This window comes from Dendrobates tinctorius, unplaced genomic scaffold (genome assembly GCF_039654945.1).
Source record: "Dendrobates tinctorius isolate UK_male_01 unplaced genomic scaffold, ASM3965494v1 ptg000049l, whole genome shotgun sequence".
NCBI classification, from domain to species: domain Eukaryota; kingdom Metazoa; phylum Chordata; class Amphibia; order Anura; family Dendrobatidae; genus Dendrobates; species Dendrobates tinctorius.
In genome coordinates, this window is record NW_027361717.1 from 23088517 (window position 1) to 23210412 (window position 121896).

The window sequence follows — 121896 nt, forward strand, 5'->3', positions numbered from 1 at the left end:
GAGAGGAGACTGTCCTCCGGACTTTGGGTACCATATCCCTGTAAAAAATAGAATTTAAAAATAAAAAATATTGTTATTCTCACCCTCCGACGTCCCGCGCAGTCTTCCCGCTTCTCTTCATGCTCTCGTTCCCAGTAGTCCTTTGCGAAAATGCCCGCGATGGCGTCCGTTCTCGCGGGATCGCGAAGTCTCGCGGTCATTTGCGCAAATGACCGCGAGACATCGCGATCCCGCGAGAACGGACGTCATCGCGGGCATTTTCGCAAAGGATTACTGGGAACGGCTGCACGGGACGTCGGAGGGTAAGAATAACACCATTTTTTATTTTTATTTACATTCTATCTTTTACTACTGATGCTGCATAGGCGGCCTCAGTAGTAAAAAGTTGGTCACACAGGTCAAACACTATGTTTGACGAGTGTGACCAACCTGTCAATCAGTTCTCCAAGCGATGCTACAGATCGCTTGGAAAACGCTAGCATTTTGCAAGCTAAATACGCTTGCAAAATGCTAGTTTTTCCGCGGGAAAATCGTGGGAATTTAAAATGCGATTTTCCCGCGGACTGGAATTCCGGAATTCTCGCGGTAATTTCCGCGAGAGTTCCGGTACATGTGCACTTAGCCTAAACCAACTTTTTTTTTTTGTTTTCTTCCTGGAGGGGGCGGGGAGTGCTCCTTCATGCCTAGTCTCGCGCGGCTCTGTGAGACCGCGCCTGCGCTGTGCACTGAGGAACCTCCAGTAACCCGGAAGTTCCTCCTTACCTCCTGTCAGTGCTGCATGTGCGTCCTCCTAGACGCTGAAGCCCCAGGAACGCCGGAGATTTACCGCCCTCGGTTCTGCACTCCCACACGGACCAGGATGGCTCTTTCCCCAAATCCCGGTGGCGTGTGTCTGATCAGAAAATGCCCGGTCGGCCTCACCCGGTACTGGCGTTTCTTATTGCGCTGCCGCTGACCCAGTCGAGGAGGGAGCCGAATTCCAGCACTCCCCCGTCGCTGCTTCTGGACCGGAACCCCTGCCGATCGCATAGATACTGCACAGGCGGTTCCCTGGCCCAGGTATGTCTTCTGTAGAAAATCCTGCGGTTCCTATAGGAACAGGAAACCAACTGAGGAGGAGAGGCGGACCGCTCTCTTTTATCTCTGTAGGTTTCCTGTTCCTATGGGCGGATCCCTCTCTCCAAGTGGGTGCTGTTGTGGCGAAGAGTAAAAGATTTTTATTAAGAAATTTACATCAATGTGATAATTACAGTGAGATAAACATTTTCTGTTTTAACAAACAAATCCTACATAACCAAACAAACAAACCACATAAATCAATTAACAAAATGCAACGTTCATAAACCAAATCTTTCTGTTTGTTGATGATGAGATCAGGGCTCTTTGGGTCATATCATCACTTCCAGGACTCCTTGTTCTTTTAGGCAAAAGATTATCCTTAATGACATTCGCTCTAGGGGTTTGGTTTCCTGCTGTGGCGGAATAAATTTGAGGACAATCAGACTCCTCCCTGATGGATATTGTGTTCTTGAGCTGTATTTCTCAGCACAGAGTACATCATTAATATTGACCAAATCCCTAACTCAATTTGTATCTCTGTTGCCTGCAGACACTCATTATTGTGCCTCTCTCCAGCCCTTCAGCTGCAGTTCTTCCATGAACACCACTTTGGCTGTAGCTGGCCCCACTGTTGGCTAACATAGTTTGCTGATGGCTCTGTTGGACATTTTCATTTTCAGTCAGAAGAAAGGAAGCGTGTGTCTTTCATCTGCTGCCCTGATTTTTCTTGGCTGACTACTGCATGTATGGTCTTCCATGTTGCCCATTTTTTGGTGCTTCTTAAAATAAACTTGATCAACACATATTAAAGCCTCAGACTGCTTGGAAATTTTTGATTGCCAAAGAACTTGCTGATGTAGCATTACTACCAGGTCTTGTTGTGCACAGTGTTGACATAGTATATGACCTGTGATCTGAGACTGTCTTCCACAACCTCACCTTTTATAGTAGTTTGGCTATTCCTTACCCAGTTTTATGCAGCTGTTTCAGTTAACGACTGCTTCAACCTACATATGAAAGTGATGATCATTATCACCCATTGGGCATGATTGGTTACTCCTACTTAACTATAATCCTACAAATTCCCTGTTTTTTAAAATCGCAGTGTCATTGTAAAAATAAGCAACTTTGCAATTTACTTACTAAAAAAATCATCTTCTCTCTTCTTAAGACCAGATTGCTTTTTGAGTTTGTTTTACGTCTTGCACAAAGGTTACCTGACAATGCTGCTGTCTGTCGGCATTGGCCAGGAGCACCCGCTTTATACTCTTTGCTATAGAGTTTGTAAGCGCAGCACTGAGTGATCTAGCCAGACGCTGCCCTCTGATGCTGGTGAGGCAAATCTGCCTTGGCTCGCAGTATTGGAGGCAGCACGGTGTTGCCACTGGTCCAAAGTAATGTCAGGGCTCTTGTAAGTTTGTGGGGAAAATGAGCCTTCCTAATGGGGCTTCTATTTTAATCTTTTTTTGGGGGGAAGGACTCTTGTTGAGTTACGGAATCAACTGTTGAAACATATGATTAATACATACTGTGAAGCACATTCAGCTGTTCTTAGTACTCGTTCTCATTTCTGAGCTTAATTCTGATTTATTTCTCTTTTAGTTATCAGCTCGGTCACTGCCAATAGTGCAGTCAGATGAGCGACTGCAGCCTTTACTTAGCCACCTCAGGTATGTGTACTGTGCAAAGTATAGGTTTATCCATACTGAACTCCATATGAGATTATTACTATGCCACCTTTCTTCCATTAAACATGATGGCTGTCCTTTCTGTAATGAGCACACTGTAGGGTTATTACTAGACTAGATAGAGGCCCGATGCTATCGCATCGGGAGGGCGATAGACCAGGGGGGCTGCACCCTCCTCTGACCTTGTTGTCCCTAGGCTATGTATGGTCCCTCTCACCCCTCTTCCTGGTATGCATGGTCCCCCTCACCCCCCTTTCTTGGTATGCATGGTCCTCTCACCCCCCTTTCCTGTATGCATGGTCCCGTCACCCCCCTTTCCTGGTATGCATTATCCCCCCACCCCCCTTTCCTGGTATGCATGGTCCCGTCACCCCCTTTTCCTGGTATGCATGGTCCCCATCACCCCCCTTTCCTGGTATGCATGGTCCCCATCACCCCCCTTTCCTGGTATGCATGGTCCCCTCACCCCCCTTTCCTGGTATGCATGGTCCCGTCACCCCCCTTTCCTGGTATGCATGGTCCCCTCACCCCCCTTTCCTGTATGCATGGTCCCATCACCCCACTTTCCTGGTATGCATTATCCCCCCACCCCCCTTTCCTGGTATGCATGGTCCCGTCACCCCCTTTTCCTGGTATGCATGGTCCCCATCACCCCCCTTTCCTGGTATGCATGGTCCCCATCACCCCCCTTTCCTGGTATGCATGGTCCCCTCACCCCCCTTTCCTGGTATGCATGGTCCCGTCACCCCCCTTTCCTGGTATGCATGGTCCCCTCACCCCCCTTTCCTGGTATGCATGGTCCCGTCACCCCCCCTTTCCTGGTATGCATGGTCCCCCTCACCCCCCTTTCCTGGTATGCATGGTCCTCTCACCTCCCAATACTGGTATGCATGGTCCTCTCACCCCCGTTTCATGGTATGCAAGGTTCCCCTGACCCCTAGGAAACTGCACACACATAAAAAAAAAAAAACATTTATACTCACCCATATTTCCTGTGGTCCAGCGCTGTCCCGTTCTGCCGGAGGCTGGGGGAGGAGTGTGGAGAACGTGCATGCCCATACCGCGCTGTCTGGTGCCATTTTCCTGAAGACACACTGCAAATGTGTCTTCAGGAAAATGGCGCCAGATAGCGCTATGCTCCTGCGCGATTCCAATGCGCACTCCTGCCCCGATCACCTGCAGAAGAAAAGCGCCGTGGCAACGCTCCTCCCGGTGAGGTAAGTATGGCGGCGGAGATTGCGATCTCCGGCGCCATATCCATGACCATACAGTACCTGTCTGTCACCGAAATCCTGCGTCGCTGATTGGTCGAGCCCAGCCGGCCCCCGCCGCTGATTGGTTGAGCCCGGCCGGCCGCGACCAATCAATCAGCGGCGGGGGCCGGCTGGGCTCGACCAATCAGCGATACAGGATTTCGGTTACAGACAGACATGATAAGACGAATATATATATATACTGTATATATATATATATATTTTATATAGATGAGAAGATAATTTTTATCATATCTGACATGGTCATTCAGAGAATTTAGAGCTGCGTGACTGTTTTATGAAGATTGTCTGGCAAAAATGACCGTCAAGCCAACATTAACAGATTTACGCTGGTGAATCGCTGAACACTGATTGTCATGGATAAATCTTTAGTAATCATACACTATTCTCTGAGCAGTGTACATTCATGATCCCAAGAATCTGCTATCCCATTATTTTTCCTGCAACAGACCAGCCAGCATTGCCATCCATTTATGCAAACATGATGTGTTCCTCAGTCTGGTTCAAGTAATTCCAAACTTAAAGGGGTGCTTGTGCAATACTGGACAACCCTTGCTTAAATGCTAATGTGTCTGTGGGAAAAAACCCAAACAAATATATATACTCTCTTCCTGGGCTGGCACTGCTTCAGCGATGTGTGAGTTTTTCTCTCAGTGCAGTCACATGATGCACATGACCGCTGCCGTCATCCGTGGTCCCTAATCGGCTGCACTTGTTATTATTCAGTCAGAGCTTATCATTGATAGAACTGGTAGATCAGGAGCAGATAAAACAGTAATAATATAAAAATTACAGCACGCAGCCAAGTAAGTGACACATTACTGGAATCTCTGTCCATACATTATGCTGCTGTCAAATGGGACAAATAAAACCTGGTGACAGATTCCCTTTAATTACTGTCAGATTCTTCTGAACCCGGTGACCTCCCTTGTATGGAGCGGCCACAGGCAAGCAAAGGCTGTACTGATAATCAGATTTATATACTATGGGCCTGATTCATTATAGCATTTGCATCTTTTTTTATATTTTGTCTAGTTTTCATCTGTGTTTTTCAGCTGATTTTCATTTACGCCAAATTCTTTTAATTTGTGACTTTAAATAAATAAAACTGGCGAAGAGACACTTTTTTTAATGTTCTTCATTATGGGCAGGGTTTGGGGTTTCAGACATAGGCTGGGGGGAAAAAAATGAAATGATCAATAGCAACTTGATTGGGCCCCAAATGTTTTGTATATACAGTGTTTTTTCCCCTTACATATGTAATAAAATAAAAAGTGCCGACCTACAGCATCTGGAATTCATAGAGACATGTGCCAACGTGAGCAATGATATTGCTGCTAGCATCTAATGTGACTCTTAATTCCAGTGCTGGTTGCTCATGTTTTCCATTGTTTTTGGTTTGTTTTTGCCCCTAATTCAATGTAGTTATTTTGTGTCTGTATTCTTTTCTGCCTGATTTGTGTGTGAATTAGTGACAGCCTGTCGGAGAGCAGTGGCAAACAGAGTTGAGCGACTTTTGGTTTTTTAGGGTCGAGTTTCGTTTCGTGAAACCCGACTTTTCCAAAAGTCGGGTTGAGCAAGATCGGCCGATTATAGGGAAAAGTCGGGGTCGTCCCGAAACATGAAACCCAATGTAAGTCAATGGGTAATAAAAGTCGGCAGTGAGAGGAGGACAGGAAACACACCTACAGTGCCCATTTGAATGCCAAAAGCATCAATTCTTCTTACTTAAGCTTGTCAACCTTAATTAACTTCATAATACAAGTTACGCACTGAAAAATGGGGGTTATTTGGCTAAAGTTGTGGGGGGGTAGGGCTGGCTCCAGGTTTTCATGTGCCCTGGGCGAAAGGGCGCCCCTTTAACACATACCACAACTCAACATGCTCCGATATGGCAGAGAAATAGCGGTATAGTACAATGAAAAATACTTCACTTTTTACATCTCATGACGAGGCCCATCTATTTCTCCATACAGAATCATTGGTCCCATATAATGTTTGAAACAGTATATGATGAGCTCCACATAATGCTACAGTATATGTTGGTCCCCATGGATGAAGCTCCACTGTCTTATGGGCCCAAATAATGCTCCAAACATAACGGGCCCCATTTCTAATGCTCTAGTGTATAATGGGCCCTGTAAATGCTGCTCCAGTGTCTGATGTCCACCTTTGGAATGTTCCAGTGTATGGTGGGCCCCATCTATCATTCTCCAGAGTATAGTGCTCCCCAAAAATTGCTGTCCCAACATTGAAAACAATCAAATAAGTCTCCTCGCTAGGGAATCCCTGTACTAGTCTGGACTCCTCGTCGTCCCCATCTTCCATCTCACTGCACAGTATTTCAACCTTGCAAGTGCTGTGATCCTGAGCAAGCAGGGGGGGCCCACTCGTTGGCGACGGCACTGGCACAGGGCCCCTGATAGTACGGTGGTGTGTCTGATGGCGGGTGGGCCGAACCTGCACTTTCATCTGCAGCTTCCTCTTTGTCACCGTGTAAGATGGAACTGTATATGGGAAGGGTAACCTGAGTTTCATCAGGGTCAGATTCAGGCCATGTAGCGTGCGAGGGGAATGTAGTGGTCTGGGTCAATGTACCAGCAGATTCATCGAGCAGTGGCTGGGCATCAGTGCACTTGTGTCGCCGCCAGGAGTACGGTCGCCACAGTGGCATTACCTTCCTCCTAGGGAGTGTGATGTCATGCTTGGGAGCAACGAAGGATCTCTCTAGCAGGTTAACTGATTGGGCGGCGTTATTCCCACGAGTCATGACCCTCCAAACAGCGTTCATGAAGGCAAAGTGTTTGTTTTACGTGGGCAGTATGGTTGCAAAGCTGAACCTTAAAGGAATGTCCAGAAGGGCACCACCAGGAGTGGAGCCTACGGTTAAATTCGACTCCACCTGGGAAACCTCAACCATGCCAGCTACAGAACAGATGCACACATTGCAAGCTTAATTCCGTTAACGAACGAGACTCCGTCATGCCCCGCGGTCCGAGTCCGGCTTACTAGAGGGACACGTGAGGCTCTGTCACATGAGATTGGCCAATAACTGGTGTGTCATGCCCTTACATGTGCGTTGCTACATGTGCGCTACACTGAAAAGGCCAGCGTTTGTCGCTTACAGGTGCAGATAACCCGCTGAACAACGTTAGTGATGGGGATCACTGATTACAATTATTACCCGCGAACGATGATTTCCCAGTAAGTGCAGGTCAACCGCAGTTCTGGAATTAGGCCTAACCGTCATTCCTGAAAAAATGAAAAACTTACGTGTGCAAACCACAGGTGCTGTAGCTTGCTTAACAGCTCGCCAGCCATTCTCACGCCCAGTATGGATTACACGTGATTGCACAAAGGTGAGAAAGGGTACCGTATCCCCAGATAACATGTATGGATAGCGTACACATTCAAAATATATGTCTATACATCAGGAGGCAGGCTCAGACGGTGTTAGGCCCAGTATGGCTTGCACGTGATTGCACAAAGGTGAGAAAGGGTACCGTATCCCCGGATAACATGTATGGATAGCGTACACATTCAAAATATATGTCTATACATCAGGAGGCAGGCTCAGACGGTGTTAGGCCCAGTATGGCTTGCACGTGATTGCAAAAGTTGAGAAAGGGTACCGTATCCCCGGATAACATGTATGGATAGCGTACACATTCAAAATATATGTCTATACATCAGGAGGCAGGCTCAGACGGGGTTAGGCCCAGTATGGCTTGCATGTGATTGCACAAAGGTGAGAAAGGGTACCGTATCCCCGGATAACATGTATGGATAGCGTACACATTCAAAATATATGTCTATACATCAGGAGGCAGGCTAAGACGGTGTTAGGCCCAGTATGGCTTGCACGTGATTGCACAAAGGTGAGAAAGGGTACCGTATCCCCGGATAACATGTATGGATAGCGTACACATTCAAAATATATGTCTATACATCAGGAGGCAGGCTCAGACGGTGTTAGGCCCAGTATGGCTTGCACGTGATTGCACAAAGGTGAGAAAGGGTACCGTATCCCCGGATAACATGTATGGATAGCGTACACATTCAAAATATATGTCTATACATCAGGAGGCAGGCTCAGACGGTGTCAGGCACAGTATGGATTTGACGGCCCAGACTCGCAGCGGAGGAGCAGGGAGAGGTAAAGATTGCAAATGCTGGGGCCCTGCCCAAGCAAGGGGGGCCCACTCGTGGGCGTCGGTACTGGAACTGGGCCCCTCATAGTACGGCGGTGTGTCTGACGGCGGGTGTGCACCACCACCGTCAGAGACACTTGATTGCACTATGAGGGACCCTGTGCCAGTGCCCGCGCCCAAGAGTCGGCCTACCCACCTGTCCAGGGCAACGGCACTCGCACGGTGTCGTGCGCTAGGTGGTGACCCCGGCCATGGGGGTGGAGGCAGCACAGTTAGGGAGTTTTAGAAAGTGGCATATGTTGATGTTGGACATTCAGCTGATGCAAAAGGCAAAATAGGTCAAGTCCCAGGAAGAGGTGGACCAAAGCAAGCCATTTTTCTGTCACCCTATGTGTCATCAGGGGAAGGTGGGACAAAATCCTTGGAAACCCATGCATGGTTCATTTTAATGAAGGTTAGATCATCCACATTTTGGGTTGACAGACGGGTCCTTTTTTCTGTCAGGATTGATCCAGCTGCACTGAAGACTCTTTCCGATAGCACACTTGCAGCTGGGCAAGCGAGCTCCTGTAAGGCATATTGTGCCAATTCAGGCCAGGTGTCCAGTTTAGCGGCCCAATAGTCAAAGGGTAATGACCTGTGTGGGAGAACATCAATATGGGAGGAAAAGTAGTTTGTAACCATAGTTGACAACTGCTGTCTCCTGTCACTTTCCATCGATGCAGTATTACCAGTTGTGTGAGCGGTCCGTGAAAAATCAGTCCACAACATTGTCATGAAACCCCTGTCTCCAACGCCACTTCTGCTGTGTGCACCATGAACACCTCTGCCAAGCTGCCCCCGGCCCGTACGGCTCGTGTGAGAACCATCACCGCTGCTGTGTGCTGGGAATGCCTCAAGCAACCGATTTACCAGAGTTGCTTGTTTATTAGCCAATATTAGGTCAAGGTTCTCCTGTGGCATGATGTTTTGTAATTTGCCTTTATAGCGTGGATCCAGGATGCTGGCCAACCAGTAGTCGTCATCGTTCATCATTTTGGCAATGCGGGGGTCCCTTTTTAGGATCTGCAAGGCATAATCTGACATGTGGGCCAATGTTCCCTGTGTCAATGATGCACTGCGATTGCAGGTTGGAGGAGCACTTTCTGGCAAATCCACATCCCTCCAGTCACGCACAAACCCTGTACCAGACCTTGCCACGCCAACATTTTCACTTGCCCCACGAGATGCATCCTCCTCCCCTAAGTAATCATCCCCATCATCATCCTCCTCCTCCTCTTCTTCCTCCACCTCGTCCAGGAGAGGTCCCTGAGCAGACAATGGCTGAATGTCATCAAGGATTCCCTCCTCCTCTTCCTACTCATCAACATTGGCTGCAGACGCCTGCTCCTTAAGGTGCGTCAAAGTTTGCATGAGCAGACGCATAAGTGGGATGCTCATGCTTAGGATGGCGTCGTCTGCGCTTACCAGCCGTGTGCATTCCTCAAAACACTGAAGGACTTTACAGAGGTCTTTCAGCTTCGACCACTGCACACCTGTCAACTCCATGTCTGCTCTCAAAGTGCCTGGCCGTGTATCCTCCCACAAATGCATTATGGCCTGCCTCTGCTCGCACAGCCGCTCCACCATGTGCAGGGTGGAGTTCCACCTTGTTGCAATGTCGATAATGAGGCGGTGGTTGGGAAGGTGGAGCAATCGCTGCAGCTTCTGCATACGAACGGAGTGTACAGGCGACCGGCGGATGTGCGCGCACAGTCTTCGCACCTTCTGGAGCAGGGCTGTTAACTCCGGATAATTTTTGAGGAAGCACTGCACCACCAGGTTCAAGGTGTGAGCCAAGCAAGGTATGTGGCTGAGTTTTGAAAGGGCTATGGCTGCCACAAAATTACGGCCGTTATCACTAACTACCTTGCCTGCCTCAAGATGTACACTGCCCAGCCATGACTCAGTTTGTCGCTTCAAGTACTCGGCCAGCACCTCGGCGGTGTGTCTGTCGCCCAAACACATCATCTGCAACACAGCCTGCTGACGCTTTCCACTAGCTGCTTGATAGGGGGACACCTCGTGTGCAACAGTGGCAGCTGCAGATGGAGTGCTCGTACGACTGCGCTCTGTGGACGAGCTTTCGCTTCTGGAGGAGAAGGAGGAGGGTCGAACGCCTACAGCCAACTGTTTCCTATACCGTGGGCTAGGCAGCACTGTCCCACCACCGCTGTCCCCTGTGGACCCTGCATCCACCACATTAACCCAGTGCGCAGTGATGGACACGTAACGGCCCTGGCCATGCCGACTGGACCATGCATCAGTTGTGAGGTGCACCTTTCCACTCACTGACTGCTTGAGTGCATGGACAATGCGGTCTTTTACATGATGGTGGAGGGCTGGGATGGCTTTGCGAGAGAAGAAGTGGTGACTGGGTAGGTCATAGCGTGGTACTGCATAGGCCATGAGTTCGCGGAAAGCTGCGCTTTCCACCAACCGATAGGGCATCATCTCAAACGAGATTAGTTTGGCAATGTGGGCGTTCAAACCCAGTGTACGCGGATGAGAGACTGAGTACTTTCTTGACCTACTCATAGTGTCTGGGAGGGTGAGCTGGACTTGAGAGCTGCATATGGTGGAAGTAGCGGTGGACAGGACGGACTGAGAGAGGGTTGATGATGGTGATGGAGTTGGTGTTCTTTCTGATGGCCTAGATTCAGTATTTCGTTGATATAACAGTGGGATTCCCTGACTGCTGTGTCCTTGCAACGACACCTCAACATTTGCTGCTGTGCTAACCGGTGGGCTTACAGTGGGGTAAACAATGTAGCGTTGTTGACTACCTTCTATGTCATCAGTTGCACATGTGGCACTTGAGGTTTGGTGTTGTGTCCACGCTTGCAAGTGCATGCTGGTTAAATGTCTAAGCATGCAACTGGTATTCAAATTTTTCAGATTTTTCCCTCGGCTAAAGGTCTTTGCGCACTTCTTACAGATAACCTTGGCCTGATCATGAGGAATTTGTTCAAAAAAGTGCCACACTGCACTCTTCCTACTTTGGCAGACATTTTGCGGCCTAGCACGCTGTGATCTTTTGACCGTCTGGACAAGCTGTCCAGCAACTCTTTTGATTTTTGTAACCTATCTTTGGAGTGCTCCGGGCCTGCCAGATAACAGCTGTTGCGTTGTCGATGTCTGCTGTGGATGCTACTCCTCATCTGAGCTATTGGAAGCAGCACCCTCTTCCCCCAATGGATGCCAATCTGGGTCAACAACTGGGTCATCCATCACCTCCTCTTCAATGTCATGTGCACCTTCCTCTGTGTCACCGTGTATGGTGGTATAGTGTGCGGGAAGGGGCACCTGAGTCTCATCAGGGTCAGAATCTGGCTCTGTACACTCCGAGGACAATGTAGTACTCTGAGTGAATGTACCAGCAGAATCATCTATCATCGGCTGTGCATCAGTGCACTCCATGTCAGATTCATCTTGGCCTGGGTAATTCACCATTTCACTTGATAATCCAGGCATGGTATGTGAAAACAGCTCCATGGAGTAATCAGTAGTATGGCCTGCGTCATCCTTCAATCTTGGTTGGGGTGAAGGACACAAGGAAAGGTGTGGTTCATGAACATGAGCCTCCAATGACGACTCAGTGCTTTTATTTTTTACAACTTCAGAAGAGGAGGCGATAGAGCTGGAGGCTGAGTCAGCATTGTAAGACAAAATTTTTTCCTGAAGCTCTGGCTTTAAAAGCGGTTTGCGAACTCCTAGAAAACTAAGCCTTCGAGGCCTTGTGGAGCCAGACGATGACGCAGGCTCAACACCTCCTGCATTCGGTCCTATTTTGCTTTTGCCACTACCATCAGATCCACCACCAACACCATCATTACCAGCTGCCAACCCCCGCCCAATTCCACGGCCTCTTCCACCAGCCTTCCTCATTTTTGGTAGAAATGTAGACAAAATCCAACAAACTATATAGTAATGTAAAACAAGGTACAAGGTGTCTATAGGACAGGGGAGATTTTGAATTTCTGCAGACACTAGTGGACACTGGACACTTTTGGATTGTGTGAGGCCCACTGAATATCAGAGCGCTATGTCACAGGCTCGATGGCACAGGTGTGAAAAAAGTGACTACAGGATAAGGGAGATTTTGAATTTCTGCAGACACTAGTGGACACTGGACACTTTTGGATTGTGTGAGGCCCACTGAATATCAGAGCGCTATGTCACAGGCTCGATGGCACAGATGTGAAAAAAGTGACTACAGGATAAGGGAGATTTTGAATTTCTGCAGACACTAGTAGACACTGGACACTTTTGGATTGTGTGAGGCCCACTGAATATCAGAGCGCTATGTCACAGGCTCGATGGCACAGGTGTGAAAAAAGTGACTACAGGATAAGGGAGATTTTGAATTTCTGCAGACACTAGTGGACACTGGACACTTTTTGATTGTGTGAGGCCCACTGAATATCAGAGCGCTATGTCACAGGCTCGATGGCACAGGTGTGAAAAAAGTGACTACAGGATAAGGGAGATTTTGAATTTCTGCAGACACTAGTGGACACTGGACACTTTTGGATTGTCTGAGGCCCACTGAATATCAGAGCGCTATGTCACAGGCTCGATAGCACAGGTGTGAAAAAAGTGACTACAGGATAAGGGAGATTTTGAATTTCTGCAGACACTAGTGGACACTGGACACTTTTTGATTGTGTGAGGCCCACTGAATATCAGAGCGCTATGTCACAGGCTCGATGGCACAGCTGTGAAAAAAGTGACTACAGGATAAGGGAGATTTTGAATTTCTGCAGACACTAGTGGACACTGGACACTTTTGGATTGTGTGAGGCCCACTGAATATCAGAGCGCTATGTCACAGGCTCGATGGCACAGGTGTGAAAAAAGTGACTACAGGATAAGGGAGATTTTGAATTTCTGCAGACACTAGTGGACACTGGACACTTTTGGATTGTGTGAGGCCCACTGAATATCAGAGTGCTATGTCACAGGCTCGATGACACAGGTGTGAAAAAAGTGACTACAGGATAAGGGAGATTTTGAATTTCTGCAGACACTAGTGGACACTGGACACTTTTGGATTGTGTGAGGCCCACTGAATATCAGAGCGCTGTCACAGGCTTGATGGCACAGGTGTGAAAAAAGTGACTACAGGATAAGGGAGATTTTGAATTTCTGCAGACACTAGTGGACACTGGACACTTTTGGATTGTGTGAGGTCCACTGAATATCAGAGCGCTGTGTCACAGGCTCGATGGCACAGGTGTGAAAAAAGTGACTACAGGATAAGGGAGATTTTGAATTTCTGCAGACACTAGTGGACACTGGACACTTTTGGATTGTGTGAGGCCCACTGAATATCAGAGCGCTATGTCACAGGCTCGATGGCACAGGTGTGAAAAAAGTGACTACAGGATAAGGGAGATTTTGAATTTCTGCAGACACTAGTGGACACTGGACACTTTTGGATTGTGTGAGGCCCACTTATTATCAGAGCGCTATGTCACAGGCTTGATGGCACAGGTGTGAAAAAAGTGACTACAGGATAAGGGAGATTTTGAATTTCTGCAGACACTAGTGGACACTGGACACTTTTGGATTGTGTGAGGCCCACTGAATATCAGAGCGCTATGTCACAGGCTTGATGCCACAGGTGTGAAAAAAGTGACTACAGGATAAGGGAGATTTTCAATTTCTGCAGACACTAGTGGACACTGGACACTTTTGGATTGTGTGAGGCCCACTGAATATCAGAGCGCTATGTCACAGGCTCGATAGCACAGGTGTGAAAAAAGTGACTACAGGATAAGGGAGATTTTGAATTTCTGCAGACACTAGTGGACACTGGACACTTTTGGATTGTGTGAGGCCCACTGAATATCAGAGCACTATGTCACAGGCTCGATGGCACAGGTGTGAAAAAAGTGACTACAGGATAAGGGAGATTTTCAATTTCTGCAGACACTAGTGGACACTGGACACTTTTGGATTGTGTGAGGCCCACTGAATATCAGAGCGCTATGTCACAGGCTCGATGGCACAGGTGTGAAAAAAGTGACTACAGGATAAGGGAGATTTTGAATTTCTGCAGACACTAGTGGACACTGGACACTTTTGGATTGTGTGAGGCCCACTGACGCTGTATGGTGTGAAAAAATGCACGCTCAGTACCTCAGCAGGACAAAAAAAAAAATTGGGATTGCTTTTAAAAAAGCAGTTTGCAGAGCAGTGGGTAAACAGCAATGCAGCTGTCAGGAAGCCTTAGAAGGCAGCCTAACAACCAACATCGCTGATCCACCACAATATAGCCTCCCCTTGCACTGCACACACAGAATTTAAAACTCTTTAATTAAAAAAGTAGAAAATTAGTGAAAATGTTCTGTGATTGGGCATTGATTATTTTTTACTCTTCAACTATCCATTTTCTTTTTTGAACACCCATCCGAGCAGATATTGGAATTGTTGAAATGAAATATTGATCAGTTTGCGTATAGTTCTTTTGTATACCACTCGTTATAAGTGTTAATGTCTGCTCCCGAGCAACGCCCAGGACTAAATAACATTTTAGGTATTTCAGATGTACAAATATAACAATGGTGGCTTTAAAAAATTAAGAACAAAAACATGTTTTAACCTTTTTAATTTCACCTTTTTATTATTTATCCATATTAATTTATTTTAACAAGCATGTTCAGACATAACTTGCATTGAAATCGAACTTAACATTCGCCTGAATCACATAAAGCATATGACATTGGAATATATGACGGTGGCACTAGAGTGGAAGGTTAGGAAATGGAAATGAAGATTATTTTATGTTATATTGTCTGCTGAAATTTTCATGGAATTCCAGACAACACATTTAATCCACATTACCTTTTCTATGATCCATTTTCACTTTCTCTAGGCCAAAAATTGTAATAAGGAATGATATGCAAGATAAAAACGGCATTATGCCTAAAATTTGTTGGTGTTGTCCGTATCCAGCAATCAGATTCTGCTAGTGATGAGCGAACGTGCTCTGATAACGTTATCCGAGCATTCACGGCTGTTATCAGAGTATCTTGGGTGTACTCAGATAATGTGATTGGGTGTCCCTGCAGCTGCATGACAGCCACAATACACATGTGGATCCCCTAACAAACACGCACATGCGTTGAGGCTTTCTAGCAGGCGCAAAACAAGCAGCCACAGGGACAATCTAACATATTATCCAAGCACGCCCATGATACCCGGATGACACCTGAGCATGCCCCAATACCATGTTATCCGAGCACATTCGCTCATCATCACTAGATTCTACCAATTAAACCCTTTTAGAGTAGAACTGAAAGAATGATTGCATTGAGCAACACTGATGACGTTTGCACCTATTCCTAGACTCATTTCTGGCTTTCCTAGCACATTGAAATGACTGGTCTCTTTATTTCCAGCAAATTCAATATTCCTTTTTCTGTGTACATTTTGCCAGTGAATTGGCAGATAACTGTTTTATTTTTTGTCTTTGTCTTAGTCATTCTTATGTTGGACGAGACTTTAGTTCGCAAAGAAATACTGGAAAAATTTCACTTGAGCAGCTTGATGCCGTAAGTATTGGAAAACTTGAATCTCAGAACATTTTCCTTTTTCACATGGGTTAATTTTAGCATAGCTTCTGCAAACCAGTAGTAGTTATATACACACTTGTTCAAAATTGTTGGTGCCCCTCGTTTAATGACAGAAAAACCCACAATGGTCACAGAAATAGCTTGAATCTGAAAAAAGTAATAATCAAAGATCTATGAAAAGGAACAAATGAAAGTCAGACATCCCTTTTCAACCATGCTTCCACAGAATTTTTAAAAATATTTATTTGTTTTTCAGCTGGCTTCTAAATCATTTCCTCTCTGTATCCGACAGCTGCATAAGTCTTTAAGGGAAAACCATCACCTTCGCCATGGTGGACGCATGCAATATGGTCTGTTCCTGAAAGGCATTGGTTTGACGCTAGAACAGGCACTGCAGTTCTGGAAGCTGGAATTTACAAAGGGAAAGGTTGACTCTGAAAAGGTATCTTTTAACTTAACTAGCCTAATTAATACATTAAACGTGTGATTCTTTGGTTGGAACATTCGATTTATTACAGTAATGCATGGAATACAGTTGTTCTATGTACCTGCTGATTCAGTTTGTGGCTTGGGGGTTTGTGGGAGCGTGATGTTAATGGTGGTGGGTAATATGGGAGCCATCAGAGAGTATGCATACAGCAAGATGAAATAATCAACAATTTCATTAATTCACTAGCTCCTAAGAGCTCCTCCTTTATATTTTTGCTAAATTATTTTTCTTTTTGTGTGGCTGTGTATACATATATTTTTTTTTTTACGAAAAGGCTAAAAAACCATAAGGGATTAAAACAACTAGTGTTTATAACAATCGTCAATATGCCTTTTAACGGCGGCAGTTAAGGGTACTTATTCCTCAGCTTCGCTTTTCGAAGGCGCTGAGAAACAATATTATAGCACCACCCAGCGTCGGATAATCTCCGAGGTCTCAACTACTGGGGATAGAAAATGATCAGGACCGGGTTTTTACTGTCCCCTGTCACTTAATCGCCGTTAACGGCAATCACATTAAAAAACCATCTGATTTAAAATTAATTTATCTCTCCTCCTATATGATCTAACATATCTGAGATGAGAGAAATGAGGTCCCCCCGCCCCGTTACCTAAGTCATCCCCCGGTCCCTCCTGCTCCGTCCCCCGGCCTTTCGCGCCATCTTCCTGAAAAATGGCGGGTGCATGCGCAGTTTGCCCCCCGACATCTGCTGGCTGGTACCTGACAACAATAGGGAATTTTTTCTTTTTGGTTTCTTTTGATCACTGTGATAGACCCTAGCACAGTGATCAAAAGAAAAAGGTAGTAAATCAAATTCCCCTTTGTTACTCCCTTAATTAGTTAAAAATTAGAAAATTACATTTTTAAAAAAATTTCTTTCCATTGTTTGGGTTTAGGGTTGTGGTTAGGGTTATGTTAGCACTGGTGTTAGAATTCTCTTTTTCAAAAGAGAAAAAAATAAAAAACTGCTAGTGTTGAGCTCCAAGTGGTTGCTACTCGAGTTTACATTGGGTGCTTGGGTACGCATGGAGTATCGTGGATTCCCGCATGTTTTTTTGGGGGGGTGTTTAACGCCGTGAAACATGTGGGGCACGAACTCAAGTAACCCTGATATTCGGTGCATACCCGAGCACCCGATGCAAACTGGAGTAGAGAGCACTTACCCTCAACACTAATGACAACATATTGAATATGACAACTTAATGTTATCAAATTCTGTCATACCTGTGGGTTCAAAATGCTCACTATACCCCTGGATAAAATCCTTCAGGGGTGTGGTTTCCAAAATGGGGTCACTTGTGGGGGTATCCACTGTTTAGGAACATCAGAGGTTCTCCAAAGCGACATGGCGTCTAGTTTCGATTCCAGCTAATTTTGCGTTCAAAACCCAAATAGTGCTTCCGACTCCTGCCGTGCGCCCAAATGGTTGATTTCCCCCACCAACTGGGCATCTGCGTACTCAGGAGAAATTGAACAACAAATTTTGGGTAAAATTTCTTCTGTTACCTTTTGTGAAAATAAAAAAAATGGGTTTAGAGTAATTTTTTTGTGGGGAAAAAAAGTTAAATGTTAATTTTTTTCCTCTCACATTGTTTCAGTTCTTGTGAAGAAGCTGAAGGGTTAACTAACTTCTTGAATTTCACGTTGAGCACCTTGAGGTGTAGTTTTTAGAATCGTTTCACTTTTGGGTATTTTCTGTCATATAGGCCCCTCAAAGTGACTTCAAATGTTATGTGGTCCCTAAATAAAAATGATTTTGTAAATTTTGTTGGAAAAATGAGAAATCTCTGGTCAACTTTTAACTCTTCTAACTTCCTAACTTCTAACAAAAAAAATTGTTTCCAAAATTGCTGATGTAAATTAGACATATGGGAAATTTTATTTTTCAACTATTTTATGTGACACGACTCTCTGGTTTAAGGGCATAAAAATTAAAAGTTTGAACACTGAAAAATTTTCACAAATGCAAGTCATGTCGAACAAATTTTACCACTATCATATGAAGTACAATATGTCACGAAAAAACAATCTCAGAATGACAGGGATCCGTTGAAGCATCCCAGAGTCATTGCCACATAAAGTGTCAGTGGTCAGAATTGTAAAAATTTGGCCCAGTCATTAAGGTCAAAATTAACTCTGTCACTAGAGGGTTAACCCCTTCCTGACATGAGACGTACTATCCCGTCCATGGGACCAGGGCCCCTATGCCCATGGACGGGATAGTACGTCTACCGCGATCAGCGGCGCCCACGTGGTGAGCGCCGCTGATCGCGGCCGGGTGTCAGCTGATTATCACAGCTGACACCCGGCACAATGTGTCAGGGGCGGTCACGGACCGCCCCCGACACGTTAACCCCTTGCACACCGCGATCAAACACGATCGCGGTGTACCGGGAGTTAAAGGGAAGCATCGGCAGGGAGGGGGCTCCCTCCGTGCTTCCCTGAGCCCCCCACGGCAGCGCAATGTGCAGCGCTGCTGCGGGGGGCTCCTTTCCTCCAGGCCCCCGAATCCAAGATGGCGACGGGGGCCTTCGGGGGCCTGCAGGAAGCTGGCTTCCTCAGTGCCTGCAAAGCGCAGGCAAGAGGAAGTCTTCTTCAATGCCTGTGACAGATTGCTGATCTGTCACAGTGATCTGTGATGTGACAGATCAGCGATCTGTCACAGGACAGTGATGTCCCACCTGGAACTATGTAATAAAGTAAAAAAAAAATAAAAAAAAAGTTTAAAAATAATTTAAAAAAAATCGCCAAATAAATTAGTAAAAAAAAAAAAAAATATTCCCCAATAAATTCATTTTTTGAAAATAAAAAAAAACCAAAGCAATAAAAGTACACATATTAGGTATCGCCGCGTCCGTAACAACCTGCCCTATAAAACTGTCCCATTAGTTAACCCCTTTAGCGAACCCCTTAAAAAATAAAAATAAAAAACTACGCAAAAAATAATGATTTATTATCAGACTGCCAAACAAAAAGTGTAATAACGCGCGATCAAAAAGATGGATATAAATATCCATGATACCGCTGAAAACGTCATCTTGTCCCGCAAAAAACGAGCCGCCACACAGCATCATCAGCGAAAAAATAAAAAAGTTATAGCTCGCAGAATAAAGCGATGCAAAAATAATTATTTTTTATATAAAATAGTTTTCATTGCATAAAACCGACAAAACATAAAAAAACGACCTAAATGAGGTATCGCTGTAACCGTACTGACCCGAAGAATAAAACCGCTTTATCAATTTTACCGCATGCGGAACGGTGTAAACGCACTCCCCCAAAAGAAATTCATGAAACGCTGGTTTTTGTTCATTCTGCGTCCCAAAAATCGGAATAAAAAGCGATCAAAAAATGTCACGTGCCCGAAAATGGTACCAATAAAAACGTCACCTCGTCCCGCAAAAAATAAGACCTCACATGACTCGGTGGGTCAAAATACGGAAAAATTATAGCTCTCAATATGTGGTGATGCAAAAACTATTTTTACAATAAAAAGCGTCTTTCAGCGTGCGACAGCTGCCAAAAATAAAAACCGCCATAAATAGTAAATCAAACCCCCCGTTATCACCCCCTTAGTTAGGGAAAAATAATAAAATTAAAAAAATGTATTTATTTCCATTTTTCCATTAGGGTTAGGGCTAGGGTTAGGGCTAGGGTTAGGGCTGAGATTAGGGTTAGGGGTGTGTTGGGGTTCGGGTTGGAGTTAGAATTGGGGGTTTCCACTGTTTGGGCACATCAGGGGCTCTCCAAATGCAACATTGCGTCTGATCTCAATTCCAGCCAATTCTGAGTTGAAAAAGTCATATGGTGCTGCTTCCCTTCCAAGCTCTGCCATGCGCCCAAACAGTGTTTTACCCCCACATGTAGGACAAATTGCAAAACAATTTTTGGGGTCCAATTTCTCCTGTTACCCTTAGGAAAATAAAAAATTGGGGGCAAAAATATCATTTTTGTGGAAAAAAATGATTTTTTTATTTTCACGTCCGAGCGTTATAAACTTCTGTGAAGCACTTGGGGGTTCAAAATGCTCACCACACATCTAGATAAGTTCCGTGGGGGGGTCTAGTGTCCAAAATGGGGTCACTTGTGGGGAGTTTCAATAGTTTAGGTACATTAGGGGCTCTCCAAAGGCAACATGACACCCGCAGACCATTCCATTAAAGTCTGCATTCCAAAAAGTCACTACTTCCCTTCCGAGCCCTGACGTGTGTCCATACAGTAGTTTTCTCCCACATATGGGGTGTCAGCGTACTCAGGACAAATTGGACAACAACTTTTGGGGTTCAATTTCTCCTGTTACCCTTGGGAAAATAAAAAAATTGGGGACTAATTGATCATGTTTGTGGAAAAAATACGATTTTTTTATTTTCATGCCCTGGCATTATAAACTTCTGTGAAGCCCTTGGGGATTCAAAGTGCTCACCTCACATCTAAATAAGTTCCTTAGGGGGTCTAGTTTTCAAAATGGGTCATTTGTGGGGGGTTTCCACTGTTTAGGTACATTAGGGGCTCTCCAAAGGCAACATGACACCCGCAGACCATTCCATCAATGTCTGCATTCCAAAACGTCACTACTTCCCTTCCGAGCCCTGACGTGTGTCCATACAGTAGTTTTCTCCCACATATGGGGTGTCAGCTTACTCAGGACAAATTGGACAACAACTTTTGGGGTTCAATTTCTCCTGTTACCCTTGGGAAAATAAAAAAATTGGGGACTAATTGATCATGTTTGTGGAAAAAATATGATTTTTTTATTTTCATGCCCTGGCATTATAAACTTCTGTGAAGCCCTTGGGGGTTCAAAGTGCTCACCTCACATCTAGATAAGTTCCTTAGGGGGTCTCGTTTTCAAAATGGGGTCATTTGTGGGGGGTTTCCACTGTTTAGGTACATTAGGGGCTCTCCAAAGGCAACATGACACCCGCAGACCATTCCATCAATGTCTGCATTCCAAAACGTCACTACTTCCCTTCCGAGCCCCGGCGTGTGCCCATACAGTAGTTTTCTCCCACATATGGGGTATCAGCATACTCAGGACAAATTGGACAACAACTTCTGGGGTCTAATTTCTCCTGTTACCCTTGGGAAAATAAAAAAAATGGTGACTAAATGATCATGTTTGTGGGAAAAATACGAATTTTTTATTTTCACGCCCGGGCGTTATAAACTTCTGTGAAGCACTGGGGGGTTCAAAGTGCTCACCACACATCTAGATAAGTTCCTTGGGGGGTCTAGTTTACAAAATGGTGTCATTTGTGGGGGGTTTCCACTGTTTTGGTACATCAGGGGTTTTCCAATCGCGACATGGTGTCCGATCTCAATTCCAGCCAAAAACGTCAAATGGCACTGCTTCCCTTCCGAGCTCTGCCATGCACCCAAATAGTGGTTTACCCCCACATGTGGGGTATCAGCGTACTCAGGACAAATTGCACAATAACTTTTAGGGTGCTGTTACCCTTGGAAAAATAAGAATTGAGGGTGAAAAGATCATTTTTGTGGAAAAAGTATGATTTTTTAATTGTACGGCTTTATGTTATAAACTTCTGTGAAGCCCTTGGGGGTTCAAAGTTCTCACCACACATCTAGATAAGTTCCTTAGGGGGTCTAGTTTCCAAAATGGTGTCATTTGTGGGGGGTTTCCACTGTTTAGGTACATCAGGGGTTTTCCAATCGCGACATGGTGTCCGATCTCAATTCCAGCCAAAAACGTCAAATGGCGCTGCTTCCCTTCCGAGCTCTGCCATGCGCCCAAATAGTGGTTTACCCCCACATGTGGGGTATCAGCGTACTCAGGACAAATTGCACAATAACTTTTAGGGTGCTGTTACCCTTGGAAAAATAAGAATTGAGGGTGAAAAGATCATTTTTGTGGAAAAAATATGATTTTTTAATTGTACGGCTTTATGTTATAAACTTCTGTGAAGCCCTTGGGGGTTCAAAGTTCTCACCACACATCTAGATAAGTTCCTTGGGGGGGTCTAGTTTCCAAAATGGGGTCACTTGTAGGGGGTTTCCACTGTTTAGGTACATCAGGGACTCTCCAAACGTGACATGGCGTCCGATCTGAATTCCAGCCAATTTTGCATTGAAAACGTCAAATGGCGCTCCTTCCATTCTGAGCTCTGCCATGCGCCGAAACAGTCGTTCCCCCCCACAAATCAGGTATCAGCGTACTCAGGACAAATTGCACAATAACTTTTGCAGTCCAATTTCTCCTGTTACCCTTGGTAAAATAAAAAAAATTGAACCTGAAGTATTTTTTTTGTGAAAAAAAGTTAGATGTTCATTTTTTTTTAAATATTCAAAAAAATTCCTGTGACGCACCTAAAGGGTTAATAAACTTCTTGAATGTGGTTTTGAGCACCTTAAGGGGTGCAGTTTTTAGAATGGTGTCACTTTTGGGTATTTTCTTTCCTATAGACCCCTCAAAGTGGCTTCAAATGTGATGTGTCCTAAAAATAAAATGGTGTTGTAAAAATGAGAAATCGCTGGTCAACTTTTAACCCTTATAACTTCCTAACGAAAAAAAATTTTGGTTCCAAAATTGTGCTGATGTAAAGTAAACATGTGGGAAATGTTAGTTATCAAGTTTTTTGTGTGCCGTATCTCTGTGATTTAAGGGCATAAAAATTCAAAGTTGGAAAATTGCGAAATTTTCAAAATTTTTGCCAAATTTCCGTTTTTTTCACAAATAAACGCAAGTTATTTGAATGAAATTTTACCACTAACATGAAGTACAATATGTCACGAGAAAACAATGTCAGAATCACCGGGATCCATGGAAGCGTTCCAGAGTTATGACCTCATAAAGGTACAGTGATCAGAATTGTAAAAATTGGCCCGGTCATGAACGTGCAAACCACCCTTGGGGGTGAAGGGGTTAAACCCTTCCCTTCAAAACAGGCCAATTTTTAAAAATCTGACGTGTCATTTTATGATATCTCTGTAATGCTTCTACATATCCCAACGATTCTAAGGTAGTTTTACATGTCACATTGTACTTTGTTTATGGTGACTTTAGGACAATATTTGTGGTTATTTTTGAATTTTTTTTTGTATGTTAGGTGCTTAGAAGCAATTCACAAATTGTCAACGAATTATAAAAATCATATTTTTTGGACACCACTTCACTTTTGAAGTGAATATGAGGGGCTTGTATGTCAGAAAACTCCCAAACAAGACCACATTTTAAAAAGTACACCCCTTGAAGTATTTGAAATCTCGTGATGCACATGAGGAGTTAACGTAAAGTAGAAGGAATAAATGAAGAATTTTGTGTGTGTATTTGTGCATATGTGTGTGTGTATATGTGTGTAATATATATATATATATATATATATATATATACATATATATATAGCAAGGTAGCGCTTGTTGTTCATGTAGGGGACACTCGCTTGGCAGCCGATTAACCAGGTCTGGCACGGGTTTTTCAACATAAACAGTCCATGCGGTTTATTAATCAGCATAAACCATATACTGCAACAGGCTTATATCCAGCAACAAAAAGTTCATGATAGAGCTCCGCTCTCTCAGACCTGTGGTCACACAGGTTGCGCAATGTCCAGCAATCAGGCTCTGTAGCCTCACAGTTATTTCCCCCTGTTCGGGGTTACCTCTTAGTTGCTTCTCACTCTGGGTGTCCATTCCCTCCTGGGAACTGTCACACACACGCAGGCCATTATACACAGGCCTCCCCGGGTCAGCGGCCTCCACACGTGCTCTTCAGAAAGGCAGCATCTCTTCTGTTCCAGCACGTCGGCCGGGACCTTTCCACATGGACCAATCAGATCCAGGCACTCTCTCTCATGTGACCTACCCTGGTCACCTTATATGGTCCGTAGCCATGCCCACCGGATCACATGGCTATGACCTCATTGCAGGTCCTATTTCAGACACCCAGCCATACACATATATATACAGGCTTACTATGGGCGTTTAGACACATGCCACTGGGTGGGTTTGTAGGTGACTGGTCCCACCCATCTCAACAGCCACCTGGAAGCTCTCCCTGATACACTGTAACAAAAACAGCAGTACCTCTGCTGATTAACACACGTTCAAGCTTCCACCCCTGGGCCACCCACCCTGGGATACATAACGGTCATTTACCCTCCTGGCGTTCATCCTACCTCCATTACCACAATGGATATGCCTGTGTTCATGACCCATACAGCGCCCCCTAGCTGTCACAATGGTCATTGCACCACTATATATATTTATTACATACAGTACGTACATACCCATATATACACAGTGGAGAAAAAAGTATTTAATCAGCCACCAATTGTGTAAATTCTCCCATTTAAAAAGATGAGAGAGGCCTGTAGTTGACATCATAGGTAGACCATAACTATGAGAGTCAAAATGTGAAAACAAATCCAGAAAATCACTTTGTCTCATTTGGAAAATTTATTTTAATTAGTAATTGTAAGTAAGTATTTTGTCATTAACAAAAATTAATCTCAATATTTTGTTACAGACCTCTGTCATTGCCAACAAAAGATATATATAAGTCTTCACAAGGTTGGCACACACTGATAGTGGTATGTTGGTCCATTCCTCCATGCAGATCTCTTCTAGAACAGTGATGTTTTGGGCCTGTCGCTGCGCAACACGGACTTTCAAACACCTCCAAAGGTTTTCTTATTACTGCTTCCACAATTAATTTCATCACACCAATCTGCTTGCCTATTGCGGATTCATTCACATCAGCCTGGTGCAGGGCTACAATTTTCTTTCTGGTGTCCTTCGACAGCTCTTGGGTCTTCACCATAGTGGAGTTTGGAGTGTGACTGTTTGAGGTTGTTGACAGGTGTCTTTTATACTGATAACAAGTTCAAACAGGTGCTATTACCACAGGTAATGAGTGGAGGACAGAGGAGCCTCTTAAAGAAATAGTTACAGGTCTGTGAGAGCCAGAAATCTTGCATGTTTTTAGGTGGCCAAATACTTATTTTTCACCATAATTTGCAAAATAAATCTTGCCAAATCAGACAAGATGATTTTCTGGATTTGTTTTCTCATTTTGACGCTTATAGTTATGGTCTACCTATGATATCAATTACAGGCCTCTCTCATCTTTTTAAATATATATATATATATATACTTATATACATACTATAATATATATATATAAAATATTTATATACTTTTTAATTTTAAATAAAATGTTGCTTTAGCCTCAAGTTCTTCACTTTCACAATGGTTATTGGTGAAAATTAACTTATCAATTTGTTGCCCAATTTTCCTGAGTACGCCGATACCACATATGAGTTTCATAGCCTTCTCGAGAGGGAAGGAGCATTATTTGACTGATGGGAGTGCAAATTTGGCTGAATTACATTGTGGAAGTCATGTTGTATTCACAGAACCCCCTGAGGTGTCAAAAACACAAAAATGCCCCACCGGGGACACCACTTTGTGAACTACTATACCACTCGCCGAAATTGTATAGGGATGTAATAAGCATCTTGAACTGACAGGTGGTTCATGGAATTTTATATAATTGAACTATGTAAAAGAAATGGGTTTTTCGTTTGTTTGCTTTTAATGCTAAAATGTTGCTTTAGCCCCAAATGTTTCATTTTTTACAAAGGGTAACTGGAGAAAATAAACACCAAGCTTCCTGTGTACTCCAATATCCTATACATGGTCGGAAACTTCAGTTTGGCCATTGCTATTTGACTTTTGGCTTCAATTTTGTCTGGAGTACAGTGTGGTTGCTATGTTGCATTTAAAGGGGATCTGTCACCCTTTTTATCCCCTATTAGCTGCCGGCATAGACATCGGGGGCTTATCTACAGCATTCTGTAATGCTGTAGATAAGCCCCCGATGTAACCTGAAAGATAAGAAAAACACGTTATATTATACTCACCGAGGTGGGCGGTCCGGTCCGATGGGTGTTGCGGTCCGGTCCGGTGCCTCCCTTCTTCATGCGATGATGTCCTCTTCTCCCGTCCTGAAATGGCTCTGGCGCAGGCGCATTGCTCTGCCCTGTTGCATGAAGAAGGGAGGCGCCGGACCGCAACACCCATCGGACCGGACCGCCCACCTCGGTGAGTATAATATAACGTGTTTTTCTTCTCTTTCAGGTTACATCGGAGGCATATCTACAGCATTACAGAATGCTGTAGATAAGCCCCCGATGTCTATGCCAGCAGCTGCAAAGCCAAAAAAAGGGTGACAGATTCCCTTTAAAGAGAACCTGACATGTAAAGACAGCAAGAAACCATGCACAAATGACACCAATTTGGATGGTGCATCCCTAAATAATCTAGGGGCATTCCAAGCATTTTGAATCAACAAAATTTTGAAACAACGTCTCAGAATTTTACAATGTTTGGATGTGAAACCGAAATTTTTTTTATCCCAAATTTCTGATGTTAGAGGCTAATAAGAGAAAATAAAACCAACAATTTGTTGTGTAATTTCACCAATACCCCATTTGTGGTCATAAGTTATTCTTCTGGCACATGGATGGGCTCAGAAGGGAAGTAGTACCATATTAAAGTGCAGAGTTTTCAAAATAGTTTGCGGACACAATGTCACATTAGCAGAGCCAATATGTCAGAACAACAGAATACTCCCAAAGTGACTACATTTTACAAACTACACCCCTCAATGAATTCATCTAGGGGTGTGTTCAGCTTTTTTGTAACCACACAAAACTTTATAATATTTGGGTGTGATAACAAAAAAATTTAATTTATTTTCTAATAAAATATTATTTTCATATAAGATCTAATAAGAGACTATGGACCTCGTAATTTGTTGCTCTATTTTTTTCTGAACCCACACGTGGTCAAAAACTGCTGATTGGGCACATGACAGGGCTTGAAAAGGAAGGAGCGATTATTTTTATGTCGCATTTGCAAAGCCCTGACATAACAAAACAGATTTCTTCCCTACAAATGACCCCATTTTGGAAATTAGACCACACCCCCTCAAGAAATTCATCTAGGGATGTGTTGAACGTGTCTAACCTGCAGGTGATTTACAGAATGTTATAACTTTTACATGTGAAAACGAAAAATTACAATTTTTCCCACTAAAATGATTAAGCCCCAAATTGATGATTTTCACGAGGCGTAATAGGAAAAATTGGACCCCATAATTTATTTAATTTCTCCGAAATGTATTGATACCCCATATGTGGTTAAAAAATATAAATATAGGGGGGCGTGGCCAGCAGCCAGGGGAGCAAGACGTGTCTCCTCAGAGCTCTGCTTGTTGGGAGAGGAAATCTACCATTGATCCCAAGCTTGGTGGCCCATCTGAACCACAGGAGGCCTCCTGAAAGAGGACAAAGTCCAGAGGGATTAAATCCAGAGAGGTACCTTGATTCCCTCAGGCACAACGCTGAGGGAGATAGCTGATGCCTAACGGAGGCGCTTCCCGCCCGCCATCTTGCCGCCTGGAGGACAGTCTCCCCCAAACTACAGGACTGCCGTGGGCCCAAGAGAGAATACAGAGACTGACTCCCACCCCCTACACAGACGGCGCTCCGGTGAGTACTTACCCAGACGCGCCGCATATACCCGGGGAGCTGAAGAGATTTGAGGCCGAAGAGGGGCCTGAGGACTAGTCAGAGAAGCTCCCGCCATTACCTAGTTCCCCGCTCCTTCACTTACCGGCGTTGTGGCGAGCCCTGTGACCAGCGGAGTGCAGCGGCTGTCCTCGCGGACAGACCTGGGGGAAGCTTCCTGGGGCGCCTTTGCATCGCGGACGGGGTGGAGAAAGAAGCCCCATGGTCGGGCCTGGGACCTACGGGAGACACTTGCCGCCCGCCGACCTGCACCATCAGATGCTTTCACCCCGCTGCCAGCCTGACGTCCTAAAGATAGGAGCGCTCCTCTGACCCTCCACATACCACTATCACACAGCTCCAGGCTCCCCTAAGCGTGCAGTGAGTAGGTGGGCGCTGAGGCACACCTGGAGCCTGCTTTGCTGGAGAAGAAGGCTAACAGGCAGGATTGAGATAATAAAGGCACTACAGCACTAAATATAGTACGCTGGGCCCTTGTGGGTTGAATCGGACTGACCTAGCAAAGTCCAACAGGACCCCCTGTCCAGTGGGCATAGAAATAAAGCCACCATTCTCTCCTCTTAAATATTGGGCTTGCTTCTGTATGTGGAGCTACACCTGCTGGCCACTCTTGAGTTTTTCACAGGAATCTTTTATCTCCAAACACATCAATCATCTAGCTGCATCCACCTAAATCCTGCATGATGCTTACTCCATAAAAATGATTGTTTAACCACACTGGAATGCCCAAACAGTGACAAGAGATTGCCCGTATACATCCGCAATGGTTCGCTCACAAAAGGAATGGGCGAAAAGTTTAACAAGAAATATTGAGGAAAATCTGAAACCAACCCCTCGGGGAGAACTAGAGAAATTTCTAACAAAAAAACAGGGTCATTGTGGCCTTCAGACAAACTACAGGACTCCAATCTGGATTCCCCTCAACTGCTAGAAACTTCAGACATAAGCCTGCCACGGGTGACCAGGTACCCATCTCACGAAATTTCTTGAAGCTCTTGGCTTCCAGTATGAAACCCTTGACCAGGGATATCGCAGGCCTAAGATCTGACATGAATCAATAGGCCACAGGGTTGAGGCTCTAGAAAGCTCCCAGGCTAAACTGATTGAAGCATCTAACTCACTAGGCGATCATCTGCTTGCTCATCAAAAACAGCTCAGCTCCGTCTTCCTGGCAATAGAGGAACAGGAGTAGAAGGAAAAATATAAGATTGAAAGGGATCCCAGAGTCTTTTGCTCTGGAATCCCTCAACAAAGTCTCCAAAAGAGATCTCGGCTATTCTGGGACAGGACTGGGCAGATACCATCATTATCGAAAGGGTCCATAGAGCCCTGAGACCGAAACCAAAGTCTTCTGAGCCTCCAAGCATATAATTTGTAGAATCCTTAATTACCTCAATACTGCAGCAATTCTTACAGGAGCCAGAGATGCAGAGGGAAGATACCCATTTGTAAAGGGACTCCTAGCCAACACATTAATTACATTTGGGAATCTTTATGCTCCAAACACTGGACAGGCGAGATGGTTGTCTAGGACTTTGGACACACTCGCACTGTTCAAGGAGGGCCTCTTAGTCTTGGGGGGTGATTTTAATCTAACCTTACACCCAAACTTAGGGTACCGTCACATTTAGCGATGCACCAACGATACGACCCTGTCAGGATCGCTGATGCATCTCTAAATGGTCGCTTAGTGAGCTGCCAAACAGGCAGATCACGCCAGCGACAAAGCAGCGGTCGCTACTTACCTGTCACATGCAGCGATGATGTCTTCTTCCGCCCGCCTCCACGCGTCGCTCGTCGGCGCCAGCAGGAAGCCCAGCAGGAAGCAGCCGACGAGAAACGGCTCAGGACGTTCTCGCGCGATCAGCGGTAACCAGCGGGGGAGCCGGTCGGAGGTAAATATCACACATAGCGATATCGCTAGCAATATCGCTGCTGCGTCACTAAATCGGTGACGCTTAAGCGATATCGCTAGCGATATCGCTTAGTGTGACGGGCCCTTTAGATGCGTCTAACGGCAAATCCTCTATTCCAAAAAATAAGAGGAGAGTCCTTTTGAATAAATTAAATTCATTTGGCCTGATTGATCCATGGAGAATTGCTCACCCTTCCACAAAAGATTACTCCTTCTATTCAAAGCCACACAATTCTTATCATAGATTAGATTACCTACTTTTTCAAACCACAGCAGTCTCACTGATTCTAGACACTTCTATTGGCCCCATAACACTTTCGGACCATGCACCCATTTTCATGAAATAGCGAATTGCTTCGCTGCCCCGGCCTGCTCCAACCTGTCGGTTGAACGAGTCGCTTTTGGGGAAATCGGAACATCTGCTCCAACTAAACTTTCATATTGCTAGATTCTTCAGAGAAAACACTCTGGATGGAGAAGCTAACCCCATAATTTGGGAAATGCATAAGGCGGTCCTCAGGGGAGAGCAGATTGCATTAGGAGCTCATGTTAAACGAGAAAGAGAGAAAGAAATTTCTTCTCTCCTGCACCAAATCGGCACATTGGAAAGGATTCACAAAAAAGGGGGGGTAGACCGTGACCTGGCAGATTTGTCCACCCTGCGTTGCAAACTCAAAGATCTACTCAACTTAAACTCTGCTAAAATATTTGCCCGGTGTAGACAAAAGGTTTACATGCATGGGAACAAAGGGAGTAAACTTACGTCCCGACTACTAAAGAAACAAAAAGAGAAACGCTTTATTAAACAGTGGACGAGTCAAGTGAAATAGCGAACGCCTTTCGGAACTACTACAATTTTTTATATAACTTAGCCCCACCAGAGTCAATAAAGATCCTACTGAAGCTTCAGGGAACATCCACAACTTCCTAGCCCAACTCTCTCTATCTAAGATTTCCCCCCTGGGGCAATCAATACTTATAAAAGAAGTCACAGCACAAGAGGTTAAAGACACACTAGCTGAAATTCCGAATGGAAAAACCCCAGGCCCCGATGCTTTCCCGATAATATATTATAAAAAAAATTTGCAGACACTCTAATTCCTCATTTAGTAGAAGTTTTTCAACTCTTTTATTTAAAGGGTGCAGCCCCCCCACCACAGTCACTAGAAGCATACATCACAGTAATACCGAAGGAGGGGAGAGACAGCACACTGTGCAGTAACAACCACCCCATATCAATTCTCAACACAGATATTAAATTATGGGCCAAAATTTTGGTCTCCAGAATTAATCTTGTGTTGGCGGATCTAGTTCACCCTGACCAGGCCGGGTTTATACGTGGTAGATAGGGCAAAGATAACTCTACTAGAGTTCTGCAGACCATCTCATATGCAAACCATACAGGTCAGGCCCTCACTGTCTTCTCTACCGACGCTGAGAAGGCCTTTGACCAGGTTGGCTGGCATTATATGAACTGTGTCCTGCGAAAATTTGCCTTTCCATAATCATTTATTGAAGCTATATTTTCGTTATACAATTACCCTATAGCCAGGGTCAGGGTGATTGGAATTCTATTGGATTCCTTCAAGATCAGGAAAGGTACCAGGCAGGGTTGCTCTCTCTCTCCATCCTTATTTGTCCTCGTTATGGAGACGTTGATACAATCCATCCAACAAAACAAAGACATTAAAGGTATCAGGATTAATCGAATTGAAGTGAAAGCGGCAGTTTTCGCAGATGATCTATTGCTGATGCTTTCTAACCCGGGGACCGCCTTACCAAAACTTCTCGAGATCTTCTCTTTATTTGGAGAACTCTCTAATTTTAAGATAAACCTTGACAAATCTGAGGCTCTCAATGTTTCAACCGACGTAGAGGATATTTCTACACTTAAAAAAACCACCCACTTCAAGTGGCCTATGGAGAAAATTAAATAGCGAGGGGGTTTTTAATCACGGAAGTTCCACATTCCCTTTTCCAACATAATTTCACCCCCTTATTGGGGAAAATCAAAAACCTCCATAGTTCCTATAACCTTCCCTTTTTATCCTGGATGGGTAGAGTTAACGTAATTAAATCATATGTTCTGCCTAAAATTTTCTTTGTGATGAATATGGTTCCAATTTCCCTATCGAAATCTTTCTTCAAAACGCTAAACCAAATCATAGCAAGATTTGTCTGGAAATTCAAAAAAGCTTGGCTTCCTTTTAAGACTATGATCCTACCGAAACGGGCTGGGGGGTTGGGACTTCCAGATTTGGTGTCTTATTTTCAAGCCATACACCTGACCAGATGGATAAAACTAACTCAGTAGAACAAATAGTTGCAGCCAACAGCACACAGATGAATAAATAGAATGCATGCTCCAAAGATCCCAGGGCCCAACAGGATCAATGGCTCACAGAAAACATAAGAAGGAGCAGCATCCATTCCAGGTGAAGAAGAATCTTTTGCTTTTATTCTGCCATAAATAGATACAACGTTTCGACCATAAAATGGTCTTTATCAAGTACAATAAATAGCAATTAGAGCGGCCTTATATGGTGTGGACAAACCAATCACCATTCAGGAAACGCCCATTAGTCAAAAATATATAGAGAGATCACATCATATAAGACATCAAACATATAAAACAATCGGTGCGTTATACATAGTACAATGTGTAGATACAAAAAATCTCACAGACACAAGTGCATAAACATTTGTAAACGATGTCCACAAAGCGATCACCCAGTCCCCATACAGCATAGCGATCACTATGGCAATAAACCGCCAATCAATATCCTACATACATAGCCACTTTCCTCAAGCAATAGAAGCGCTTCATAGCGTTGGCACCAAGCAAGGAGCCTATGACTGCAGTCCACACATATGATAGAATGCAAAATTGCTGCCGTAATTACCTGTGTATATGGCTCATAGATGGTGTGCATTGGTGCCGCACAGAGGACAGAGACACGGGCGAAATCTCACGATGCAACCATGTCAAAGGCACCGCACATGCGCGGTGTCATAGACAGGACACAATCTACAAGAGTCAACCCCGCTCCTCCCACCATCGACCGCGCGTGCGCAAAAGCCCACATCTGGACAAACTGAGCCTGACATCAGACCCGAATACGCCAGCACGGCCGCAAGCATCCGTCAGACCATGGTGGTCATCACATGACAGGTCACATGACCAGCCATGTAAACAAACCTACCACCGCCGACAGGACGCCCCCAAAAGCCCAGCTAGAACACGGAGTCAAAAGTTCACTATTACGAAATCCATGGCATTATCTAGGCTGCAATAACTAGTAATATAGTAGAAATATATAAAAACACATCAATCAAAAATGCATTACAATCTTTATTACATAGCATTAACACAATGGTAGCATATAAGGAAGGAAAGAGGGCACGGGGATCGAACACCAAAAAACACATCACAAAAGAACATCTGGCAGACCAAGATTCCCAAACACACATCGACATGCAACTATTGGGTACAGATATGAAAAAACTGATATGGACAAATTACCCCACCTCAAAAATTAATTTTAATGAAATTCTCTTAACATCCATCTTAAACAGACACCTGCTGATTCAAAACCTTCCTCCAGATTGCCATTTTCTTGATGGAATGCCAATAGGGATAATTCCATATATCTACAACCAAGACTTTACGGACCCCTATGATCTCTGGGCCTCTCTCCCAAAAAAACAATCTTCTAATAATAAGATTCTTTGCAATAACCTTTGGCCTCTAGAAGCTAAAAACCACCCAAAAAATTTCCTCCAACAGATCCATGTTTCCCACTTCATGAAACAAATTAAAAAAGTAACCACCCCCTCCCCCAATTGGCACTGGTTAGATTTACTGCCAAAAATAAAACCACCTATCTTAAGGGGGCTTTACACATAGCGATATCGCTAAAGCGTCACTGATTTTGTAGCGATATCGCTACATGTGATACTTACCGCCGACCGGCTCCCCCGCTGGTTATCGCTGATCGCGCGAGATCGTCCACGTCCATTTCTCGTCGTTGGCTTCCTGCTGGCGACGACGAGTGAGCTATGGACGCGGGCGGAAGACGGCGGTCATCGCTTCGTCTGAAAGGTAAGTACGACCGCCGAGCATCGCTTCATCGCTGGTGAGATCTGCCTGTGTGGCAGCTCACTAGCGATCATTTAGCGATGCACCAGCGATCCTGACCGGGTCGTATCGTGGTCGGGATCGCTGGTGCATCGCTAAATGTAAAGGGGCCTTTAAGACTGACCTCAAGATATGACAACCTCTTTCAATCTAAAATCAACTACACCCCATTATTCCTTCTTTCTTGGGAACTTAACATCACTCTGTCACCGCAAGAGAAACAATTGATTTTTTTCTAACTCCCACGGCTTCTCAAGATGCATTCTACTACAGGAATCGGCATACCACATTTTATCAAGGTGTTATTACACCCCAGAGAGGCTCTTTCATCTAGGCCTGTCTTATTCTCCACTGTGTTGGAGATATGAAAAATCAAGAGGTACTATTACCCACATTTTTTGGACTTGCCAAAAACTCTTAAAGTTCTGGCACAAAATAAATGATGTCTTGAAGGCCTTGGGAGTGTTACACTAGGAACTTGTTGCCTCTGAAGTGCTTTTATCTCTCCCCTCTACCAATTTCAAACCTAAAAAGCATGATCTTCTACCCTTGTTGTTGGGTGCCGCGAAACACTTAATTGCCTTAAGATGGAAACAAAGATACCCCACCAACACACAGGGAATGGCTACTGAAAGTCGGAGAGATCTTTTGATTGGAGGAACTCTCGAGTTGGGAAACCTTTTCCCATGACCGATTCCTTAAGATTTCAGAGCCTTGGATCAAATGTACTGGAAGGGACTAGATTCCAGGTTCTGATTTTTTTCTGCTGTGTCTTGGGGAACCATGGTGATCGAGCTTCCTCGAGGAACGGCCCATAGTGTCTCAGAGCGGGATGGGCACCCTCGCTGGATTTCAAAATAGAGAAGCTTTTCAGCCTTGATTTTTTATTGTCTAGGTCAAAAACTAATTTCATGCATATTATTCATATTTTGAAATGTCGCCAGTGTGTACCAAGTTGTTGCACCTGACTGTTATTTTGTTACTTTAAAATTTTTGTTTTCATATCTTAATTTGATGCTACAAATTTCATGTCTTATCTAACCCACAGACATCTAAGGACTATAATCTTTTATGATTCATGGAACTGTGGGTTATAATTTGTCATGTTCCTTTAAAATTCATAAATAATTACAAAAAAATATATAAATATATATATTTGAGCACAAAAGCAAATCTGAGAGAATCGAGAATGCAATTTCATTTTTGGAATGCAAATTTGGACACCATGTTGCATTCACAAAACCTATGAGGTGCTCAGAAAGCAGAAACCACAAGTGACCATACTTGGGGAAACTAAACCCCACAAAGAATTGTTCTAGGGTCATGGTGAGCATCTTTAATGCACAAACTACATCAAAAATTTTATAAGATTTGGGCAGTGAAAAGAAAAATGTATTTTTTTTCCTCTCTAAAATGTTACTTTAGCCTTTGTTTTCATTCACAAAAGGGGTAATAGGAGAAAATGGACAGGACGATTTGTTATGCAATTTTTACTGCACATGGCAATACCCCATATGTGGTTGTATACTACTGTTTGAACTCGCAGCAGGAACTAGATGGGAAGGAGCACTACTTGGCATTTAGAACACAGATTTACTTTGAATAGCTTGTGGGCATCAATATCTTGAGCCCCTGAGGTGCCACATTATCAGAAACACCCACAAGAGACTACATTTTGCAAATTTCACTGCTTAAGGATTTCAAATATAGGTATAGTGAGTATTTTTAATCCACAGGCGCCTGATAAAGTTTTATAACTGTTGGCTGTAGAAATCCTGTATTGCAAATTTTTCCTTTGCACAAAGATTAATAGGTGAAACCGGACAGTTTGTTACACAATTTCTCCCAATTACGGTGATGCCTCAAATGTCATCAGAAATTACTGTTTGGCCACATGGTAAGAATGAAAAACTAGGAGCGCTATTTGGCTTTGGGAGCACAGATCTTGATAATTAGTTTGCCAGCAACATTTGCAGGCCCCATGAGGTGTCTACCACAGAAAACCCCTAAAAGTGACCCCATTTTAGAAATTCCTCCTGTCAATGAAATTCTCTATGGCTGCAGTGATTATTTTGGCCCCACACCTTTTCACTTTTCAACATCGATTGCATCCTTTTTTTTTCTGCAGAATTTCACATAGTGGCTTGCAAAAGCATTCACACCCCCCATACTTGTTTTTTTACCTATTTTGTTACATTACAAACTGTGTTTAAATATTTTTGTAAAAACTGGCATGCGCATATGTTTTCACCCCTTCTGCCATGGAGCCCTTAAAATTTTTTTGGTGCAAGCAGTTACCGTGCTTTCATAAGTCACATGCTTAGTGAAAGGAAATCCACCTGTTTGCAATCTAAGTGTCACATGGTATGTCAGTATATACACACGTTTTCCGAAAGGCCACAGAGGCTGCAACACCATTAACCAAGATGCACCACTAACCAAACAACACCATGAAGACCGAGGAGATCTCCAAATAAGTCAGGAACAAAGCTGTTGAGAAGCACAAGTTAGGGTTGGGTTATAAAAAAAAAAAATATCCCAATCTCTTATGATCCGTTGGAGCACCATCAAATCCATTATCATTAACTGGAAGGAACATGGTACCACAATAAACCTTCCAAGAGACGGCCGCCCACCAAAACTCTCAGCTCTGGCAAAGAAGGAATTAATGAGAGAGGCAGCACAGAGACCAAAGGTAACCCTGAAGGAGTTGCAGAGTTCCGAAGCATAGACTGGAGTATCTGTCTATACAACCACAATAACCTTTACACTCCATAGTGGTGGCTTTCATGGAAGAGTGGGCAGAAATAAGCCTTTACTTACGCACGAAAATTGTAAGGCTCGTTTTGAGTTTGCCAAAGACATGTGGGAGACGCCCCAAATGTATGGAGGATGGTTCTGTGGTCAGATGAGACCAAAATTGAACTTTTTGGGTCCTAAGGTAAACACTCTGTCTGGTGCCAAACCAACACAGTTCATCACCCCAAGAGCACCATCCCCACAGTGAAATGTTTTTTGGCAGCAGGGACAGTGAAAATGATACGAGTCGAGAGGAAGATGGATGATGTGAAATACAGGGATACTTTTGAGCAAAACCTGTTTGTCTGTCAGCATTTGTTCTACCAGTAATGTGGAACCCCTTATATTTCCGCTGACAAATGATGGACCTGAGTGGGGATTTATTTTTTGATACTTTTGTACTCTAAAAATTAATTGACAAATTAATTTTATTGCATCCGTATATTCTGAGAGCTGCAAATTTTTATTTTTCTTGACAAAGAGATCAATGAGTAATGATAGTGATCATTTTTTTTTTTTTTAGATATGACTTTTCATTGTTTTTTATAGTTCAGGTCCTTCTGGGCTCAATGATACCAATTATGTGTAAATTGATGATTTTTGTTTTAACACAAAAGCTGTATTTTTAGTAGCGAAACATCTTTTTGTGAATTTTTTTTTCCCCTTAATTCCACTGTTGGACATGAATATTTTTCACTTTTACCGCTGGTCTCATGCACTGTAGTATTCATGTACTGCAGTGTATGAGAGCTGTCAGTCTTTCAGTAGCACAGGCACCATACCTTAAGATCATCAGATGACCTCGATTTGCAAAGAATCTCGGCACGTGTGAGTTTAGTGAGTTTAATCACCACGTGTGGATAGGATTAAAAAGTGAACCCGCTCCCTCTTTTAAATGGAAACTGTCATGGGATTTTTTTTTAGTAGGGTACCAATAGTATTCTGAACTAGTGCATGGGCAGCCCTTTCAGAATCTGTAACATTATTCCTGTAGCTCCTCCGGTTTTCTGGCTGTAAGCATCGAAAAATTCACAGTCAAGCGTATGTAAATCCAAAATGAATATGTGCTGCTCCCCGTGCTCATAATCCCACCGACGTCTGTTTTAGTAAATGAAAGTATAGGAATACACCGCATTTGCAGACCTAGGGAGGCATTGTGCATGCGCAAGATTTTTACTATTAATGACGATAATACCACCCACCGCTTTTCAGTTGGATTCAGCCTGGAGCCTGCTTGAGAAAGCACTAAAAAACCCCACCAAAAATAATGATCATATGCACAACAATGTAAATACATACGTGACATGTTCTGTCTCTCTTCACTTCTTTTAACTGCTTCAGGCATTGAAAGCTGTGAAGCAGCTAAAAAAAAAAAAAAGACTGGTACACTTTTCTGGTGGTTTCCACTTAGACGTATCTGCCTTGTCATATTTGTAATTTAAAGAAAAAAAGTGAAACGTCCACAAATCTTGTCCAAAAAGATATTCCAGTGAAAAACACTGCAGGCTTTATAAACGCTACGACTAAGCAACTGTCTAAATGATTTGTTTGCATATATCCTTACACAGCCAGCATATGCTTTTAACAGCAGCGCATGGAGCTGCGTTCTGCCCACTGTTAACTCCTTAAACCCTTTACGACATTTGACGTACATGTACGTCAAAAAGTGTCCCCTCCCTTTGATGTGAGGTCACATCACTGGCTCATATCTTATCGCATAGTGACTGATTTAATTAGCCACCATGCCCTTTCAAGAGCCACTGCTGTTAACCTGTTAAATGTTGCTTTCAATCTCTGACAGCAGCACTTATGCGCTGGCAATGAGCGTGCCATTCCTTACACCCATTAGCGCTCCAGAGATGTGATCACAGGCCGGGAGTCAACTGATGACCCCTGTACCTGTCATTATGATCCTTCTGTGAAAGTCAGCCCGTGATTTTCACTATACATAACAGTTCATCAAGACCCTAAGGGGACCATTAAATAAAGTAAAAAGTAAATAAAAACCACAAGTTCTAAACACCCCTTTTTCCCCCATTAAAATAAAACAATAAAAAATACACATTTGGTATCGCTGTGATCCTAAAAGTTAGATCTATCAAAATAGTAAATTAATCCAGTCGGTAATAAAAAAAAATCAAAATCCCAGAATTACATTTTTTTGGATGCTGCAATATTGAAATAAAATTCAGTAGGAGGCGATCAAAATAAAATCTAACTAAAACACACTTCTTATTTTTAGCACTTTTTTTTTCTTTTAATTATTGGACATCCCCTTTAAAGCAAGAGACCACTCTGGGTCACAGGTCCCTGTATCGCTGTCAGCTATATGACTCTTCTGCTTTTGACTGTAATTGCCAGTATAGTTTTTATAGAAGTGAAATCTGCACATTCCAGATAGTGTGTGACATCGCTAGATTGAATTGAGCAGTGTTCACTAATTTAATGATTGTATGCAACAGTCCAAGAAGGCTGTAATATAAAATCAATTTCACGAAACAGATGGAGAATTATGGATTTCTGGCAGAGAATGCTAATAATGTTGTTAAGTTTCTTTTTCAGATAGAAGCGAAGGATTGAGGCAATGGAAGAATTCCGTATTTAGTGCCTTTTTGGCATCATTACACAGGATTGTTAGGCTAGGAATCAGGAGTTTCTGTATTAACGAGTCTCGCTCACCCATTTCTAATTATCTTAGACATAGTTATCTATATGCAAGGTGGACAACGTTGGGTTGTCACCTGAAAGGTAAAATTACAACATGACCATATCATACTAAATCAGAGTAGCAACCAAAGTGACTCCGTTATTTAATTTGCTTATATATTGGTATTTTTCTGCTTCATTGATGTGGCCATTTTTTCAAAACTAACTGGAGAAACTGCAGCCATATTGCTTGCTACCTTTGAGTTCGACTTACAGGAATACATCTGAAAAATGAAAATTTTATGTCTGTTTCTGAAACAATTAAAACAATTCCCACAACTAATGTAATGTAATACTTCTGTAGAATTGCCAAACTTTTGGGTGGCTGTTCCCTGTAAAATATATATGGACATTGTATCAATGTCATGGAAAAAAAAAGGGGCTGCGTATGTATATCTGTGTGTGTGTTTGTGTGCTTGGTGTTACGCAGATATTACTCGAGTATCTGGGTGCTCGCATATGCTTGGCACTCGGCGAGTATTAGCCGGTGCGCGGATTTGAAGCTTGAAACCCTTCACGTTTGGTGCCTGTTAGACAGCTAATAAACATGCGAGGATTGCCTGCCGGTGACTGTAATTCTTTAGCCATCTTGGCAGTGGCATTACTGTGATTCGCTGGCCGCATTACCTCATCAGAGGTTATAAAAGGACAGGTGCCGCCACGCTCGGCACACTGACACCGTTGCACAGCTCAGGGACAGTTCATATTGGAAAGAATGCTTGTCCAGGGCCATGTGTGCACAGTTGAACAGATCGGAGTCCTCTAACGTTGATGCTGATTGTGAACCATCTTAACAGCCCTTGTAGGCTGAATCTGTTTGTATCAGATACATTCTGCATTTAACCTAGGGAGAGTGGCAGAATACAGCCTATAGGGAGGGCTTAGGGCTTTGCAGTCCCTTGCTGAATATATATTTGCTGCAACTGACCACATTTGTTGTTGAGTGGGGGAGGGGGTGAGTTGAAAAAAATGTACTATATTGTCATCCATAGAGTATTGGATGCTTTGTGTTAAATTTCTGTGGTATATAGCTTACTCACTATGACACTATTTATTGAGCTACATTTTTTTAAAAAAATACTCATGTTTATCTGTGCTAAGTGTTATTGCAAAACTGCGTTTTCTATAGTAATTTTAAAAAAAACCTCTAATTTTTGAGCAATTCAAATAATTATTTGATCATTTTCTTCTCCACAGAAGTACACTAGAATTATTTTAAATGGAAATCCATTAGTCTGTTTTTGCCTGGTATATCAAAGCCTTTATTTTCATTTGTGCCATATTGATCATTGGAGCATATTATTTATTTATTATTTTTAATCTTAATGTTTCTTTGTAGCATTTTTTTTTTCATGTCACTCAGCAAAAGTAGAAGCAACAGTATGTAGTAAGGTTGCATAGCTTTCAATGTGAAAAGCTGGTAAAGTTTTCAAAGTGTAGTATTGTTTTGTTAGTGTTTACTTTACATTAATATAGTCACAATCTGGTGTGCACAAATTAATTTATCATACTTTCCCAATAATTCGCCAGTAATCAGACCTATAAATAGGACTTAAATGATATAATCTCAGATTTTTTTTCAAATAATTTTTGAGTTTTGTTGCATTGCCAGACAGTCATAGAAAAGTAAACAAAACTCGTTTGTGAGGGTCAGGAGGAAATCTTTAGAAAAAAATATTTTCCCATTATCTACTTTTCTCTTTTGTTTATATGACTGGTTTTTACCGTCCTGCTCTCTCCGTTCTACTTCTGTACTGACAACACTTATCTGCTTTGTGGTAGTTGGAGCTTGATTTTACATTACTATGAACTGAATCTCATTCTTCCCTCCACACAGAAATGGGCAGTTACTGGAAATGTGATTTGTGCTAAAGGGTTAGGGGATGTGCACACGTTGCAGATTGTGCGGATCCGCAGCGGATTTGGCCCTGCGGATCCGCAGCAGGTTTCCAAGGGATGTACAGTACCATGTTATCCTATGGAAAACAAAAAACACTGTGCACATGCTGCGGAAAATTCCGTTTGGAAACGCAGCGCTTTATTTTCCGCAGCATGTCAATTCTTTGTGCGGCTTCAGCAGCGTTTTTACACCTATTCCATTCTAGGAATCCGCAGGTGTAAAAACACAGGCAAAATCTGCAGTAAATCCGCAGGTAAAACAAAGGCATTTTGACCTGCAGATTCTGCCCGGAAACATCCGCACACGAATCTGCAACGTTTGCACTTACCCTTATTCTCATCATGACAACAGCAGCCTACTGCTTCACATTTTCTTTGATCTCCTGTTAGAGGGGTGGAAACTGCTCATTGAGTGACAGTACAAGTTCAGTAGCTTTATCCTTCTGCTATTTGGACACACAGTCTGTCAGTGGCTTGTTCTGACGTCTTCACGGTTTTCATTATATTTGCATGTAGCGATAACCAAGCCTATTATGAAGCACATGGCTCAAGTGATAAGGTGCAGTGAAGATAGGGTGCTGTCATTAATCCCTTCACTATATGTATATATGTGCAGCGCTGCAGAAAGTGCATTTCCACAAACCGTCGTACATGTACTGCGAGTCAAGATGGTTGCTGTCTGACTGCAGACTATCCCTGCACGTTGTCGTGAGGCCTGTACCGTCCCTCCTCCCCCGTATCTAACACTGTGATTGGCCAGTCAATTTAGCATTTTAGGAATTATTAAGGATTAGAGAAAGTTAAAAAAGTTCAAGTGGCAAGCTATGATGGTGCGGTCTGAAACAGCACCAATCCTAACAATGAAAATGGACATGGTGGTTACGGCGTCACCTCTTTTTATTAACTCTTTTGGTGCTGAATGACTTATCAATAGTTACTGACCACTCAATGTCAAAAGGGTTATTTTAAAATTGCCGCTCTGCTCACCATATTTCCTTCAGATCTACCATGCAGAGCAGTTGTGTAGATCCCCTTTATACTTGAGAGCATTTTCAACCTAAGTCCAATGTCATCATATGCCAGATACGCCAGGGAATACAGCAGAAATGATGACATTATGGGACATTGTGCTGCTTAAGGGCATAGTGGGAAAAAAACAGATTCAACAATACTGAAGTACTGGTATAATATACAACACACCGGTTTTTTGCATGGTCATGACAAGGACACAATTTGAAGCAATCTAAAAATGTTTGCATTATAATGATAATGCGCAAAGTCCTCCCCGACAATCCCAACTTTAATCGATATAAAACTTGGCTAGTAGTTAAATTCTTCAGCAGAAATTTTTTTGAGGTGTATAACACCAAAGGGACTTTTGTATAGATTAATCTCTGGTTCATTTCAAAGGCAGGCCAAAATTCCGACAGTACTTGTCCAATAAGAAGGCCAGGCACAAAATTAAACTACAAGCTGTGTGAGAATACCTCAGGGTACACCAACGGATTTAGAGGTTATGAAGGGAGGGACAACCGGATTGACCCCCCTTCCTGGCTGTGAGATTAAAAATTGTGTGCAAATTGGTGCACCCACTGCTAGATAAGGATTATGACTTGTAAGTATATAACTTTTGCACCAGCATCCCACTGTTCAAGTCACTCTCTGCCAGAGATACTGTTGCATGCGACACGGTACAAAAAAAAAAAAAGAGAGGCCTCCCAAAGCCGCTAATTGGCTAACTGGGATCTGCTTTCTCCCTTTCTCAGCAATGTAGCGATAACATGCTGGTGGTCAAGTAGAAGGACAAGAGAAATGTCCTTATCTTGACCACAATAAATTGTGACACCCGTTCCCCTTTTACTGCCCAATGTACCACTACAGATGTTCCAAAGCCAGATTGTAGCCTGCATTATAATAAGTTCACGGGGAGTATATCTATATCTCGGCTCAGGGCCTCAAACCGTGCATTGCCAAGCGAAAAGCTAAAGTACTGTACTTAAAGCTGGCTGTGCACATTGCACAGATGGCATAATACAATACTTCTTTGTGCTGTTTTGATGTGCTGGCAATATGGGGAGCTTCCTTCACTATCTGGAGGTATTTATCAAGGCCCTAATGTTTGGCGGCAGTCAGGAAGGTGAGGATTATACTAGGGCAACATTTCTCTGGTGAGGTTATCTAAACTACGAGGAAGGGAAGAACATAGAAAAGGTGCAGTGTGTGCACCAAAAGAGGAATACTAAGGAACACAATTTTACTGTTGTAAAACCCAGGGCTCTGGAGTCAGAGTTGCTGTCATGGAAATTGAGGAGTCCGGAGGTTTGGCTTACTGACTCCACAGCCTTGGTACGAGGGAGTTGGAGTCGGTGTCATGGAAATTGAGAAGTCGGAGGTTTTGCTTACCAACACAGTCCTGGTAAAACCTGCCCTGATACATCTGGCCTTTGCAGTAACTGTTCCCGCAAACCGCCGTAATATACTGCTTCATGATTGCTTGGGCTCATGCTGAGCACTGCTGCGATCAAATGCGGGTGTCTACTCTATATGAGTGGAAAGACAAAGAATCCCGGCACTCTCGTATTGAGTAACAGCTGTTTTATTGCAATCAAAGCAAAATCCATAGACATTTCAGCCCATCAGTTTATTGATGGAAGCCCAGGATGGGCAGAAATGGCTATGGATTTGCTTTGATTGCAGTAAAACCGTTACTACACAATGCATGAGGGCTGGGATTCTTTGCCTTTCCATTTATACTTCCTCCATGAGCACCACACTGGAACACTAAGTGATGTCCAGTTTTTGCTTTTCCCCCTTGCTCTATATGAGAGCTGACACTCTGCAGCAATGCCCACTATCGGTGCTAGCACCGATCATGGGCTTTTAAGCCCTCTGATGCCACTCTCAGTAGTGAGGGCGACACCGATGAGCTTCACAGAGGAAAGATGCTCCCTCTCTGCTCCCATCAGCACACGCAATTGCGATCACTTTGTGCCGATGGTCTCCATGGTGACTCCAGGCCAAAACATAGCTGTGAGGTCACCCAGGGGTGGTGGCCTGTAAACGCCTGCTCAGAGCAGGAGCTGATTTGCCTCCTCTCTCTGCCTTCAATGCACAGATCTAATGCAAAAGCATTGCAGAGCATTAGATCAGCGATCATCGATCATTGTCACCCGGTGACAATGTAAAATATTTTTTTTAAAAAATCACAAAATAAAGAACAGAAAAGATTAATCCAATAAATAGATTTTATTTATGAATAAACAAAAAAGTACACCTATTTGGAATCGCCGCGTTCGGAGCGACCCAATCTGTCCAACTGTCCCACTAGTTAACCGCTTCAGTAAACACCGTAAAAAAAAAGACGAAGCAAAAAACTGTGTTTTATCATACGCAATCAAAAAGATTAATGTAACTAAAAATGGTATAACTGCCAAAGTCATCTTGTCTTGCAAAAATACAAGTCACCATACAGCTCAGTCAGCAAAAAAATAAGTTATGGCTCTCAGAATAAAGTGATGTAAAAATAATTGAATTGAATTGAGAAATGCAAAGTACTACATCTGGGCAATAAAAATGAAAAAAGCATATATATAGAATGGGAGGAATAGGGCTAAGTGACAGCACATGTGAAAAAGACTTGGGTATACTAATAGATCACAGACTGAATATGAGTCAACAGTGTGATGCAGCAGCAAAAAAGGCAAATGCAATTCTAGGATGTATTAACAGAAGCATACAGTCTAGATCACGTGAAGTCATTATTTCCCTCTACTCCTCTTTGGTCAGACCTCATCTGGAATATTGTGTCCAGTTTTGGGCACCACATTTTAAAAAAGACATCAACAAACTGGAGCAAGTTCAGAAAAGAGCGACCAGAATGGTGACCGGTCTGCAAACCCTGTCTTATGAGGAAAGGTTGCAGGATTTGGGAATGTTTAGTTTGCAAAAGAGAAGACTGAGAGGAGACTTAATAGCTGTCTACAAATATCTAAAGGGCTGTCACATTGTAGAAGGATCAACTTTATTCTCATTTGCACAAGGAAAGACTAGAAGCAATGGGATGAAACTGAATGGGAGGAGACACAGATTAGATATTAGAAAAAACTTTTTGACAGTTAGAGTGATCAATGAGTGGAACAGGCTGACACGAGAATTAGTGAGTTCTCCTTCATTGGAAGTCTTCAAACAGAGGCTGGACAGACATCTGACTGGGATGATTTAGCGAATCCTGCTTTGAGCAGGGGGTTGGACCAGATGGCCCAGGAGGTCCCTTCCAACTCTACGATTCTATGATTCTATGATTAATTATTTTTTGTAGAAAAGTTTGTGTAAAAGCGGCAAAACACAAAAAAAATGTGGTATCGCTGTAATTGTACTGATCTGAAAAATAAAGCTGCCTGATCAATTTTACCACACTCGGAACAGCTTAATAAAAAAAAAAAAACAATTGCTGGTTTTTGTTAATTCTGCCTCAAAAAACTTGGAATAGAAAGCGATCAAAAAATGTCATGTGCAAATAAAAATATCAACTCGTCCCTCAAAAAAACAAGCCCTTACATGGCTCTGTCAGCTGAAATATAGAAAAATTAGTTTTCTGCAGTACAGTTAGTTTACGAACCCTCTGCTAGCTTTTCGTTAAAAAAAACTAAATAGTGCCCCACAATCACATCCTCCGCTTCTTCTAACTTCCATGCTACAACCAGCATTAGTTCAAAGTTTAACGGAACGTAATATGGTTGTCCATATTTAACTCTCTGCCACCAAGTTATCATCTTTTCACAACTGCTCTAATTGCTGTCCATACCTGGCCTCTGCAATCAAGGCAATGCATCTCTTTAAGTGAGTCCCCAGTATGCCTATACTTCACTGAATTTCTGCGATTAACCATTTCCTTTTTACAAGTCCCAGCCAGTTTCATATGCAGTTACTGTCCCAGTTTGTATCTACACACCGCTCTGCTTCATCTGCTCCATTTGTTTGTCTGCCATCTTGCATACCCTGCTGTCCTGGTTCTTGCTTAGCCACGTGTTTTCCATCAAAACCCTCTCCGCTGCACCATCACCTCTCGCCTATGATGCTTACCCAGGAAATCTCACAAAGAATCCACCTAAGGTGTGCTCTTAACAGAATACTCAAGCCATACAGTGAAGGAAATAATTATTTGGTCCTTATGCTGATTTTGAAAATTTGCCCACTGACAAAGACATGAACAGTCAGTATAGTAGTGTGGTGTAGTAACCACTGTGTCCGCTAGGGGGCGCTGTGGGGATGTCCCAAGAGAGAGAATGAGTGGCAGAATCCTGAAGGACCATTATGTATCTCAAGGTGGGTGGCCTTGAGATGGAGGCTTATGTGTGTGTGTTGATCAGCAATGATATTGCAGAGGTGTTGTTTCAGTGTATCAGGGAGAAGTCTCCAGGTAGCTGGGGAGACGGGCGGGCCCAGTTACCTACAAACCCACCCAGGGGGTGTGTTTGAGAACATTGTGATAAAAATGTGTGAATGGTTCAAGGACCTATGATGAGGTCATAGACATGTGACCCAGTGGGCGTGGCTACAGACCGTATAAGGTGGCCAGGATAGGTCACATGTGGTCAATGCAGGGACCTGGTTGGTCCGTTATGGAAGGCCCTGTCTGGGAGAGATGGGGGCTGTCTTGCTGACAGCAAGGAACAGTCCAGGAGGTATGTGGACGCTGAGAGAATTTTTATAAACAGCCTCCATACACTAGTTCAAAGGATTTTTGGATAAGAAAAATCACTTTACTAAATCTAGTCAAGAACATTCAAGGAGATAGAAACATCACTGCCACCATCCAACATCAGGAGACTACTTCAGAAATGTAAGAAAACCACTAGCAACTCAAAACAGAAAGGGTAGTTTTTTACAAATATTAGAAAAAAAACCATCCAGTCCCGGAGCAACATTTTATGGATAGATGGCGATGAAAGGAGGGCATGTGGCATGGGCTTTAAATTCACTCAGATTTAGCAAAACAACCACCAATGTGAGATAAACTCACTATAATGGAACAACATTAGTTTCGGATATTCACAGAGAACAATAATATTAAACCTACTCAAAGTGTGTGAATAAGCTAAAATGAATCCCAGAGTAAGAAATATATCTATAGTTTTATTGAATAACAATATTAAAAATGTGAAAATTAGGGGAAACAGAAAAACAACATCAAAATACCATAGTACAGAGAAAAAAATCATTATTGGGAAAGCTGAGCAAAGAACATGATTCAATATAAAGAAAATCCCTTACAAGTAGTCTTTATAAAGTGCAAAGGCTTAATAGACAAAAAAAAATTTGTCTAGAGGTAAGGTGCATAAAGAGCATAAAGAGGCTGTGACACACTCCATGAGAAAGTCATAGGGTGAAACGCACGCTGAAGTCACAGGAGCCACGGGTTACTGACCACTGGTAAATATTTATTATATCCCTTCTCTTTATGCACCTTACCTCTACACAAAGTTTACCTCTGTGCTATGGTATTTTGATGTTGTTTTTCTGTTTCCCCTAATTTTCATGTTTTTAATATTGTTATTCAATAAAACTACATATATTTTTTACTCTTGCATTCATTTTTGGGTCCATTATACTGTATGGAGCAGTATATGGGGTCATTATTCTGTATGAAGCATCATGTGGGGCCATTATACTGTATGAAGCATCATGTGGGGCCATTATACTGTAAGAAGCATCATGTGGGGCCATTATACTGTATGGAGTAGTATATGGGGCCATTATACTGTATGGAGCATCATGTGGGGCCATTATACTGCATGAAGCATCATGTGGGGCCATTATACTGTATGTTGCAGTATATGGGGCCATTATACTGTATGAAGCATCATGTGGGGCCATTATACTGTATGGAGCATCATGTGGGGCCATTATACTGTATGCAGCAACATGTGGGGCCATTATACTGTATGGAGCATCGTGTGGGGCCACTATACTGTATGTTGCAGTATATGGGGCCATTATACTGTATGAAGCATCAAGTGGGGCCATTATACTGTATGGAGCATCATGTGGGGCCATTATACTGTATGCAGCATCATGTGGGGCCATTATACTGTATGGAGCATTATGTGGGGCCATTATACAGTAGAATCTAGTGCACAGCCTGGCCAGCCGGTCAGTCAAGTGAGACAGCTGCATAGAAATATATGCAGCTGTCACACTTGGGTCAGGAGAGCCGCTGGCTAGAATGTGCACTGTTCTGATCTCATTTCAATTTATTTTTTTTCAGCTGTTTGACTTGTATATGTTTGAGGAAAAGGTGTGTGTAAATAGGTGTGGTTTAAAAATGGGTGTGGCTTAAACATGGGTGTGGCTTTCTTACACACAAACACAGAACCTGTGATTAAAAATTTGAATCCCTCCCCTGGTAGGGATTGCGTGGCCAGAATCTCTAGTCTGTACAGTGTCCGGCTGGGTAAGTTGCAGGTTTTGAGTGTTTTACCTATTTTTTCTGTGTGGGTTGTTACACAATCATAACACATTATCTAGCAGTAAAGATGTTGGCTCAGTTCCTGAGCCTAAATCAAAGTCTGGAAGCTGGGGTATGATGTAACGATATATCGTATTTCAGTGAGGGGTTAAGGTAACATTATTTTGGTCACAGGTTCCTTTTAATTTGAGAAAAACAACAATTTATGCTTAAGCGTGTAATATTTTATTCTTTGTAAAATCAAGTCTCGTTCTATTAAACTTTTGTTTATCAAAGTAATCTCCATAAATATATTAAATATAACTAGATCCCATTTTGATTATGGAGGGAGTGGCTCATCCCGTACCGTGGACAAGAAGGAGGGGTGTAGATTTGATACAATTTTCAAAATATATTCAAGACGAGCTAGGATTGATACAGCAAGACTCCAGCAAGGACATGTGTACCAGTGCCATTCAGGATTATCATTAGATTTTAGAGCTTTTATAATTCCATTCTGACTATTCTGCGAAATTCAGGTTTTCATGCTATGTTAATATGTGGCTGTATTTTTAGTTTGGCTTCAAAGAAGAAAAATCTGAAAGCAAGCACATCAAATGCCGACACCCTCCAGTGCAGCATCTCAGTGTGCGAGCAAGATGTAACACACATGGAACTCACAAGTGGCAACTACAGGATACTGATTTGCAAAATGTAAAGACATCTTTACACAAGTGTTAACAGTGCAGGCAAAGTTTATTGAAAAAAAAATGTGTTTTTTTGCAAACAGATGAAAACTGTACAGTACATGTGTCTTTCAGTGGATTGTTCTTCACCACTGGAGCTGCTTAACAGCTGTGGAACGTGCAGGCAGGCAGCAGTTCTAGGGAAAGAATAAAGAATATGAGTAATTGGATGGATATCAGCCCGATAGGACTACCCTGGAATTGTTCTTCAAACATGGATCCAAAGACCACCACTCATACTCCACATTTGCTAAGAAAAAAAGAATCTAGTACATTGCTAGGAGTAATAATTTACCCAAACCAGATTTTTTTTAGTCAAACTTATTTCAGCCTTCCACTGTACTTGTCGATCCTGGTTGTCAAAATGCTGGGGAATGATTACAGCTGCGCTCACAGTTTAGTGAGTTGGGACTCCATGTGCCGCCTCTATGACTGAATGCAGTTGGCTGCAGGGAGAATGTAATGCATTTTCTTCCTGTAGCTGTGCTTCTAGTATGGCAGACATGACTTTAACGTCATCTACCTGCAGATTAACCCTATATCTACAGGTAAATAGCTAATCTCACCATTGGCGGACATACTGCCGGTTCAATCTGTGCAACTGCACAGAGGCCCAGAGCCTCCAGGGGGCCCTGCAAGGTGGCTAATGAGGAGGGCAATCTGGCCGTTTTCTCCAGGCCCGAGGCTCCGGGGGCCCCTGGCCAGATTGCCCTCATGTGTAGGCTTGCAGCGGTGGGCAGGGAGCGATCCAAACAGCTCCGTTGCCTGCAAGAGAAAATTGCAGGAGCGGAGCTGCAAGGACCCATCCTCCTTCCTGCCTGCCGCCCACGCTTCCTGTCTCTGACACAGAGAGGAGTGCGCCGCTGAATGATGTCATCATTCAGCGGCCGCTGCTGTGCCAGAGCGAGGAAACGTGGGCGGCGGACAGGTGAGAGGAGAGAGGTGGTGTGTGTGTGTGTGTGTGTAGGTGGAGCCTGTCCCTGGAGGAGAAGGTCAATGATATGATGGGGGCATGAGGAGAAGGCAGTGATGGGGAGAGAAGGCCATGATGGGGTGATGGGAGAAGGCCATGATGGGGGTGATGGAGAGAAGGCATTAATGGGATCATGGGAGTGATGGAGAAGGCCATGATTGGGTGATGGCGAGAGAGGAATAATAGGAGTGATGGGGAGAGGGCTAATGATGGGGTGATGGAGAAAGCAATGATGGGAGTGATTTGGAGAATGCAATGATGGGAGTGATGGGGAGAAGGCCATGATGGGGTGATGGGAGAAGGCCATAATGGGGTGATGGGGAGAAGGCCATGATGGAGTGATGGGGAGAATGCAATGATGGGAGTGATGGAGAAGGCAATGATGGGGTGATGGGGAGAGGGGAATGATGGGAGTGATGGGGAGAGGGCTAATGATGGAGTGATTTGGAGAATGCAATGATGGGAGTGATTTGGAAAATGCAATAATGGGAGTGATTTGGAGAATGCAATGATGGGAGTGATGGGGAGAAAGCAATGATGGGGTGATGGGACAAGGCAATAATGGGAGTGATGGGGAGAAGGCAATGATGGGAGTGATGGGGAGAAAGCAGTGATGGGAGTGATGGGGAGAAGGCAATGATGGGGGTGATGGGGAGAAGGCAATGATGGGAGTGATGGAGAGAAGGCAATGATGGGGGTGATGGGAGAAGGCCATGATGGGGTGATGGGAGAAGGCCATGATGGGGTGATGGGAGAAGGCCATGATGGGGTGATGGGAGTAGGCAATGATGGGAGTGATGGGGAGAGGGCTAATGACGATGTGATGGAGAAGGCAATAATGGGAGTGATTTGCAGAATGCAATGATGGCAGTGATGGGGAGAAGGCCTTGATGGGAATGATGGTGAGAAGGCAATGATGGAGTGATGGGAGAAGGCCATGATGGGGGTGATGGGAGAGTGATGTGAGTGATGGGGAGAAGGCAATGATGGGGGGTGATGGGGAGAAGGCAATGATGGGGAGTGATGGGGAGAAGGCAGTGATGGGGAGAAAGCAATGATGGGAGTGATGGGGAGAAGGCAATGATGGGGAGAAGGCAATGATGGGAGTGATGAGGAGAAGGCAATGATGGGGGTTATGGAGAGGGCAATGATGGGGAGAAGGCAATGATGGGAGTGATGGGGAGAAGACAATGATGGGAGTGATGGGGAGAAGGCAATGATGGGAGTGATGAAGAAGGCAATGATGGGGTAATGGGGAGAAGGCAATGATGGGGGTGATGGAGAGGGCAAAGATGGGATGGTGGGGGAAAAAGAAATGATGATGGGGTGGTGGGGGAGAATGCAATGATGGTGGTGGTGGAAAGGGCAATAATGGGGGTGGTGGAGGAGGAAATGATGGAGGTGGTGGAATGGGCAATGATGGGAGTGGTGGGGGAGAATAAAATGATGGAGGTGGTGAAGAGGGCAATGATGGGGTGGAGGAGAGGACAATAATGGGATGCGAGGGGAGGAGGACAATGAGGGGTGTGGGGGATTGGGATGGGAGGAAGGGGGACTTATAACGGCCTTAGGAACAGGGGGAGGTGGAGGAAGACATTATTATCGCTTATTATGTCTAACACAGTCCCTTAGTATATAGTGTACTCACTAATTCTGTATAGCACCATCCTTAGTTACATAGTTTCCTCTTTTATTATTTAAAACACCGTCCCTTATTACGTACCATCCTCTCTAGTTATATATGGTGCCGTCCCTTATTATATAGCTTCCTCTGCTGTTATGTACAGTGCTGTCTCTTACATAGTGTATTCTTGTAATTTTTGTTATTCACAGCACCCTATTTTATTACATAGTCCCCTCTCTTTTTAGATATAAAATGACTGCTGATCGAGGAGCCGGTGACCAGACTACCAGTCCATCAGCTCCTCCATTAGAAAAGAAGCTTTCCCATGCTCCATCAGCCATCATTGCATTATACAGCTAATAAGACAGGGCGATATGTAATAAAAAACAGGGCTCTATATAATTCAATATGCAAGGGACGGTACTCTACATAACAAGAGAGGACACTGTGTAAGGGACAGCAATATACATAATAAAGGAGGCTATGTAATATAGACATGTATGTGTGTGTGGCTATATATATACATATATATATATATATATATGTATATATATATATATATATATATATATATATATGTATATATATATATATATATATATATATACACACACGTAGCTTTGACGCCATAAAAGGAGGGGGGCCCACACATTTCTTGCACAGGGGCCCCAAGCTGTCAGAGTCTGCCCCTGAATCTTACAATGAAAGATTTTCTTTATATTCCATGTGGATTGGTGAGGTTTGGGTCCTGTGATCACCATCAATCACTCAAAACACCACTGAGAAGTGCACAGCTCCTGCCTACTTTCTATTGAATCCGTACTCTGCTTCGTGTGCTAAACCTTCACCAATCTGCAAAAACTTTAAAGATCAAAAAATATATAAAACACTACTAAAGTTTACTTTCTATTTAACCATATTATAGTTACATTAATTTAATTTCTTTTTGGATTGGTTTTGTGAATATTACCTGCTGTTTGGTAGCATAAACAAATCTATACTGATAATATGCAAAAAATTGTAGAATTGATTTATGAGTTTATCTGTAAGCAGAAAAAGGCATTTTTATTATGATATATACAGGTGCTTCTCACAAAATTAGAATATCATCAAAAAGTTAATTTATTTCAGTTCTTCAATACAAAAAGTGAAACTCATATATTCTATAGAGTCATTACAAACAGAGTGATCTATTTCAAGTGTTTATTTCTGTTAATGTTGATGATTATGACTTATGAGTCCCCCTCCCAGGGCTGTGGGGTATTCGGTACTGGGCCGGTCACTCAGAGGGGAAGGTGTCACAGCAGCGGTGACCCGGTCCGTGGCCCTGGGTGCCCAAGTAAAAGGGAGATTTAATGGTGGAATGTAATGGATTAAATGAATAGTTTGTGACGCCACTGTTCTTATGAACTTTCCTTGTATGGCAGACAGCTGTAGCCTGCTTCGGGGACTCCTTGCTTCCTAGTCCCAGCTCACTAGTCAGTTGCTGTTGTGCCCCCAAGTCTGATGTGGGAATAAAGTATTGTTAACTTCTACTCCTCCGGTGTCTGCTGCAGGATCATTAGTATCCATACAACCTCGGGGACCGGGCCCCGGCCTTGCGCTTATAACTTCTAGGAAGGGTTCTCCTCTAACCCACGTCCTCTGTTGTCCTTGACTCCTCATGTTCCGTACTAATCCTTTCTTTCTATGGAACAATCAGGTTTCCTTTCTATGTCTCTCTCCTGTGCCAGCAGACCCAGGTCACTGTGACCTGCTGCAGCACTTCCTTCATCCATCCCTCTCCCGGGGATCTTCTCTGTCTCACTCTCTGTCCTTCTGCATCCTCACTCACTCCCAGTGACTGACTGAATCCCTCAACTCTTCCCGCTTTTTGTAATATAAACTAACTCCACCCACCTCCCAGCACGTTTCGGGTTCAGAACAGGGAGCCACCAATGGGTGCTTTGCTATACTCCAAGCAGGGAGCCACCGAAGGTGCTTTGCTACACTACTTTGTGGTGAGGGGTGTAGGTGTTGGAGTGTGGTTGGGAGTTTCCACCTTACCTGGATGGTGGAGTACCACACCTCAGGAGGAGGTGCAGTACCTCTGTGGCGACTGAGCCTCAGGGGCGCCACACTTACAGCCAATGAAAACCCAAAAGTCTTTATCTCAGTAAACTAGAATAGAATACTTTATAACACCAGCTTGAAAAGTGATTATAAAATCCGAAATGTTGGCCTACTGAAATGTATGTTCAGTAAATGCACCCAATACTTGGTCAGGGCTCCTTTTGCATCAATTACCACATCAATGCGGCATGACATCCTCACCCATCCCTGTAGACTGTGAGCCCTCGCGGGCAGGGTCCCTTCTCCTTATGTATTTGTGTGTCCCTTGTCTTACACATGTTTATTATACTTGTCTATATTTCCCCTTTTCACATGTAAAGCGCCATGGAATAAATGGCGCTATATAAATGCATAATAATAATAATAATGACATGGAGGCGTTCAGCCTGTGGCACTGCTGAGATGTTATGGAAGCCCAGGTTGCTTTGATAGCAGCCTTCAGTTCGTCTGCATTGTTGGGTCTGGTGTCTCTCATCTTCCTCTTGACAATACCCCATAGATTCTCTAAGGGGTTAAGGTCAGGTGAGTTTTCTGGCCAATCAAGCACAGTGATACTGTTGTTTTTAGACGAGGTATTGGTAATTTTGGCAGTGTGGACAGGTGCCAATTCCTGTTGGAGAATGAAATTTCCATCTCCAAAAAGCTTATCGGCAGAGGGTAGCATGAAGTGCTCTAAAATTTCCTGGCTGTGCTGTCTTTGGTCTTGGTAAAACACAGAGGACCTACACCAGCAGATGACATGGCTCCCCAAACCATCATTGATTGTGGAGACACTACTTTCTTCTGAATACAACACCTTGGACCATTGAGCAACAGTCCAATTCTTTTTCTCCTTGGCCAAGGATACGTCTGTGTGTGGTGGCTCTTGAAGCAATGACTCCAGCAGCAGTCCACTCCTTTTGAATCTCCCCCAAATTTTTGACTGGCCTTTTCTTAACAATTCTTGCAAGGCTGCGGTTATCCCGATTGCTTGTGCACCTTTTTCTACCACACTTTTTTCTTCCACTCAACTTTCCATTAATATCTTTGGCTACAGCACTCTGTGAAACAGCCAGCTTCTTTAGCAATGACCTCCTTGTGGAGTGTGTCAGTGACTGCCTTCTGGACATCTGTCAAGACAGCAGTCTTCCCCATGATTGTGGAGCTACTGAAACAGACTAAGGGACCTTTTTAAATGATTAGGAAGCCTTTGTAGGTGTTTTTTGTTAATTATTCTAATTTACTGAGACAATGACTTTTGGTTTTTCATTGGCTGTAACATCAACATTAACAGAAAAAGACACTTGAAATAGATTACTCTGTTTGTAATGACTTTATACAGTATAATATCGGTTTCACTATTTGTATTGAAGAACTGAAAGAAATTAACTTTTTGATGATATTCTAATTTTGTGAGAAGCACCTGTATATATTTTTTAAATGCCTTTAATTTTTGGGGGCTGGTTTGTAAACAGACAGTACATACCTGATGTTGTTGAGCATTTATTAAGGGCAGACACTGCTGAATAGTAGGTTTTTCCCAGGAATTCCTCCATAGTGATTTTCTGATCAGTCTCAAGCAAGCACTGGGTGGAATCCTTGAAGAGAAGATCTTTGCCCTCCTTAGAGCCGAATAACTGAAATTTTTGTGTCTGGATTCCATTCCGTCCAAATAGTGACTAAAAATGTGAACATTTAGGGGAAAATCATTATTTTTTTTCATTCATTAATAAGTTCATTGACTCATAGTGGATGGGGTAGGACATCACGTCACCTTTTTAGACCTGCATATTGTCATGTGTGGAGAAAGAACAATGTCAGTAGGATCAAACCTCCTAAGCCGTCTATATATTCATGCAGGCCATAGAAAACTGAATAAAATCATACCTTGATATCTGCAATCTGATGTCTTATTACAAAGAAATTCAAGGTTTTCTTATATGTAAATGACCTGATAGGATCAATGGGCTGGAGACTGATCTCCCTGAGTATCTGCCTCCAGAGATTATTATAAATGAAAGGGGGCATTAACAGGGTGAGACATGTAGATCAGGAGAGCAGACTGTCTGTCATTACATGTCTCATGCTGGTAATGCCCCCCTTTCATTTAAAATAAGCTTTGGATGCAGATTCTCAGGGAGATGTATGTCTGGCCTATAGATCTAAATGGCTCATTTACATATTAACAAAAACATGGATTTCTCTGGAGTAAGACATTGAATTGCGGATATCAAGGTATAATTTTATTCAACTTTCTATGACTTGCGTGGCCATATAGATGGCGTAGGAGGGTTGATCCTATTGACAAATTCCCATTAAGACCTACTCATTACTGAATTTGAATAAGTAGGAGTAAAGGTGCTCATCTATCTTTCTTAGCTGTTGTCTGACGGCTATCTTTCCTCATTCCACCATACACATGAATGCTTGGCTCGACCAGAAGTGGACGAACAAAAGGATCAGACAAATTAATTCAAGCTGTCCAATTCTTTTCTCCTCTGACATAATTGGACCAGTTGGATGTTAGGTAGGTAACTGGTCTCGTTGCAGTCATCAAGTTCAGACTACTTTTTCTCTAAGAAAACATAGAAGTGCAAGCACAAAATATGAAGGAAATATCTTTATTGAATAATTACAAAACATATAAAACTTTAAAAAGAGAGTATCGGACATGGGCAATAATGGTGATATCAAACAAACCTAGAGATAGCAGTGGTGTCAACATATGATAACAAAAAGCAACAGGCAAACAGGTTACTTAAATAAGCGATCTAGCCACAATAAGGCATAAAGAGGAATAAAGATAGAGACCGTTGTGGGTTCAAGAAGGCTGTAGAACCAAAAATGAACTGATGTAGAATAGACCTGTGTGGCAGCCAAAGGAGCAGCCTCACATCCCCTGTGTGGCAGCCAAAGTAGCAGCCTCACACCCCCTGTGTGGCAGGCAGCCAAAAGAGCAGCCGTAACACCCCCTGTGTCAGCTAAAGGAGCAGCCGTAACACCCCCTGTGTGGCAGCCAAAGGAGCAGCCTCACACCCCCTGTGTGGCAGCCAAAGGAGCAGCCTCACATACCCTGTGTGGCGGCCTAAGGAGCAGCCTCACATTCCCTGTGTGGCGGCCTAAGGGGGGCTGCTCCTTTTGGTTTCCACGCAGGTCTATTCTACCTCCTTTTATTTCTTTATGCATTAGTTAATTTTTGGTTCTACAGCCTTCTTGAACCCAGAATTGTCTCTATTTTTATTCCTCTTTATGCTTTATTGTGGCTAGATTTCTTATCTAAGTAAGCTGTTTGGCTCACTTGAATCCTAATTATACTCTAGTACCTTGATCAGCTTTGGTGATACATTATTTCCAACTACATCAAAAATTTCCTTCATATCCTCATTGGGACTCTGTACATCTGTATACTGTTGCGGTAGGACTTTCTTCCACCGTGTATCTAATTGATTCTGACATACATTTTTGAAGAGTGTTGTTTGTTATCATATCTTTACACTATTGCCATGTTTAAACGTGTTTGATGCCACCATTATTACCTATGGATTTTTGACTGTTCAGGGAGGTTGTCTCTGTGTGGATCTGCCTATGTCTGATAAACTCTTTTTAACGTTTTATATGTCTATTAATTGTTCAATAAAGATATTTTCTTTTTTTGGGGGGGATTACACTCCTATGTTTAGCTAACTATTTGGGAGAGCCTTCACAAGTTTTGGTCCATTAAATAATACTTTCTCTTAGGTTTATGGGGGCCTTTGGGTTCGTGGAAAATTAAGCCAGAAAAAAAACAATATTTGTGTTCTACAGGGGAGATTAGACAGCACACTTTTGGGTCACTTTCCACAATGAAAGTCACCATGTAAGCATATATAAAACCATGCTGCAAGGATTAGACTCCATCCGTTGTATTGAGAAGTGTCATTAGACCCAATTTGGTGCCATGTAGGTATAGCGTTACTCTAAAAGTACAACTCAACTGTGCTCTATGTATTTTTCAGGTTTACTTTAAAAAGTTTGGGTACAGATGGATATGAGTGAGTGCAGCAGTTTTTTTGTTGTGGGCACAATTTTTGGTGTTCAGACGCTAGTTGTGAAGGAACCTAATTTGGGATCACGATTTAGTTTAGGAACCTAGTAGATTTTCTTGAAAGGAAGTAGAAAAATAATGAGTTACTGATGGTCTGACGCCTTTACCTGCTGTTTACTAAGCATCTTTGCCACACTGTTCCTCTTCTCTGGTCGAGTGATGACAGCATGGGCAGGCACCTCTGCCAGGTTGCACGTTTTGTAGTCGCTGACAGATGCCCGAGAGCCATCGCGGCATAACAACTCAAAATCACTTGACTTTAATTTCTTTGCCCATTCTGAAGAGCTTTTACCTGAACAAAGCCCCACAACAAAGAGTTAGTGAACTTATATGTGTAGTTGGCCTTCTAAATTTGCCTCAATGCTGTACATCCAACTTAAAAAAAAATTGTAAATGCACCATATGTTAAAACAAATTGTTCACTTGATCGTCAGCTTCTTCTTAAAGGGGCTCTCCACTTTGAACTATCCTTTTTGTTAGAATAGTTTCCTGACAGCACAGTAAGCTTACCACAGAATATACAAATGCTGTGACCCCCACTGTTTTCCTATAATCTTTGGAGAAACCTGTCAGCTAGTGTTAATATCTCTTGAAGCGTCCCCACAGGGGTCGTAAAGTATTAAGTTATAATCAGAAGGCTATGTACATAATCCATAACTCTGCTAAAGGGTCAGACATTTTTATAACTGAGGAGGATCCTTAACATGGATATCTTGCAGATCGCTGGGAGTCTGACTAGTGGGATACCAATGATCCCAAGATCGAAGCTCTGAAGTCCCATCTTTAATAGAACGGAGTTTCAAATGCTTTAACACTGCTCCATTCATTGTCTATGGGGCTTGCAGAAATAGCCAAGCGCTCTCTATGGCTGTCTCACAGACAATGATTGGTGTATTGGCCACATATGCGACCTCCATTCCATTTAGGCAAGGGCTGTTTTTAGGGTTCCAGAGCCCCAATCTGTAGATAACTTGTTTTTTTGGGGGGGGGTATACCCCTTTAACTTACAATTCTCTAACACCTTTTAAGCTAGACAACCCATTTGTTGGTTTTATTCTGAGGAAGCAGGATGAAAACCAATATGTCTTCAAGTAGCAGAGCAAATAATGCAGAGATACATGCTCTCATTCCTTGTGGCTAGTGTTGAGCTTTTCGATACCGCAAGTATCGGGTATCGGCCGATATTAGCTGTATCGGAATTCCGATACTGACTTCCGATACTTTTTTCATATCAGATACCGGAATCGGAAGTTCCCATAATGCTATCAGCCCGCTCGCTTTGATTCAGCCAATGGGAATCCTCAGAAGTGTGGGCACATCCTGTTAGGCATGTAGGCATGTTAACTATTGGCATGGCTGTGATTGGCTGCTGAAATGATGTCATGATGCACTATAAAAGCCACTGCCGCCGCCATTTCTGGTCACTCTGCTGTGAATTCAGTTAGGGACAGGCTGCTGTTGAAGACTGTGAGGGACAGTTAGAAATAGCGATTCTCAAAACAATATTGTGCTTTACCCAGGCTACATAAACCACCACTGTAGCTTGCTTTTCCCTAGCAGCAGTGTTCACAGTTGTCTGCAAGGGCTGTGTGAGTGCAGCTCACGCTGTGGAGTGGGTCCTGCTGCCACGTCTGGTTGTAGGCCGCCCAGCATGCCTCACTGCTGCCTCATACATATTTTTCTTTTTGAGCTGCTTATTTTTAAAAATTCTATCTAGTGTGCTTCCATCCGTATCCATATACGTTGGTTGCAAACACTAGTAGTAGACAGCGGAGCCTTTCTGCAGCTTTTCAGTGCTAGTGCCCACTTATCTCCGCTGTTCACGGCTGTCTGAGAGGTCTCTGACTGTGTGTGAGTGCAGCTCCCGCTGAGTAGTGTGTCCTGTAGCTACGTCTGGTTGTAGGCCGCTCAGCGTGTCACTGCCTCACATATTTTTCTTTTATTTCAGCTCATTTTTTCTCCTATTAGTGTGTATCCATCCGTATCCATATACGGTGGTTGCAAACACTCTAGGAGTACACAGCGGAGCCTTTCTGCAGCCTGTCAGTGCTAGTGCCCACTTAGCTGCACTGTTCACGGCTGTCTGAGAGGTCTCTGACTGTGTGTGAGTGCAGCTCACGCTGAGTAGTGTGTCCTGCAGCTCCGTCTGGTTGTAGGCTGCTCAGCGTGAGTCACTGCCTCACACATATATTTCTTTAATTGCAGCTCATTTTTTCTTCTCCTATTAGTGTGCATCCATCCATATCCATCTACATTGGTTGGTTGCAAACACTATATAGGAGTAGATAGAGGAGCCTTTTTTCTGGCTTGTGCCCATCAGCTGCAGCCTGATTAGTATTACCCAATTTTTTTTGGAGCCTCATCTTTTGCATTGTAGGTTACCTGCCTGCATTGTAATAGCTCCAGAAAGTTGGTGATACTCTCAGTTTTAAATCTTTGGTCACATCCTTTTAGTTTTTTTTCACCCAAAAAAAAACAACAAAGTTCACCAAACACTACATTTGAAAGTTGTGTAGGCCACATTAGCTCCCATTACAGTGTAGTCGACACACACACTTCATAAAATTAGTGTTTCTTATACCTGTAACCAGCTGTTCAGGAATAAGCACACTAAGGCCCCCCTTTGTACTTTTCTGCATATCTTTCTCAGTCTAGCAAGATGAAGAAGGCAGGGAGTAAGGCACGTGGCCGTGGGCGTGGAGTTTCAGCAGTGAGAGGACGTGGGGATTCTGCAGGGAGAGGACGTGGGGATTCTGCAGGGAGAGGACGTGGGGATTCTGTGCCTGCTGTTGGCACCAGTGAGTCAGCATCCCCCAGTTTTAGCAGGCAACAGTCCTTTATGCGCAGCTTTGTAGGACCTCACCGTACCCCACTGCTGCGGGAGGAACAAATTGAAGCCGTTGTCGGATGGATGGCAGCTAATGCATAGACTTCAATTACTTCCACATCCTCTCAGGGCCAGAGCACCGAAGAGCAACCATCTGTCTCTTCACCGCCTGCCAAAGTGCCCAGGCAGTCAGAGAGCCCTGGACAGGAGTCATCACAGTCTCTACTTCTGTTCTCGGAATCTGTTGGTTTGGAAAGAGGGGGCCAGCCAAGCAGCATTCCAGAATGTGAAGAAGAGGGAGTATGCAGTGATGCACAACTTCTTTGTCCCTCTGAATCTGAAGAGGCGGGTGGGCCAGTGCCTATGGTCAGCACACCTCAGTACGCATCAGATGATGACGAGACTCAGTTACCACTTTCTGTTGCGTACGGTGCTGGCGAGACAACCCAGGAGAAGCAGGTGTTTGAAGAGGGGAGTGTAGATGATGAGGTCCTTGACCCATCATGGCGTGAGGAACAGGAAGGTGGTGGGAGCAGCTCTGAGGAAGAGATTCCCCGAACGGCCAAAACCGGAGGGAGAGGGAGGGGGCAGACTTGGTTGCCTGTAGCCTCCACTTCGGCACCCGTTAGGAGCATTCCACTTTCAAAAGGCAAAAAGGGCGCTCCCAAGACTTGCAGTGCGTGGTCCTTTTTTGACACAGTTGCAGATGACATTTGCTTTGTCAAATGCAAGCTGTGTCATCAGAGAGTCAAAGAGGGAAAAATGTCAGCAACCTCAATACCACTAATATGTGGAAACATGTGCGGACCAAGCACGAGCTGGAGTTACACAGACACACTGAAGACGTAGGCCAACGTACAGCACCACCTACCACCTCTTCAGCTCGTGTTGGGGCCTCTTCCTCCAGCTCACACATAGCTGGTTTGGCTTCCTCACAGGATCGCCAAGGAAGAACCTCTGGCACTGTTGTCCGGAGACCCTGTGACATTCCACCCACAGCACCACGTTCCAAGTCATCCTCACACTCCCAGGCCACTCGGCAGCCATCGGTAGCACAGGCATGGGAGAAAAGGCGGCCATACTCGGCAATCCATCGCCGAGCACAGGCTCTGAATGCTGGCATTGCCAAACTACTGGCCCTTGAAATGCTGTCATTCAGGCTGGTGGAGACTGACACGTTCCGGGACTTCATGGCATTGGCAGTCCCACAATACACTGTGCCCAGACACTTTTATTTCAGCAGGCGAGCCGTCCCTGCCCTGCAGAAACATGTGGAGGCAAACATAAAACATGCGCTACTAAACGCCGTCAGTAGCAAGGTCCACCTGACCACTGATGCGTGGACCAGTAACCTTGGACAGGGACGATACCTTTCCCTCACTGCCCATTGGGTCAATGTTGTGGAGCCGGGTACAGATCTGAGAGTGGCGCTCTACGTGTTCTGCCAACTCCACGGATTGCAGGAATCCAGTCTGTACATATTGACTCCACCTCCTACTCCAGTTCCTCTGAAACAGCGCAGCAGGAGCCTGTTACGACCGATATGAGCACAGCCGTGGCCAAACATCAACAGGCCGTACTGAAATTAATTTCATTGGGGAATCGAAGCCACACAGCGCAGGAGCTCTGGAAAGCCATCAAGCAGGAGAGCGACGTGTCGTTTGTGCCAGCGAATCTCCAGCCGGGCTTGGTAGTGTGTGACAATGGCCGAAATCTGGTGGCAGCTCTTAGCCTAGGCAACCTCACTCACATCCCATGTCTGGCACATGTGCTCAACTTGGTTGTGCAGAGCTTTCTGAGGGACTATCCGGATCTTGATGCACTGCTGCACAAGGTCCGCATAGAGTGCGCTCACTTGCGTCGTTCCAGCACGGCAAGACCGCGCCTTGCTGCTCTGCAGCGCCGATTACACCTTCCGGAACATCGCATCATATGTGACCTACCCACCAGGTGGAATTCAACGTTACATATGTTGGAGCGGTTGTGTGAGCAGCAGGCAGCAGTCATGGAGTACCAGCTGCATCAGGCGCAAACAAGTTGCAATGTGTGCCGGTCACACTTCAGCACCACTGAGTGGGCCTCTATGAAGGACATCTGCTTCGTTTTGCGTGCCTTCGATGATTCCACGCGGATGGCGAGTGCAGATGATGCACTAGTCAGCATGACTGTCCCCCTTATCTGCATGATTCAAAAAACACTGCAAGCACTAAGGGATGAGGTTTTGGAAGAGGTGGAGGATGAGGAGTCCCAAATGCCATTTGCTTCTGGACAGTCTGCGCTACGTGCTTCCTCACAAAGGCCTAGGCAGGGGACACTTTGTGAGGAGGATGAGGAGGAGTCAATGGAGGAGGAAGACATCTCTCCACAGGAGGGAGGTACACAAAGCTCTAGTCAGTATGTACAGCGAGGGTGGGGTGATGCAGAGCAGGCAGAGATCACGCCTCAAGCATGGGACAGCGGTTCTTTGGCAGTTGGGAGTCTGCAGCATATGGTTGACTTCATGCTGCAGTGCCTGAGAAATGACCGCCGCATCGCCCACATTATCTACACGGCTGATTATTGGGTGTACACCCTCCTAGATCCTCGCTACCGGGACAACTTGCAAACCCTCATACCAACGTTGAACCGGGAGCGTAAACTGCGGGAGTACCAAGATACACTGGTGCAGTCCATCATGTTTTCCATTCCACCCGACAGCAGTGGTGCTAGTGCTTTACAAAGCACCTCTGTGCGTCGAGCCAGTGGAGGAAACTCGGCACAAAGAGGGAGCAGAGGCAGCGCCTCAGCACAAGGCAAGACCACTATGGCCCAAATGTGGCAAAGTTTTGTGTGTCCGCCACAATTGTCTACACCATCACTGACGTTTCCGTCAGATGGTGACAGACTACGTGTCTTGCCCTGTGAGTGTACTCCCAGATGGCTCTTCCCCCTTCAAGTTTTGGGTCTCTAAGCTGGATACATGGCCAGAGCTTAGCCAGTGTGCATTGGAGGTGCTGGCTTGCCCTGCTGCCAGTGTATTATCGGAACGCGTCTTTAGTGCCGCAGGTGGTGTACTAACAGACCGTCGTACGCGACTTTCTTCCGATAACGTCGAGCGGCTTACTTTTCTGAAAATGAACAAGGCCTGGATCTCCCCAGAATTTGCCAGTCCTCTTCCCGACTAAATAATTAGTTGGCAAGTGTATCCAGGTCTCCTGTTGTGTTCATGTTTCTACCACCTGAACTATAATCCCTGGGCTTCAACACAGCCAGTTGTCGCTCAGATGTGTCGTCTGCACAGAGAAAAACACTATCTCCTGTGTTAGTGGGGTTCAGTAATGCCAGCTGCTCCCCTGCTGTGTGGACGGCAAAGTCTCCTGCACATCCACATTCAAACTACTACTGATTTTTAACCCTGCTCCACTTAGGCCTCTGGCTCCACTGTCTCTAGTATTTCCCCTGGCCTCCAACCCCGCCAGTGACAGCTCTTAAGTGGCGTCTGCATAATCCACACTTGTTCCAGTGTTACTTGGCCTCAGTCACGTCAGTTGATCCCCTGATGTGTGTCCGGCAAGGTCTCCTGCTCTGTCCACATTCCCATTACTAGTAGTGTGAATGAGGACAGGGCAGGAGACCTTGCCGGACACACATCAGGGGATCAACAGATGGGACTGCTCCCAAGGAACAAGTGTGGATTGTGCTGACTCCACTTCAGAGCTGTCACTGGCGGGGTTGGAGGCCAGGGGAAATACTAGAGACAGTGGAGCCGGAGGCCATAGTGGAGCACGGTTACAATCAGTTGTAGTCTACTACCTCTATAAAACGTGCTGCAAGTTGGCCTCAGCCAGCTCCATGCCTCATCCTGGGCTCCAACAACACCAGTTGGTGTTCAGAACTGCCGTCTTCACAGAGAAAAACACACTAGCTCCTGTGTCAGTGGGGTTCAGTAATGCCAGCTGTTCCCCTGCTGTGTAGACGGCAAAGTCTCCTGCTGCCTCCACATGCCAACACCATCAGGCCTCAGCCTGCTCCATGCCTCATCCTGGGCTCCAACATCGCCAGTTGGTGTTCAGAAGTGCCGTCTTCACAGAGAAAAACACACTAGCTCCTGTGTCAGTGGGGTTCAGTAATGCCAGCTGTTCCCCTGCTGTGTAGACGGCAATGTCTCCTGCTCCATCCACATGCAAACTACTACAGATTTGTAACTTTGGTCAACTTAGGCCTCTGGCTCCACTGTCTCTAGTATCTCCCCTGGCCAACAACCCCGCCAGTCACAGCTGTGAAGTGGCATCTGCACAATCCACACTTGTACCTGAGTTACTGTGGCTCAGTCCCGTCAGTTGATCCCCTGATGTGTGTCCGGCAAGGTCTCCTGCTCTGTCCACATTCACATTCCTAGTAGTGTGAATGAGGACTGAGCAGGAGAGCTTGCCAGACGCACCTCAGGGGATCAACAGACGGGACTGAGCCACAGTTACACAGGAACAAGTGTGGATTGTGCAGACGCCACTTCACAGCTGTAACTGGCGGGGTTGTTGGCCAGGGGAAATACTAGAGACAGTGGAGCCAGAGGCCTAAGTGGAGACCTTGCCGGACACACATCGGGTTACAATCAGTAGTAGTCTACAACTTCTATAAAACCTGCTGCAAGTTGGCCTCAGCCAACTCCATGCCTCATCCTGGGCTCCAACAATGCCAGTTGGTGTTGAGGAGTGCCATCTTAACAGATAACAGAGAAACACACACTAGCTCCTGTGTTAGTGGGGTTCAGTAATGCCAGCTGTTCCCCTGCTGTGCGGATGGCAAAGTCTCCTGCTGCCTCCAACATCACACTACATGTTATTTTCCACTTGCTCCATGTAGGCCACAGCCTGCTCGGAGCATTGATCCTGGGCTTCAACACAGCCAGTTGTAGCTTGGAAGTGCCGTTCGCGCATATAGAAACACTCGCTCCTGTGTCTGTGGGGTTCACTAACACCAGCTGTTCCCCTGCTGTGTGGATGGCAAAGTCTCCTGCTGCCTCCAACATCACACTACTACTGACTTTTAACCGTGGTCCAATTAGGCCTCTGGCTGTACTGTCTCTAGTATTTCCCCTGGCCTGCAACCCCGCCAGTCACTGCTCTGATGTGTGTCCGGCAAGGTGTCCTGCTCTGTCCACATTCCCACAACTATTAATGGGAATGGGGACAGAGCAGGAGACATTGCCGGACACACATCAGGGGATCAACTGACGTGACTGAGCCCCAGTAACACAGGAACAAGTGTGGATTGTGCAGACAACTCTGCAGAGCAGAAACTGCCATGGTTGGAGGCCAGGGGAAATACTAGAGACAGTAGAGCCAGAGGCCAAAGTGGAGCACGGTTACAATCAGTAGTTGTGTACAACCAATATAAAACTCGCTCCAAGTTGGCCTCAGCCTGCTGCATGATTGATCCCTGGGCTTCAACATCGCATGTTGCTGCTCAGAAGTGTGTTTGCCACGGCTACTCCCTCCTGCCCAGCCGGGTTTCAGCACCGTCAGCTGTTTCTCAGCAGAGCCTTTGGCCTAGGTGCCTCCTTCTTGGTATCCGAGTTCCAGCAACGTCTGCTGGTCCTTGGTAGTGCTTTTTAGCACAGTTACCTCCTGCTTAGAAACCGTGTTCCAGCACCGTCAGCTGGTCCACGGTTGTGCCATTGGCTCTTGTTCCTTTTGCTGCCCCTCCGGGTTCCAGCACCGTCAGCTGGTTCTCGGTAGTGTCTTTGGCACGGGTACTCCCTCCTGCCCAGCCTGGTTACAGCACGCCTGCTGTTTCCGGGTAGTGTCAACGTCACTTTGCCACTGATACGTTGTCCTGTCGTGTTGCGGTCGGGTTAGCCGAGTCTATGGTGCCTGCAGTTTCAGTGCTTCCTATGTGCGCTGCAGGTTCTGGTAACAAAGGCTGGTTCCATAGTGCCAATAGGACAAGCACTCCCTGTAGGACTGTGGGTTTTGGTAAGTGCGGCCGGCTCGCGGCCTTGCAACTTTGTTTTTCATGGGTACCTTCTGCTACCCATCCGGGTTCCAGCACCGTCAGCTGGTTCTTGGCAGTGCCTTTGGCTGAGGTGCCTCCTTGTCGGTATCAGAGTTCAAGCAGCGTCTGCTGGTCCTTGGTAGTCCTTTTTAGCACCGGTACCTCCTGCTTAGAAACCGTGTTCCAGCACCGTCAGCTGGTCCACGGTTCTGCCATTGGCTCTTGTTCCTTTTGCTGCCCCTCTGGGTTCCAGCACCGTCAGCTGGTTTTCGGCAGTGTCTTTGGCACGGGTACTCCCTCCTGCCCAGCCTGGTTACAGCACGCCTGCTGTTTCCGGGTAGTGTCAACGTCACTTTGCCACTGATACGTTGTCTTGTCGTGTTGCGGTCAGGTTAGCCGAGTCTATGGTGCCTGCAGTTTCAGTGCTTCCTATGTGGGCTGCGGGTTCTGGTAAGAAAGGCTGGTTCCATAGTGCCAATAGGACAAGCACTCCCTGTAGGACTGTGGGTTTTGGTAAGTGCGGCCGGCTCGCGGCCTTGCAACTTTGTTTTTCATGGGTACCTTCTGCTACCCATCCGGGTTCCAGCACCGTCAGCTGGTTCTTGGCAGTGCCTTTGGCTGAGGTGCCTCCTTGTCGGTATCAGAGTTCAAGCAGTGTCTGCTGGTCCTTGGTAGTCCTTTTTAGCACCGGTACCTCCTGCTTAGAAACCGTGTTCCAGCACCGTCAGCTGGTCCACGGTTCTGCCATTGGCTCTTGTTCCTTTTGCTGCCCCTCTGGGTTCCAGCACCGTCAGCTGGTTTTCGGCAGTGTCTTTGGCACGGGTACTCCCTCCTGCCCAGCCTGGTTACAGCACGCCTGCTGTTTCCGGGTAGTGTCAACGTCACTTTGCCACTGATACGTTGTCTTGTCGTGTTGCGGTCAGGTTAGCCGAGTCTATGGTGCCTGCAGTTTCAGTGCTTCCTATGTGGGCTGCGGGTTCTGGTAAGAAAGGCTGGTTCCATAGTGCCAATAGGACAAGCACTCCCTGTAGGACTGTGGGTTTCGGTAACTGCGGCCGGCTCGCAGCCTTGCAACTTTTTTTTTCATGGGTACCTTCTGCTACCCATCCGGGTTCCAGCACCGTCAGCTGGTTCTCGGCAGTGCCTTTGGCTGAGGTGCCTCCTTGTCGGTATCCGAGTTCAAGCAACGTCTGCTGGTCCTTGGTAGTGCTTTTTAGCACAGGTACCTCCTGCTTAGAAACCGTGTTCCAGCACCGTCAGCTGGTCCACGGTTGTGCCATTGGCTCTTGTTCCTTTTGCTGCCCCTCCGGGTTCCAGCACCGTCAGCTGGTTCTCGGCAGTGTCTTTGGCACGGGTACTCCCTCCAGCCCAGCTTGGTTACAGCACGCCTGCTGTTTCCGGGTAGTGTCAACGTCACTTTGCCACTGATACGTTGTCCTGTCGTGTTGCGGTCGGGTTAGCCGAGTCTATGGTGCCTGCAGTTTCAGTGCTTCCTATGTGGACTGCGGGTTCTGGTAACAAAGGCTGGTTCCATAGTGCCAATAGGAAAAGCACTCCCTGTAGGACTGTGGGTTTCGGTAACTGCGGCCGGCTCGCGGCCTTGCAACTTTGTTTTTCATGGGTACCTTCTGCTACCCATCCGGGTTTCAGCAACGTCAGCTGGTTCCCGGCAGAGCCTTTGGCCTAGGTGCCTCCTTGTCGGTATCCGAGTTCCACTAACATCTGCTGGTCCTTGGTAGTACTTTGGAGCACAGGTACCTCCTGCTTAGTAACCATGTTCCAGCACCGTCAGCTGGTCCACGGTTGTGCCATTGGCTCTTGTTCCTTCTGCTGCCCCTCCGGGTTACAGCACCGTCAGCTGGTTCTCGGTAGTTCCATTGACTCTTGTAGCTAATGCTACCCATCCGGGTTCCAGCACTGTCAGCTGGTTCTCGGAAGTGTCTTTGGCACGGCACTCCCTCCTGCCCTGCCTGGTTCCAGCACGCCTGCTGTTTCCGGGTAGTGTCAACGTCACTTTGCCACCAATACGTTGTCCTGTCGTGTTGCGGTCGGGTTAGCTGAGTCTATGGTGCCTGCAGTTTCGGTGCTTCCTATGTGGGCTGCGGGTTCTGGTAATAAAGGCTGGTTCCGTAGTGCCAATAGGACAAGCAACAAGCACTCCCTGTAGGACTGTGGGTTTCGGTAACTGCGGCCGGCTCACGGCCTTGCAACTTTTTTTTTTCCTGGGTACCTTCTGCTACCCATCCGGGTTCCAGCACCGTCAGCTGTTTCTCGGCAGAGCCTTTGGCCTAGGTGCCTCCTTCTTGGTATCCGAGTTCCAGCAACGTCTCCTGGTCCTTGGTAGTGCTTTGTAGCACAGGTACCTCCTGCTTAGAAAGCGTGTTACAGCACCGTCAGCTGGTCCACAGTTCTCCCATTGGCTCTTGTTCCTTCTGCTGCCCCACCGGGTTCCAGCACCATCAGCTGGTCCTCGCTAGTGTCATTTGCTCTTGCAGCTTCTGCTACCCATCCGGGTTCCAGCACCGTCAGCTGGTTCTCGGCAGTGCCTTTGGCCTAGGTGCCTCCTTCTTGGTATCCGAGTTCCAGCAACGTCTGCTGGTCCTTGGTAGTGCTTTGGAGCACAGGTACCTCCTGCTTAGTAACCGTGTTCCAGCACCGTCAGCTGGTCCACGGTTGTGCCATTGGCTCTTGTTCATTCTGCTGCCCCTCCGGGTTCCAGTACCGTCAGCTGGTTCTCGGCAGTTCCTCAGCCTTCTTGTACCTTCTGCTACTTTTCCAAGTTCAAGCTTGTGGAAATGGTTTTTGATTCTCACTCTGGATCTCCCTGACAATGACCCTGAAGACCACACAGAAGAATACCTAAAAGATGTCCCTGAAGAAGATGACCAAGAGGACAAAGAACAGGAAGACAACCACCAAGATGCAGAACAACAAGAGACAGAAGACCAAGAAGCATAAAAACCAAAAGCTGAAGAACATAAAGCATAAGACTAAAAATCAGAGCAATTGATATTATCTAATTTATAAGCAGAAGAAGACTAAGCAGTGTATGGGGGTTAGTCCGTTCCTCCTCGTGGTGCCCCTGGAAAAGACCTGCTGCTGCAGGCCAACCTGAACGCGGACAAATCCTGTTGTAAATCTTTTGTGACAGGCTGAACAACGGAAGGTGTAATCTTCAAACTTTTATAGATAACAACTACAGGAATGCCTGACACAAATAAGAATATGATGAAGAAGAATAGGAAGAAGATGAAGAAGTAGAATATGAAGATGAATAAAAGAAGAAGAATAAAAGAAGAAGAATAAAAGAAGAAGAAGAAGATACTGCTGCTGCTGAAGATGATGAAGGAGAAAGTGTGGGACAAGTAAAAAAGAAGGTGAAGAGCATGGAAGTAGTGAAACATACAGTCATATGTAAAAGTTTGGGCACCCCTATTAATGTTAACCTTTTTTCTTTAGAACAATTTTGGTTTTTGCAACAGGTATTTCAGTTTCATATATCTAATAACTGATGGACTCAGTTATATTTCTGGATTCAAATGAGGTTTATTGTACTAACAGAAAATGTGCAATCTGCATTTAAACAAAATTTGACCGGTGCAAAAGTATGGGCACCCTTATCATTTTCTTGATTTGAACACTCCTAACTACTTTTTACTGACTTCCTGAAGCACTAAATTGGTTTTGTAACCTCATTGAGCTTTGATCTTCATAGCCAGGTGTATCAAATCATAAGAAAAGGTATTTAAGGTGGCCACTTGCAAGTAGTTCTCCTATTTGATTCTCCTATAAAGAGTGGCATCATGGGCTCCTCAAAACAACTCTCAAATGATCTGAAAACAAAGATTATTCAACATAGCTTTTCAGGGGAAGGATACAAAAAGTTGTTCAGAGATTTAACCTGTCAGTTTCCACTGTGAGGAACATAGTAAGGAAATGGAAGAACACAGGTACAGTTCTTGTTAAGCCCAGAAGTGGCAGGCCAAGAAAAATATCAGAAAGGCAGAGAAGAAGAATGGTGAGAACAGTCAAGGACAATCCACAGACCACCTCCAAAGACCTGCAGCATCATCTTGCTGCAGATGGTGTCACTGTGCATCGGTCAACAATACAGCGCACTTTGCACAAGGAGAAGCTGTATGGGAGAGTGATGCGAAAGAAGCCGTTTCTGCAAGCACGCCACAAACAGAGTCGCCTGAGGTATGCAAAAGCACATTTGGACAAGCCAGTTACATTTTGGAAGAAGGTCCTGTGGACTGATGAAACAAAGATTGAGTTGTTTGGTCATACAAAAAGACGTTATGCATGCGCTGTATTGTTGACCGATGCACAGTGACACCATCTGCAGCAAGATGATGCTGCAGGTCTTTGGAGGTGGTCTGTGGATTGTCCTTGACTGTTCTCACCATTCTTCTTCTCTGCCTTTCTGATATTTTTCTTGGCCTGCCACTTCTGGGCTTAACAAGATCTGTACCTGTGTTCTTCCATTTCCTTACTATGTTCCTCACAGTGGAAACTGACAGGTTAAATCTCTGAGACAACTTTTTGTATCCTTCCCCTGAAAAGCTATTTGGAATAATCTTTGTTTTCAGATCATTTGAGAGTTGTTTTGAGGAGCCCATGATGCCACTCTTCATAGGAGAATCAAATAGGAGAACTACTTGCAAGTGGTCACTTTAAATACCTTTTCTCATTATTTGATACACCTGGCTATGAAGTTCAAAGCTCAATGAGGTTACAAAACCAATTTAGTGCTTCAGGAAGTCAGTAAAAAGTAGTTAGGAGTGTTCAAATCAAGAAAATGATAAGGGTGCCCATACTTTTGCACCGGTCAAATTTTGTTTAAATGCAGATTGCACATTTTCTGTTAGTACAATAAACCTCATTTGAATCCAGAAATATAACTGAGTCCATCAGTTATTAGATATATAAAACTGAAATAGCTGTTGCAAAAACCAAAATTGTTATAAAGAAAAAAGGTTAACATTAATAGGGGTGCCCAAACTTTTACATATGACTGTACATATCTGACAAAAAATTGAAGACTTTAACATAGCCAATATCTTTGTAACTACGAACGTCTTTAAAAAAAAAAAAAATCCTGCTATTCCATTTGATTGGGCTAAAGCTCTATGGCTTTAATGTCTCCTACACCTCCCACAATACATTCTACATTATTATTAGTTGTTTTTCTCCATGTAGAATTAACCAACAGGGAAAGAAAGGGTTTTTTTTAATTCCGATATTTCTGTTCCATTGACTTGAATGGGACTTCCGGGATCGGAATCGGCGATACCCGATACTTTTTTTAGATCGGCCGATCCATTCCGATACGATATTTTTCAGTATCGGGTGGTATCGCCTAACACTACTTGTGGCTGTATGTTGAATCAGATTTGCTTTTCAGGTGCTTAAAGAGGTAAAATGATGACATTGTGAAAGCTATATTAGTAGATACCAGGCTTTTGGAGGAACCAATACAAAAAATGATCTCAGTAGGGAAAGAATTGAATATGGGAGGAATAATGTTAAATATAAGCTTTATAGCAATATATCAGAGGAACTACAATACTTTCTTACCGTCTGTATTCTCAGCTACTGTGGTGTGCTTCACAAAAGCCACATCTCCTTTTTCAACAAGACACCTAATAATAAGAAAAGTTTATTCTGCATTTACAGTACATTAATCTATTATTGCTATTTATACATTAGTACCACATAATACCAGCATCAAAAGAGCTCATTCACTCATAATTCACTCATTTATAAGTCTTTATACTGTAAACTAATGGAGCAACATGACCCCTAGGCACGCCTATTGTCATAAAGCTAGGGGAAAGCAAACTGATCTCTGCATGTTTGAAGTTGCAAAGTAGTTAATTAATATAAGCTAAATTAGGCGTTAGACAATAATTCCTGACCCTAACACCAACATTTTTTGAGGCAGGCACAAAATTAGGAGTTCTTCAAGAATGGCCCATGGTTGTCATCTGGTAATAAGTTTGATAATCACTGGTATAATGAGTTGCCACCCACTGTGTGCCAAGTTTAGTTTTGGGGTGGTGGGGATCAGGTAAGGGCAGTGTCAGGCTGAAGAACATTGGGCCCTTCGGAGGATTTGATTCCGGAGGCTCACCTTCCTCCCACACTGATGAGCCCCATAGCAACTGCAAGGTTTGCACTATGAACCCTCCTGAAGGAGAAGCCAGAGCCCACTGGAGGGTTCTCTGGTGGGCCAGTCCAACTCTGGGTAAGGGTTATACTTATAAATGATTTTGCAGCAATTGCTTCTATTCTATCTTCCACTATACACAATCGATAAAGGATGTCTGAACTGGCCAATTTCTGTGGGATCGGTGGACCATCATGTGTATGAATGGGGGCTCCAGGCTTTCTCACAACAGATTATGTCAGTGGGGATAAGGAATGGGCGGTTGGAATTCAATCACCCAATCCTTTTGTTCTGCAGACAGACAAGTGTCATGTCGGACGCTGTTCACACCACAGCGTCCGGCAGGCAGCAGTAGTTCCATCTCCGTCCACTATAGCCTCAGTGGCGCCGGCTTGATTTTACTCAGGTTATCTGGGGTTAATCTAGCTGGAAATCAGGTGGGATGTTTGGTCACGCCCACGGTCTTTAAATAGTCGTGCTGGCCTGTGGGCGTCGTCGATTATAGCTTGTGTTTTGTGCCAAGTGGTTCCGGTCTGGAGTGGAGGTGTTGGAGAGAGAAATTCATATCTGGTGTCGTATGATCCGTTGTTACCTTTTCGCCTTCCTATATTTGTGCTTTGTTTTGCCCTGTTCACATTATAGTATTGTCCTGTGTGTTTGCGGCGCAGTGTGGTTTGAGTTCTCCCTGTCTGTCATTACTGTGTGGGTTTTGGTGGTTTGACAACTCACTGGGTGGAGGGTGGAGGGTTCAGCTTAGGGCTGAGCAGGAGATAAGGAGAGGCTGGAGGCTCAGGCATTTGCACCTTTAGCAAAAACCCTGGGTTGAGGGTCAGACAGGGTTTTCCCTAGTTTGAGGGACTCCGCAGGGGCCCGGGTTTTGTCAGCCTCCTTCGACCTAAGCCTCGCATAACATTATAATCGGCCCAACATTTTTCCATGGATTCCATGACTTCCATAAACCGCCAGTTGGCGGCGCTGTCCGTACAGGTCACCGAGTTGAAGGGGGCAGTTCAGCAGCAGGGCCTGGTTGTAGCTAATGTACAAGCGGCTTCTGCTGGTGCAGGTGCAGAGCCTAAGATTCCGCTGCCTGAACGATTTTCTGGGGAACGCAGCAAATTTGTCATCTTTCGGGAGGCCTGCAAGTTATACTTTCGCATGCGCCCGTTCTCCTCAGGTAATGAGGCTCAGCGGGTGGGTCTGGTGTTATCATTACTGAGTGGGGACCCCCAAGCATGGGCGTTTTCCTTACCAGCCGACTCTGCTATGTTTCATTCGGTTGAGAATGTTTTTTCAGCACTCGGGCTCATTTATGATGACCCCGACAGATTGGCTTTAGCAGAATCTAAAATCCGCGCCCTCCGTCAGGGGGAACGTATGGCGGAAGACTATTGTTCAGAATTTCGCCGTTGGGCAGTAGACACACAGTGGAACGACCCAGCGCTGCGGAGTCAGTTTATTCATGGGGTCTCAGAAAGAGTTAAACAGGCCCTCCTGATGTATGAGACTCCTGCATCGTTAGAATCTGCCATGAGTTTCGTTATTCGTATTGATCGCCGTTTGCGTCAAGGGGCGCAGGAGACGCTGCCTCTGGGGGAAAGCAGGGGTGCCAGTGTGGTTGCTGCAGATGAGCCCACGGAACCTATGCAAATCGCTGGGGTATCACATGTGCAGCGTCGCGTTCCTGGGTTCAGGAAGCATGGAGCATGTTTTTACTGTGGTAAAAGAGATCATTATGTAAATGCTTGTCCTGTGCTACCAAAGAAAGTCGCACCGGCGGAAAACTGGTAAGCTCAGAGGGTATGGAGGAGGCCCAACTGAGCGTATGCATATCCTCCATGATGGTATCTCAATGTATGCTCCCTGCCAGGGTTATTATTGCGGGCAGAGAGCTACCAATATCAGTGTTTGTGGATAGCGGTTCAGCCACCAATCTCATGGATGAGGAGTTTGCACGCATGGCAGGTTTCAAGATCGAAAAACTCCCTCAACCTATTCGCGTGGTTACCATTAATGCCGCTCCCCTCCCACAGGGGGAGATTACCGAGTTTGTAGCTGAGGTTAAACTCCACATTGGGGTCCTACATTCTGAGTGGGTTACATGTAAGGTACTCAATAATCTCCCAGCACAAATAGTCCTGGGTTTCCCATGGTTGTCTAAGCACAACCCGGTGATTGACTGGAGAACCCAGGACATAGTCCAGTGGAGCAGTTTCTGCCAGGAAAATTGCTTGGCCACATGTGTGTCCGCCGTGAAGCCCAGCCTTCCGGAGGCATTGCTGGATTTTGCGGATGTATTCTCTGAGAGGGGTTGCTCAGAACTACCTCCACATCGAGCCTATGACTGTCAAATTAGGTTAAAACCCGGGGCTAAATTGCCAAAGGCGAGGATGTTTAGTATTTATGGTCCGGAGAGACAAGCTCTTAAGGACTACATTGCAGAGAGTTTAAGTAAAGGGCACATCTGGCCTTCATCCTCACCTGTAGCAGCGGGGTTTTTCTTCATTAAGAAAAAAGATGGGGGGTTACGCCCGTGTCTGGATTTCCAGGAGTTAAACCAGATTATGGTCCGTGATCCCTACCCTCTGATCCCTGATTTGTTCAACCAGGTGGCTGGTGCGAAGTGGTTTTCCAAACTTGACCTCAGGGGGCATATAACCTCATAAGGGTCCGTCAGGGGGATGAGTGGAAGACGGCATTTAATACCCCTGAGGGTCATTTTGAAAGCCTAGTTATGCCATTTGGGTTGACAACCGCGCCTGCTGTGTTCCAACATTTCATAAATGATGTATTTGCTCATGTGCTGGGGAAATTTGTGATTGTGTACCTGGATGATATCCTTATTTATTCGAGCGACCAGGACACTCATTTAGAGCATGTCAGGCAGGTGTTACAGCTGCTCCGTGAGAATAAGCTCTATGCTAAGCTTGAAAAATGCGTGTTTTTTGTTCAAGAGTTGCCTTTTTTGGGATATATTGTGTCCGCCGCAGGGTTTAAAATGGATGCCGCGAAGGTGCAAGCGGTGCTGCGATGGGAACGGCCTGGTAATCTAAAAGCGCTCCAGCGGTTCCTTGGGTTTGCCAACTATTATAGGAAGTTTATTAAGAATTTCTCTACTATAGCCAAACCGCTCACGGACATGACGAAAAAAGGTACCAATCTCGCTATCTGGTCTGAGGATGCGGTGCGTGCATTTGAGCTTCTGAAGAACCGTTTTGCTTCAGCCCCCATTCTGGTGCAACCGGACGTATCTAAACCTTTTACGGTGGAGGTCGATGCGTCTGAGGTGGGAGTGGGGGCAGTACTGTCACAGGGCTCGTCCTTGAGCAATTTGCGTCCATGCGCCTACTTCTCCAAGAAGCTGTCGCCGGCCGAACGGAATTACGACATCGGCAACAGGGAGTTGTTGGCCATCAAATTGGCTTTTGAGGAATGGCGACACTTCTTGGAGGGGGCGGCCCACCAGGTCACAGTCATCACCGACCATAAAAACCTGCTCTATCTGGAGTCGGCCAAGCGTCTGTCTCCCAGGCAGGCTCGCTGGGCATTGTTTTTTACACGTTTTAACTTTCTGGTGACTTACCGTCCTGGGGCGAAAAACACCAAGGCGGATGCCTTGTCCAGGTGTTTTCCGGGGGGAGAACCTCGGGAAGAGCCGGTACCCATCCTCCAGGAAGGTGTAGTGGTTTCGGCTCTCACGACTGAGGTAGAGGCGGAGATTGCCGAGGCCCAGGAGGAGGTACCACCAGGACTTCCCGCTAATAAGTCATTCGTACCCCTTCATCTTCGTCTTAAAGTGTTGGGGGAACACCACGACTCGGTCCTGGCCGGTCATCCAGGGGTTAGGGGCACCTTGGAACTGGTATCGCGCCGCTTCTGGTGGCCAAAAATCCGGCAGGATGTGGTTTCCTACGTGACAGCTTGCATCACGTGCGCCAGGGCCAAGTCGCCCAGAACCTGTCCTGCTGGCACGCTACAGCCTCTGGGGATACCTAGTAGGCCATGGACAGAAATCTCCATGGACTTTATCACAGACTTGCCTGCCTCGGCGGGGAACACAGTCATCCTGGTGGTGGTTGATCGATTTTCGAAGATGGTGCATTTTGTGTCGTTGCCTTCCTTGCCCAACGCGAAGACGTTGGCTCAGGTCTTTGTGCAGGAGGTGGTCAGACTGCACGGAGTTCCGTCGGACATAGTGTCTGATAGGGGTACCCAGTTTGTGGCGAAGTTTTGGAAAGCTTTTTGCTCACGATTGGGGATCAAGTTGTCTCATTCGTCGGCGTTTCATCCGCAGTCAAATGGTCAAACTGAGCGCATGAATCAAAATCTGGAGCAGTATTTGCGATGTTTTGTGTCTGACAACCAAGAGGAGTGGTCGACGTTCCTTCCCTTGGCCGAGTTCGCATTAAATAATCACCGCCAAGAATCATCGGGAGAGTCTCCGTTCTTTTGTGTTTATGGGCACCATCCTCAATTTTGTACCTTGCGTCAGGGGGGCTCTGGGGGCGTCCCAGAGGAGGACCGGTTAGGAGTTCAACTATCATCGGTCTGGAATAGTGTGAAACAGCGATTGCTGAGCATGAGTGCAAGATACAAACGTGTGGCTGACTCTAGACGCGTGCCAGGTCCGGACCTGTGTGAGGGTGATTGGGTGTGGTTAGCTACTAAAAACATAAAACTCAAAATTCCATCATTGAAATTGGGTCCAAGGTTTATTTGCCCTTTTAAGATTGCTGCCATCATAAACCCGGTTGCTTATCGGTTGGAGCTTCCTGCGGTATACAAGATACACAACGTGTTTCACAGGTCTTTATTGAAAAAGGTGGTAGGCTCTGTGGACACGACGCCGATGCCACCTCCAGTCATGGTGGATGGCGATTTAGAGTTTGAAGTCTCCAAGGTGGTGGACTCTCGAGTACTGCGCCGTACTCTTCAGTATTTGGTGCACTGGCGGGGGTATGGTCCGGAGGAGAGGTCTTGGGTACCAGCCTCGGACATACATGCGGATCGGCTGGTCAGTTCCTTTCACCGCCGTCATCCGGACAAGCCGGGTCCTATGAGTCTTGAGGGCCCTGGGGTCCCTCGTAGAAGATGGGGTACTGTCATGTCGGACGCTGTTCACACCACAGCGTCCAGCAGGCAGCGGTAGTTCCATCTCCGTCCACTATAGCCTCAGTGGCGCCGGCTTGATTTTACTCAGGTTATCTGGGGTTAATCTAGCTGGAAATCAGGTGGGATGTTTGGTCACGCCCACGGTCTTTAAATAGTCGTGCTGGCCTGTGGGCGTCGCCGATTATAGCTTGTGTTTTGTGCCAAGTGGTTCCGGTCTGGAGTGGAGGTGTTGGAGAGAGAAATTCATATCTGGTGTTGTATGATCCGTTGTTACCTTTTCGCCTTCCTATATTTGTACTTTGTTTTGCCCTGTTCACATTATAGTATTGTCCTGTGTGTTTGCGGCGCGGTGTGGTTTGAGTTCTCCCTGTCTGTCATTACTGTGTGGGTTTTGGTGGTTTGACAACTCACTGGGTGGAGGGTGGAGGGTTCAGCTTAGGGCTGAGCAGGAGATAAGGAGAGGCTGGAGGCTCAGGCATTTGCACCTTTAGCAAAAACCCTGGGTTGAGGGTCAGACAGGGTTTTCCCTAGTTTGAGGGACTCCGCAGGGGCCCGGGTTTTGTCAGCCTCCTTCGACCTAAGCCTCGCATAACAACAAGTCACTGACGGATGATTTTGATAGTGTCCTATTACGCTTTCACCATAGAGAACACAGGACCAGTTGGCTGTATGATAAGTAGGGAAAAAAGTGGTTTAAAGCTTTAAAAGGCCAGCTTTAAACTTCTGCATGAATGCTGACCATTAATATTGATTCCAAAAGTCTGTTAGCCATCAAGTCCTGGGTGAGTGTACATAGTGGTGTTTATGAGATCACACCAATTCCTCATTCAGTTGTTCGTGTATCACGGACCGAGTATGGACTTTGATACTTGGACTTGACAACCTCATATATGCCTATGAGGCTGCTGAGGTCAGGTCAGGAGATCTACTGCAGTCCGTACCTTGCGGACTGTGATACACGGGTGTCAGAAGTCGGCCAAAGATTAACCATTCCCCTATTTTATATATATGAATAAAAGATAATAAGAGACTATGCATTTCTGGTACCTCAAGGCTCCTGAGTATCCAAAATAAGCTTCAGCATCACTGGGAGAGCACTTCGCATCTGTGAGCGGTTTTTGTGGGTCACCGATACATAACTGGCAGAAGGTGGAATCGATATCAGAACCAGGAGCACAACTTTTACTAAAGAAGGAACCTGCCATAAACACGGAGCAGATGACTCAGTATAAGTTACATTCCATAAATTTCCCATTTATAAAACCTACATATTAGATCAGTCACCAGTAACATGAGTCCTGGGGTCTTTGCCTTGGGATATTGCCAGCAAATCTGTGTCCTCTTAGGTTGTATAGATAAATATACCCTATACTTTCCCATATTATGAATAACATATATACAAAGTACATTACTAGCACCAAATTAAATTAATCCCTTTTGCATGCAATTTTTAGGCCGTCACTTTTTAAAAACTAATTAGAGTTGACAGGTCTGCATCCTTGGTAAAATAATTGCTCTGATTGCCCTGTGTTTACCTCATTTTCATTTACTGAAGAATGATGGCACGGTACCAAGCACTCTGGGAAATGGCCACAGTCAGCAAGAGCTGAATCACTGACACGTATCTTTCATTAGGTGGCTCTTACATCATGTTTTGAAGCTCCATAGTCAGCTTAGTTTATCCAGCATTCACTGTATAAAGGGAATGTGAAGGCAGTTGTGATCCCACCAAACTGATGACTGGGCCATATTTGTGATCCAAGATTTACTTCCCCTTTGCTCTGATTGCATGTGTCCTGTGGATGGTCTCTTCATCCGTCAGCGGCTCTCTGCAGTGAGAGCTCCCAACCAAGGTCTATCCATCTGCTCTGCGTGACAAATGTGGTATCCAAACAGCACTACAGTGGTCACTCAAGCAGAGGAGTAAGGTAGTGTTCACTACACACGTGCAAATTTAGCTTTAAGCATGGATTCCTCATGTGGCTTGTGACGCCGCTCTGACAAATCATGTCACTCATGTCCACAGGGGTGGGATATTATGATTAGTGTGAAGATTTGTCCATGGAAACCTCTATGACTAGTCACCCACTAATTCATATATTGCAATCCAAGTTATAAAATTAACTTTATGGAGATTCAAAAATCTATAAGCCACAAGAATGGACTTCTTAGGATGAAGACAGTTTGGGGGCCTGGGAAGTCTGAAATGTTCTCTTTAACTATAATGGCCACTGGGTGCTTCTCCTATATCTTCATGTTAGGCTATGTTCATATGTCCTTCTGAGAGTTCTGTTTGTCTGTCCCATTCTAGGAACAGTCCAACTTCATGTCCAATGAATTCATGCCCAAAATTGACCTGTTTGCTTACTGATACAAATGGTAGAGGGGCCCCTCTGAATATTATGGAGTGAGTCCGTCTGTGTCTCTATTTTTTTTTTTTTTTGCACCCATTTTTAGAAGAGAAGAAAAAGTGCAGCATGCAATTTTTTTTCTTTTGTTTTAATAACTGACACCAAACAGTAGCCAGGTGGACCACATAATAATCAATGGGGCTCTTCTGCTTCTGTTTGCATCACTTAGTAAACGGGTCCATTTTGGGCATGAATTCCATTTATTTGTACAGAAAACCGAACTTCCAAATGAACAACTGAACAAAGCCTTAAAAATTATATGGAATGTCCAAATCCTAAATAAAATGTATGCAAGAACCAGTATCTTTGTGCAGTGTTCATACGAACTGGATTTATATTTTGCTGGTACATGTAGTTTAGTCAAAAGTATGAAGTAGGACAGCAGGGTGCTTAGACAGGCCATCCTCCCTGATTTCCATAGTATATTTGGGGTTTTATAAAAATTCCCCAAGAGCAGAAAATAATGTCAAATAAAATTACATCTACAGTATAACTCAAACAGTGGGTACGGAAAGTATTCACACCCCTTTAAATTTTTCACTCTGTTTTATTGCAGCTATTTGGTAAATTTAAAAAAGTTCATTTTTTTCTTATTAATGTACACTCTACACCTCATCTTGACTGAAAAAAACAGAAATGTAGAAATTTTTGCTAAAAAACACATGAAGGACTCCAAGACTATGAGAAATAAGATTCTCTGGACTGATGAGACGAAGATAGAACGTTTTGGTGAAATTCTAAGCGGCATGTGTGGTGAAAACCAGGCACTGCTCACCACCTTTAAATACAATATAGTCCTTCTAAATCACAACAAGAACACATTCCATACCAGAATACAAAAACCAAACCTCTCCAAATTATGGACAAGCAAGGAATGTGTAGTTCAAAAATCAATAAATTTTATTTATGAGATATAGGCAATCTTAAAACACAAATGATGCCTCCAGTCAAAAAACAAGTCGTCCGCTGGTCTACAATTATATAACACCAGGCTCGGACTGGCCCATAGGGTAACAGGGGAATCCCCCGGTGGGCCCCAGTGCAGATATGGGCCCCCAAGCCCATAGTATCAGCAGTACTTTGCATAATTCACTTGACTTGATTCATTCTGTAAAAAAAAAAAAAAAAAAGCAGCATCTCATCATTCATTAGCCAAACTACCCAGTTTATTATTATATAGAGATATACTGTAGGTAAATTTGTTAACAAGAGTTGTGTAATAATTGCATGCAGGTGAAAAGTGGGCCCCCCCAAGTCAATGTTACTGGTGTGCCCTTGGCAACCCAGTCCGACACTGTATAACACTATAGGTAGCATACATTAATAGCTTAGCCTTGGTAATGTCACTAGAGGTTTATTCAAAATCAAAGAAGGCTATATTAAAGTGCCTATCTTATACCCACAGTAAACAAAATGTTACTATGTCATTAGATAATGATATCACAAAACTCTACCTACAACCTCAAAAAAATTGAACCAATAAAGTGCCTAAGTGCATGTAAACATTACTGAGCTTGAATATCCTATAGAATGCTATTCATGATTAATTACCTTAGTAGGAGAACAAGGAGAAATTTGCTTCTTTTTTTTTTTTTTTTCCTCACTGCTCATCACCTGTCGATTACAATCCCAACAGTGAAACATGGTGGTGGCAGCATCATGCTATGGGGGTGTTTTTCAGCTGCAGGGACAGGACGACTGGTTGCCATTGAAGGAAACATGAATGTGGCCAAGTACAGAGATATCCTGGATGAAAACCTCTCTAGACCTCAGACTTGGCTGAAGGTTCACCTTCCAACAAGATAATGACCCTAAGCACACAGCTAAAATAACAAAGGAGTGGCTTCAGAACAACTCTGTGACCATTTTTCATGGGCCCAGTCAGAACCCTGACCTAAACCCGATCATCTCTGAAGAAACCTGAAAATGGCTGTCCACCAACGTTCACCTTCCAACCTGATGGAACTGGAGAGGATCTGCAAGGAAGAATGGCAGAGGATCCCCAAATCGAAGTGTGAAAAACTTGTAGCATCTTTCCCAAGAAGGCTCATGGCTGTACTAGCTCAAAAGGGCGATTCTACTCAATACTGAGCAAAGGGTCTGAATACTTATGACCATGTGATATTTCAGTTTTTCTTTTTTAATAAATTTGCAAAAATTTCTACATTTCTGGGTTTTTTTCAGTCAAGATGGGGTGCAGAGTGTACATTAATGAGAAAAAAATTAACTTTTAGGAATTTACCAAATGGCTGCAACGAAACAGAGTGAAAAATGTAAAGGGGTCTGAATACTTTCCGTACCCACTGTACACGAAATGTCCTCCTGCCCCAGTAGTCCCTGCCAGTTGTTTGGTAATGACGACTTGTACATCACTCCTGTGACTGCTGCAGCCAGTCATTGGCCTCGGCTTGTCTTCAGCTGCAATGGTCACATCAACGATCTGTAAGGGCATTGCTGCAGGACCAGCTTAGATCACCGAAGCAGTGGTACAGGAGCACCAGAGGATCTAAAGGGCAAGTAATCGTTATATGATTTATTCCATTTCATGCTAATTTGACAATCCCTTTTATAATTGAGGATACTTCTGTACAATAGAAATGAAGAATTAGAGCAGAAAAGTATGGCTAAGGTCCCCAACGTAGGCTCTTTTTTCACCTACATCATGGCTTCAGTATATTACATAGTGTCCATTATTTCAAAGGGAAGAATAGTGTAACTATTATTATTATGCAACTATATCCCCTCCACCAAATATAATGGGATTTGCAGTGGAAGGTCCATTGCTCTTGATGGTTACGCTCACCATTGGTTCTGTTTATGAACAGCAGATATTTCTGTCTGATGGATTGAGGGTGGAATTTTCCTAGACCTTCGCAGATCATGTTGTATTGTGGACAGTTCTTTATCACATTCTAAGCTCTTTGTATCGTTGTCACATCGTTTTATACTCACCAATATCACAATTATTATTCTTCGTATTAATAAGACCTACAGGAATATTCCAGCCTGCAGTACGTCCTACGGCTGTATGACATGACATCTTTCCTTTAAGATTGTTCCATGAGATTTCTCTGTTACTTTTCTTTACAACAGCGACAGCGTAATATGTTCCTTTGTAGAGATAAGGAAAATTGTAATTTACACAAAACACAGTGAGGGCAAATGTGCACCTTCATGCCATGTTTTTTTTATAATGCAGTTAACTTACTAATCAATGTGAGCACAATTTAAAATGATTATCCACCTACGGTATTGGCCCCATCACATCATGTAATGAATGATAAAAAATGTAACTGGTGTCCTAGAGCAAGCAGCAAGCTTTTTAGTGTATATCAACTTTTTGAAGACTCTTGCCACATTTCTAAGAATTGCAGCTAAACTAGGAGCTCCATTTGCAGATGCGTGTTTTAGGGTTTTGCCCCTCATCAGTGTAAAGCAAGAGATCTGATTGGCTTGGCGAGAGGACTTTGACAGGGGGTCTAAAGTTTCTTCTTGTGGAGAGTGTCGAGTAGAGAGACTTACAGGCCATGCTATGCTCCCTTGGGAAATAAAGTGGACAGGAAATCTGGTACCATCTATTGAAAGTAACAATCCTAAAATTGAATATATATTCTTTCCATGGTCATCTTAGGCACAGTCATTGTCTATTTATGCTGTATAAGGAGAATCATCATCACTATGTCATGATAATACATTTGGTATAAGGCTAATAAACAGTATACTTTTTTACCATTTGTATCAGTAGCAATATTATAGTAAGTGCAGCCAATGATTTAGTAAATTGGTATTATAATGATATACAGTGGTGTTTAAAAGTTTGTGTACACTTCAGAGTTGCCCATATTTCTCTGCTTATGTTTGACCTAAAACCACATAAAATTTTGCAAAAGTCCTAACAGTAAATCAAGAGAAACAAAACAAACAAATGAGACAAAATTTTTGGTCTTGGAGAAAAGTGATCCAGTATCACATGTCATCGAGTCACAAAGTATCTGATCCTTTACGATTAGCAGATAATCTGGAGGTGAAATTAGAATCTTACAATGGAGAATTTGTTTAGTGAACAACTTTGGTCCAAATAAGAAAATATAGCCTGGAAACAAGCCAGGTATGGGGAAAAAGATTTGGCTTCTCCTCGACCAGCCTGGCTTGTTGGCAAGTCTATTTCTATTTGCATATAGGCAGCAATACACCGAGGAGAGACACTCTGTGGTCTCCTCTGCCTGGGCGGACTTGTTTTTCATTCTATATTATCGATGAAACATCTCAACCTCTCTCATGTCATGGTGCCCCTAGATCGCACAGCCTGAAACTGCTATAAATGGGCTGATAAGAAAATCAGAATCATAATTAGATAGTAATTGGAACATGTACGTCTCTAGCAGAACACTGGTTGAGATTAAGCCAGTACCTTGTGTTTTTGATCCATTAGTTCTGCATGGTTTCAAATCATCTGTAAAGTAGAAGAGATTTCCATATGATCAGTTTATCAAGCGACTACTGCAGTATAAAGGTATACCTAGTGTTACCCCTCAACAAAAAAGAAAAAATATCTTATGTCCCAAGGAGAAGACCTGTTACAAGACACACTCTTTCTTCATGGACGATAATATGAGGACCTAGTGTGAAGTCAGTAAATATAATGGTCGGGCACGACCAGTTCAGTGAGCGTACTACAGTGGTAGTGGAAACCTAGAAAAGAATAACAACAGAGTTCCAAGAGATGCAATCAGAAAATCAAATTTGCTGGCACTTCAATAACGTTAAATGTGATTTTCTCATTGCATCTCTTGGAGTTTTGTGGTTATTTTCTTCTAGGGTGAAGTTCGTGGGTGCAAGGAGCCTATTTTTAGCATCTCTATGTATCAGTATGGGGTTCAGAGGCGGCAATGCAGTTTCAAGTATACAGAATTCTCTTATCCCTATGAGTGCATGCTGTGGCACATAGCATTAGTGTCAGTATGTGCACATTCCTTTTAGAGACAGATAAGAGAATTGTAAACTCAACCAGGAATTAATCCGCACAGCAAGAAAATGCATTCATTGTGCACATGCCTGTGTGAACTGCCGCCTAGGAGTGCGCGGGGTGCCACTCCAAAGCAATAGGCACAAAAACTTCACCAAAAAAAAAATACAGATGGCACTCATCGGTTAAAATCTTCTTTATTCTATTTCATTAAAACATCGGCATAGGGAGGATGGGAGCAGGAGTGGAGATGACGACAGCTGTTTCACGCTGCAGTGGCGCTTCTACTCGTCTTGAAACCAGTAAATGTAAAGTTGCGGTTGGGCCCATGGGATGTAAGCCTTCTATGCTACCGCTATATGGTCACTATATAGTCCCCATTGTTTATCTTGGCAGTGAATTATAATACCTCAACACTATTTAGCACCATTTGTGCATCTAACAGTTCTTTTATTTGGTCAGTAGACTGTCTATATGGGCACTATTGTAGTAGCATTATGGGTAGTACAATCTGTAATAACTACACTACAATACTTTGTACCAGTCTTTCTTCTGTACAGTAGAATTGTTTGCTACAATGGCATTATCCAGCAGACATCTGACTCTCCTGTAGTACATGGCACTGACTACATGGTGGATGTTCTTACCTTGGTTATAGTACTCTCCCATTGCAGGAACTAGACCACACTGCCCTGCGGTGTACAAGTGCCCTCCATCTAGTGTTACTGCGTCAGCTTCACCTTTCTACAAAGAAATAATTTAGCTTTATTAACTTTATCTTTTATTATAGTAAAACACGTTAAATTCTGAGGTCTTTCACACTCATTTTATAATGTCCATCAGGGTATGGTATATATCAAGATGATCTCCCAATGGATACCTCTAGTTTATACCTCTAATATATGGCATTTTCTAGGCCATATTGTCTGTAGCCTCCATTTGTAAAAATATGTACTATATGACTTAATGGATGCCTCTGTACAAAACACCACAGTGTGCTACTTTACGCAATACAGTAAAAAAATGGTATAACTGAACAGTCATAAAAGAGGCCAAGCTGGCAAAGGCCCTGGACGCGGTCAGGTTCTCCTTGCCCTATTATAAACAGTTCTTGGATGTCTTTCTCCCCATCTAAATTCCAGCCTCAATACTATATCTTTCTCTGGAGATTCCTTATGAGCTCATTTTGCCCGCTTTTAACAGATATCCGCTCAGACCAGGTGGGTTTCATGAGAGGCTAGAGACTTTAAAACTAAGGCATTTAACCTCATACATATAGCCAAAGTGAATTTTCAACCCCCTTATGCTTCTATCTACTGATGCGGAAAAAGCCTTTGACTGGGTAAACTGGGCCTTCATGAATGAAACGCTCTGTAGTATAGGCCTGAAGTTCAAAATGCTTTGTTGGATTTCTCCTCTATACACAAAGCCGACTCCCAGGGTAAGGGTAAAGGTAAATTGGGTCCTGCCTAAGGAATTTGCTATTCACAAAGGTACATGTCAGGGATGTCCACTGTCTTGTTTAATTTTCCTACTTACATTAGAAATTCCTCTGGAGGGTCCAGTCCGAAACAAATATTATGAGCCCTTGTCTCCGCAGCTTCTCTGACAAGATTGTGGCCTATGCAGATGATCTGCTTTTTTTCATTAATAATCCGGCCTCCTCACTCCCAAACTTGAGGGCAGAATTTCGTACATACAATGGCCTTTCTAATATTATAATCAATTTCTCCAAGTTGGAGGCTTTGAACTTTAAACATTTCTCCTTCCATTTTAGTGCTTCACAAGGCTGCTTTCAGCTTTAAATGGGCTAATTCATCTATAAAATATTTAGGGATATTGCTACCAAGAGACATTAGCCTGACATATTCTCTTTATTTCCCTAAACTTCTTCAATAGGTACAGGAGGACTGCTAAAATCTTTAAGACCGGGGTCAGACTTGCGGGAAACTTGGACGAGTCTCGTACGTCAATACAAAGGTATTCACGTGCGAGACTCATCAGAGTTTCTCGCAAGTCTGACCCTGGCCTAAGATGAACATCCTCCCCAGGACTCTATATGTACATAATCCAAGCTTTTCCAATTAGCACCCCCTCGTCCTTCTTCAGGAGACGTGCTTGGGTTCATATAGTGTTGTAACCCGAAACACACTATATCATTTTAAGTCCTCAGGGGACATAACCTTTCCAGATTTCAGATTCTATTACTGTATATAGCCGCTCACTTCTCTATAATTTTTGGATTGGTGTAGGAGTGGGAGAGAGAAATCCTAGGTTGCGATTGAGAAAGGATTATCAATATCTTTCTATCTTTCTATCTGCTATCCCTTGGTTGGACTTCTCTTTGGTGAAAAACCCTAAAGTCTCATCCCACGATTAGGGCCATTTTTGCTTGCTGTGCTCATCCTGTGGTCCGCTGTCATATCGTATTGTTATTTTCCCCTATGTTCTCTTTTTTGGGTAATCCACTGTTTCCTTTGGTGTTGGAGGGCAAAGTTTTTTCCTATATGGGGGTTGCATCAGTGTATCTCATTTTGGGGATGGACATATTTGGCCTTCAAAAGATTGCCTTCTTAGCCTCGCTACACCTTCTCCCTTGGGAACCTGGAGAGTTGGTCAGCTTTGCCTCTTTCTCCATTCACTTCCTCCTAAACCTTTTTACAGCAACACCAAGACACCTTTTGAGATTGCATGCTCGGACATGGAATCATTAAGACACACTTTATCCTTCTCATATTCCTTGCTGATCAAACCTCCAGCCCAACCTAAAACCAATTTTCAAACCCAGTGGGAAGGAGATTTGAGTCTTTCTCTAATGATATCAGTGGAAGCGTATCTTCACTAACGCATAAATGAGGCTGGGTATAAATTACTCTGTAGGTGGTATAGAGTCCCGACTTGACTGCACTCTATCTTTGTGGAGGTGAGTCCCTTGTGTTGGAAATGCCAGGAGGAGGAGGATATATTACACATTTTCTCATCTTGTAGGCTTCTGACTGCTTTTTGGGGGAAAGTGCAGCAGGTGATGCGTAAATTTACAAATCTTATTTCAGACCTAGATCCAGGTCTTGTCCTTCTCCATCACTGTGACATTCCTTTAAATACCTACAGGCATTCAATATTAAGATATCTAATCGCGACTGCACGAGCATGCATTCCCCTACTCTGGCAGAAAGATACTGTCCTGACAACCTCCCTCTGGTTTTCCAAGGTAAATTAGGTGATGTTTATGGAAGAACTCTCTTGTACAATTAATAACTCTCATGATCATTTCCGCAATACCTGGTTTTATTGTATGGAATTTAGGGCGTCAGATGACTATCTGGCCTTTATGAGGAAGAACTGATCTGTACTCCTTGGCCCTCATCTGGGAACATTTTTTGATATTGCTGTCCCTCCTTCACCTCCTCTCTCCCCCTCTCCTTATCCTTCCCTCTTCTCTTTGTGCATTTTCTTCTGCTGTTTTTTTCTCCTATTCTTTTTATTCTTCCTTGTTATTTGTTTTCTTTTATGTCTTGTTTGCGATAATTGGTTCTGGTCATGTAGTTTTTTACTCAGATGGTGTTTTTTTGGTTTTATTATGTATATAACCCTCAGGATCTGAGTAATCAGGTAAATGTTTTAGTTGTTATTGCCATCTCTCAGTAATCTCACTATATATATCTTGGCACGGTTAGTGCCGTATGATTGTATGTTTTGTTTATCTCTCTATATATTAAATTAAAGATATAATCAACTTATGACTGCCAGTAAAGACCAAATGCACACTCCTTTGGTTTCTGTCAGGTGAATGGGAATATAAGGGCACAAATGAAGTATGATGGAGCTCTCCTGGACCATACGGTAAGTGGCTATTCTCTGAAATAGGAACTGATCTTCAGCACCCAGCAACGGTCACTTCACATTGAATGAGCTGTACTGATCACCTCCGTTTAGTGTTTGCATCCACCTGCCGCCAGATTTTGTAGCTGTTGTTGGACTGCCTCCGATCTGATTTTTTTTGGACTTCCATTGGTCTGATATTTGATGAACCCCCATTGATCTGATATTTTTTGGACCTCCAATGATCTGATATATGTTGGACCTCCAATGATCTGATATTTGTTGGACCCCATTGATCTGATATTTATTGGACCCCCATTGATCTGATATTTTTTGGACCTCCATTGATCTGACATTTGTTGGACCCCCAATGATTTGATATTTGTTGGACCCCCACAAATCTGAAATTTTTTGGACCTCCATTGATCTGATATGTGTTGGATCCCCACTGATCTGCTATTGATGACCTATCCTAAAAAGAGGTAATCAGAATTAAATGCTTGGACAACCCCATTTAAGTATTAAATTCCTTATGTATAGACAACACACGTTCTGGTTGAAGATTTCTCAGTTGTCCTTACCAAGACTTGTAGAATACATTCTTCTGCAGAATATGCCTGAGTGCATTCAATGGCCCCACCGCTTGCAGGGGTCCACTCGTCACACTTCATCTTCTCCTGTTTGCTCTGTGTGCACCAGCGTACTGCCTCCTTGGAAGGAGGATTCAACACTGAAAAAGCAGAGAATAGAGGGAAATTGCAATATCTAAAGCCAATCTATCATCTCCCATTATGAATGCAAAATTCTTATTATCTCCATGAGATACGGCATCCAGTGCTGGTAACAAACACATAGTCATCTTATTACCACTTCCTGAGTCCTTACCAGACATTCCTCGTATAGAACTGAAGTGACTTGCTCCTAGATACAAGAAGGCATCCATTGACGATGGTAACGGAATAGGAATGGCTGCAGGGTTCCTCAAAAGTAGATTCTTCTCAGACTTCGAGCTGGATAGTTTGCATTCTTTTTTCTTTGTTTTGCATAATATTTAGAAAGATTATAAATGAGTGAAGTAAAATTATTAAATCTCTCATCAGGAGACATACTGTCATCATCCTTGGATTTCAGATTAATATCTGTTAGATTAGTGTGGGTGCCATCTCAGTGAGCCCCACTGATTACCAAGTGCCCTGTTCTCCACTGACCACAAGACAGATGTTTTGATGTTCCTCCTCACTGCAATATTGTGGCTATGGTAGAATGGGGGATTCAGAGGATATATGACAACCTGTTTAGACCAGAATACTCAATTGACATGTTATATCTAGTGATGAGCGAGTATACTCGTTGCTCGGGTGTCCTCCGAGTATTGTGGCGTGCTCGGAGATTTAGTTTTCGTTGTCTCAGCTGCATGATTTGCGACTGCTGGCCAGCCTGAATACATGTGTGGAATGCCTGTTTGTTAGGGAATTCCCACATGTATTCAACCTGTCTACAAGTCGCAAATTATGCAGCTGAGACGATGAAAACTAAATCTCCGAGCACACCAAAATACTTTAGTGATGAGCGAGTATACTCGCTGCTCGGGTTTCCACGAGCATGCTCAAATGGTCTCCGAGTATTTTGGCGTGCTCCGAGATTTAGTTTTTGTCTCCGCAGCTGCATGGTTTGCGGCTGCTAGACAGGCTTAATAGTGGAATTCCTAACAAACAGACAACCCCCACATGTATTCAGCCTGTCTAGCGGTCGCATATCATGCAGCTCCGGCGACAGAAGCTAAATCTCCGAGCACGCCAAAATACTCGGAGATCACCAGAGCATGCTCGGGGAAAATCAAGTAAAAAGTATATTCGCTCATCACTAGTTATATCACTTGACTGCAGAGCAAGACTAAGATCCCAATTCATCATTTCCTTTTTTGTTAAATTACCGATACTTCTTTTTTTGTCCTGTGGTATTCCTTGATGTTTTGTGCACCAATTTCTTCAAAATGGCACATGGAAAATTTTATGGAAAATCAACATTTTTGCAACTTAACGCAAAAAGGTCATAAGTTCAACTAAAATGTTCCAAAGTTTGCGCTAAATTATCAGACATGGATAAAAATCACTCCAGGGGGAACTGAAGTCCATTGGTGCAAAGATTTTGCAACTTTTTAAAATGTCACCATTGAGGAATTAGCCCAAAACATCTGGAAATCATAAACCCCTACTACAACGATAATCATAAAGAATAAAACAAATCAGGCAAACCATTAAATTAAAGGGAATTCGTCAACAGGTTTTTAGTATGTAGTCTGAGAGCAACATGATATAGGGGCAAAGTGATTCCAGTGATGTATCACTTACTAGACTGCTTGGTGCAGTTTTGATAGAATCCCTGTTTTCTCTTCTGTAGATGTAGCAGGGGTCAGAATGCTGAGCGCTGCATAATCCCACCCACACCAATGATTGGCAGCGTCCCGTGCGCATTGTCAGCAAGCTACCAACTTGTGGTGGGGTTACACATATTAGCTGGACCACCTGGCATGTGAAACCTAGTCCTGTAGTGATAATCTCCTGCTGATAAAACACTTATTTGTATTGAAACTAAAACACAGCCTAATAAGTAACACATCTTTGCAATCAGGCACTCTTCCTCTGTGTTATGCTGCTGTCAGATTAAATACCAAAATCTGCTGACAGATTCCTTTTAAAAGATGGAAAAGGCAAAAAAAACCCAAAAGGGCTCAAATCCAATAATAAATTGGGCTCTATAACTACTTGACAAATTTTTAGCAGCCTGATTTTTGTACATACAAGTATATTTTGGTCCTCCGAGTTAAAAAAAACAACAACAAAAACTATGTTGTCAGCCGGGTAGCCCTCCATTGAGTTGATTATTATACTTGTGATTCTGGTAGATAACAGGAAAGAAATTAAAGGGATTATCAGTCCTGTTTGGATGCAGTATAACAGCACAGCCCTTTCCTTTACATGGTATGATAAATGCATACATTTCAGTCACTGTCTCAATCATCTGATTGGGTCTACACCAATCGTCTGTATAGATTTTTCAGTGTCAAAAATTTCGGCAACTAATCTGCTATGGGTGAAGAAAGCTTGCATGAAAAATTCCTGGAAGTTTTTTTTCCTTTTTTAATAATCAATTTTTACCTTTCAATTGTATTTCATCTTCTATTTACCTGCGCATTTTGGAAAAAAGTCACAATATCTATAGTCTTGTCTCCAGCGCTCCTGGTCACCACGGCATTGACTGGAATCCGGGCCATGTTGCACTGCTGATACTGGTCGATTGACTTTCTGCTATTGTCGGGGCAGAGTAGCTGAAAGTTTTTACTGAGTTGAGCTGAAAGACAGAGTTGTAAAAGTGCAATTTCCTAATAGGTGAAGCAGGGTGATGTAATAGTGGGGCAGTGATATGTGCGAGTAGTTTCACATAGCTACTGTATATGACAGCGTCATCCCCCCAATCCGCGGTATCAGACCTGAGCTGAGATTGCCATGACTCCAGAAAACTTAATTAAAGCAAAGTACTCTATCACTATAAATTGTCTTTCTCGCATAACTGGACGACCTGCTTAACGAGCAAATAAACTTTTTTCATTCTTTTATCATTTTGTTCAGCATGAACCTTTTTTTTTCTTTTTAGAATTTGTCCTCATTCATGTAAAAAAAATTACATGTAAGTGGCTTCCGAATCCCTACTTTTCCCCAATATTTTTGCGTTTTTTTTTACAGGAATGAAGCGCCCCGACGGGGGGGGTCATGAAGCATTAAACTCTAATCAGTGGGTTGTTAACATAACGCACTGGTGTCTTTGGATAGGGGATAATATATATATATTTTTTGGGGTGGAGGGGTAAATAACATCTTAGAGAGTAACTCAACTTTCATTTGCTTTTATAATTATGTCCAGCATAGAAAGGTAAGAAACTTTGCAAATCACTTTATTAGGGAATTTGTCTCCATTCCTGTGAAAAAATGCATGTAAGTGACTTCCAATCCGCTGCTTTACCCCAGCCTATTTGACTGCCTTTATCTGCATTCATATCAGAATGTACTCATTTGGAATACTGATGATTGCAGTGAAAGGCTCAGCTCCAGTCTTCCCCTCTCAGTGTTGTGCTTTTTAGAGCAACCTCCTGCAGCAGATTATCTCCAGAGAGGTGCTGAGCCTTTCACTGCCATCATCAGTACTCCAAATGATTACGTTCTTATAACAATGCAGCTAAAGTCAGGGAGACAGACTGGTGAAAAGCTGGGGTTTGTAAGCCACATATGTATAATTTTTTTACAAAAATGAAGACAAATTCCCTAATAATGTAATGTGCAAAGTTTCAGAACTTTTCATACTGGACACAATTATAAAAAAAAATGAAAGTTTAGTTACTCTATAAAGGTTTAGGTGGGACTCTATAAGATGGGTGTGGGTGGGACTAGACCCTCACTAATGATGAAGTGGTGGCTCATCCTCACACCAGGGCATTACTTTTTATAATGAGAATACCCCTTTATTGGTGATCTAACCCTCACTGTTAGTGCCGGTGCAGATGACTGTAGATTCCCTCCTCCAAGAGAATCGGACAGATTGGGCAAATGACATTCTGATCAGAAGCTGATCTGAGTATCAGCATAGTGCTATCAGAATCTCTCGGATGAATGGGGAGAAGATAGAGAACATAATTTCTCCATCTTTTCCATTGTGCCTGTGTGCAGAAATCAGACTGCACTCAGATGTCATCCCAGTGCAGTCCGATGGTTTCTGCGCACTCATTGACTTACATGGCCGAGTGTGATCTGAAATTTTTTTTGTACCAGTCCAATAAAAAAATCTGACTAACATACGGTGGTGTGAGTGAGCCCTTAGCTTATACAATAGTGCATGACAATCAATATATATATCCTCTGTGCGACTAATGAAAGTCTCTTCTATTCATGTCACTTCTAATCTATTCTATTATTTGTAAACATGGTTTTTTGGTGATTCCTTTGTATCTCTGTTCATACTGCACCCACAAACACAAATGATACACCATTTGAAAGGTAAACTTGCCCCCTTCAGCAACAAAATAGCCAAACAAACCACACATCCACGATTTGATCACAAAATACAGTTTAAACATTAATTTTCATAAACCTGCAGTAATGAAAAATGACCTGCAGGTGGCACCACAGTACCACAAAGCTGCTTAAAGACATCACAAACAAATCCAAACATTTGCCTTGGGGGCTTTCCAGCTTGCCAAACTGCTTGCCCAGCCTATTTTAGCCAAATTGAAGGATTGCACACTTCACATTTTTAAACATGCACTGCCTATTGAATTGCACACTTACTCCGTTCATATGTAGGGAAGTGGACTGACCTATGGAGCTGTCTGCAGGAAGAAGGTAAATGCAAAATGCAAAAGTACTTGATGTGGACTGCTGTGTATGTACACTCACTGGCCACTTTATTAGGTACACCATGCTAGTAAGGGGTTGGACCCCCTTTTGCCTTCAGAACTGCCTCAATTCTTCGTGGCAGAGATTCAACAAGGTGCTGGAAGCATTCCTCAGAGATTTTGGACCATATTGACATGATGGCATCACACAGTTGGCGCAGATTTGTCGGCTGCACATCCCTGATGCGAATCTCCCGTTCCACCACATCCCAAAGATGCTCTATTGGATTGAGATCTGGTGACTGAGGAGGCCATTTGAGTACAGTAAACTCATTGTCATGTTCAAGAAACCAATCTGAGATGATTCGAGCTTTATGACATGGCGCATTATCCTGCTGAAAGTAGCCATCAGATGTTGGGTACATTGTGGTCATAAAGGGATGGACATGGTCAGCAACAATACTCAGGTAGGCTGTGGCGTTGCAACGATGCTCAATTGGTACCAAGGGGCCCAAAGAGTGCCCAGAAAAAATTCCCCACACCATGACACCACCACCACCAGCCTGAACCGTTGATACAAGGCAGGATGGATCCATGCTTTCATGTTGTTTACGCCAAATTCTGACCCTACCATCCGAATGTCGCAGCAGAAATCGAGACTCATCAGACCAGGCAACGTTTTTCCAATCTTCTACTGTCCAATTTCGATGAGCTTGTGCAAATTGTAGCCTCAGTTTCCTGTTCTTAGCTGAGAGGAGTGGTACCCAGTGTGGTCTTCTGCTGCTGTAGCCCATCTGCCTCAAAGTTCGACGCACTGTGCGTTCAGAGATGCTCTTCTGCCTACCTTGGTTGTAACGGGTGGCAATTTGAGTCACTGTTGCCTTTCTATCAGCTCGAACCAGTCTGCCCATTCTCCTCTGACCTCTGGCATCAACATGGCATTTCCGGCCACAGAACTGCCGCTCACTGGATTTTTTTTCTTTTTCGGACCATTCTCTGTAAACCCTAGAGATGGTTGTGCGTGAAAATCCCAGTAGATCAGCAGTTTCTGAAATTCTCAGACCAGCCCTTCTGGCACCAACAATCATGCCACGTTCAAAGGCACTCAAATCACCTTTCTTCCCCATACTGATGCTCGGTTTGAACTGCAGGAGATTGTCTTGACCATGTCTACATGCCTAAATGCACTGAGTTGCCGCCATGTGATTGGCTGATTAGAAATTAAGTCTTAACACACAGTTGGACAGGTGTACCTAATAAAGTGGCCAGTGAGTGTATGTGGGGAGACAGCTAGAGACAATGGAGGATGGTAAAGTACTGGGTTTGGCCACTAGGGGGAGACCAAGGACAGCAGAAAAAGTAGACGGTGCAGTACTAAAGTTTGGCCACAAGATGGATGCAGGGAGTAGTGAGGAAAGGACTAACAACAGCTAATGCTTAAGAAACCGCAGAGTCATGGTGGGCGGAGTTACAGGAGCTCTAGAGGGGGAATTCCCTGGGAGGGGAATATAAGAAGGCAGAGAGAGAGTTCCAGAAGCCAGCCAGTCCAGGAGGATCAGCTCAGGAGAAGCTGTGGCCGTGGGCCTAATGGCAGCCACAGTGAAAGAACCGCGAGTGACGTCACTGTAAGAAAGAATCGCAGGAGTTTGCTGCCAGATTGGACTATCAGGGGCTGTGCTGAACCCGCCCCTGGGGGGAGCAGTGTGCATCTGGTGACAGCCGCTTTCTGGACACTGAAAGATGGGTGGAGGGGCCGACCAATGCCCCACCCAAGAACGGGAGTGGCCCTGGTGTAGAGGCTGGGTGCGGCTGCTTGACTCCATTGAGCTTCTGGACATCGGACGAGATGTGACGCTGCAGCTGCCATGGCCTCAGATGCCTGGAATGGAGGTTGCGTCAGGAGATCGAGGCCTCTCGAGAGACTTGCCCCTGGGAGCTTCTGTCGGTATCACGGACACCTACCCGGGAAGAAGAATGACCCCGGACCCTACCGGAGTGGCCGCTCGAGGAACCTCTACTGACTCTCCCCGCGGAACCATCGGGCCTGTAGGCTGGCCCTGAAGGACGGTGGGGAGAAGAACATTGACTGCTGGAGGAGCTGCGGGAAAGCCTGCCGGGAGCCGCGGCGCCAGGGAAGGTGAGTGTTCCCCCGGCACAGCCGGTGGCACCACAGGCAGTCCCCCCCCACGCCCCATACGCGAGCTAGGCCCCTGGGCCCCGACACCAGCCTCCTCGCTTGGCCTCCTGCTCTCCAGTGACCCCATCTGATGGCTCCGCAGCCCCCGCAGGGCCGACCAATACCCACGGCAAAGACTCTGAGCCGCCCCGCCCGGCGGTGCCCCGCCCCATGTCTCAGGTGCAGGGTGGGCCTGGGGCCTGTCCATTGAGGCCTGCCGCTGCCTCGGCCCCGCTCCCGACCATAGCTGCGGTCAGGTTACCAGGATCCGTGGACCTATCACCGATCACTGTGGCCGCCTCCGCTCCCAATTCCGGCTGTGGCCTGCTCACCGGTCTCCGCGGCCGCCTCTGTTCCGGTCTCGTCTCCGGCTGCGGCCTACCCGCCAGGCCCCGCGGGCTGTTCACCGATACCTGCAGCCGTCTTATCTCCATGCGTGGCTCCTGCTGCGGCCTACTCACCCATCTTCACTGCCACCTTGGTTCCACTCGTGGCTCTGGTGGCAGCCTACTCACCGGTGCCCGTGGCCGCCTTGGTCCCGTCCTCTGCCCCGGCTCCGTGGCCTACACCGGGCCTTCTGTCTGGGTCGCTGACGTCATCGTGCAGAAGGCCAAAGAGCGGGAGGTCTGGGCGCTGCTGCATGAAAAGGGGGAGGCAGCCATGTCTGTCCCTTGGTCTACTGGGCAGCTCATTTACACCAATACTGAGAAGGGCTACGGCTTTGTTCGAGACGTGGAGATCGGTCACAAGGTGTATTTGAACGAGGCCTCCATCAAGCATGGGTAGGCCTTGCAGATGGAAGACCAGGTCTCTTACTACAAAGAATACTGCCCCCCCGGGTACTATGCCGTGGTGGTCATCGCATGCCCTGAGAGATATGACCCTCCATAAAGTAGAGGAGGACTCCTGGGTCCCGGGCATCAAGGACACTCGGGGCCAAGGGCCAGTTAAAGCATCCCCTGGATTTCACAGCTGTGGAATTCCTTGCTGTTGGCGGAACATAGGCCGTCAGGAGATGGCACGGAGCACCACTGAAAAACCGGACTACCGGGCTGCTGTGCGCCGTTGCACAGCATGGGGACAGTTCTACATCCTCTCGGGGTAAAATATCCCCACTCCTGACATGGCAGGGATGCATGGGGGGTGCTTTCCTCAAAGGAAGGTGGAGACCTAATGTTTATGTTTTGCTCAAAAAGTGTTGAGAGGGATGAAAGTTTAAAATGTTATATGTATTAAAAAGTAGCATGGTTGAAACTATGTATAGTTAAGTGTAAAATGTTGGAAATTAGAGAATGTTCAACAGGTCCCGGGTACTGAAGTAGGAGAAAAATGTTTACCATGACTGATCATGATTGAAGGTACCGTAAGGGTTTTGAATTGAAACAGACAGCGGTCCATAGATCAGATCCTGAGTAACACAATACCCCAAAAATGAAAGAGGGCAGCTTGTAGTGATCTGGTAGGCCAGAGCCTCGGTCGCTGCGCTGCCAAAAAAAATTGAAAATGGTCCTGAAAGTGAGAAAAGAGGGAGATAGACCATCCGTTGAGATATCCGGAATGGTCCTGCCCCAATGAATGGTAATTATCTTAGAGGCGTACGCACTGGCAGGTAGCCGCAAGCTACTCGGAGCGTAATGGCTCCCGGTCCAGTTTGGCTCCCCGTGTGTCATGGGCTTTGTTTAATGACCGGCCAGACAACAGGGGATGGGAAAGCTTGAGAAGGAAAAAGAAATAGGACAGGATTGTCGAGGATGACAATGGTAAAAGAAAGGGAGTATGTAGGGAAGTGGACTGACCTATGGACCTGTCTGCAGCAAGAAGGTAAATGCAAAATGTAAAACTACTTGATGTGGACTGCTGTGTATGTATGTGGGGAGACAGCTAGAGACGGTGCAGTACTAAAGTTTGACCACAAGATGGAGGCAGGGAGTAGTGAGGAAAGGACTAACAACAGCTAATGCTTAAGAAATCGCAGAGTCATGGTGGGTGGAGTTACAGGAGCTCTAGAGGGGGAATTCCCTGGGAGGGGAATATAAGAAGGCAGAGAGAGAGTTCCAGAAGCCAGCCAGTCCAGGAGGAGCAGCTCAGGAGAAGAGGAGATGAGAAAGGAGTGACGGACAGAGAAGCTCCGGGAGGGACTGAGGAGAGAGACGGTCAGGGGGGTGGCCCTGACAGGAGAGCCGCAGGACAGAGAAAGCCCGGGGGTACCAGTTGGACGGACTCAGACAGGTGAAGCGCTGTGGCCGTGGGCCTAATGGCAGCCACAGTGAAAGAACCGCGAGTGACGTCACTGTAAGAGGAAAGAGAAGAAAAGTGAAAGGTACCCGGGCATGTGCGTAGAAGCTGTCATGCTGCTGTGTGGTGCTGTGGTCATCGAGAGGGCGGCCAATAAAGAGGACCTGTTGAATGCACATCGGTTTCTGTCTCCAGTCAGTTAGCGGCGAAAAAGAGACCACTCCCCAGTCGGCACACGTCCCTACACATACTCCACCCACACAAACAAATGATACACCATTTGAAAGGTCAAATTGCCTGCAAGTGGCAGCATACTACCCCAAAGCTGCTTACAGACATCACAAACAAATCCAAACATTTGCCTTGGGGTCTTTCCAGCTTGCTCAAGTGCTTACCCAGCCTATTTCATGCACATTGATTTAGCTGATTACTTCGCCCCACACACACAAATGATACACCATTTGAAAGGTAAACTTGCTCCCTTCAGCAAGAAAAGAGCCAAACAAACCACACATTCATGATTGTATCACTAAATACAGTTTAAACATTCATTTTCATAAACCTACAGAAAGACACAATGACCTGCAGGTGGCATCTCAACCAGAAGACTTTTTTTGGCCTCTATTTATCAAACCAATTTATTGTATTACCAATCTACATATATAAATACCTGTTTGTGTTCATCATCTCATGAAATACATTTACATTTCACCAGCTTGCTTTTTTTGAAATTGCCTGCGCCCCCTGACGACCAATATGCGAAAATTTCGCACGGGCCAAGTTAGTAATCACTAAAAAATATTTAAATGCATTATTTAATTTCTACATTTATAGGATGACACTGAGCAAAACCTTGCAGGGCGGTTCTATCCTTGACATTTATGATGTATCCACAAAATATTAAAAAAAAAAATTTGATAATTGCTGGACACTTTGCTCCATCTCTAGAAAGGGGCCAATTTTGTGCCTCTGACATTAGAGAGGTAGATGTGCATGTGTGCCCTCTCTATTCACTTGTGCGTGAGCTACAAAAAGAGAGTGCCAAGCAGACGTGCTCTGAAATTTTCAGACCTGCCATAATAGTGGGTGTAGAGAACCGTGCACGTGTGGCCACCTCGCTAATTGCTGTCCCATGAGATGGAGCCCTGTTCTTCAGACAGATGTAGGTTATAGGAGTGGTACCTGCATCTATCAGATATTCATGCCATATTCTTTGTACTGTATATGCTTCAAATATATGAACTGGAAAAAACCCTTTTAATTTCTGTGAAAATTGTGTAAAACACATACATATATATTTCCTTTGGTTACCTGGTACAGTCGTGTGTGGCACAAAAGCAACATCACCCTTGTTGTCTCTCAGACATCTGTGCAGAAGTAAAAAAAAAAATACATCCACTGAAATCGAGATATATCAAGTTATATTATACTCGAGGTATATCTATAAAATATTACATATATTCGTCTATAGACAATATACAAGTATCAGGTATAAATCTGTGACACTCACGTTTTGCCAATTGGGCAACATTGTGCGTACCTCAATGCTCCGTCGGGGCCGTAGTACGGTTCATCGTTGCTGAGCTTGCATTTTTTACTCCCCCGTCCTATACATTGCTTACACAGGTTTGGCTGAGTGGCTCCCGGGACGCAACTTGCTGAAAAATACTTTGAGACGGCTAAATAGGAGGAATTTCATAGAAATAAATTTCTGCTGGTTTTTGATTAAAGAGATTAGAAAATAGTGAAAATTTAAAATTGCCACTCAATTTATAGAATGGAATTTTCTTTATATTGATATTAGTTTTCTAGTGCAGAAACCTCCTGTTAGCTTAAAGGGATTCTGTCACCTCAGAAAATGCTAATTACGCCTCCACATAGTGCATCAATGCTGTCTGGCCACTTTACTGAATATGCGGCTGCTGTTAGAAAATTAAATCATAGGTGCGTGTATGGAGCGGCTACAGTCACCACCCACTATACTGTGAGAATCACGCCCCGCCTTTTTGATTGACATCTCACTCTGCATAGCTATGCTGCATTGTCGGCTGTGAATCAAGTCCCACTGCTTGCTTACCATTGGGCTGCCACATATTGCATAAACATAACCTAGCATAGTATTGAAAATTAAATTCATGTTTTATTTTACAGTTGTACCACACTTATTGGGATTTGTCAAGCCAAGAGGAAAGGTAGGAAACAACAAATTACTTTTTAGTCCATTCTTTAAAATATCCATATTAGCCCTATTAGTAGTAGTACAGTAACTTTGTAACTTTATATACTATTGCATCTTTTTCATGTTTTTTGAATGCAGGATCATGTACTGTTTTATATGTGAATATATGTACTATATCTGCAATTTTAATTCATTGTTTTAAAGCTTTATTTATCTCTATTGCAAAGCTGTGAGCTGTGATGTTCTTTCACTATCCAGATTCACAGCAAAACAGCTGCTGCATTCCCTATTTCTACTTTTATACAGTCTTTTATAGTCCTTCCAGATTGGCTGTATAGCACCATGTGATGTGTTAGCTGCGAGGCATTTTGGGAAGCCCACAAGACCAAACCTGATGTCATGTGAGCCTTCAGGATTTTTTGGATGATTCAAGAATCAAAATGCAAATTGGTCAAATTCTCTGAGGTTAGCGAATTTCCTAAAATTTAATACAACTTTGACTCAATTCCCTCTTTTTTAATATATACCTCTTTCTGTTTCTTCAGTTGTCCAGTTCAATAACCTCTTCTCATGAAGAGCTCTTAGTGGTGAATACCATCCATCCATGTGTCTTATTCCAGTGTGACAAGATCTCTTGTTCCTCAGCTCATTGAACTTGAAAGTGCTTGATTTTTTCACTATGGCCACCGCATAATAACATGTTTCTATAAAAAAAAGTCCAAAGAGTATGAATATGCTGCTTATTATGTTTGACAAAACCCTCCGCCCCAAGATAATTGGAAGTTTCACTTAGTAGAATATGACAACCAACCCATAAATATACGGAAACGGAAGAGATCCACATATAAAGTTAAAATATTTACATTTTATTACAATTATGGTAGTTAGTTATCAAAATACAAAGTATAAAAAAACACACTGTAACACCGTTGTATCTGTGCCTTATTTCCTCGGTGTTACTCTGCATTTCTCTGCTCTTACCCTTTGCTCCTTTCCCCCTAATCAGCTGGGATACTGTTGTCTGTTACCTGGGTGAATGCTGCTCAGTTCCCTGCTTTGCTGCATAGCCGTACATGTGTTGTAGAGTCTTGGCTCCTCTACATGACCATCCGCGGTCCCTGGCTGCCCCTGTTGAAGCTATCCGCAGGTTGCAAGGTCCTCTGCAGTTGGTACATGACTTTCCACGTGTGTCTAGACTTGCAGCCACTGCCAGGTGCCCTAGGCCTCAGTTCCTGTGCTGGCTATATTGTACTGGTTTCTGTCTGTGCTTAGGATACATGCGGCCACCCCTTCCCCGCTTTTATTAGGGGCAGTGTGTGCGCTTGAATTGCTGTCCCCAGCCTATTCTTCCATGTTGGGGCTGGCCTAAGCTTCTCATTGTTTCTGAACCTAGTCATGTGTGTTTGGTCCTCCATGTTGCTCCTGGTCTGTCTGGTCTTCAGCTCCTGTTCTGCCTGGTAGCAGTTCTAGGAAAGCTGATGTCTTTGTCCCTGGACCCATCCTGTCTATGTGTTGGTACCAAAGTCCTTGCCTTGAATGTGGATTCCTTCTGTGTGATATTCTCGAAGTCCTTCTGTGTCTTGAACTATGTACCCAGTGACTTTGCCGTCCGAGCCTGCGGTGCTTGCAACATGCTGCTTGAGTTCCTTTCCAGGTCATGTCAGATGTCCGGATCCTGGCAACCGCTGTATGGTGCCCGGAGCCTGACGATCGCTGCTTGAAGTCCTGCCGGTGTCCCTGAAGTTCTACCAGTGTACATGAAGTCTTACCGGTGTCTCTGATGTCCTGACTTTCCTTGCCTGGAGCCATGTCTGTTGTCCGGAGCAAAGATGTCCAGCCTGTGTCCAGATATCCAGTCCGTGGTCCTGGTGGTCCAGCCAGTGTTCCAGAGCCGGTCCCACTCGTGTTCCTGGACGGGCTCCTCCTCCGTGTTCCTGGGGAGTCTCCAGTCTACTCGTGTTCCCGGACGGGCTCCTCCTCCATGTTTTTGGAGAGTTTCCAGTCTTGCTTCCTGGTGATGGCTCTGCCTGTGAGTCCTGGATCTGAGCAGCTGAGATCTTGAGCTGCTATGTCGGTGTTCCTGGATCCATGCTCTCCGTGTTTTGCCTGTGTCCAGATGTCCTGCCTGTGATGACGTCTGTCTGAGTTTGGTGTCTGATGTTCTCTTTCTGTGCCTGTGCTACACCTGAGGCCTGAGAGAGAGGTTCTCCTGATATGCCCGTGCCAGATGACCCTGAACTGCATCAACCCATGATGACCTCCTGCCATCTTCTGACGTCTGGAGACCAGTGATGTTTACCTTTCCTTGATTGGCAGCCTAGCATTATGTCTTGTTTTCTGTATTATTGTTCAAATATTTTTATTACATTTTAAGAAATAAATGGGAGAAAGGGTAGGGAAACAGGAAAGGGAGGGAGAACTAGGATAGGTTAGGGGAATAACAATACAATTATAAAACTCTGCAAATACAGAACATAAAGTAACAAAGTTTGGTAATAATGTAATATATATCAACATCAACAAAACAAAATTAAATTACAGGTAAGTGTTGAATTGGTAAAATAAACAAACAGTGTACAGAGCAATGAATGATTATCAATCAGAGATTAAAACAAGGTTTGAAAAACCGTTAAGTTACCACTAGATATATTAAGATTTCTTAAATAGCAGATTCCAGTTATCCCATTTCTTGGAATATTTTGTGAGACTTCCATTAATAATGGCGAATCGCCATTCTAAAGAACTATGCAAGTATAATTTTTCCAAGATTTCTGAGAATTTTGGGACTTCTGGGTTTTTCCAGTACTGCGCCAGAGAGCTTTTAACCACTTAAAAAATATTAATGATAACTGACCTTTACTGAAAGATCGATCTCATCTAGATCGATGGAAAGAGCGGTTTAGGGAGTCAACAGCGCAGAGCAGTGCGCCTGCGCTGGAGCTGCGACAGGAAGCAACGAAGAGGAAGTCATCGCTAGAAGATGGGAGGCGCTGGACCGGACCGTGACACCCTCCGGACCCGGACCGCACCTGGGTGACTATAATATAACTCATTTTCTTCTCTTTCTGGTTACATCAGGGGCTTATCTACAGCATGCTGTAGATAAGCCCCTGATGGCGGTGCTGGAAGCTTATAGGGCAAAACATAGGTGTTCCCTTTAAGTAAAGAGTTTATATGAATTGATACTAGCTTTCAAAGAGTTTTGATCTTAGGGCAGATCCAGAAGGTGTGAAAAAGGTTACTAGGCATACCACAATTCCTCTAACAGAGAGGCGAATTTTCTGGGTCAATATGAGCAAGTCAGGATGGAGTGTAATATCATCTAACTAAAATTTTGTAGTAAGACTCATGTAACGTCAGAGAAATATTCGATGAGTATGATTGTCTTATAGCTTTTTACCATTAGTTCAAACTTAGAGAAATGTTTAAATCTATTTCCCAACGGGACATATATGTGTTTTTATGAAATGTGATGTCTTTATTGTAGTGGTTATATAGATTTTTAGTGCTCCAAATAAATTTATTATTTGTGTTAAGTAACAAAGAAATTATTTCTACAAATCGGAATTGTGTTACTGACAAATTTTCGGATATTATCTTTTAATATTGAGAAAAACATAAAATCTGTGGACATTAAGCTAAATTTTTCCTTAATCTCTTCAAAGGGAATAAAGTCATTGCCATTAAATACATCTTTTATTTTTTTAACACCAGAGTGTTTCCAAATATCTGGAAAATCAAATTTGTAGATAGTAGCTAACAGAGATGGTGGAAAATTTGTAATTAGATCTTGCTTGCTATGTTTTCTATCTGGCTTGGCTAGAGTTTTCCATGCTTGAATTACCGTAATGCTTGAAAAATCAGAGATTGAGGAGTAAGTGAATATGGTGTAAATAACTGATTGAATATTATGTCCTGTAGAGGAGAATTGTTATTTAATATAAGTTCTAATTGAGTCCAGGCTTGCGATTTATTCATAATAAACCAGTAGATAATATGTTTTATCAAGTTAGCGAAGACATAAGCTTTAGAAGACCAAACCCTCCATTATTTTTAGATTTATAAAGAATGTCCGCTGCTACCCTAGCCTTTTTCCCATGCCATATAAAAGCATAAATAATCATTTGAATATTAGCTAAAAATTTTAGGTAGTCTGAAAGTTTTAATGATCAATATTTTCTCCATCCATGATAGAGCAGAGTACCTGAAGCTATTTAGCTATTTCATTTGAAATATTTTTTATTATGAGTTCCATGTTGGAAGATATAATTTGGTTTATACTTTTAGAAATAATCATACATAGATAACTGATTTCTTTTTCTACCCATTCAAAATTTGTCGCATTGGTTAAGTTATTGACTGTTTGATGATTGATAAAGAAGTGCAGACCTTTTGATTTCTGTTGGTTTATCTTAAAGTAAGAAATTTTTGAAAAGGCGTCGAGAGTTATTAATAAGGCCTCAATTGATTTAAAAGGGTCTGTTAGGGTCAAAAAAAATATCGTCTGCAAATAAACTGATTTTGTATTGTTTCAAAGGAGTTTCGAAACCCAAAATAGAGGAGTTCTTATTTTTTCTGCTAGAGGTTCAATAGCCAATACAAATAGGAGAGGAGAAAAAGGGCAATCCCTGTCTAGTTCCGTTAGAAATAGAAAATGATCGAAATAGGTGAATATTAACATAAACCTTGGCACTTGAGTTTGAGTATAAGGTAATTTTTATAAAAGAGTTTTTATTAAAGCCAAATTTAACCAGGGGGTATCTTTCAAATAGTCCCAATTGAGTCTGTCAAACGCTTTCTCTGTGTCAAGCGTGAGAAAAATCGAAGGTGAACTTGATGATTTAATCAGATTTATGATATTAATCAGTCTCCTGGTACCATCAGGAGCTTGTCTTCCTTCCACAAAGCCTATCTGGTCATCACAAATAAGTTGGGGAAGAATATTGCTCAACCTGTCAGCAATCATTTTTGAGTAAATTTTGATATCGCTATTGATTAGCAAAATGGGTCTCTAGTTTTGGATCTTATCAGGTTCTCCTTTAGATTTGGGTATTAATATAATAATTGCTTCCAACAATTCTTTTGGAAATTTACCTAGGTCTGATGCCTGATTAAACACTTGAACCAAATATAGCAATAACATATTTGAAAAGGTTTTAAAAAACTCATTAGTATAACCGACTGGTCCTGGTGATTTTTGTAAATTAAGTTTCTTAATTTGTATCTTCCACTTCTTTTATAGTGAATGGGGAAGATAAAATTTCCAATTCAGTAGCATCCAATTTGGGTAAGTTCAAGTTTTCCAAAAAGGCAGCAGTGTTACTATGATTGTAGGGAAGAATTGAAGGATCCCTAGCTAAATCATAAAGATTTTTGTAGAATTCGGGCAAAAGCATTTGCTATGTCTTTTGGATGGTATTTGTAATCTCCTGATGGTGATCTAATTTTTTCACTTCTTTTCCTGACTCTGGCTTGTTTTAGTTTATTCAAAATAAACTTGGTAGGTTTGTTTATAGAAGAATAAACCTTAAATTTAGAGGATTTAATTATTGAGTCATATTCTGAGTAAATTTCTGACCTCAGTTCCTGTCGTAAACTCATTATTTCTGAGTGGATTTTTTATAAAGGACATAATAAACTATTTTGTATGTCCTCTTTATTTTTAATTTGAATTTGGAGGAGTTGTATTTTTTCTAAACTCTTTTTTTTTATGTCTCAAGGAAATTTCTATTTAATGACCTCTTATTACCGCTTTATACACGTTCCGTATTAAAAAAGGGTCAGTTTTAGTCTGTGTTTTCCCGAAAATAGTGAAGTGTAACTGTTTCAAGTTCATTTTTATATTCAGGGAACTTTAAAATAATAGAATTACATTTCCATAGGAAAGTGTTTTTAGTTGGTTGTCCCATAGAAAGTTCTCCGACAACAGGGCAGTGATCTGAGATTGTTTTGTTAATGATATTAACGGAGTTACATTTTTTCAGGGTAAATACATCCAACAATATGAGTTCGATACGAGAAGATGTTTTATGGACATCTAAATAGTGTGTAAATTCTCTAGATGTTGTATTAAGGCATCTAAAAATGTCAAATAATTCGTTTTGAAGTAACCAGTTATTTAACCCCTTTAATGCACGCTAATGACCGGGCCAATTTATACAATTCTGACCACTGTCCCTTTATGAGGTAATAACTCTGGAACACTTCCATGGATCCTGGTGATTCTGACAATGTTTTCTCATTACATATTGTACTTCATGTTAGTGGTAAAATTTCATTGATATATCTTGCGTTTATATGTGAAAAAAATGGAAATTTGGCAAAAATTTGAAAATTTTGCAATTTTCCAATTTTGAATTTTCATGCCCTTAAATCACAGAGATATGGCACACAAAAAACTTAATAAGTAACATTTCCCACATGCTTACTTTATATCAGCACTAGTTTGGAACCAATTTTTTTTTTGTTAGGAAGTTATAAGTGTTAAAATTTGACCAGCGATTTCTCATTTTTACAACACCATTTTTTTTTTAGGGACCACATCACACTTGAAGTCACTTTGAGGGGTCTATATGATAGAAAATACCCAATAGTGACACCATTCTGAAAACTGCACCCCTCATGGTGCTCAAAGCCACATTCAAGAAGTTTATTAACCCTTCAGGTGCTTCACAGGATTTTTTGCAATGTTTAGAAAAGTGAACATTTCACTTTTTTCACAAAAAAATTCCTTCAGGTCCAATTTTTTTTATTTTCCCAAGGGTAACAGGAGAAATTGGACCCCAAAAAATATTGTGCAATTTGTCCTGAGTACGCTGATACCCCATATGTGGGGGGGACCACTGTTTGGGCGCATGGTAGAGCATGGAAGGGAAGGAGCAGAATTGGCTGAAATTGAGATTGGATGCCATGTCGCATTTGGAGAGCCCTTGATGTACCTAAACAGTGGAAACCCCCAAGTGACCCCATTTTGGAAACTAGACCCCCCAAGGAACTTATCTAGGTATGTGGTGAGCACTTTGAACCCCCAAGTGCTTCACAGAAGTTTATAACGCCCGGGCGTAAATATAAAAAAAATCATATTTTTTCCACAAGCATGATTTTTTAGTCCCCAATTTTTTACTTTCCCAAGGGTAACAGGAGAAATTGAACCCCAAAAGATGTTGAACATTATTTCCTGAGTATGTGGGGGTAAACTACTGTTTGGCCGCATGGCAGAGCTTGGAAGGGAAGGAGCACCGTTTGACTTTTTCAATGCAGAATTGGCTGGAATTGAGATCAGATGCCATGTCGCATTTGGAGAGCCCCTGATGTGCCTGAACAGTGGAAACCCCCAATTCTAACTCCAGCCCTAACCCCAACACACCCCTAACCCTAGCCCTAACCCTAATGGGAAAATGGAAATAAATACTTTTTTTTAATTTTACTATTTATGGTGGGTTTTTATGTTTGGCAGCTGTCATACGCTAAAAGACGCTTTTTATTGCAAAAAATAGTTTTTGCATCACCACATTTTGAGAGCTATAATGTTTCCATATTTTGGCCCACAGAGTCATGTGAGGTCTTATTTTTTGCGGGACGAGTTGACGTTTCTATTGGTACCATTTTTGAGCACATGACTTTTTTTATCGTTTTTTATTCCGATTTTTGGGACACAGAATGAACAAAAACCAGCATTTCATGAATTTCTTCTGGGGAGAGGGGACGTTTACACCGTTCGGCGAGTGGTAAAATTGATAAGGCGGTTTTATTCTTCAGGTCAGTATGATTACAGCGATACCTCATTTATATAATTTTTTTATGTTTTGGCGCTTTTATACAGTAAAACAATTTTGCATAAAAAAATATATTTGTGCATCGCTTTACTCTGCGAGCTATAACTTTTTATTTTTTCACTGATGATGCTGTATGGTGGCTCGCTTTTTGTGGGACTAGATGACATTTTTAGCGGTACCATTATGGGTGTCAGGTCCGAGCATTCCTACAAGGAATCTGAACCCCTTAGACTAGCATTTTTTCTGCGGTGTTGCTATCAGTGTGTCAAGAGTGGGAGAAGAGGGTTGCATTGACAATCCAACACAATGGGCAGCACTTTGAACACATTTTCTAAGTTGTCATAAACTTGTAAATAACTCATGAAAGAATAAAGTCACGTTAACACCAAGCACAACATTTTTTTTCTTGTGAAATTCTCAATACGTTTGATGTGTCACATGACCCTCTTCCCATTGAAATAAATAAAGCTGGATCCAAAATGGCTGACTTCAAAATGGCCACCATGGTCACTACCCATCTTGAAAAGTTTCCCCCTCCCATATACTAATGTGCCACAAACAGAAAGTTGATATCACCAACCATTCCCATTTTATTTATGTGTATCCTTATAAATGGCCCACCCTGTATTATAAAAACCATATTTCTTTAATACTAACATCTTTAATCCCCTGTAATGTATGAGAAAAATTCTAATCCCTCCTCGGAGGTGTTGAGGGGATTAGTGTTCCCTCTAAAAGAGATCAGTAATTTTGTGGGGAAACCCCATCTATAACGTATGTTTCTATCTCTTAGACTTCTTGTGACTTCTCTAAATTCTTTTCTTGTGTCAATTGTAGTCTTAGAGAAGTCTGCATAGATTTTTATACGGTTGAAAGGTTTTGTGAAAGAGCTGTTATCTTGAACGCAATTCTGTATTTTTTCCTTAATTTTTAAAAAATGTAACCGTAAGATAGTGTCTGGTTTTTCTGGAGAAATATTACTGAGGCATGGTAGACGGTGTATTCTGTCTATATTTAACTCCAGATCCGATAAAGTTGGTATAACTTTCCTAAACACGGTTTTAGCATATTCCTCTAAATCTGTTGGCGGAACATTATCTGGTATGTCCCTGATTTTTAAATTGTAACGCCTGTTACGGTCTTCTAGGTCTGCTAGTTTTAATTTTAAACTCTGGATTTCGGTTTGAAGGGCTGAGATCTTTTTGGACATAATATCAGCAGCATCTTCCACTTTATCTATTCTTTTCTCTGATTTTTCGAGTCTAAGAGAAATACTATCACATACAATCTGAAATGACTGTTGTTGAGTTTCAAAACCGATTTTAAGGCTTTCTTGTATGGTTTTGGTAATAAACTAAATGAGATCATCACTTATTTTAATTCCAGTAGAAGAAAGATTATCAATTTTTATTGGGGGAACCTGTATTCCTCTTAGTTGTGTTGGTTGGAGACATACTTTTTTTGCACGAGAGTTAATTGTACTGTCATTGGGAGTGACGTCGCTAGAAAATTGATCAGAGTAGTTTTGGGAGCCAGCCTCCAAAATGTGGTTTTTTTCTTGGCCGAGGCGGAAAGATCCATTTCCTCCGTAAATGTGCTAAGGAAAAAGGCGCCTTTTTTTTCTTTGTCTGGAGCATTAAATGGAGGCGGTTTATTATTAATATTCACAGATTTGTTGCCTTCAGTCTGTCCTTTGATAGTAATGTTACTATAAGAAGGATTAGTTGGTTGTTTAGGATTATAAAAGGTTTTATCTTTCCTATTTTAAGGGGATCTCAATTTCTCTGGGCTGATAAGGCTCGGGAAATCATCATAAGATTTTGCGTGAGAAAGGAATGTTAAAGGTTTATTCCTTTGAAATTTATGTTTTGCGCTGTTCAAGTCTGACATTGTCTATATAGTTATGGAAAAAAGTAGTATACCTGAGTTGATGCCACCTATGAATTTTAATGTTTCAGCAAAGAAGAAAGTGTAGTAACAAGTCTTAAAACAAGGTTATATAGATCAAAGACCAAATAATTATTCGGGTTTAGTTATATTGATGAGATACACTATGTATCAATCTCATGTAATCAGAGTAAAATAAAACATATATTAGTTATTGTATTATTTATAGGAAAAGGACCCCGTATAGAGTTAAAGTTTCAGGAAATATTGATGTGTACCAAAATATGGTATATAAAAACAGAAGCCTCCCAATAATGTCCCCAAGAACTGTCAAATTTTCTATTGCCGCAAGGAATTCCTGCTTATGTAACAGCAGGATGCAAGGAATTCCCCGTCTCAGCCAATGTCAAAGTCTCTCCAGCAAGATTAATGGACTGCTCTGCAGCATCGCAGAGCATATCGGCGTTGTTGTCTTCCATTATACCTGATTAAGATGTCAGCACTTATCCAGATCCCAAAGATGAAACATGTCCCTGATGACCTGGGGGAGTCCCTGCAGAAGTGGAACAATCCTATTTCAATCCTCATATGATCGCCGGTAATGCTCGTAATTTGCTGTAGCAGGAAAAGATCTTTTGAATTCTGCCGAGCGATCCTATGAAGTTGTCTGTGTGAGGAAGTTGCCTACCGGTGTCCTGAGGCACTGCACAGGGTCTCGTGGTCAAGAGCAGAAAGCGCCGTATAAAGTCCTTATATGGGGCTGTACATCAAGGGTCGCCGGCTCCGCTTCTGTTAGTGTCAAGCGCTGGGACAAACGCCGCAATCAGCAACTGGTTCAGAGCTCCTGCATCGGCAGTCCACCGGATGACACCCTGCGAACGGCACTCCCCAACAACAGAGAGGGTCCCCGGAGCCCAGACAGGCGATCGAGGGAGACGTCCAGACACAGCACAGCTCGGGGTCTCCTTCATACCCCTCGTCTACCAGGCTGCGCACGCAAACTCACCGCAAGTAAGAACACCCGCCAATACTTCTTCTATTCCAACGCTGCAATCACTGGCCAGCATTCTTTGGCGTCCTCGGAGGTCTCTGGTGCTCAGGTTAGCGTAGGAGAAGATGACCAAATATGGGGATGTGCGTCACAGCCCAGGGATCCCTGCCGGCTCTGAGTATAAGGCATACAGGGCGTCGTTCATCCGAGGCCGATAGCTGCGAATGATGTAGCTACTTTTGCAGTGAGCTTATCGGACACTTTCCCAGAAAATTTCGATGGAGGGTGAGAACCCTTTGACCTAATAAAGCCCTCTAGAAGTCCAGGAGATCAGCACTGCTCTCCACAGCGGTGAAAAGCAGTAGACAGACACTTCTCTATGTACAGAGAGGAGGGAATTCCCGGCCCACAAAAGTTCCGGAGTGTGTTGTAGAAGATTCAATTGAGGAGACTATTGTAATCTTTATGTGACTTACAGGGTTTAAATAAAGATGAAGTATATGCTATGATGCCTGCAGTGTTATTTTCAGATCCAGGTTGCAGGCTGCAGAGAGGCAACCTACTGTATTTCCAACGTTATTCAGGAGAGATAATTACTCTACAGCACCTCCAGCTTCTCTGACTAAAATGTTTTGATCTGCCTGGATCAAAAAAGCTCATTTTTGTCTCAAAATGATCTTAAAGAGGGCATCAATAAGCCCAGAGAAATAAAAGGTGATACAGTACCATATAAATCGCTTTTTTGTCGCTTTCAAGGAATATCATGTGGGAGCTCCGTGCTCCTGCTTCCTCACATGCCAAGAGCCAGGTCAAGCATCCCTTGACTTCTGTATTATGACTTTATGTAGTAAGCTTTATGTTTCTTCTTACCTGAAGTTGTGCGGTGTCTTCTAGTTCTGCATGCTACCACCTTGCCCACATGCTCAGCTGCCACAGACTCAGGTCACTGCCCTTCTCTAGTCTGGGTAGGCCCGGGTTCCCCTCTGTGGTCCAGTGGGTTCATATTCCATTACCACCTGGGACGCACACCCCACGTCATCGTGGAGACATAACAGCTGTCTACAAATATCTGTGATTGAGAGGAGACATAACAGCTGTCTACAAATATCTCAAGGGCTGTCACATTGCAGAAGGATCATCTTTATTCTCATTTGCACAAGGAAAGACTAGAAGCAACGGGATGAAACTGAATGGGAGGAGACACAGATTAGATTAGAAAAAACTTTTTGACATTTAGGGTGTTCAATGAGTGGAACAGGCTGCCACGAGAAGTGGCGAGTTCTACTTCAATGGAAGTCTTCAAACAGAGGTTGGACAGACATCTGTCTGGGATGATTTAGTGAATCCTGCTTTGAGCATGGGGTTGGACCAGATGACCCAGGAGGTCCCTTCCAAGTCTACCATTCTATGATTCTATGATATCATGTGCTTTTTTATACTTTGTGTATTTATAACTAATTGTAGTAAAATGTAAATATTTTAAGTTTATTAGTGGATCTCTTCCGTTTCCCCATATTTATATACTGTATTTATGGGTTGGTTGTCATACCTTGTTTGAAGTCCCCCCCCCCCCATTTAGGACCTTGTTAAATCATACTTGGTAGAATATGGCAGAGCTGCAATTCCAGACACAACCCATGTCCTGGAGTGGTCTTTTTTCTAGATGATTATGTCTAATCTGATAACACCTTTGCAATTATAAAAACTGTAGGGGAGCAAAAGCGCACAAGATCATTGGGTGAAAGTTTACTAGGAAAGTATAAAGAAGGTGCTCAAAAGCAGGTTGTGTGCGTGCACAACCCCTATGAACAGCTGAAAATATCAGCTGCTGCTGCCTCGTGGCTGAGGGATGATCATCTCCGGGATAGCTGATCAATTAGGGTGATAACGCAGTATCAGGCTGACCAAGATGAGTTGAATGGTATTAATTTCCATAGTGCTGGACTAGCGTCTTTTTTTTAAGTGAAAAAATTGCAACTGTTTTTTTTTTGTTGCAGTTGGTTTTTTGATTTGAAACAGATGCTTGTCAAGCATTGAAACGCGTTGTGGAAATAAAAAACATTCAACTCATCTTGGCCCAAAGGATTCTTCATTACAGCAGCGCAGATGATCTCGAAATATCGTCCAAATTGGTCAGTAGTACCTTATGAATCTCATACAACACGTTTATACCTTTTTTAGGACCATAGCTTTCTGCAAGGACTGGTTTCAAGTTATAAGGATGCAAGGATCCTTTATAGACATTTCCACTATCCACCGTAAGGGCATCAGCATCTCCATCCTGCAAAATATCAAGCGTTTTACATTTTCCGTATAGACTATGAATATAAAAATGCAAATAAATCGGAAACCTGACTAAGTTACATAGATGAGCCTAATGAGCCTAAAGAAGACAAAGCGCCTCAAAGGTAACCGCATTAAACAGTCTAATGCTCCAGTAGCCAACATGGTGCCTCAGCCAAACTCGAAACGCGTTTCACACACGGCTTCGTCATTGTTACATTTTGAAGTAGTATTACACAGTTAGCAACAGCCATTTATTTATTCTCATATATTGAAATAAATGCTTATTTAAGATACATACAGTACATGTCGTTGTACTAGTCAATAAACTTACTTTAATGGCAAGGAAACAGTCTTCGAGGCTGGTTCTCTTTACACAGATGAGGGAAATGTCTGCTGTCTTACATGATCTTGCCAAATCCCTGCATTTCTTATATTCACTCTCTGATGTCAGACACCAGCGAATATTTCTTGTTTTAGTAATGGCGAGGCAGAAGACTGAGAAACAGGAAAATGGCATTAAATTCATCCCAATGTAATACGATCTGTAACCAATGAAATATCTGTAATGAAATGGCCCCAGTGCATAACGTAACGCAAAACCATCTTCTAATGCTGGTAAAGGCCACCATAGCCCCATCAAGGGCCAAGGGGACACACCAAGACCTATTTATCAATACTGTCTAATATTTAGACAATCAAAACTTGGACTAGATGGTCATAGGGCTCGTGCACATGACTATATTTACGGTCCTAGTGAAATCCGACAAAATAATTGGAAGGCACTCTGACCAATGTTATTCTATGGGGCCATGCAGATGTCCGATTTGTTTCCTTGGACCAAGGAAAAAAGTAGCAGCATGCCCAATTTGCATCCATAAACTGGATCGAATGCAAGTCAATGAGTGTCAAAAAGTCGGAACACACTCGGATGACATGTGAGTGCAGTCCAATTTTCACGGACTGACAGAATGGATAAGATAGAGAAATTTTTTTTACATCATCTTCACATCATTCAATTACACTATGATCACACCCTGATCAAAATTCTGATCAGAATGTTATTAGCATAATCCGAACGATTTTCTTAGGTGTGAGAACATATGGTCTTGTGAACCTAGCCTTAAAGTGGTCCAGATTTATCCCACTTGCTCATGCTGTTCTATACATCATGCATACTTTAAGACTGTCTAATCCTTATTTGCCTCACTTTTTTTGCTGCTTTTTATTCGGTACATGGCATCTAAGGTTAGCCCAAGCCCTTTCTGTGAAGCAATGTGCAATTTTAGTGAGGCCATACCTCCTTGTCGGGAAAGATGCAGAAAGTTATGAAAACACACAGGGACCAATTCAATTAGACCAGTCTTAAGGTACTGTTACACTTAGCGATGCACCAGCGATCCCGACCAGCGATATGACGCGGTCAGGATCGCTGGTACATCACTAAGTGTTCGCTAGCGAGCTGCCACACAGGCAGATCTCACCAGCGACATCGCTGAGGACGGGGGTCGCTACTTACCTGTCAGACGAGGCGATCCTGACGTCCTCCTGCCCGGCTCCACGCTCGTCGCTCGTCTCTCCACAGGAAGCGCCGCAGGAAGCTGACGACGAGAAACGGTCCAGGACATTCTCGCGCGATTAGCGATAACCAGCGGGGGAGCGGGTCGTAGGTATCAGGCATAACGATATTGCTAGCGATATCGCTAAGTGTGACAGGCCCTTAATGAAGGGCTCGCTGGAGGCTATCCACACCACTTAATGAATTTAACGCATTTTATCAGTGGCACGCGCTTCAACAGAAATTCTACTCCGGTCAGGGACTTTTGCTGAATTTGATGCCACTTTTGATGAATTTGAAAGGTGGGTGTAGCCATATCCCGTCCCGTCCTTGCTCTTCCCCAGTTCCACCTATTTCGGTTGAGCTGTTTCAAACTACAGGTAAAATAGCAAAACTCTGCAGTGTGTAAAAACTATGAAAAGAATACCTCTACTGATCCTGAGAAGAGGGCTCGTGTGTCTATGGTACAGGTGAACTATGTACTCAGCTGTCTTTAGCAGTCCTATAGACAATGAATGGAGCCATGATGCGCAGGTAGGATCATTGATTTATTTAAAGGGCCCTGTTCTCGGGATCCAACACTGGATTGTGATAGGCTGCATTTATCATCCAACCTCTTTAATTTCTAATACTGATGTGCCTATGGAGCGGAGAAGACCATAGGCACAGCAGTATTAGAAAGAGGTGCACATTATCATTGCGGTAGAGAATTCTGTAGTACAGGTGCATCTCACAAAATTAGAATATCATCAAAAAGTTAATTTACAGTATTTCAGTTCTTCAATGCAAAAAAGTGAAACTCATACTGTATATTATATAGAGTCATTACAAACAGAGTGATCTATTTCAAGTGTTTATTTCTGTTACTGTTGATGATTAACCAGGATATTTTAGAGCACTTCATGTTTCCCTCTGCCGACAAGCTTTTTGGAGATGGAAATTTCATTCTCCAGCAGGACCTGGCATCTGTCCACACTGCCAAAAGTACCAATACCTGGTGTAAAAACAATGGTATCACTGTGCTTGATTGGCTAGCAAACTCGCCTGACCTTAACCCCATAGAGAATCTATGGGGTAATGTCAAGAGAAAGATGAGACACACCAGACCCAATAATGCAGAGTAGCTGAAGGCTGCCATTAAAGCAATCTGGGCTTCCATAACACCTCAGCAGTGCCACAGGTTGTTCGCTTCCATGCCACACCGCACTGATGAAGTAAGTGAAGCAAAAGGAGCCCACCCAAATTATTGAGAGCATTTACTGAGCATGCATTTCAGCAGACGAACATTTCGGATTTTAAAATAATTTTTTCAAGCTGGTGTTATAAAGTATTCTAATTTACTGAGATAATTACTTTTGGCTTTTCATTGGCTGTAAGCCATAATCATCAACAGTAACAGAAATAAACACTTGAAATACATCACTGCCAGGGCCGGCGTTAGGGGCAGGCAAACCAGGCAGCTGCCTAGGGCCCCCGCTCCCCCAGTGGCCCCCAGCTAGCGGCACATCATGCCGCCGCTATGGGGCCCCTGTGAGGCAGGGAGGCACGCCTGCCCCCAGCACCGACTCCCCCCTCCGCCACCTGCCCTCCCAGCATCGCCTGCCGCCGCCGCCGCAATGATGGAGGAGAGCGTAAGCTGATGCTCCCTCTCCCATCATTCCTCGCTCTGCCTCTGACACAGCGGGGGCGCGATGACGTCATCGTGCTGTCACTGTGTATCAGGCAGAGGAGACAGGAGCCGGAGCAGTGCGGGCAGTAGGAGAAGGTGAGGATAATGGGTTTTTTTTGTTTGTTTTTTTAATTAATATATCGTTGTGTGTGCTGGACTGTGGGGCCATTCTCGGCGGGGGGGCTATATACCATGTGGTGCTGGGCGCTATATACCATGTGTGGCTGGGCTATATAACATGTGGTGCTGGGCGCTATATACCATGTGTGACTGGACTATATACCATGTGGTGCTGGGCACTATATACCATGTGTGGCTGGGCTATATACCATGCGGTGCTGGGCGCTATATACCATGTGTTGCTGGGCTATATACCATGTGTGGCTGGGCTATATATCATGTGGTATTGGCCGCTATATACCATGTGTGGCTGGGCTATATACCATGTGTGGCTGGGCGCTATATACTATGTGTGGCTGGGCTATATACCATGTGTGGCTGGGCTATATACCGTCTGTGCTGGGCTGTATACCATGGTGCTGGGCTGTATACCATGTGAGGCTGGGCTATATACTATGCGGCTGTTATATACCATGGGGGTTACATTTTACATTATATTCTATGGGGGTACATTATATTCTAAGGTGAGGTGGCCTGTATTATATTCTATTTGGGACTACATTATATTCTATGGGGGGGCTGTATTATATTTATTATATTCTATGGGGGTGATTGTATCATACTCTAAGAGGGGGCTACATTATACCATATGAGGTGGCTACATTTTATTCTATGAGGGGCTGCATTATATTCTCTGGGGGCTAGATTATATTGTATGGGGGCTTCATTATACTTTGTGAGGGGGCTACATTATATTCTATGGGGGATGCATTATACTATATGAGGAGGGCTACATTGTATTCTATGAAGGGGCTACATTATACTATACAAGGGACTGCATTATATTCTATGGGGGGCTGCAATATACTCTGGGGTAGTTGCACTATGCTCTAAGGGGTGGCTGCATTATACTATAAGAGAGGGGCTGCATTATATTCTATGGGGGGTTACATTATATTGTATGGCAGGGCTGCATTATATTCTATGGGGGGATACATTATATTGTATGGCGGGGCTGCATTATAGTCTATGGGGTGGCTGCATTATACTATATGTGGGCTTCATTATACTGTATTGAGGACTATGGGGAATACATTATATGAAGAACTATGGGGTGCATTATACTATGGGAATTGAATTGTACTACATGGATGACTATGGCGGTGCATTATACTATATGGAGCACTATGAGGAGTGTATTATACTATATGGAAGACTCGGCAGTGTATTTTAATATTTGGAGGGCTATGAGGAGTGTATTATACTATATGGAGGACTATGGGGCACATTATATTATATGGAGTACTATGGGGTGTAAACTGTTGATGTGCTGCTGATAACATGTTACTGTATGGGGACAGATTGATCTACTAGTGATTGTTCTGTCCCCTTCATTCTTTCTCAGACGGTGGAAAGAGGCTGGGAAACAAGTGTTGAACGACTTCAATATTGTCGCTCACACTCATATAGCGGCCTGAAGTCAGCGCATGTAACTACAATCGAAATGCTTCTGTGTGATGTGCAATATGTGAGCATTTGGGGCCCCATTTGAAACTTTGCCTAGGGCCCCACTTTGCCTAAAACCGGCCCTGATCACTGCAAGAAGTCTGTATGTTCTCCCCGAGTTTGCGTGAGTTTCCTCCGGGTTCTCTGGTTTCCTCCCACATTCCAAAGACATGGCAGTGACCAACAAAATTCAAACACAAAAGTCTCTTTAATGTGTTATCTTCACAGCATTAAAGTTCAAATTCACACAAGTGCATATCATTAGTGTTCAGTTCATTGCACTACATAGTACACGGCTTTAAATCACAGTCCCTAAACAAGCCGTACTTCCCAGTGTTCAGTTTTCGTGGGCAACTGCACGCCATGTCAAAGTCTCTTACATACTGCTTCACTTCATTAGTTTGCAGCCCCTAAACACGCTGGACCTCCCTTTGTCCAGTTCCTGTGGGCGACTGCACGCCGTGTCAAAGACTCTTTTAGTCACAGCTTTTACTCACAACTTTACTCCATTGGTTTGCAGCCACTAAACACGCTAGTCCTCTGACCAGTTCCCGTGGGTGACAGCAGTGCTGTGTTAGCTGTGGATGCCAGACATCTCAGCTCCCCTGGCTGTTTGCCTCCACTCTGTCCTCTGTGACCGCACACTAACAAAGCTCCTCAAAGCCTCTTGCTCTCCTCCAAACACCAGCCGGACACTGACTCTGACCCTGATATACCCAAACCCTTTTCTGCAGGGCTTTTAACATAGAAACCTGTGGTCTCAAGCCACATGGAAAACCCAGACCGGAAATGAAACAGACTGCACCACTAAAATACTGTGCAAGACTAGTCTGCACTGTTATGCACTTCTATGGCCTTCATATGCCTTCGTGAACAACTTGGGGAGAACACACAGTGACCCCTACCTGTGACATTGGTCATTGCATCATCATTGAAATCATAGCTACGCCTACTACTGCAATGCCCCCTCATGGCCTCAATACGCCTTTGTGCATATCCTGGGGAGAGCAAACAATGACCCCTACCTGTGACACGGGTCACTGCTTCTCACAGCCCCATCGGGGACAGCGATAATAATGTGTGCAAACTGTAAAGCGCTGCTGAATATGTTAGCGCTATATAAAAATAAAGATTATTATTATCACTCTGTAATAACTCTTTATAATATAGGAGTTTCACTTTTTGTTTTGAAGAAATGAAATAAATTAACTTTTTGATGATATTCTAATTTTGTGAGAAGCACCTGTATGTAGCCAGGACTGTACTGCAGGTGATGTAGTCTCCTTCCACCTTGTTGTAAGGAAGAGTATAACAGATAGAACATTACAACTACATATTTGTATGAGAAATATTTTTACACATAAATATTCTTCTATTTTACTAATGGCCACTTCTCTCCATAACATCTATAAAGAATATAATTCTCACGTTGCATCTCTGATTTCAGTGAGGGCCACTGGAGTCTCTGCTAGGTAATTAATAAAGATTGTTCAGCAATTTCCCATACATTTTGTATTGATAAGTGTCTTATATTTATGGTATAGTGGCCAGGTTCCCACGCGTTTCCAAACACCGTATATACTGCATTTTTTCTGCAGAAAATCTGTGTGTATAAAAGGCTAGGTAAAGTGGATGTGATTCCATGAAAACTTCTGCTTTCTGTGCATTTAAAGACGCTGTTACACTGTGCAGTTTTTAATGTGTTTTTTTTCTCCATAGGCTTCTGAGGGGAGCTCAAAAAAAGCATATAAAAAATGCAGTTGCTTTTTTAGGTGCAGAATCACGGCTTTTCTTTACTAAAATACGCTGCTTGAAATCTGCACTAAAATGCATCATACGGGGAAAAAAATGTAGCAAAAGTGCGATAATCAAAGAAGAATGTTAATATTACATATTTTGGTCGGACACTTGCAGAAAACATGAGGATGAAAAACAGCAGAAAAAGCGCAGCATTTACTCTACGTGTGAACGCGACCTCAAACAATACTTGTTAAGTAAAAGGTAATGTTGGTCTTGATAAGGAGTTAGAGAAGTTGCATGTACAGAGCTAGAGTCGATATCGATAGTACGTACTAATATTCATCCTTTTTTTAACTATCCTTTGTCCATTTGGAAATATTTCACTGGCAAATCCCATTAGACTACACTGACTAATACATGATGGACATCAACGCTTTCACTTTACCTTCCAGATGTAATAAACATGATAATCTGCATTACATTCTGTTTGCAGGATAGCTGATATTTTTGCTTACCTAGCAGATTGACGCCCAGAACCAAAGGGAAGTAAGGAGCCATCACCCACTGTCTCTAGGGGCTGGAATGAGAGCGCTCTTCACTCACCGTTGGTAGAACGAAGCCATTTATACAGACAGATGAGCCGCTGTGGGCAGATGTTGCTTCACAGTCCATAATATTTCCCAATATTACACTCCACCTCTGCTTCCTCTCAAACACCTCTGAATGGGCTCATTCATTTTTTCTTTTTCGGTAATATGAATTACTGGCAGAAATCACTGTTTAGTTTAATGGACCCTCTGCCTTAGGTAAGAAGTAACCCTTTCACCTACATGGAGACTGGAGATACAGAATTCAGAAG

The 121896-nt window shown here is 43.7% G+C and overlaps 1 protein-coding gene across 1 annotated transcript; it reads right to left on the reverse strand.

The window, feature by feature from the left end:
• Nucleotides 1-49477: 49477 nt before the first annotated feature.
• Nucleotides 49478-121626, reverse strand: LOC141091140 (serotransferrin-B-like). The gene is made up of 17 exons (XM_073576539.1): nucleotides 121553-121626; nucleotides 114779-114942; nucleotides 114334-114442; nucleotides 102036-102212; nucleotides 100870-101008; nucleotides 100641-100696; nucleotides 92720-92883; nucleotides 90418-90565; nucleotides 90114-90262; nucleotides 86358-86454; nucleotides 85156-85197; nucleotides 83697-83855; nucleotides 79381-79531; nucleotides 72633-72697; nucleotides 58360-58544; nucleotides 55655-55847; nucleotides 49478-49617 (listed from the first exon to the last, which is right to left on the reverse strand). Exons 1-17 carry the CDS (start codon nucleotides 121593-121595, stop codon nucleotides 49583-49585), a joined length of 2076 nt encoding a protein of 691 aa, XP_073432640.1. The 5' UTR covers nucleotides 121596-121626; the 3' UTR covers nucleotides 49478-49582.
• Between the last annotated feature and the right edge of the window lie 270 nt (nucleotides 121627-121896).

Excerpts from the sequence above, each read along its gene's own strand:
- LOC141091140 (XM_073576539.1), bottom strand. The coding sequence starts at position 121,595 with ATGGCTCCTTACTTCCCTTTGGTTCTGGGCGTCAATCTGCTAG. Across the intron at positions 101,009-102,035 it reads AACTGAAGAAACAGAAAGAG|CCGTCTCAAAGTATTTTTCA; the intron begins GTATATATTAAA and ends CCTCCTATTTAG. Across the intron at positions 55,848-58,359 it reads AGATGCTTAGTAAACAGCAG|TCACTATTTGGACGGAATGG; the intron begins GTAAAGGCGTCA and ends TCACATTTTTAG.